The 105,000-nt window shown below is 49.1% G+C and overlaps 1 protein-coding gene across 2 annotated transcripts; it reads left to right on the top strand.

The window, feature by feature from the left end:
* The first annotated feature begins 22,182 nt into the window (after positions 1-22,182).
* LOC132836696 (TNF receptor-associated factor 3-like) lies at positions 22,183-83,270 on the top strand. Of its 2 annotated transcripts, none has more exons than XM_060856098.1 (11): positions 22,183-22,446; positions 36,171-36,442; positions 40,046-40,097; positions 44,611-44,715; positions 53,661-53,819; positions 55,418-55,495; positions 64,176-64,250; positions 65,937-66,029; positions 73,320-73,460; positions 77,404-77,596; positions 82,571-83,270. In XM_060856098.1, the coding sequence occupies exons 2-11, from the start codon at positions 36,189-36,191 to the stop codon at positions 83,146-83,148; spliced, it is 1,728 nt and encodes a 575-aa protein (XP_060712081.1). In that variant the 5' UTR covers positions 22,183-22,446; positions 36,171-36,188; the 3' UTR covers positions 83,149-83,270. The 2 variants fall into 2 exon arrangements, with proteins under 2 accessions (XP_060712081.1, XP_060712082.1); XM_060856099.1 differs by lacking the exon at positions 22,183-22,446 and adding an exon at positions 33,127-33,206.
* The last annotated feature ends 21,730 nt before the right edge of the window (positions 83,271-105,000 follow it).

Below are 105,000 nucleotides of genomic sequence, written 5' to 3'. Positions count from 1 at the left end.
CCTACACTTGCAAAAAGTTGCTTCTTAAATCCGAGTTCTGCCTTTTAATGGACCCCTACCCCAGTGATCTCCAGCTCGCCCTCTTTGAGTCCGTTCCCCTGACATCACTGAGCGAACCGCACTCAAATCTCACACGGCATTTCATCTGAACAGGACCTGAATTGAGGGAGATTTTAACCCACATCCACAAAGTGCAGATTGAAAACCAGGCCCAGGCAGTCAGTTCCTGTTAGTTCTTGGAGAGAGAGAGAGAGAGAGAGAAACTGCTCCCAGAACCTGAAGCAGTCTCCTTTCTCTGAGATTTCCAGAGAAGTCCAGTCACTTCCAGGCAGTCCTGAAATTTTGGTATTGGCACAGTGTTGCCCAGTGTCAGTGAGGGGTCCTCCAGAGCAGGATGGGGGGAGTGGGGTGGGTTCCATAAAAGCACTGCCCAGGAACCAATTCGCAGCCCCCTGTATGGAGACTGGTTGGTTTTGTTAAGAGCAAGCAGATTATTACAACACGTTCTGGGTGAAGGAACTCAGCTGTGATGCGTACTGCAGAGGGAATGAGCCAGAGGTTCGAATCCCATCCCAGAACTCTGGGCAGGTAATCGAGCCTGGCACTCACAGAATAGAATAGAATCCCTACAGTGTGGGGGCAGGCCGTTCAGCCCATCAAGTCCGTACCAACCCTCTGAAAAGCAACCCATCCAGATCCAACCCACTCCCATATCCCTGCTTTCCCCATCGCTATCCACTCTAACCTGTACATCCCTGGGCACTGTGGGACAATTTAGCATGGCCATTCCACCCTAACCTGCCCATCCCTGGGCACTATGGGACAATTTAGCATGGCCAATCCACCCTAACCTGCACATCCCTGGGCACTGTGGGACAATTTAGCACGGCCAATCCACCCTAACCTGCACATCCCTGGGCACTGTGGGACAATTTAGCACGGCCAATCCACCCTAACCTGCACATCCCTGGGCACTATGGGACAATTTAGCACGGCCAATCCACCCTAACCTGCACATCCCTGGGCATGTTGGGACAATTTAGCACGGCCAATCCACCCTAACCCGCACATCCCTGGGCATTATGGGACAATTTAGCACGGCCAATCCACCCTAACCTGCACATCCCTGGGCACTATGGGACAATTTAGCACGGCCAATCCACCCTAACCTGCGCACAGAGTCATAGAGATGTCCAGCACAGAAACAGACCCATTCGTCCAACTTGTCCATGCTGACGAGACATCCTAAACTAATCTAGTCCCATTTTCCAGCCTTTGGCACATATCCCTCCAAACTCTTACCATTCATATACCTGTCCAGGTAAATTAAACATTGTAATTGTACCAGCCTCCACCACTTCCTCTGGCAGCTCATTCCATACACGTACCACCCTCTGTGTGAATAGGTTGCCCCTCAGGTCTCTTTTATATCTTTCCCCTCTCACCCTAAACCTATGCCCTCTAGTTCTGGACTCCCCCACCCCAGGGAAAAGACCTTGCTATTTACCCTATCCATGCCCCTCATGATTTTATAAACCTCTATAAGGTCGCCCCTCAGCCTCCAGAGGAAATAGCCCAGTCTATTCGGCCTCTCCCTACAGCTCAAACCCTTGCAAATCTTTTCTGAACCCTTTCACATCTTTCTATCCCTGTAACCCTGCATTTCCCACCTAACCTCCACATCCCTGAACACTACAGGCAGTTTAGCAGGGCCAATCAACCCTAACCTGCACATCTTTGGATTGTGGGAGGAAACTGGAGCACCCGGAGGAAACCCACGCAGACACAGGGAGAATGTGCAAACTCCACACAGACAGTCACCCAGAGGCTAGAATCAAACCTGGGTCCCTGGCGCTGTGAGGCAGCGGTGCTAACCACTGAGCCACCGTGTAGTACTAATGGCAGACACCATAGGATTCTTTACTGAATGTGGCTGAATCTGCCAGGACCAGCTTTGGATCCCCAGCACCAATTGCCCTTTGTCTCGCTTGCTCAGCCTTTTTCTGAGGGCAAAAAGAGTCAACTCAGTTGCTGTGGGTCTGGAGTCACATGAAGGCCCGACGGCAGCTTCCTTCCCTCAAGGACCAGGAGGGTCTTTATAACAATTGGTGCCAGTTTCGTGGCACCTTTCTGGAGACTGGCTTTATTAACGGGACGTGGGGTCCAGGAGCAAGCAGGTGCTCATTGTGAAAAAGCACTTGTTTGAATTCAGACTGGATTATGGTGGATAGTTCTGGCACTCCATTACTGGATGGAGGTGAGGACATTGGAGAGGGGAATGACTGAGAAAGGTTCCAGGGATGAGCAACTCCAACCTGGAGGAAAGATCGAAGAATTTGGACTTCGGTGAGATTTAATAGAACTGTTTAAAGTCACGAGGGGCCTCCACAGAATGGAACAGGATAAAGTTTTCCTACTTGTAGAAGAATCATCAACCGGGGGGATACAGTGATTTGCAAAAGAAGCAAATGCCAGGTGTTATGGACTAGGCCAGACACTCAAACTATTCTTAAGCAGACAGCCCAGACTGTAACTTTGCAATTGGTTTCAGTCATTGTACAGTGAAAGTTACCCAGAGTAAGTTAGCAAGGTTGACTACCAGGTTTTAAGACAGACAAAGAAAATATTCACAAAGGAAACACAGAACAGAATAAGGAACCCCTACAGAACTCAGTCTATCCAAACTAGACTTAATTATGCTGTTTCAAATATGGACAACAGTCCCAATAAGCAAACCCCCTTTAACACAGTGAAAATGAAACAAATGCTTACAGGTCGAAGTTAGAAGGGCAGAGGGAGAGAGAGTCCCGCAGCTTGTTTCCACGCAGCTCCATGGCTGAACTGACTCAAACAAAACTCCGGTTTCTAGGACTGACCACTCCCCTTTCATTATACAGGTCACTTCTAAGCTTTGGCCTCAAGTCTCACCTGTTAACATATCAATAAAGAGGCCTCTGTACCAAACCCAGCCGTTTCGGAGCCTGACCGGCTTATGACCCATCTGAGAAAAAACATGGACACAGTACCCTTGAGAAAAGGAACAGCTTTCAGAAGAAAGGATTAGCTTTGTGAAACAGGTCGGAAAACACCTTTCCAGCGAGTGAGTGGTTTGGAATGCACTGCCTGGAATTGTGGGGGAGGCAGGTTCAAGTGAAGCACTCAAGAGGGGCACAGACTGGTTACTTGAAAAGGAGTCACATGCAAGGGTTGTGCGGCGAGGCTGAGTGACCAGCACAAAGTGATCTGCTCCCTCAGAGAGCCAGTACTGACACGTCGGCCTTCATAGCGAGAGGGTTTGAGCAGGGAAGCCTTGCTGCGATGATACAGGGCCTCAGTGAGACCACAGCCTGGAGTATCGTGTGCAGTTGTGGTCTCGTTATCCGAGGAATGACGTTTTGGAGATGGAGGGAGGTTCACTAGACTGATTCCTGGGATGGCGGGACTGATATTTGAGGAGAGATTGAGTCAGTCGGGATTGTGGTCACTGGAGTTTAGAAGGATGAGGTAGGCCCTCATAGAAACCAATGAAATTCTAACGGAGGTTGATGCAGGAGGGAAGTTCCGGTTGGAGGGAGAGTCCGGAACCAAGTTTAGGGATAAGAGATAAACCTTTTAGGACTGTGATGAGGAGAAATCTCTTCACCCAGAGAGTGGTGAGCCCGTGGAATTCTCTGCCACAGAAAGCGGATGAAGTCAAAATGTTTTCTTGTTGCTGATGGAGGGCAAGATGAAGATGTAGGGTTGGATGATTACCCTCAGTTGAGGATAAGATGAAGATGTAGGGTTGGATGATTAGCCATGATCATATTGAACAGCTTGAAGGGTGAACTCCTGCTCCTACCCTCTATGTTCCAAAGTTAATGGAATCCTTTTGCGCAATTTTAATTAGTTGAATTTCAATTTAACAGTTACTATGGAGGGGTCTGAACCCATGCCCTCCACCCTGGCCCTATTGAACGTCTCGATTGCCTTTATCTCTCACGGTAACTCCTCAGTGTCCGGGCAGTGATCAGCTGCCTGTTCTAGTTGAGAGTTTTGGGAATTCCTGATTCTGATTTTCAGGGGAGTACATTCCCTGCTGATTGGAAACGGTTCCCTGAAACATTGGTGTCATTGTGACAGGGCTAGGAGGTGGAGGGAAATTGTCAGAGGCTGAGAATGAAGGGGGCGGGTTCAAGTTAGAAAAAAACTGCTGCACTGTTGAGTTTCTGGAACTGTTTGGTGAGAGAGTTATGAACGTGGGTAACTATGAGAACTGCAGTGGGTGTTTCACATGCACGGGTTTGTGTATGAATTAAGTGCCTGGTTTGGCCATTTCAGAGGCCAGTGAAGAGTCAGCCTCATTTCGCCATCTTTACCTGGAGTCACGTGTAGGCCAGGCCAGGTAAGGACAGCAGATTTCCTTCCCTGAGGGACATTCGTGAACCCGATTGGATTTTGCAATAATTGATGATAATTGTTAAGGCCACCATCGCTGAGACTAACTTCCAATTTGTTTCAACCTCTGGAACAGGTGGGACTTGAATTCAGGTCCCCTGACTCAGAGGCAGGGTCACTACCAGTACACTATAAGAACCATGAGGTGAGCAAGTCAATTCCAGATTTACTCATTATATTCAGATGCCACCAAATTCTGCTTCCAAGTAAACCCATCTTCCCACAGCATCTGGGACTGTGGACTGTGAATTGAGTGACTGTTCCAGTATCTCACTGCCTCACTCATACAGACACACTCAGACACACACAGACACACACACACACACACAGACATACATACAGATACAGAGAGACACACATACACAGCGAGAGAGAGAGAGAGACACACACACAACTACAGAGTCATAAGCACACACACGTGCGCGCACATACAGACGCAGACACACACACACGCAAATACATAGACACAGTTACAGAAATACACACACACCGGTACAAAGAGAGAGAGAGAGAACACACACAAATACAGAGACAGAGAAACACACAAAATACAGAGACAAATAGACACACAGCTACAGAAATGCACACACACATACACACAGTTACAGAGAGAGAGATATACACACAGACACACACATTTACAGAAAGAGGCACACACACAGATACATGCATGTACAGACATACATGCACAGATATAGAGAGAGATACATACACACACACACGCACATCTACAGAGTCACAAACATACACACGTGTGCGCACATATACATACAGACGCAGACACACACACACAAATACATAGACACAGTCACAGGTACAAAGAGAGAGAGATACACACAGGCACACACATATACAGAAAAAGACACACACACATACACACAGATACACACACAGACACGGGAGTGGGGGGATGGGGACAGTATTTAATGTGAGGTCTGATGGGGGTCTCACCCACCAACAGAAGCCCCATGTAGGTGCCTCTATTCAGGGTCACCTTCCCAAATGGGCAGGGGCAAACTTGCCCCGGATTGAGATTAGCCCTTACCCCTCCCCTGGGATCTGTCCACCAATCAGAGGCTGCTCAATAGTGCCACCAAGAGGCAATGGTAGGGTCACCTGCAAAGATGGAGGCAGTGAGTGAGTGAGTGATCGATGGTGCTAGTTGTGTGTGTGGGGTGGGTGGGGAACACAGGTACAAAACATACATGTACAGACACACGTACCTGCACATACAAACACAGAACGTAGAAACCCATCAGATACATATGTGGACCACTCGGTAATGTGGGCCTTCTTCCTTAGAGATGCTGACGTGTCAAAGATAGATTGGTGAAGAGGAGAGATTGAGTTGGTTGGGACCACATTCACTGGAGTTTAGAACAATGAGGACGAATCTCATAGCAATCAATTAAATTCTAACTTAAAAATCACATGACAACAGGTCATAGTCCAACAGGTTTAATTGGAAGCACTAGCTTTCGGACAACCACCTGATGATGAAGGAGCATCGCTCCAAAAACTAGTGTTTCCAAATAAACCTGTTGGACTATAACCTGGTGTTGTGTGATTTTTAACTTTGTCCACCCCAGTCCAACACTGGCATCTCCAAATCATGAATAAAATTCTAACAAGACTAGATATGCTAAAGGCAGGAAGGTTATTCCTGATGACCAAGGAGTCCAGAACCAGGGGGGGTCAAATCTAGGGATAACAGGGTAGGACTGGGATGGGGAGAAATCTCTTCACCCAGGGAGTGGGGGAATCTGGGGAATTCTCTGTCACAAAAAGCAGTTGAGGCCAAAACACTGAATGTTTTCAAGAAGGAGTTAAATGCAGTTCTCAGGGCTGAAGAGAACACAGGGGAAAAACAGAAAGAGACTACTGAGTTGGTGGATCTGCCATGATTGGTGGGGCAGTCTCGAAAGGCCGAATGGCCTCCTCCTGCTCCTAGTTTCTATGTTTCTAAGTTGACACTGTCTAAATCAATCACGTCTTTACTCAATGGTGTGAAACAGGCTGCTATTATTAACAACCTCTCCTAAACATAGGAACATTCTTCCTGTGTTTACCCCGTCTGGGTGTGTGTGTGTGTGTGTGTGTGTGTGTGTGTGTGTGTGTGTGTGTGTGTGTGTGTGTCTGTGTGTGTGTATGTGCCTGTGTGGGTGTGTGTGTTTGTATTCAGCGTGTCTTTGTCTCTGTGTGTGTATCTGTCTGCATGTGTGTGTGTGCGTGCGTGTCTATGTGTGTGTGCGTGTGTCTGTCTATTCGTGTCAATGTGCATGTATCTGTCTGTACGTGTGTGTCTGTGCACGTGTGTGTGTCTGTGTGTATATGTGTGCTTGTGCGTGTGTATCTGTCTGTATGTGTGTGTCTATGCATGTGTGTGTGTATGTGTTTATGTGTGTCTGTGTGTGTGTGTGTGTCTGTGTGGATGTGTGTGTCTAGGTTTGTGTGTGTGTCTGTGTGGATGTGTGTGTGTGTTTCTGTCTGTCTGTGCATATATCTGGATATGAACAGCTTCCCCTCTGGAGTTCAGAAGAGAGACATATTTCTCTCTCTCTCTCTTTCTTCTCCTGTGTAGTTTTTGGAAAGTTGATTTAGTTTTATCCTCAATCACTTGTACCTATTCCCTCACCCATCATCACCCCCAGTCCTTCCCGCCCATCAACGCCCCCTCCCTGAGCCCAGATTCTCTCCACTCTCTAATTAAAGCGCTCAGTAACTCATACCAGGAAGATACAGCTCACTCAGCACCGGAGGCATTCAATGAGTCACCGAAAAGGCTAACCCCTTTCTCTCCTGGAGGCGATTTACATACATGTAAATGAGATTTGTCAGAATGTACTTTGAGAGACAAGAAAAGCATGAGGAGGGAAGAGAGAAAAAAAATTCATTTCTCGTGTCGCCGGGCAGAAGGGGAGGCTGGTTGTATTCGGAGAGCTGGGTTGAACCATGCCGGACTGGCCAAGGGTTCACAACTGACTGGGAACCAGGACTGGCTACAACTGAGGCCCTGGCCTGGAGTCACACACATCTCCTGAAGAGAAGCAGGCAAGTCCGTCTTTCCAAATCACCCTTCATCGGCCGTGCTTTCAGATACTCGGTGAAGCGGGGGTAGGTTGTATTGCGTGCGTGTGTGTGTGTCCACGTGTGTGTGATTGTGTATATGTGAGTGTGAGAGTGATTGTGTGTGTATGTGTGTGTCCACGTGTGTGTGTGTGTGTGTGTGTGAGAGTGAGTGTGTGTGTGTGTGAGAGAGAGAATGTGTGTATGTGAGTGTGTGTGTGTGTATGTGTGTGTGTGTGAGAGTGTGCGCGAAAGGGAGTGTGTGTATGTGTATGTGTGTGTATGAGTGTGAGAGTGTGTGTGTATGTGAGTATGAGAGTGTGTGAGTGTATGTGGGTGTGTGAGGATGTGTATGTGTGTGTATGTGAGTGTCAGAGTGTGTGAGTGTGTGTGAGTGTATGTGTGTGTATGAGGATGTGTATATGTGTGTATGTGAGTGTGAGTGTGTGTGTATGTGAGTATGAGAGTGTGTAAGTGTATGCGTGTGTGTGAGGATATGTATGTGTGTGTGTATGTGAGTGTGAGAGTGTGTGTGTGTGAGTGTAAGTGTGTGTGTGAGGATGTGTATGTGAGTGTGAGAGTGTGTGAGTGTATGTGTGTATGTGAGTGTGTGAGTGTATGTGTGTGTGTGAGGATGTGTATGTGAGTGTGAGAGTGTGTGTGTGTGAGGATGTGTATCTGTGTGTGTGTACGTGAGTGTGTGTGTGTATGTGAGTGTGTGAGGGTATCTGTGTGTGTGAGGATGTGTATGTGTGTGTATGTGTGTGTGTGAGGATGTGTATGTGAGTGTGTGAGTGTATGTGTGTGTGTGTGAGGATGTGTATGTGTGTGTGTACGTGAGTATGAGAGTGTGTGAGTGTATGTGTGTGTGTATGTGAGTGTGAGTATGTGTGTGTGTTTGTGTGTTAGTCATGTGCCATTTCAGACCTGGAGGGTGGCTGCCTTAGAATCATATCATCCTGAGTAGGCCTTTCGGCTTAGCCAGGCTGCACTGGCAAGAATGACTCTAAATCTACACAGGCCTTGTTTTCCCTCACTAGGCCCTTCAAGCACTAACCATTGTTTTAAAGGTTGTGAGATTTTCTACCTCATCTCCCTTCCTCTACCCCTCAGGTAGTGGATTGCAAACGCTCTTCTGCCCTTTGGTGGAAAAATGTCTTTGCTCAAGTCCTTTGTAAAGTTTTCACTTTAAAGTTACACCGTTTTGTAATTGGCCCTTCAGATAGGAAGATCCGTTGTTTTCTATCCCACCCTGTCCTTGAGCGTTTCAGCCTCAATGGGATCCCCACCTTGTTCCTCAGAAAAGCTTATCCAGCATCTCTCTGTAACCAGTCCCAGGCCTGTTCCAGCTTTGTGGTGTTTTTAAACATCAGTAGGTCAGAGATGATTTCTCATGCCCCCTTCCCCAGTGATTCCTTCGCTTGACCCGAAGGAACCAGATGCACTGAGAGTCCCAGGAAGCAGATAGGCCGTTCAGCTCCTTGTCCATGCTACCCACAATCTCGGTCCTTCTCCTCTTCATCTCCCCGTGTCTCCACTTCCTGCCTCATGGCTCTGTGTAGCTCTCGCCTTTCTGCTGACACGGTTCACTGTGGCTGCTCCCTGTGAATTCAGACAGTGACTACACTCTGAGTGAAGATCCTTCCCTTTCCTCTCCCCTACGGTGGCTCGGTGGTTAGCGCTGGGGCCTCCTAGCACCAGGGACCTGGGTTCAATTCCACCCTCGGGTCTGTGTGGGTGTGCTCCGGTTTCCTCCCACAGTCCAAAGATGTACAGGTGAGGGTGGATTGGCCAGGCTAAATTGCTCAAGGTGTTCAGGGATGTGTGGGTTAGGGTGGATTGGCCATGCTAAATTGCTCAAGGTGTTCAGGGATGTGTGGGTTAGGGTGGATTGGCCATGCTAAATTGCTCAAGGTGTTCAGGGATGTGTGGGTTAGGGTGGATTGGCCTTGCTAAATTGCTCAAGGTGTTCAGGGATGTGTGGGTTAGGGTGGATTGGCCATGCTAAATTGCTCAAGGTGTTCAGGGATGTGTGGGTTAGGGTGGATTGGCCATGCTAAATTGCTCAAGGTGTTCAGGGATGTGTGGGTTAGGGTGGATTGGCCATGCTAAATTGCCCCGTTCTGTCCAGGGATGGGCAGGCTAGATGGGTTAGACATTGGGGGAATGCAAAGTTACGGGGATAGTGTAGGGGAGTGGGTCTGAGTCGGACGCTGTCCAGAGTGTTGGTGTGGTACTTGATGGGCCTGCTTCCACATTGTTGGGATTCTGTGATGCTCATGATCCCTGTTATTGAGACATTTATTATCCTGAGGGCAGTTAAGAGCCAACCCCATCGCTGTGGGTCTGGAGTCACGTGTAGACCCAGACCAGGTAAGGATGGCAGTTTCCTTCTCTGATGGACATTGAAGAACCAGGTGGGGGTTTTTGACAATGACTGATGATGGTTGCCATGACCACCATCGTTGATAGTAGCCTTCAATTCCGGATTTATTGATCGGGTTTAAATTCCATCGGGGCCTTGGCGACATTTCAAGCCCTCTTCTGTAAAGGATTCTCTGGGGTCCCCTGGCTTACCAAGTCCAGTGGCTGCACCAGTCCCTTTCCCCTGTACAGAGAGACCTGGAAGGCAATCACAGCAACCCAGAAACAGAATTTGCTGGAAAAGCTCAGCAGGTCTGGCAGCATCTATGGAGAGAAATCACAGTTAACGTTTCAGGTCTGGCCATCCTTCCTCAGGGTACAGTTACACCTCAAGAGAAGAAGAAACAGGAAATATTTGAATTGACGCACTCCTTGTTGAGAGGAGCTGTTATATCATACAATCCCTAGAGTGCAGGAGTAGGGCCATTCAGCCCATCAAGTCTGCAGCAACCCTCCAAAGAGCATCCCATCCACACCCTCCCTATCCCTGCAATCCCCATGACTAACCCACCCAGCCTACACACTGCGGAGCAATTTAGCACGGCCAATCCACCCTAACCTGCACATCCCTGAGCACTATGGGACAATTTAGCACGGTCAATCCACCCTAACCTGCACATCCCTGCGCACTATGGGACAATTTAGCACGGTCAATCCACCCTAACCTGCACATCCCTGGGCACAATGGGGCAATTTAGCATGGCCAATCCACCCTAACCAGCACATCCCTGGACACTATGGGACAATTCAGCATGGCCAATCCACCCTAACCTGCACATCCCTGGGGGCTAGGGGACAATTTAGCACAGCCAATCCACCCTAACCTGCACATCTTTGGATTGTGGGAGGAAACTAGAGCACCCGGAGGAAACCCACGCAGACACGGGGAGAATGTACATTCTCAAGGTCATGTAGACTGTGCTGAGATTGTGTTTTTCACAACCAGCAGGCTATTGTGGAATTAAGAGTCTAACGAAGACTGTGAATCCATTGTTGGAAATACTCCATCTGGGTCACTAATGTCCTTTAGGGAAGGAATCTGCCATCCTTACCTGGTCGGGTCTACACGTGACTCCAGACCCACAGCGATGTGGTTGACTCTTAACTGCCCTCTGGGGCAATTAGGGATGGGTAATAAATGCTGGCTTAACCAACAATGCCCTCATCCTGTGAATGAACAAAAGAAATTTCGCAAGGATCCCCAGCCTGCTCTGGGACTGGTTGGTCCTTCTATCTCAACACCAGCTTCTCTCTCAATCCTAAAATTCTTCAGTTCTTTCAGTCCCCCAAATCTAGAGTTTTAAATGTACTCAAACACCGAGCCCCTGTGCTCCGGACCAGAGAACCCCAGAGTTTCCCAATCCCTCAGTGAAAAGATTTCTCCTCCCTGTGATTCAAAATGGCCGACCTCTTGCTTGCGACTTCTTGACCGAGACTCATTGGACAAGTGGAAAGCAAATCTATCCTGTCTTGAAGGAGTCATCGTGGATTAGACACAAAGGCACATTCAGAGCAGAATTTAAAGAATTGTTATAGTGCAGAAATAGGCCATTTGGCCCATCATGTCTGTCCTGACCCACTGTGTGCACATCCTGTGTTAAGAATTTTTGACCCTGCCCATTGTTCCTAGCACCCACTTGATTAATCCTTCGTTTCCAGGCCCTGACAATGAATGTTATTTGTAAAATAGTCTTCCTCTCACATCACATTTCTTTCTTTTTCAAATCACTATAAATGAAATAACTGCACAGAGGCAGGAGCCCCATCACCAAGTCGCCTTTTATTTACCTGTCGCCTGAATTGAGGAGATGCTGAATCCCCTGTTTCTATCTGTCAGCCAGGGCTCCCTGATTCGACCAGGTTAGCAGCCCCAATCAGGGACCTCACAGTCATGAAGTCTACCTGGTTCTGATCAGAACATTAAACCCGCACCCTGTGTTTCTTTCTCTGTTTCCCAGGGGGCAACAATTTCTCCCTGTCTCCCTAACCTGCCCAATACTCCGACAATGCACAGCAAGGTGTAGTTCAGCTCAATATTTCAATAGATCAGGAAAATAACAGCAGAATCTGACCTGAGAACTGAGAAGTGGGTGCTAGGAACAATGGGCAGGGTCAAAGATTCCTAACTCAGGATCTGCACACAGAGGGCCAGGACAGACATGATGGGCCAAATGGCCTATTTCTGCACTATAACAATTCTTTAAATTCTGCTCTGAGCGTGCCTATGTGTCTAAGCCACGATGACTCCTTCAAGACAGGATAGATTTGCTTTCCACTTGTCCAATGAGTCTCGGTCAAAGAGTTGCAAGTAAGGGGTCGGCCATTTTGAATCACAGGGAGGAGAAATCTTTTCACTGAGGGATTGGGAATCAGCACTGGTCTTCTTGTCCTTTGTTATATTGCTGCTATGTTATATATGAAGAGGTAAGGAAACTGTAGCTGAGCCCAATCCAACATAAATAGGACCAAGCTACAGTGCAGGCTTTAGGCTCTTTGAGAATGTCCCGGTGGCTAATTCTCCTGCTCCGTTTCACTGTCCCGCCCAATCCCCAGGAACAATTTTCAATGCCCCGCACTGGAGAATTGAGGAAATTCCTTCCCGCCCCGGTTGTGAATATCCCGCCTTCTCATTAGTATCTTAATCAGCTTGATGTTACCACACACATTCCGGAGCAGGTGGGATTTGAACCGCACCTCCTGCCTCAAAGGTAGGGACGCTACCACTGAGCCACCTTCTGTTGCGGCGAGTCTGGATTGCGACTGGGGGAGGTAGGGATGGGCAGGCTGTGGAGGAGGGAGCATTTTGCAATCTCTACCCTGCTGAGTCTCTCAAAGGCTTCAACGAGGTCACCTCTCCTTTTTCTGTACTCCAAAATGACGATCGGTCCATGCGCCTTCTGGAATTATCCTCTTACTCCATGAGTCAGTCTGACAAGACTCCGTTGCGATGTTATAAAAGAAAACCCCGCAAATGCTGGAAATCTGAACCGAGAAATGGCTGGAGTTAACAGAGTTAACATTTCGAGGGAGACCTCACTGTAAGATATGCATATCCCTCCTTGGCAGCTTGTGGTGTAATGGTAGTGTCCTTACCTCTGGACTAAGATGCCCTGGTTCAAACCCCACCCCCTTGCTCCATCTCAGAGCAGGTTGACTGGAAAGATTATTATTCAGATTCTGATGGTGGCATCCCTACCTCGGAGCTGTCAGCCAGGTTCAAGTCCCACTGGTCCTGGAAGTATGTAATGACATCCTGTAGCGGTGAGTTGGTAGTGTGTCTCCTTCCTTGGGTAGGGAGGCCAACAGAGCAGGAGTTATGTGCAAAGGGAATCATAACCATTGGCAAACTGAATTCACGGAGTGTGCAGCTTATGGTATCCTGTAAGATATTAGTGAACGAGTCGGGTATTTTTTGTTACTAATGGAACACGTGGTTGAGGTGCGGGTTATAGGCCCACACATTGCCAGATTTGTTGAGTTCACTTTCACAGTGTGTCATAACAGGGGTTCTGTGATAGACCACAGCCTTTCAAATCCGCTGATGTAACCATGATATTTACATAGCCATTTCTAGTTCATTGCACCAGGCAATAACCATGCCGTGCTATCGACAAATATTTGGCATGTTCTGCTGTACCATCGAATCCCTACAGCGTGGAAATAGGCCCTTCGGCCCAACAAGTCCACACCGACCCTCCGAAGAGTACCCAACCCAGACCCATTTCCCTACCCTATGACTCTGTATTTACCCCTGAATAATACATCTAACCTGCACATCCCTGGGCACTGTGGGGCAATTTAGCATGACCAATCCACCCTAACCTGCACATCCCTGGGCACTATGGGACAATTTAGCATGGCCAATCCACCCTAACCTGCACATCCCTGGGCACCATGGGACAATTTAGCATGGCCAATCCACCCTAACCTGCACATCCCTGGGCACCATGGGACAATTTAGCACGACCAATCCACCCTAACCTGCACATCCCTGGGCACTATGGGACAATTTAGCACAGCCAATCCACCCTAACCTGCACATCCCTGGGCACTATGGGACAATTTAGCATGGCCAATCCACCCTAACCTGCACATCCCTGGGCACCATGGGACAATTTAGCATGGCCAATCCACCCTAACCTGCACATCCCTGGGCACCATGGGACAATTTAGCACGACCAATCCACCCTAACCTGCACATCCCTGGGCACTATGGGACAATTTAGCATGGCCAATCCACCCTAACCTGCACATCCCTGGGCACTATGGGACAATTTAGCACGGCCAATCCACCCTAACCTGCACAGCCCTGGACACTATGGGACAATTTAGCACGGCCAATCCACCCTAACCTGCACATCCCTGGGCACTATGGGACAATTTAGCATGGCCAATCCACCCTAACCTGCACATCCCTGGGCACCATGGGACAATTTAGCACGGCCAATCCACCCTAACCTGCACATCCCTGGACACCATGGGACAATTTAACACGGCCAATCCCACCCTAACCTGCACATCCCTGGGCACTATGGGACAATTTAGCACGGCCAATCCACCCTAACCTGCACATCCCTGGGCACTATGGGACAATTTAGCACGGCCAATCCACCCTAACCTGCACATCCCTTGGCACTATGGGACAATTTAGCACGGCCAATCCACCCTAACCTGCACATCCCTGGGCACTATGGGACAATTTAGCACGGCCAATCCACCCTAACCTGCACATCCCTGGGCACTATGGGACAATTTAGCACGGCCAATCCACCCTAACCTGCACATCCCTGGGCACTATGGGGCAATTTAGCACGGCCAATCCACCCTAACCTGCACAGCCCTGGACACTATGGGACAATTTAGCACGGCCAATCCACCCTAACCTGCACATCCCTGGGCACTATGGGACAATTTAGCACGGCCAATCCACCCTAACCTGCACATCCCTGGGCACTATGGGACAATTTAGCACGGCCAATCCACCCTAACCTGCACATCCCTGGACACTATGGGACAATTTAGCACGGCCAATCCACCCTAACCTGCACATCCCTGGGCACTATGGGACAATTTAGCATGGCCAATCCACCCTAACCTGCACATCCCTGGGCACTATGGGACAATTTAGCATGGCCAATCCACCCTAACCTGCATACCTTTGGTCTGTGGGAGGGACCTGGAACATCCGAAGCAAACCCCCACAGACACGGGGGGAGAATGTGCAAACCCCATACGGACAGTGACCCGAGGCTGGAGTCGAACCCGGGTGAGCAGTGTTAACCACTGAGCCACCGTGCCTTCTCCATCTGAAACTGGAATCTGTGGCAGGCTCTTGGACATGATGGTGAAATATATGAATGATCCACAGTTTTGAGGAAGGGCCAGACGTGCTGAGGCTTTCCAGCGATTTCTGTCTTTGTTAAAGATTGACGTCATGTTTGGTGCTTCTTGTGCTCGGTTTTGAGGTTCCAACTATTGCCCAACTGGATGCCATTAGTCATGACTTTAAACATAGGCCCCACTCCCAGCCCAAGCACCATAGCCATGGTCTAGTGGTATTATCATTGGACTAGCAATCCTGAGACCCCAAGTCATGTCCTGGGGACCCAGGTACGAATCCTGCCATGGCAGAGGTTGGGATTTGAATTCATTCCAAAAACAAATCTGGGGTTAAGAGTCTAATGATGGCCCATGAATCCGTTATCGATTGATTTGGGGAGGGGGTTGGAACCCCATCTGGGTCACTAATGTCCTTGAGGGAAGGAAGCTGCCATCCTTACCTGGTCTGGTCTACATGTGACTCCAGACCCACAGCAATGGAGTTGACTCTCAACTGCCCTCTCGGGCAGTTAGGGATGAGCAATAAATGCTGGGCCTAGTCAGTGACAACCACATCCCATAGAACATCAGAACTAGGAGTAGGCCATTTGGCATCTCAAGCCTGCTTCCCCATTCAGTAAGATAATGGTCGATCTTTATCCTGGACTCAGCTCCACTTACCCACCCGCTCATCATCACCCTTAATCCCTTTACTGTTCAAAAACACACCTTAGCTTTAAAAGCGTTTACTGAGGAAGCCTCAACTGCTTCCCTGGGCAGGGAATTCCACAGATTCCCAACCCCCTGGGTGAGGAAGTTCCTTCTTAATTAAGTCCTAAATCTGCTTCCCCCTAATTTTGAGGCTATGCCCTTTTGTCCCAGTTTCACCCTCCAGTGGAAACATCCGTCCTGCTTCCATCTAATCTATTCCCTTCATCATTTTATAAAGTTAAAAATCACACAACACCAGGTTATAGTCCAACAGGTTTAATTGGAAGTGCACTAGCTTTCGGAGTGACAATCACCTGATGAAGGAGCGTCGCTCCGAAAGCTAGTGTGCTTCCAGTTAAACCTGTTGGACTATAACCTGGTGTTGTGTGATTTTTAACTTTGTCCACCCCAGTCCAACACCGGCATCTCCAAATCATCATTTTATATATTTCTACAAGATCCGTCCTCCCATTCTTCTGAATTCCAATGAATATAATCCCAGTCTACACAGTCTCTCCTCATAAGCCAACCCCCTCAACTCCAGAACCAACCCAATGAACCCCCTCTGCACCCTCTCCAGGGCCAGTACATCCTTTCTCAAGTAAGGAGACCAAATCTGCACACAGTACTCCAGGTGTGGCCTCACCAACACCAGCACCCTATACAGCTGCAACATAACCTCCCTGCCTATAAACTCAATCCCTCTAACAATGAAGGACAAAATTCCATTTGCCTTCTTAATTACCCATTGTACCCACAGATTACCCTTCTGTGATTCTTGTACAAGGACACCCAGCTCCCTCTGCACAGCAGGGAGCTGCAATTTCTTACCATTCAAGTAATAATCCTTTTTACTATTAGTCCTCCCAAAATGGAGCACTTCACATTTATCAACATAGTATTCCATCTGCCAGACCTTTGCCCACTCAGTCAAAGTATCTACGTTCCTCTGCAGAGTGTCACAGTCCTCTGTACATTTATCTTAGTGTCAACGGCATGAATCAATACACGCAAAGGAAATGTACCGCCCTTGCTTCTGTGTTCAGATCCCATTCCAGAGAAACTAGCTCGGCTGACAGGGGACATTAATGACAGAAGGATGTCGATTTAAGGGAAAGGGCAAAAGATTTCGAGGGAGGATGTGAGGATACGTTTCTCACCAAGAGGGTGGTGGAGAATCTAATCCTACCATCTCTCCTGAACTGTCTGGCCCTAATTTTCCAACCATTTCCCTAGTTCTCGAATCCCCAATCCGTGGAAACGCTTCACAACCAAAATGGAAGTTGCTGGGAAAGCTGAGCGTGTGCAGAGAGTTAACGTTTCGGGTTGAATGACCCTTCCTCACGACAGAAGAAACTGTTTACCTTTATCCCAGACTATCTTTCCCTGGGATTGGGCCAAGTGCTGGAGAATGGGATCCCCAGGGTGTTTGGCGAGTTGTTTTTGACTGGGGCAGGCTTGATGGGCAGAAGGGTCTTTCACAGGGCTGCCAATCGCCGTGACTATGCGGGACTGAGGGAGTGCTACACTGCCCGAGGTGACATTGTTCAGAGGATAGCTAGACTCAGCCCTTGACGGTCTTTCAGATGGATGTTCATTGAATCATAGATCATAGAACCCTGCAGTCTGGAAGCAGGCCATTCGCTCCATCGAGTCCACACCAACCCACCCAATGCCTGTAGCTCTACATTCCTCATGATTAGCCCACACATCCCTGAACACTATGGGGCACAAACAGAGCAAGACACATAAATAGAAAACAGAACAGAACATCAGAGGCTCACTGATGATGTTACCTCGCATGTTGACAGAACATCTGAGAGCAAACCTACCAGTGCAGCCAGCAAACATACAGCCTGAACACTCTGGGCAATCTCCCATGACCAATCCACCCTAACCTGCACATGTTTGGACTGTGGGAGGAAACTGGAGAGCCCGGAGGAAACCCACGCAGACGCAGGGGAGAATGTGCAAACCCCTTAGTAGAATAATCCTTAGAGACTGTGTCGGCGCTATTTCAAGGCAAAGCCTGGGAGTTCCTCCTGCTCTCCTGGTAATAATTACCCTTCAAACAATAGCACAGAGAAGAGATTACCGGGTCAATAGTATATGGGTGTCAGTGGTTGTTTCTGAGAGGAGAGCTGGTTCCTGTGTGTTCCCCACTGGAACAGTGGTTCAAATTTAAAAGCACTCTCACTGGCAGGAAAACACTTCAGGCCATCTGAATGTTGTGAGAGGTGCTATATAAATGCAGGTTCTTACTTTCAACTTGCATCCTAATTGAGAAGATACGAAAGCTTAAACACATGCACTAACAGATTCAAGAACAGCTTCTTCCCCGCCGTCGTCAGATTCCTGAATGAACCCCTCAGATTTTAAATCTAATGTTGATCTCGCTCTCTGCGCACCTTCCTCACTCTGTGTTATTGCCCTAAACCACTCTGTGTGGTCTGACCTGCCTGTACTGCATGTAAAACAAAACTTTTCATTGTACCTAGGTACATGCGGCAATAATAAATCAAAATTTGTAAGAAACCTCCATATTACGACTCTGACTGCAAGGGATGTTCCCTGTACTTATAACTAGTGATAGATGGAGTGAAAAGGCTGAAATTACTGTATGTAGAATCCCTACAGTGTGGTAACAGGCTATTCAGCCCATACTGACCCATCAAAGGACATCTCATCCAGACCCAACCAATCCCTGTAACTCTGCATTCCCCACGGCCAATCCACCCTAACCTGTACATCCCTGGGCACTATGGGACAATTTAGCATGGCCAATCCACCCTAACCTACACATCCCTGGGCACTATGGGACAATTTAGCATGGCCAATCCACCCTAACCTGCACATCCCTGGGCACTATGGGACAATTTAGCACGGCCAATCCACCCTAACCTACACATCCCTGGGCATTATGGGACAATTTAGCACAGCCAATCCACATTAATCTGGGAGGAAACTGGGGCATCTGGAGGAAACCCACACAGATACTGGGAGAATGTGCAAACTCCACACAGTCACCTGAGGGTGGAATCGAACCCAGGTCCCTGAAGGTGTGAGACAGCAGGGCTAACCACTGAGCCACCGTGCTATGGGGAACCTGAGGTGGGTACACTGTAGTATAATTGTAACTCCGGTGATTATGTACTGGGAGGTCAGCAGGGTCTGAGCCTTACAAATAAAAACCATTGTCTAAAAGTATCCCGGGTTTCTGGTCTGAGCGTGAATTAAGATTCAACGAGCCAATGTTGGGGCAGTGTGGTAGCATAGTGGTTATGTCACTGGGCTTGTTATCAAACATCTGGCATTGTGACGTGGGTTCAAATCTCAGTGGGGTAACTCGAGAGTTTAACATCCAGCCAAACACTGGCAACCTGTAATCGCAGCAGCAGTTCAGCTGTGTCTGTGGAGACAGTGAAGCAGAGTTAATGTTCTGGGTCAGGAAGGTCACCGGGCTCTGTTTCGGTAGACGCTACCTGACCCACTAGGTCACTCCAGCACTTTGGCGTGTTGCTTATGGAAACTGAGTTCAATGAACAGAATCGATCAGGAAGGTCATCTCAGTAATGGGGACCTTGTTCAAACCCATCTGCTTCCTCCAGGAAAGATAATCTGCCAATCTTTTCTCTTTTAATAACTATTTTTAGTGAAAAAAATGTTTTTTTCTTTACAAAATTATAAAATTACAAAATATAGAGCAACCTGAGAGTATAGCAACAGCTACAATAAACTAACTAGTCTACAAAACAAATCAAAACTAAAGTTGCTACAATTCAATAACTTACACCAGCAATGAATTAAAATTAGAATCCCTACAGTGTGGAAACAGGCCCTTCGGCCCAACAAGTCCACACCAGCCCTCTGAAGAGTAACCCACCCAGCCCATTCCCCTACCCTATTACTCTACATTTACCCCGACTAATGCATGAAACCTACAATTTCCTGAACACTATGGGGCAATTTAGCAAGGCCAATCCACCCTAACCTGCACACCCTTGGACAAAACTAGGGGGCATACGAGCAGGGAAGGGATAAATAGACAGGGTCTCTTCCCTGGGGTGGGGGAGTCCAGAACTAGAGGGCATAGGTTTAGAGTGAGAGGGGAAAGATGTAAGAGACGAAAGGGGCAACTTTTTCACACAGAGGGTGGTACGTGTATGGAATGAGCTGCCAGAGGAAGTGGTGGAGGCTGGTACAATTGCAAAATTTAAAAGGCATATGAATAGGAAGGGTTTGGAGGGATGTGGGCCGGGTGTCGGGACTAGATTGGGTTGGGATATCTGGTCGGAATAGATGGGTTGGACCGAAGGGTTATTTTCTGTGCTGTACATCTCTATGACTCTATGACAGGTGGGAGGTAGAGCAGGAGAGAACATTGCAATCTTCGCCAGCGTTATCCACAGCTCCAGGCTACAAACACCTATAGAAAGATGCATGTCATCACAACAACACTGTGTGAGCTATAACACAGTGAACAGGTTACCCGGCTGTCTGATCCAACAGTGGAAGCCTGGCTTCATCTGAGCTACTGGCATGTTAGGCCTTGTTGAAGGGTCGTTACCAAATTCAGGAGGTGGAGGTGAACATTGTGGAATGATGACAGAAAGCTATCGTTCTGCAGGTCCTTGCTCCCCTGTTTGACAGCACCCATGTCAGAATGTTAGTGAGTTTGCCTTCAGTGTGAAGTGACAGACACACCAGTACTCAGCATTCAAACAGCGTGGTGACCACAGATCACAACAGCTGCCTGCACTCATCCGAAATAATGTCTGCGAGAACCAGAAAGGAGCAAAATACGGCACAAGACTTCAAACATAGCTCTGTGCTGAGTCAATGCCAAATCGACCAAACACTGACTGCACACTGACACCTACTGGGCTCTCAGCTCAGGGCAAGAGCAGCACACCACACTCATCCAACCCACTCACAAACACAACCCAAACCTCTCCGATTTTCAACACCGGCTTGATTAATTGAATTTAAATCCCCTCAGGTGCCAGGTGGGATTCAAACCCGCAGCCCTGAAGAATTAATCCTAAGGATTAGCTAATCCTGGAGTCATAGAGATGTACGGCACGGAAACAGACCCTTCGGTCCAACTCGCCCAGGCCGACCAGATATCCTAAATTAATCCTGTCCCATTTGCCAGCACTCAGCCCATATCCCTCCAAACCCTTCCTATTCATATACCCATCCTGATGCCTTTTAAATGCTGTCATTGTACCAGCCTCCACCACTTCCTCTGGCAGTTCATTCCACACACGTACCACCCTCTGAGTGAAAAAGTTGCCCCTTTGGTCTCTTACATCTTTCCCCTCTCACCCTAAACCTATGCCCTCTTGTTCTGGACTCCCCCACCCCAGGGAAAAGACCCTGTCTGTTTATCCTATCCATGCCCCTCATGATTTTATAAACCTCTATAAGGTCACCCCTCAGCCTCCGATGACAGTACCTACCACTACGCCCCCAACCTCCTGTCACGGCACACCGCCTGAAGATATCACTTTTCAATTTCCTTTAACCTTGCGTGGCACAGACTTGCAGCCCGTCCCCAATTGCCCCTTGAGCTGTGGCATTTCCGAGAGCAGTTAGGAGTCGGCTCCCCGCCCCTCCCCAGTTGCTGCGAGTCTGGAGTCATGTGTAGACCCAGACTGGGCAAGGATGGCCGATCTCCCCTCCCCTAACCCGAGCCTGGACGGATTTGACAATATTTTACAGCAACAATTGCAGAGGTGAGTGAAATCAAATCCCTCCCTGCGGGCCCTCCCCCATCCTAGCTGCCGGGATGGGGTTTGAACCCATGAACTTGGAGTGAAAACTGTGAGGCCTTGAATTGGTGGACTATGATTGAGGTGCAAGACATTTGCAGAACAAACAGCAACAGAGATAAGCACTTGTAAAAAGGAAATGTATGGTACATTTTCACATCACTAAAACCTTCATAATTAATCCTCCCTTAAGGAACCTGTGTTACATTGAGAAAGCTCAGGGTTGGGGTTAGGGAGAGTGCTGATGTGTGAGAGGTGGCACACTGACTGGGAAGATTTCTCTTTCCTTGCTTTTGACACTAGAATTGAACTGGTGGAGGTCTGTACTGAAGGGGTTACACAGAAGTGGAATGACGATAGGTCAGAACTGAACAGGGGATTTCCAAAAGGAAACCGATTTTTTTTTTCTCTTCTGTGTGTTTTCTGTCAACTTGTGGGAGAAGGACCGACTCAAAAGAAGGACGAGATTAAGCACAGGGTGCTTTCCACTGTTAGTAAATCAGTAAACTCTGAAAGGCTTGACTGAGCCCCGAGGTAGAGCAGCCTTCTTCTGAACTGCACCGTTCACTCTGCCGTCCCTGGCAGGGAGTACCAGCCCCCCTTGCTAGGGGTTAGTACAGACTTGGCGATGGCCGTGGATGAAGCTGGGACCGAAGCAAGTGTCTCGATTTGATTTTCAGCCCACCCCTGTTATGCCACGAAGATTTTCTACAAGGTAATTGAATTCCTGCCTTCATTTAAGGTCGAGGTTAATCCGAAGCAAATGGTGAGGAATTCCCCCTCTGTGCACAGGTGGAGAATGTGGGAGCCAACTCAGGGAAAGCACGAGTGAGCGCGGTGATGGGTGTTTTCTCAGGTTTGGCAAATCCAATTATCCGAATGGCATGGGCGGGGAGTATGTCATTCGGAAAATCGAATGTTTACCCAAGCATTGAGATCTTGTTCAGATAATCTGAAATTCGGATAATTGCTGTTGGGATAATTGAGTTTGTACTGTATTTGATTAGATTCCCTACAGCCCAACAAGTCCACACCGACCCTCCGAAGAGTAACCCACCCAGACCCACTTCCCCCTGACTATGGGCCATTTAGCCTGGCCATTTCAGCTGACCTGCACATCTTGGGAGGCTTGGACTTGTGGGAGGAAACCAGAGCAAACCCACACAGACAGTCATCCAAGGCTGGAATCAAACCTGGGAACGGAGGGGAATTGTGGAATTATTGAGACCGATGGAAAATGGGAAGGTGGCCTTTAATTGCTGCAGTGGCTCTCAAAAGCTCAGGGTGCCCCAAGATAGAGCGTGGCCTCCGAATTCATTTTCGTTTGTGACATCACCGTCGCAGTGTGTGGACAGGGTGGCAGCCATCTGGTACACAGCAAGATCCCATAGTCAGCACTGTGAGAATGGCTGGGTGATCAACTTGTTGTAGTGGGGCTGGTTCAGGGGTAAACGTTTACCCAGGATACTGGGGGAGGGCTGGACCTCTGACAGCAGTGCGGCACTCCCTCAGCGCTGACCCTCTGACAGTGCGGCACTCCCTCAGCACTGACCCTCTGACAGTGCGGTACTCCCTCAGCACTGACTCTCTGACAGTGTGGCACTCCTTCAGCACTGGCCCTCCGACGGTGCGGCTCTCCCTCAGCACTGACACTCTGACAGTGCAGCACTCCCTCAGCACTGACCCTCTGACAGTGCGGCACTCCCTCAGCACTGACCCTCCGACAGTGCGGCACTCCCTCTGCACTGACCCTCAGACAGTGCTATACTCCCTCAGCACTGACCCTCTGACAGTGTGGCACTCCCTCAGCACTGCCCCTCCGACCATGCTGCACTCCCTCAGCCCTGACCCTCTGACAGTGTTGCACTCCCTCAGCCCTGACCCTCCGACAGTGCAGCACTCCCTCAGCCCTGACCCTCTGACAGTGCAGCACTCCCTCAGCACTAACCCTCTGACAGTGCAGCACTCCCTCAGCACTGCCCCTCCGACTGTGCGGCACTCCCTCAGCACTGACCCTCCGACAGTGCTGCACTCCCTCAGCCCTGACCCTCTGACAATGCAGCACTCCCTCAGCCCTGACCCTCTGACAGTGCGGCACTCCCTCAGCATTGACCCTCTGACAGTGCAGCACTCCCTCAGCACTGACCCTCTGACAGTGTTGCACTCCCTCAGCCCTGACCCTCTGACAGTGCGGCGCCCCCTCAGCCCTGACCCTCAGACAGTGCGGCGCCCCCTCAGCCCTGACCCTCCGACAGTGCGGCGCCCCCTCAGCCCTGACCCTCTGACAGTGCGGCGCCCCCTCAGTAATGACCTTGCGAGCACAAGTTGCTGACGGTCCTGGATTGTGAGAAGAGGTTGCTGCATTCTGTCTCTGAGTCGGTTGTGTTTGCGACTGTGCAGATGATACCTTTGAAATGTTCCTAGTTTGAATGCAACCGTTAAACAGCGATAGGCCACTCGTCCCTTCAAATCTGCTCCCCGATTCTGTAGAATCATGGCTGTTCATCCAACTCCATCCGCTGTTCCCAGCTTCTCTCCCATTCCCTTTGATCCATTTAGCCTTGAGAACACTATCCAAATCCTTCTTGAAAACGTTCAATGTTTTGCCCTCAATTGCTTCCTGTGGTAGAGAATTCCATAGGCTCCCCCTCTCTCTGGCTGGAGACATTTCTCCCTGTCTCAGTCCTACCCCATCTCCTTAAACTGTGACCCCCTCGTTCTTGACCCCTGGGTCATTAGGAATATCTGCCCTGTGTTTACCCTGTCCAGTCCAGTTCGATCTTTACAGATATCTACAAGGTCCACCCTCATTCTTCGGAACCCGAGAGGTTTAAATATTAAGTTAAAATGGAAATGCATTGAGTCCTAAATGTGTTCAGTGCCATGGTCTTTGTGTGGCATTTCTGTTCCCTGCCCTGGCTCGGCAAGTTGCACTCTCGCAATAAAGTTCCCTTCTTCATTACTTGTTGGGCGATAGCATAGTACAGCACAGGAACAGGCCCTTCGGCCCACTGTGTTGTCCCGAACATGACGTCAAGTTAAAATAGTCTCCGTTTAGAGGTGCCGGTGTTGGACTGGGGTGGACAAAGTTAAAAATCACAACACCAGGTTATAGTCCAAGGTTTACTTGGAAGCACTAGCTTTCGGAGCACCTTACTACTCTCTCTGGGTAAAAAATTTGCCCCTCAGACCTCCTTTGAATTTGCCCCCTCTCACCTTAAATGCACGTTACCCCCCTAGTATTAGATATTTCAACATGGAAGAAGGATTCTGACTTTCTGCCCTATCCACATCTCTCATAATTTTATAGATTTCGATCCATTCAGCCTTTGGCGCTCCCCAAAAATAATGGCCTAAGTTAGTCCAAGCTCTCCTTATTCTACTTGGTACAGACAGGGTGGGTGGAGACAAGGGTGAAGGAATCAATAACGAGAGGTCACGGGTTCAAGGTGAGAGGTGGAAAGTTTAAGGGGGATACACACGGTAAGGACTTCACACAGAGGGTGGGGGATATCTGAAACGCAGAGGCAGGCACAGTAGATTCATTTAAGATGCGTCTGGACAGATGCATGAGTAGGTGGGGAGCAGGGGGATACAGATGCTTAGGAATTGGGCGATAGGTTTAGACAGTGGATAGGCTCAGGCTTGGAAGGCCGAAGGGCAAGTTCCTGGGCTGTACATGTTCTTTTGTACTGCAGGCAGCACCCTGGCAACTCCACAGCCATGTTTTTGTGACTTTTACTCGTGGAATGTTAGCTCGGGTGGCTGGGTTAGCATTGTTCCCTCTCAGGGTGGAGCGAGCGGAGGAGAACGGGGTCCAGGGTCGAGCGATGTCAGTGATGAAGAGAGGCTGGCGAAGTGGGACTGCTGGAAGAGAAGAGATTTTCTTTTTGCGAAGGGGCTAGATCAAACCGACTGGGAGGAGCCGTGTGAACGCTCCGTGAGGAAACGAGAATCAGAGACGGGGGTCAGACAGAAATTGGCTGCAAAGAAAGAGCAAACTGTGATGTGCGAAAAGAGGTTTCCTTCTCTGAGTGAGGGGTTGGGGTGCGGAATGTAGCAGGTTGTGTTGGGGTGTTCAGGAGGACATGAGGTGGTTGTGCAAGGGTGAAAGGTGAAGAGACTGGCACAGGGTAACGGTGCTCATTTACTGCAGCAGAGATGATGGGCTGAAAGGCCTCCTTCTGTACCGTGACACTTGTGCTATTCCGAGAAGGTGGGGGTGAGCTGCCATCTCAATCCCACTGCAGTCCACATGCTGTAGGTTGACCCACAATGCCCTTAGGGAGCTTGGACCCAGTGGCTCAGAGGTTAGCACTGCTACCTCACAGCGTCAGGGACCCGGGTTCGAACCCACCCTCGGGCAACTGCCTGTGTAGAGTATACACATTCTCTCCGCGTCTGCGTGGGTTTCCTCCGGGTGCTCCAGTTTCCTCCAAACAGTCCAAAGATGTGCAGGTTAGGGTGGATTGGCCGTGCTAAATTGTCCCATAGTGTCGAGGGATGTGCAGGTTAGGGTGGATTGGCCGTGCTAAATTGTCCCATAGTGTTCCGGGATGTGCAGGTTAGGGTGGATTGGCCATGCTAAATTGTCCCATAGTGCCCAGGGATGTGCAGGTTAGGGTGGATTGGCCGTACTAAATTGTCCCATAGTGCCCACGGATGTGCAGGTTAGGGTGGATTGGCCATGCTAAATTATCCCATAGTGCCCAGGGATGTGTGGGTTAGGGTGGATTGGCCATGCTAAATTATCCCATAGTGCCCAGGGATGTGTGGGTTAGGGTGGATTGGCCATGCTAAATTGTCCCACAGTGTCCAGGGATGTGCAGGTTAGGGTGAATTGGCCATGCTAAATTGTCCCATAGTGCCCAGGGATGTGCAGGTTAGGGTGGATTGGCCGTACTAAATTGTCCCATAGTGCCCAGGGATGTGCAGGTTAGGGTGGATTGGCCATGCTAAATTGTCCCATAGTGCCCAGGGATGTGCAGGTTAGGGTGGATTGGCCATGCTAAATTGTCCCATAGTGCCCAGGGATGTGTGGGTTAGGGTGGATTGGCCATGCTAAATTGTCCCACAGTGTCCAGGGATGTGCAGGTTAGGGTGGATTGGCCATGCTAAATTGTCCCATAGTGTCCAGGGATGTGCAGGTTAGGGTGGATTGGCCATGCTAAATTGTCCCATAGTGTCCAGGGATGTGTGGGTTAGCCATAGGAAATGCAGGGATTGGGATGTGTGGGTCTGAGTGTGATGCTCCTTGGAGGGTCGGTATGGACTCGATGGGCCGAAGTGAACAATTGCACGTGTCCCATATTGTACTCAACCTGCCCCATGTTTGCCCCCTCGCTCGGCCGTTTCTGCCGATCACTGAGTTCGGTTCAGCAATCGCGAGTTTTGTTGCTGTCCAAAATAACCGAGGAAGGTCCTGTTTTTTTTGCCAGTTTAAGCTCACTCTTTCCAGGCGGCCGGGAGATGTGAATTTGGGATGGGGTATTCCGGGGCCTAGAGGGGAAATGTCAGAGCTCAGCATCACTGGGTCTTTTGGACAGCCAGTGTATCATGTGGAAACAGGCCCTTTGGCCCAACAAGTGACCCTTTGAAGAGTATCCCACCCAAACCCATTCCTCTGCATTTACTCCTGACTAATGCACCTAACCTGCACATCCCTGAACACTATGGGACAATTTAGCATGGCCAATCCACCCTAACCTGCACATCCCTGAACACTACGGGACAATTTAGCATGGCCAATCCACCCTAACCTGCACATCCCTGAACACTACGGGACAATTTAGCATGGCCAATCCACCCTAACCTGCACATCCCTGGACACTATGGGACAATTTAGCATGGCCAATCCACCCTAACCTACTCATCCCTGGACACTATGGGACAATTTAGCATGGCCAATCCACCCTAACCTGCACATCTTTGGGATTGCGGGAGGAAACTGGAGCACCCGGAGGAAACCCACGCACATACGGGGAGAACGTACAAACTCCACACACAGACAGTTGCCTGAGGGAGGAATCGAACCTGGCGCTGTGAGGCAGCGGTGCTAACCACTGAGCCACTGCCATATGGAGTTGTTTCTTGTGCATTTACAAATGTCATTTGGAGCCTCTCCCCTGATCATCGTGACAATAAGCTCTCAGATTTAATCCATTGTGCACTGGGAAATGTTTAGTGAGGTGGAACCCGCCAGCACCATGCTACCTGCTATGGACGGTGTATTTAGGGGCAGGGTTAAGCCTGACGGATAGCACACAGCCTCCAGCAGTGGAATAGCCTCCGTGGTTGCACAGAAGAAATGGTAGATTGGGCGAGAGTCAGCGCTTTGGGGAAAAAAAACAATGCAGCAACCCTCCCACCAAGATAAGACTTTTTGAACTGATGCATCGTTTGGTACATTCGCCACCCTTTGCCAGGGGATTGTCCAAACCCCTCCAGGAGCCATCAATCAAACTCCAGGAAAGTGCAGTGGGTAAGAAGCAGGAGGAGCAACTAGGCGCCGTGAAGATGTAATCCTCTTTTAATTCCATTTTCTTTCAAGGTTTCTGTTTAATTAATTTAACTAAGACGAAAGTTGGATGGAAGGAAGTGTGTGGATCCCGAAATGGCATTGTTCCTGGGTGCCGTGCTCAGAGTAGTTATGGTGTTGTGTTACCTGTAGGCATTTGGCTCATTGGTTAGCGCTGCTGCCTCATAGCGCCACGGTCCCAGGTTCGATTCCAGCCTCGGGCGACTGTCTGTGTGGTGTTTGCACATTCTTCCCGTGTCTGTGTGGGATTCCTCCCACAGGCCAAAGGCGTAGGGTGGATTGGCCATGCTAAATCACCCCGTATTGTCTGGGGATGTGTGGGTTAGCCGCAGGAATAGGGTGATGGGTCTGGGTGGGATGCTCTTTGGTGTGGATTGGATGGGCTGAGTGGCCTGCTTCTACAATGTAGGGATTCTATGACCTGAAGTGCCAGCAGAGGAACTATCAGTAGTTGTGATGGTTTTTTGAGAGTAGGTCATGTGTCGAGTTGAGGTTCTTTCAGATGCTCTGTGATAGGTGGTATTAAGGCATGACAGAAACCAATAAAAAGCTGGAGAAACTCTGTAGGTTGGCCAGCACCAGTACAAAGCGAGAAAACAAATCAGAGTTGATATTTGGAGTCCAGAACTGAAGAAAGGTCAGTGGACTTGAAACGTGACCTCTGATTCTCTCTCCACAGATTCTGCCGGACCTGCTGAGTTTCTCCAGCATTTCCCTTGCTTGATTCAGGTCTGCAGTGTATGGTCTAGATTAAGGCGGTACTTGTGGTGATGAGTTTGGGAAGAAATCGATGATTCCAGCCTTGGGGGGGGTCCCTTGAAAACTCTGCAGCATCATCTCACCTTTTGCCGGTGAGTTAATGGCTTGTGGGTGAGTGATCACAGGATTCGACCCAGGACGACTGGGGACTAATAAGGAAGATCTTCACCTTGTTAATGAACCTTTTACCCAGTGTACTTGTGTGACAGACTAAAGACGGGGAGTTGATGCAAGCGTTCTTTAGTTAACTCTTTAGGTACCATGACTCAGTACAAAACATGCATTCTTTGCAACATTTACATTTCACTTCCTCTAACTTCTACTTTAACTATCTTCATTTAAATTCACTTTAGAACATCGAGCCCTGGAACAGGCCCTTCGGCCCACAATGTTATGTTGAACGTGACGCCAAATTAAACTAATCCCTTCTGCCTGCCCTTGGTCCATACCCCTCCTTTCCCTGCATATCCATCTGCTTATCTAAAAAAACACCCCTATTGTATCTGCCCCCACCACCATCACCCCTGGCATTCCAGACTCCTATCACTCTAGATCATAGAATCCCTACAGTGTGAAACAGGCCCTTCAGCCCAACTGGTCCACACTGACCCTCTAAAGAGTATCCACCCAAACCCCTTTCCCATTACTATACCTTTATCCCTGACTAATGCACCTAACCTACACATCCCTGGTAATTTAGCATGGTCAATCCACCCTAACCTGCACATCACTGGGCACTATGGGACAATTTAGCATGGCCAATCCACCCTAACCTGCACATCCCTGGGCACTATGGGACAATTTAGCACGGCCAATCCATCCTAACCTGCACATCCCTGGGCACTATGGGGTCTTTCGGAATTCTTTCGGTTGTCAATGAATCAGCCAAGGCCTGGTCACACATTCAGTCCCAGTCAATGGCGTTTATGAGTGAACAATTCCGGAAAATCGTGGATGGAGTGGATGTGGCGCCAATCGAGCTGGGGTTGTTTTGCCCTGGATAGTGTCAAGCGCCTTGTGTGTTGTTGGGGCTGCTCCTATCCAGGACAAGTGGGGAGTATTCCAGGTTTGTGCGAAGATTTGTAGCTCGGGTGCTCGTTGTTGTGGTTCTGTTCGCTGAGCTGGAAGTTTTTGTTGCAAACGTTTCATCCCCTGGCTAGGAGACATCATCAGTGCTCTGGAGCCTCCTGCGAAGCACTTCTTTGATGTTTCTTCCGGTATTTATAGTGGTCTGTCCTTGCCGCTTCCGGGTGTCAGTTTCAGCTGTCCGCTGTAGTGGTTGGTATATTGGGTCCAGGTCAATGTGTTTGTTGATGGAGTTTGTGGATGAATGCCATGCCTCTAGGAATTCCCTGGCTGTTCTCTGTCTGGCTTGCTCTATGATAGTAGTGTTGTCCCAGTCGAATTCATGTTGCTTATTGTCTGCGTGTGTGGCTACTAGGGATAGCTGGTTGGGTCGTTTCGTGGCTAGTTGATGTTCATGTATGCGGATTGTTAGCTGTCTTCCTGTTTGTCCTATATAGTGTTTTCTGCAGAAAACACTCATGTCTTTTAGATTACTTACAGCGTGGAAACAGGCCCTTCGGCCCAACAAGTCCACACTGACCCGCCGAAGCGCAACCCACTGGGGTGGACCAAGTTAAAAATCACTCCACACCAGGTTATAGTCCAACAGGTTTATTTGGAAGCACTAGCTTTCGGAGCACCGCCCCTTCATCAGGTGGTTGTTTTGCAACTCTCTGTCTAATGAAGACCAGGACCACAGTGACATTGATACCTTGGAGAGACTTAGTTGTCTGATTTTCTTCAGATGACCTACTGGCATGTAATAATTTTTAATAGTTCCAGTACTATTATGTGCAGTTCTGGCCTCCTTATCTGAGGAAAGATGTTCTGGCTACAGAGGGAGTATAGCTCAGGTTTAGCAAATTGATTCTTAGCATGGCAGTATTGATAAGTGGAGAGAGACTGGGCTGAAGTTGAGCAGAATTAGGGTGAAATCTCATTGAAACCTATAAGATGCGAACAGGACTAGACAGGATAGGCACAGGAAGGATGTTCCTGATGACAAGGGAGTCCAGAACCAGGGGGTCCCAGTTTAAGGATGCGGGGTAGGACTAAGATGGGGAGAAATGTCTTCACCCAGAGAGTGGGGAGAGAGTAGGACAGAAATTGGGAACCGCAGACTGAGTTGAACTTTTGCTCAACACGAGTGGATGGAATGGCCCTTTGTAGTGGTTTTTGAAAACCCCATGAGGCTTTTTTATCCAGGCTGAAGTGCTTCCCTGTGTTGTTTGAACAGGATAGATTCCTGCAGCGAGCTGATCGTGTCAGGCAATGTACCTCAGACCAATGTGGAAAACCCCTTCACTCTGACGCAGTGAGAGACACGCACAGAGCTCACAGGCCCAGGCATCAGCTCCCCGACCCCATTCTGCACATTCCACACAGAGACAGACACGCACTCCCACACACACATACACACACACACACACACACACACATAAAGACAGACAAACAAACACACAGACACACACACAGACACATGCTCACACACATATACAAACAGACAAACACATACGCTCGTTCACACATACATACAGACACACGCTCTCACACACATACAGACAGACACACATAAAGACACACGTAAAGACACACCCACACATACAGACACACACACACATAAAAACACTCACTCACACACACATGCAGACAGACAGACAGACAGACACACACACGCTCACACACATACAGACAGACACACATACAGACACACCCACACATACAGACACACACACACACATTCACATAAAGACAGACAAACAAACACGGACACACAAACAGACACATGCTCACACAAATATACAAACAAACAAACGCATACTCGCTCACACACACATACAGACAGACCCACATACAGACACACCCACACATACAGACACACCCACACATACAGACAGACCCACATACAGACACACCCACACATACAGACACACCCACACATACAGACAGACCCACATACAGACACACCCACACATACAGACACACACACATACAGACAAACACACACATACAAACAAATACACACAGACACACACATGCAGACAGACAGACAAACATACACGCTCACAAACACACATTCAGACAGGCACACACACACACATATAGACACACCCACACATACTGACACACATGCACACACAGACACATAGACACACATACAGACATACCCACACAGACAGACATACACACACACATACAGACAGACAAACAAACACACACGCTCACAAACACACATACAGACAGGCACACACACACACATATAGACACACCCACACATACTGACACACATGCACACACAGACACATAGACACACACACACACACACGCACAGACACACACACAGTCACATACACACACACAGACACACACACATGCATGGACACACACACAGACATACACATGTACTGACACACACGCTCACACACCTACAGACACATGCTCACACACATACACACACACAGACACGCATGCACACATTCACACACACTCACAAAGATACACACACAGATACAGAGCAGAGAGGGACACAGACACATAGAAACACACGCATTGACAGGCACACTCATAGAATCACACACATAGACAGGCACACACATAGACAGGCAAATACATAGAATCACACACATAGACAGGCACACACATAGACACACACATAGACAGGCACACATAGAAACACTCACATAGACAGGCACACACATAGAAACACACACAACAGACATACAGACGACATAGTGTGGCATTTCCTGGATGTTACAGAGAGGTTTTGCCCTGAGTGGTCTGCTCCCCCTGGATCTGTTGGTTGCAAAGGCCTTCACTCCAGGTCACCTCCCGGGATGAGGTTCTTGGTGCGGAATTCTGACATCCCCGCCCCATTGTCCAGGAGCAGCCAATCAGAGGCCCGCAGCTGCTCAGCACTGCCTCCAGGGAAGTGGGGCAGCTGCCGGTACTGCAACCGTCAAGGCCCCGAATGGCTGAGGGAGTGGGGGACCATGGGAGTGAGAGCAGGGATGGAATGGTCGCTGATGGGGGAATGGGAAGCTTGGCCCAACCAAACCTCACCAGGATCATCAGAACCGGTGTGAAACACAAATGGGCAGCTTTGTACGTTGCAAGTAAGTTTGTATGTTTTTACCCTTATTCTGGGCAAGGAGGGCAGTTGCTCTGCATCCCTAATTGCCCCTTGAATCGAGTGTCTCGCTTGGCCGTTTCAAAGGGCAGTTAAGAGTCAGCCACATTGCTGTGGGTCTGGAGTCACACATAGTCAGATTTCCCTCTGCAAAGGACTTCACTGAACCAGCCGCATTCTTGTAACCAACAGCGCTTACCATTTTTATAGAAATTCCAGATGATATTTTCATTGAATTTGAATTTCATCATCTCTCAGTGGGGAGGCTGAAATGTTGCTCCTGGAAATGTGAACCTGAGGATTCGGGCTGCGTCACTGACCAGTCTCCCCTCCCCTCCTGGGTGGGATGAAACATGTTCAAAACACGACGGCTCCTCTCCAGTACGTGTGGGAGATGAGTTCGCTCAGCAGGTCTGAGACTACACACTGTGTGGAAACAGGCCCTTCGGCCCAATAAGTCCACACCGACCCTCCGAAGAGTAACCTACCCTGATCCATTCCCCTACCCTATATTTCCCCATGACTAATGCTCCTAACCTGCACATCCCTGAACACTATGGGACAATTTAGCATGGCCAATCCACCCTAACCTGCACATCCCTGGGCACTATGGGACAATTTAGCATGGCCAATCCATCCTAACCTGCACATCCCTGGGCACTATGGGACAATTTAGCACGGCCAATCCATCCTAACCTGCACATCCCTGGTCACTATGGGACAATTTAGCATGGCCAATCCACCCTAACCTGCACATCCCTGGTCACTATGGGACAATTTAGCATGGCCAATCCACCCTAACCTGCACATCCCTGGACACTATGGGACAATTTAGCACGGCCAATCCACCCTAACCTGCACATCCCTGGACATTATGGGACAATTTAGCATGGCCAATCCACCCTAACCTGCACATCCCTGGGCACTATGGGACAATTTAGCACGGCCAATCCACCCTAACCTGCACATTTTTGGGGGTCACCTCCCTCCTGCCATATTTGGCTGTTGGTCAAGCATCTGCTGGCATGGTGGCTCAGTGGTTAGCGCTGCTGCCTCACGGGGCCAGGGAGCCAGGTTCGATTCCACCCTCAGATGGCTGGCTGTGATGAGTTTGCACGTTCTCCCAGTGGGTTTCCTCCAGGTACTCCAGCTTCCTCCCACAGTCCAAAGCTCTGCAGGTTAGGGTGGATCAGCCTTGCCCCGTAGTGTCCAGGTTAGATGGGTGAGCCCTGGGAAATTCAGGGTGACAGGGATAGACTGGAATGCTCTTTCGAGGGTCAGTGCAGACTTGACGGGCTGATTGGCCACATTGTAGAGTTCATAGAATCCCAACAGTGTGGAAACAGGCCATTCAGCCCATCGAATCCACACCAACCCTCTGGGGAGCTTCTTATCCTATATCTGTAAACCTAATTTCTCATGACCAATCCACCCTAATTTGCACATTTTTGGACTGTGGGAGGAAACCGGAGCACCCGGAGGAAACCCACGCAGACACGGGGAGAATGTGCAAACTCCACACAGACAGTCGCCCGAGGGTGGAATCAATCTGGTGTCCATGGTGCTGTGAGGCAGCAGTGCTAACCATGGAGCCACTGTACCATCTGTGAGGATTATATGACTCTCATCTTGTTTTCACCTCCCTGTCCAGCCCCTTCCATCTCCAGCCCTCCAATACCTCTTCATCCCCCTCATTGAGGTTTCCTGGCAACCACAGAGTCTATTACTCCACCGCCAGTGTCCCTGGCTCCAACCACACACTTTCCCTACTCCCAACACCTCTCTGTCTCGCGCTCTCTCTCTCTCTCTCTCTCGCTCTGTCTCTCGCTCTCTCTCTCTCTCATTCTCTCTCTTGCTCTCTTCCTCTCTCTCTCGCTCTCTCTCCCTCTCTGTCGCTCTCTCTCTCTTTCTCTCTCTCTCTTTCTCGCTCTCCCTCTCGCGCTCTCTCACTCTCTCACTCTCTCGCTCTCTCTCGCGCTCTCTTTCTCTCTCTCTTTCTCTCTCTCGCTCTCTGTTGCTCTCTCTCTCTTTCTCTCTCTCTCTCGCTCTCCCTCTCGCACTCTCTCACTCTCTCGCTCTCTCTTGCTCTCTTGCTCTCTCGCTCTCTCTTTCTCTCTCTCTCTCGCTCTCTCTCTCTCTCTCGCTCTCCCTCTCGCTCTCTCTCTCTCGCGCGCTCTCTCTCTCTCTCGCTCTCTCTCTCTCTCTCTCTCTCTCGCTCTCCCTCTCGCTCTCTCTCTCTCGCTTGCTCTCTCGCTCTCTGTCGCTGTCTCTCTCTCTCTCGCTGTCCCTCTCTCTCGCTCTCTCTCTCTCTCTCTCTCTCTCTCTCTCTCGCTCTCCCTCTCGCTCTCTCTCTCTCGCGCGCTCTCTCTCTCTCTCGCTCTCTCTCTTTCTCTCTCTCTCTCGCTCTCCCTCTCGCTCTCTCTCTCTCGCTTGCTCTCTCGCTCTCTGTCGCTGTCTCTCTCTCTCTCGCTGTCCCTCTCTCTCGCTCTCTCTCTTTCTCTCTCTCTCTCGCTCTCTCTCTCGCTCTCTCTCGCTCTCTTGCTCTCTCATTCTCTTTCCTCTTTTGAGGTGCTCTTGAAAACCTAACTGTTTTAGTCACCTATCCGAACGACATCCTTATGCCAATAGCTCCACCTTCAAATTTAGATTGCAGAAATCCTAAAAGCACTTTGGGATGTTACATTGATGGTGTCAGACAAATAAAATCCACTGTTGTTCACAGTAAAGTACCTTTTGAGGCACAACAATTCTCTGGTACAATTGGAGCCTGACTAAGTAGGCCGTGGGCCTAGACATGGGATTCTTGGTACACTAACATCTGGTCAATAAAAGCCAATACATGTTAGAACAGGCTTGAGGGGCAGAATGGCCTGCTCCTGCACTGCCAGTGCTTTTTAGTATCGTGATGTTAATGTTTGTTTTACTCTCTCCCTCCCTCTGTGTTTCCCAGCGTGTCCAGAGAGCGTTAATGGCGGCCGGAAGTGGTTCAGACAGGTCAAAGCCGTGCTTGTACCGACCTGTGAAGGAGGCTCCCACCAGCGCCTCGTGTAGGCCTCACCAGATCCCGGGAGCCGAGCTCCCTGAAGGGGGCTACTCTGAAGAGTTTGTTCAGGCCGTCGACAGCAAGTACAGATGTGAGCATTGCCAGCGGGTGCTGCGCAATGCCAAGCAGACTGAGTGTGGGCACCGCTTCTGTGAAAGCTGCCTCAGCGCCCTTCTCAGGTAGGCCCAGGGTGTCCGTGGGAGATAAACAGGGGCGGGGGTGCAATAAAGCCTCTTTCAGACACGGGAGGCCACCCTTTGTGGGATCCTGCTGTGCACAAACAGGCTGCCACCTTTCCTTACACTCGCATGGAAACAGGAGTAGGCCATTCGGCCCCATTCCTCCATTCATTCGACTATCCTTCAATCCAACATTCTCAGTTTCTGCTTATCTCCGTTCGAAAAGCTTTACTCTAAGGCTGTGCCCTTGGGTCCTATCTCCCCGACCATAGAGATGGTCCCCTTCGGTCCAACTCGTCCGTGCTGACCAGATGTCCTAACATGCTGTAATGTTCTATATTTTATGTAGGTTAGATGGTCGTTCGATTGGTTGTACAAGTTGGCGCAACAGCTAAGGCCGAAGGGCCTGTACTGCACTGTAATCTTCAATGTTCTATGTTCTATTCCTGCTTCTTCTCCATGTCCCTCATAAAATCTAAAAGAAAGATCACCTCAGGGAATAGTTGACCCAAAGGGTCTGTTTCCGTGCTGTATGACTCCATGACTGTGACTCTGACTCTGCCTCCATGGGAGAGAACTCCAAATCTTTTGAGTCACCAAAGAGTTCCATCATTTCAGTCCCATATGGTCCAACCCATAATCCAAGACTGTGTCCGACAGAGGATCCCTGGTTCCTCTCTCTCTCTCCACGGATGCGGCCAGACCTGCTGAGTTTCTCCAGCGATTTCTCTTCTTGTTGTAAATATGTCACTCACTTTACGAAGTGGTCCAGCTGTGTGACAGTTTGGACACGGCGAAACGTTCCAATCCCTCTGGAATGCTTTGAGGATTTCTCACGCATTTTAGAATTTCCCTTCCTAATGGAAAGGCCGCGATCGTGTTGGGTTGTTGCGAAGGGAAAACTCGCTGAGTTCATTTGTGGCCTGGGGTGAAACATTCAGATGTAAGCTATTTACAGCCTGAGATCTCCTTACTCCCTGATGTTAGCTTTCCAACTGTGTCAAACTGCACTGACCAGGTTGGGAATCTATCCGGAACACTGTGGATAATGTTCACCAAACAGATGCCTGGGATTATCCCAGGAAAACTGGGAATTTATTCAATGAAATTCCAAAGAACGAGATGTGATCTCATTGATATACACAACTTTCCAAGTCAGGGAGCTGCATGGAGTCCTACAGTGTGGAAACCGACCCTTCGGTCCAACTCATCCATGCTGACCAGATATCCTAAACCGATCTACTCTCCTTTGCCAGCACTTGGGCCATATCCCTGTAAACCCTTCCTATTGGTGTACCCATCCCAGATGCCTTGCCCTGGGCTGGGTTAAAGTAGGGCACTCTCACAGAATCAGGGGGCGATTGTGTTGGACTGGAATGAGGAGGAACACTGGGTCCTTCAGAATTCTCTGTCTCACAGGACCGCGGAAGCTCAATCACCAAGTACATTTCTGACTAATAGAATCCCTACAGTGGAGAAGCAGGCCATTCGGCCCGTCAAGTCCACACCGATCCTCAGGGAGAGCAGCCCACCCAAACCCACGCCCCCTATCCTATAACCCTGCGTTTCCTACGTCCAATCCACCCAACCTACACATCCCTGGACAACGGCCAACTTCGATGGCCTAGCCGGCGCATCTTTGGACTGTGGGAGGAAACCGGAGCAAACCCACGCAGACACGGGGAGAACGTGCAAACTCCACACAGACAGTCGCCCGAGGCTGGAATCGAATCCAGGCACTGTGAGGCAGCAGTGCTAACCACTGAGCCACCGGACTGCTCTAGGAGACCAAGGCTGATAGATTTCTAGAGAAGGGGCCTAAGGGGCAACGTTTCCACACAGAGGGTGGGGTGTGTGTATGGAATGAGCTGCCAGAGGAAGTGATGGAGGCTGGTACAATGACAACATTTAAAAGGCATCTGGATGGATATATGAATAGGAGACATTTAGAGAGACATGAGCCAAAAGCAGACAATTGGGACTAGTTTAGATTAGGAGACCTGGTCAGCATGAATGAGGTGAGCCGAAGGGTCCATTCTCTCTGACTCTATATCAATAGATAAGAAGGTATTGCAGCAGATACTACAATCCTATTGAATGCTAGAGCGGACTTGAGGGGCCGAATGGCCTCCTCCTGTTCCTGTGGTCCTAAATTCCTTTGTTCACCTTCCAGACTGCAGCAATCCACGACGGTCCACAGTTATCAGCATTTCAGAGCAACAGCAGCTCCTTCGAAAGGATCTTTCCAAACCCCTAATAGTGCCTTCCCCCAGCCCCCTCAAGGGCTATTAGGAAGGGGCAATAAATGTTGGGCCTCATGCCAAGGAGTGACCACATCTCATGAATGAATATAAAGAGAAGTGTACTGCCTGGGCCGTGATAGGAGACTGGGATCAATTGTGCTGATGTTGTTAATGTGTGTCCATAGGGGGAGAAGGTAAAGGTGCAGAATTAGGCCATTTGGCCCATCCAGCCTGCTCCCCCATTCATAGAACATCGAACAGAGAACGAACAGCTCAGAACAGGCCCTTCGGCCCTCGATGTTGCTCCAACCTGTGAACTAATCTAAGCCCATCCCCCTACACTATCCCATCATCATCCATGTGCTTATCCAAGGATTGTGTAAATCTCCCTAATGTGGATAAGTTAACTACATTGCCAGGCAGGGCATTCCACGCCCTGACCACTCGCTGAGTAAAGAACCTGCCTCTGACATCGTCTTCAATCTATCACCCCTCAATTTGCAACGATGCCTCCATGTAGAAGCTGACGTCATCACCCTAAGAAAAAGACTCTCTCTGTCTACCCTATCCAATCCTCTGATCATCTTTTATGTCTCCATTAAATCCCCTCTTAGTCTTCTTCTCTCCAATAAGAACAGACCCAAGTCTCTCAGCCTTTCCTCGTAAGACCTTCCCTCCAGACCAGGCAACATCCTGGTAAATCTCCTCTGCACCTTTTCCAATGCTCCCACATCCTTCCTGTAATGGGGCGACCAGCCATTCAATCATGGCTGGTATGTTTCTCAACCCCATTCTCCCCTTTAAGCCTTAATTCCCTTAACAATCAAGAAACTATCTATCTCTGTCTAAATGACGCGGCCTCCACAGCCCTGCGTGGCAATGAGTTCTACACATCGCCCATCCTCTGACTCCTCTTCATCTTGGGTCCAAAGGGTCATCCCTTCCCTCTAAGGCTGGGCGGGTCAGGATGGCGCGAGTGCTTTGAGGGGATTTGCCTGTTGAGTTGGGAGTCAGTCTCTTTGGTTGGGAGAGAGGGAGGGAGGGAAATTCCTCACCCTCTCCGCCACCGATGCTCGGTCGCAGCATTGGGTGCCATCTACAAGATGCACTCACCAAAGACTGCACCTTCCAAACTCATGACCACTTCCGTCCAGGAGGACACACATTTGGCATCGTCCCCTTGACAACAGAAAGCAATGTTGGTAATGAAGGGCCCCTGCATACTGGTGGGTAACCATCAGATACTGGCGGTCACACACCCATCTTGGGGAAATGGATAAAATCATGATTCCAACGGGGTTTAACAATGATTTAGGTGTCCTGTTACTCAGTTGTAACACGCTGCGATCTTTATTTCTAGGATTCCCGGTCAGGTTTGCCCAGCTGATCAACAGCTTCTGGACAACACGGAGGTAAATACAAGCAAACAAGTCCTTTCTCCCCCTCTGTCCTGTGCTGTCCATCCTGTATTAGCTTGTGGAAGGGGGAGGGGTTGGGGGAAGGTTGGTAAAGTTTTAACATCACTCCAAGGGGCAGGGCTCTGGGGATGTGAGTTCAAACCCCACCCTGGGTAACTCAGAATCCCTACACAGCGTGGAAGCAGGCCATTTGGCCCATCGAGTGCCACACCGACCCTCCAAAGAGCATCCCACCCAGGATCATTCCCCCCCTCCACCTTCATCCCTGTAGCCCTACATTTCCAGTGGCCAATCCACCCTAACCTGCACATCTAACAGGCGGGTTTGGTGGCTCAGTGGTTAGCACTGCTGCCTCACAGCACTAGGGTCCCATGTTCAATTCCACACTCTGGTGATTGCCTGTGTGGAGTTTGCACATTTGAGGGCTCCTGTTTCCTCCCACAGTCCAACGATGTGCGGGTCAGGTGAATTGGTCATGCTAAATTGCCCCATAGTGTTATGGCGCATTAGTCAGAGGGGGTTGGGTTGCTCTTTGGAGGGTCGGTGTGGACTTGTTGGGCCGAAGGGCCTGTTTCCAGGCTGTATGGAATCTAATCTAATCTAATCCATATCCACTATGGGACAATTTAACAAGGCCAATCCTCCCTGGACTGTGGGAGGAATCTGGAGAACCCCCACACAGACACGGGGAGAATGTGCAGACTCCACACAGGCAGTTGCCTGAGGGTGGAATCGAACCCAGGTCCCTGGCGCTGTGAGGCAGCAGTGCTAACCACTGAGCCACCGTGCTGGCAGGAATTTGAATTTAATTAAGACAACTGAAAGCTCGCGTCAACAATGGCGTCTGCAAAGCTATCACTGATTGACGAAGGAAATCTTACCCAGTCTGGCCTCCATGTGACTCCAGACCGACAGCGATGAGTTTGACTCTTTAACTGCTCTTTGAAGTGGCCCGAGCAAGTCACTCAATTCAAGGGACCATTAGGGACAGGTAACTAAATGCCAAGTGTTGCCTGCAATTGCTGCAAAAGAGTTTTAAAAGGTTCCTCATTCAACAATGTCTCTGATTCGGGCCTCTGAACCTTGCTTTGGAGCACTGTGCTGCTTTTTCAGTCCCTCACTGTCTAACAAGCTCCAACATGACAACTCTCTGAGATCCTCGTCATTTGCCAGCGTTTTGGCTCCTTACACATTGTAGTCGCTCCTCCTTGTGCCTTCAGTTGTCCTGCCCTCTGGAATTCCCCTGCACTCAACCTTTCCCTGAAGACACTCCTAAAGCCATAGAGTCACACGGAATGGAAACGGACCCTTCGGCCCACCCAGTCCATGCCGACCAAACTAAACTAGTCCCACCTGCCTGCTCCTGGCCCATATCCCTCCAAACCCTTCCCTATTCATGTAATTACCTAAACGCCTTTTAATTGTAACTACACCCACATCCACCATTTCCTCTCGACCACACACAGACCACTCTCTGTGTAAAAAAAGTTGCCCCTTGTGTCTTTTTTAAACCTTTCTCTGCTCACCTTTATAATACTCTCCATGGTCTAGAAGTCCCCCACCCTGGGGAAAAGACACCTGCCCTTCATGGTTTTATAAGATCAGAGGAACTGGGAGCTGGAGGAGGCCATCCTGCCCCTCAGCCCAATCCCCCATTCAGTAAGATCACGGCTGATCTTTTCACTGACTCAGTTCCACTTACCCGCCCTCACATTATAACCCTGAATTCCTTTACTATTCAAAACATTATCTACCATAGATTAGATTCCCTATAGTGTGGAAACAGGCCCTTTGGCCCAACCAGTCCATACCGACCCTCCAAACAGTAACCCACCCACACCCATTTCCTTCTGACTAACACTATGGACAATTTAGCATGGCCAATCCACCCTGACCTGCACATCTTTAGACTGTGGGAGGAAACCGGAGCACCCAGACACTGGGAGAATGCATAAACTCCACAAACAGTCACCCAAGGGTGGAATCGAACCTGGGACCCTGGTGCTGTGAGGCAGCAGTACTAACCACTGTGCTGTCCTAAAGCATTTAAAATGCTTTAAAAGCCTTTACTGAGGAACTCTCAACAACTTCACTGTGCTGGGAATTCCACAGATTCACAACCCTCTCGGTAAATAAGTTCCTTCTCAATTCTGTCCTAAATCTGCTTCCCCTGATTCTGAGGCTATGCTCTATTGTCCTCGTTTCACTCTTCAGTGGAAACGTCCTCTCTACTTCTACCTGATCTATTCCCTTCATCATTTTATGTTTCTATAAGATCCCCCCTCATTCTTTTAAATTCCAATGAATATAATCCCAGTCTACTCAGTCTCTCCTCATAAGCCAACCCCCTCAACTCCAGAACCAGCCTAGTGACCCTCCTCTGCACACCCTCCAGGGCCAGTACATCCTTTCTCAAGTAAGGAGACCAAAACTGTACACAGTACTCCAGGTGTGGCCTCACCAACACCCTGTACAGCTGCAGCATAACCTCCTTGCTTTTAAACTCCATCCCCTTTAGCAATAAAGGACAAAATTCCATTTTATAAACCTTTACAAGATTAGATTAGAATCCCTACAGTGTGGAAACAGGCCCTTCACCCAACAGGTCCACACTGACCCTCCAAAGGGTATCCCACCCAAGCCCATTCCCCTACCCCATTAATCTACATTTGCTCCTCACTAACTAACGCATCCTTGAACACTCTGGGCAATTTAGCATGGACAATTCACCCTAACCTACACATCTTTGGACTGTGGGAGGAAACCCATGCAGATATGGGGAGAGTGTGCAAACTCCACACAATCAGTTGCCCGAGGCTGGAATTGAACCTGGGACCCTGGTGCTATGAGGCAGCAATGCTAACCACTGAGCCACCGTGCCACACCTGTTGATGAGCCTGGACGCCTAAACTCTGACACAGTTGTAACATGTCTCACAAAGCAGTAACCCTCCCTCCTTTAAATAGCTCGATACATTCCATTGTTCCACATCACAAGAGGGATGTGGCACACAAAGGACACCATTCGTGCCATCAGGACTGTGATATCTCTTTGAAGAAAAACTTTTCAATTAGTCACGCTTGCCTTCCCTTTCCCCACAGGCCTGCAGTGTTCTTGTTTTCAGCCACACACCCACTCCACTGTCAAAACATAAACTGTAGGACACTGGGTGGCACGGTGGCTCAGTGGTTAGCACTGCCACCTTGTTGCACTAGGGACCCGGGTTCAATCCCACCCTTGGGTGACTGCCTATGTGGAATTTGTATGTTCTCCCTGAGTCTGCATGAGTTTCCAATGGGTTCGCTGGTTTCCTCCCACAATCCAAAGATGTGCAGTTAGTGTGGATTGGCCATGGGAAATTGTCTGCAGTGTCCTGGGATATATCATGGGAAGTATGGGTGGAATGCTCTTTGGAGGGTTAGTGTGGACTTGATGGGCTGAATGGCCTGACCCCATGCTGTAGGAAGTCTCTGACAAATGCAGAAGGAGACCATTTGGTGTGCCTTTTCTCCACAGACTCCTCTGATTGGTTCTATTTAAATGCGTGAATGTCTGAAATGTGTTCCAAACTACGTTTAATAAATAAAAAGAGCTTTGCCCCACTCTCCTTGTGGTTCAAGTCTCTTGCCTTTGAGTTCCGAGGGCACAGGCTTCGATTTCCTCTGTAGGCCGCAAGTGCCAAACTCTTACCATGCAGCGCTGAGGGAGTGCTGCCCGGTCAGAGGTGGGTGGGCCGTTACATGACATCCGTGTCCCCTCAGGTCAATGTAAAAGATCCACCTGGGGCTATTTTGAAGGTAATCCAACATTCCTCCCAGCCAACATTCATCCTTAAATCGACACCAGAAGAGAAAGCAGATTGTTGTCATAAAATAGAATCTCTACAGTGTAGATAGAGGTCAGGACATTCATAACCCTGCATTTCCCATGCCTAACCCACCTATCCCTGGACAATTTCCCATGGCCAATCCACCCTAACCTGCACATCATTGGACTCTGGGAGGAAACTAGAGCACCCACAGGAAACCCACGCAGACACAGGGGGACCATGTAAACTCCACACAGACAGTTGCCTGAGGCTGGGATCGAACCCAGGCCCCTAGCACTGTGAGGCAGCAGTGTTAACCACTGAGCCATCGTTACCACAGTGACTACAAGAGGTATTTTTTAAAATTAAATGGGACGTAGGTGTCACTGGGCAAGGCCAGCATTAGTTGCCTGACCCCAAATGCCCCGTAAACGTTAACCCCATTGAACTGGTTCGCTTTCAGAGGGCAGTTACACTCCGGAGAGGTGCTACAGGAATGCAGAATCCGCTGAGAGAAAGCAGCTGGTTCGAGAGCAGACTGTCATTGTCCCGAGATCTGCCACCATTGAGCTCAACCAAGGAGGGAGTGGGGGTGAGGTGTTGTACCACCTTGTTAATTGCCCCTGGACGGGGCTGGGTGGAGGGAGATCATCATCAAATGCGGAGCCTTTTACAAACTCCCGCGCTGTCCCTCCCCAGGTGTTCAACGATAATTGCTGCCGGAAGGAGATCTTGAAGTTGCTGATTCACTGCAGGAACAGGAAGGCAGGTTGTCAACAGCAAATGGCCCTGGGATCTTTGGAGGTAAGGCTCAACAATTGGCTAATTGTGTGTTCAAAGGGTTAAAGCAATCCAAAGAGCTTCAAACACCCACGTTGCTGTGGTCACTTGGGAAGGGGAGGTGGAGTTGCAGGGAGACAGGATCGTGAAGAAGGTGTTTGGTACGCCTGTCTTTATTGGTCAGTGTGTTGAGTATAGGAGTTGGGAGCTCCTGTCACATCTTGTCATGACGTTGGTGAGACCTCTTCTTCTTGAATACTGTGCCCAGGTCTTGTTTGGTTAGGCCACTTTTGGAACCCAGCCGTTCAATTCTGGTCTCCTTGCTATAGGAAGGGATGCTGAAAGGGTGCAGAAAAGAATATATCAGTACGTTGCCAGGGCTGGAGGGTTTGAGCTATAGCGAGAGGTTGAATAAGCTGGGAGTAGTTTTCCTGGAGCGTTGGTAACTGAAGGGTGACCTTGTAGAGGTCTATAAAATCATGAGGGGCATGGATAGTCAAGGTCTTTCTTCCAGGGTAAGGAAGTCTAGAATTAGAGGACATTGGTTTAGGGTGAGAGGTGAAAGATGTTAAAGGGACTTAAGGGGCAACTTTTTCACACAGAGGATGGTGTGTGTATGGAATGAGCTGCCAGAGGAAGTGGTGGAGGCTGGTACAATGACAACATTTAAAAGGTATCTGGATGGGTACTTGGATAAGGGTTTAGAGGGATATGGGCCAATTGCTGGTAAATGTGACTAGGTTAATTTAGGATATCTGGTCGGCATTGGATTGAATGGTCTGTGCTGTATGACTCTATAACCAGCTCTTATCATGTTACCTGCCTGGTGTGGAGCAGGTAGTGGTTGAACTTAGCCCCACCACATCTCTCTGCTCTGCGTTCTAACCCCTGACCACTGCAATGCTCATCTCACATTTGCTTCTTTTGCAAAATCCGTGACCACACCCCCCCACCCCTTCCCCGACCCCAGCTCAGTCCCTGTTCCTATTCCCGTCAGCGACCACTCCTCCCCGAGCCACACTGTCTGATAGTAATAATAATAGTAGTGTTATAAATGCCGGAGGAAACATCACAGAAGCACTTCACAGGAGGCTCCCAAGCACTGAGGGTGTCACCTAGACAGGGGACGAAACGTCTGCAACACAAATTCCCAGCTCGGCGAACAGAACCACAACAACGAGCACCCGAGCTACAAATCTTCTCACAAACCTTGAACTGTCTGATTACCCCATGATTTTGAAAATGTCTGTGGACCCTTCCTCTCAGCGCGAGCCTATCCCCATGACTGACTGACGTGTCGCATTCCTGTTAACCTCAGCTCCCTCTACAATACGCTGCATCCTTCCTGAAGTCCAATGCATCAAACTGTACACAACGCTCAGCTCACACCTCACAATTGTCTTACACAACCTCAGTATGGCCTCCTATTAAAGAAACTTAGAGTAGTTTGTTCCTAAATAGCAGTGCTCTCTACAGATCCCCTTCATCTCACCTCATCAGCATAGTCTTCTCTGCCTTTGTGTGTTCTGTTTTTAAATTCATTGGATGGTTCGGCCGGCATTTATTTATTTTTTCTTTTCTTTTTTTCTTTTTTTCTTTTTCTTTTTTCTTTACCCCCGCACACTCCCGCCTAACTGCGGTAGTGCTTATTTTTTTCCCTAGCCCCCATGGTGTGTGTGCAAGTGCGAGATGCAGTGAGAGACACAAAGTGCACAAATCTTTATTTAATTTCCACCACCAGGAAGATGGGAAATACCCGAGTGGCCTGTGACAAGCAGTGCAAGGCCGGCATTTATAGCCCAGAGGGCAGTTTAAGAGTCAACTGCACTGCTGTGGGTCTGGAGTCACGTGTAGACCAGGTAAAGATGGCAGGCTCTTTGTTTAAGACGACATGGGTGAACTCGTGGGGTTTGTACAGCAATTAGCAACAGCTCATCATTAGCCTCTTAATTCCAAATTTCCATGCAAGTTAAATGGCACCATTTGCCCTGGGAGATATCAACCCTGGGTCCCCAGGATATTACCCGGGATCTCTGCGTTAACAGCTCAGTGATAAGACCTGGAGGCCAGCACACCCTAAACCCCACCCTCCCCCTTGGGTTTTCCGTTTCCCTTAATTGTGTGGATAATATGTCAGTATTTACAGGGGGGGGGGGGGGAGAGGGAGGGGAGAGTGTGTCAGTATTTACAGGGGGGGTCCCCGGGGGGAGGGGGAAGTGTGTCAGTATTTACAGGGGGGTCCGCGGGGAGAGGGGGGTGTGTGTCAGTATTTACAGGGGTGTCCCGGGGGGGGGGGGAGGGGGGAGTGTGTCAGTATTTACAGGGGTGTCCCCAGGGGAAGGGGAGGGGGGAGTGTGTCAGTATTTACAGGGGTGTCTCCGGGGGAAGGGGGCAGTGTGTCAGTATTTACAGGGGGGTCCCCAGGGAGAGGGGAGAGTGTGTCAGTATTTACAGGGGTGTCCCGGGGGGGGGGGGGGGGGGGGGAGGGGGAGTGTGTCAGTATTTACAGGGGTGTCCCCGGGGAAAGGGGGAGTGTGTCAGTATTTACAGGGGGGCCCCCGTGGGAGGGGGGAGTGTGTCAGTATTTACAGGGGGGCCCCCGAGGGAGGGGGTTGTGTGTCAGTATTTACAGGGGTGTCCCGGGGGGGGGAGGGGGAGTGTGTCAGTATTTACAGGTGGGTCCCCGGGGAAAGGGGGAGTGTGTCAGTATTTACAGGGGGGCCCCCGAGGGAGGGGGGAGTGTGTCAGTATTTACAGGTGGGTCCCCAGGAGGAGGGGGGAGTGTGTCAGTATTTACAGGGTGATCCCCAGGGGGAGGGGGGAGTGTGTCAGTATTTACAGGGGGGTCGCTATGGGGGAGTTGTGGGGGGTGGGGAGTGTGTCAGTATTTACTGGAGATGCGCAGGGGAGTGTGTCAGTATCCTCTGGGGTCCCGGGTAGAGGGATCGTGAGGAGCACATCAGCTTTATTTAGCAACATCTAACACCTCTCTCTGAATCTCTCTCACCTTTCTGACCCAATGTAATTATTTTGACCACTTCCTCTCACAGATTTTCTCTCAAAGCCCCTTCAATTTCAAACAAACCCATGCTGTCCCTATCTCTGTCTTGTCTCTCTCTCTCTCTCAAACACACACAAATACTCTTTACTCACTGTCATTTCCGCCACCTCCAAACGGACCCCACCACCAGGGATATATTTCCCTCCCCTCCCCTATCAGCGTTCCGCAAAGACCACTCCCTCCGTGACTCCCTCGTCAGGTCCACACCCCCCACCAACCCAACCTCCACCCCCGGCACCTTCCCCTGCAACTGCAGGAAATGTAAAACTTGCGCCCACACCTCCTCCCTCACTTCTCTCCAAGGCCCCAAGGGATCCTTCCATATCCGCCACAAATTCACCTGCACCTCCACACACATCATCTATTGCATCCGCTGCACCCGATGTGGCCTCCTCTACACTGGGGAGATGGGCCGCCTACTTGCGGAACGCTTCAGGGAACACCTCTGGGACGCCTGGACCAACCAACCCAACCACCCCGTGGCTCAACACTTTAACTCTCCCTCCCACTCCACCGAAGACATGCAGGTCCTTGGACTCCTCCATCGCCAGAACATAACAACATGACGGTTGGAGGAGGAGCGCCTCATCTTCCGCCTGGGAACCCTCCAACCACAAGGAATGAACTCAGATTTCTCCAGTTTCCTCATTTCCCCTCCCCCCACCTTGTCTCAGTCGGTTCCCTCAACTCAGCACCGCCCTCCTAACCTGCAATCCTCTTCCTGACCTCTCCGCCCCCACCCCACTCCGGCCTATCACCCTCACCTTGACCTCCTTCCACCTATCACATCTCCATCGCCCCTCCCCCAAGTCCCTCCTCCCTACCTTTTATCTTAGCCTGCTGGACACACTCTCCTCATTCCTGATGAAGGGCTCTGGCCCGAAACGTCAAATTTCCTGTTCCTTGGATGCTGCCTGACCTGCTGTGCTTTAACCAACAACACATTTTCAGCTCTGATCTCCAGCATCTGCAGACCTCACTTTTTACTCCTTACTCACCAATACAACCACCTGATGAAGGAGCGTCGCTCCGAAAGCTAGTGCTTCCAATTAAACCTGTTGGACTATAACCTGGTGTTGTGTGATTTTTAACTTTGTACACCCCAGTCCAACACTAGCACCTCCATATCATGAGTACAATTCATATTATTGTTAAGTGTCTTACAAACCCTCACTGACACACTCCCATGTCTTGGGCTTTTCTGATACAGACTCTCTGCAGAGTGGGCTGGGCTCTGTATTTCACACCCACCCTTAGCTGCTATAGCTTTGCTAAGAAATCAGTTTTTGGAAAGGTGTGTCAGCAGATTTTACTGCATTATGTCGGACTCACTCAAGGTTAAGTTAACAATAGGTCGCGTCAAATCATAACTGGATTTCTGTGAGCTATAATCAAACCAGAAATACTCTGATCTGGTGGTCGAGAACAGAGTCAACGTTTCAGTGCGGTATGACGCTTCTTTGGAACCGAAAGGGGCCTGAAAGTGATGGTTTTTATGCTGTCAATGGAAAGGGAGAGGGGAACCAGTTGTGAAGGTGGCCAGGATTAATGATCAAGGCGGATGTAACAACAGTAAGGGTGTGATAGAATTGTAAGCAAGGTGTAAATGTTATTAGAGAAAGGAAGAGATTGGGTCCGCCCAACACAACACAAACAAGGCACAGCCAGAGCATGGGGGTCGTTGGGGGCAAGGGGGGGGTGGGGGGAGTGGTGAGAAGTGGCATGGGCGAAGAAGGGAGGTCAAAGGTCATACTCTGACGTTGTGGAACTCAATGCAGAACAACCTCAGTTATCTGAATGTCAATTGCCTGAGTTTCAGATTATCTGAACAGGATCTCAAGGTCCTGTAAAAACATCATCCATTATCCAAACAATCGGTTATCTGAACAATCAGTTATCCGAACAATCAATTATCCGAACAAAATACTCCCCACTGGTCTCGCTCAGATAATCGAGGTTCTTCTGTACTGAGTCCTAGAGGCTTTCTTCTCTCTCCACAGATGCTGCCAGACCTGCTGAGTTTTTCCAGTACTTCTTGTTTTTATTTCAGATTTCTCTCAATATTTTGCTTTTATCCTCATGAGTTGATATCGTCCTGAAAGTTTACAAATGAAGTCATGCTGACAGAGTGGTTATATGATTACTGTTTAGTTTCTAATGAGATTACCTTGAGTTTGGGTGAGTTTTTTGTGTTGTGTTTGACTCAATTGAGAGTGGGTTGGGTTTGAGAGAATGTCTTGTGTTGAGTTTGGTTTAATTGAGATTAGGTTGGGTTTAAGTGAGTTTCTTGGGTTGGGTTTGGTTTAATTGAGATTGGGTTGGGTTTGAGTCAGATTCTTGAATTCTGTTTTGTGTGGAAGTGTGATCTTATTGAAACTTATTCTGACTCAGGATAGAGACTGGACGTTACCCCTTGTGGGGTTATTGAGGGAGTACATTTACCAATTAAGTCAATGAGGAGAGGTTTTAATCTCTGGATGGGTCTCTCATTAGTGGTTGACAGGGCCTTCTTTGTCCAGTGAATAGTTTAAGTGACATTAATGGATCACAGGGTCAGACAGCCCAGAAGAGGCCCTTCAGCCCACTGAGTCTGCACTGACCTATCTGCATTAGTCCCACTCTCCCTCACTAGGCCCAAAGCCTAGAATGATAAGACATTTCAGGTGCTCATTCAAGTGTGTTTGTAAAGGTTGTGAGATTTCCTACTTCAATCCATCTCTCAGGAAGTACATTCCCTCTCCCACCCTCCAAGTGAAAACAATTTTCCTCAAATCCTCTCTAAACCTCCTGGTTTTCACTCTAAAATGATGCCCCCCCCACCCCTTGTTATTGACCCTTCCACTGAGGGGATTAGCTGCTTCCTATCCACCCAGTCCATGTCCCTCATAATCTTACGCACTCCTATCACGTCCCCTCTTTACTCTGTAGGAAACATCCCAGGTTCATCCCACCTCTCTTCATCGCTCCATCCCAGGCGACATCCTGGTGAATAAAACAAAGAGCAGGAGAATTGCTGGAGAAACTCAGGCAGCATCTGTGTGGAGAGAAAGAGAGTTAACGTTTGAAGTCCAGAACTCTTCTGAAGAAGGGTCACTGGACTCGAAACATTAACTTTTTGTTTTAATTCTTTCATGGACGAGAGTGTGGCTTGACCATCCCTCGTTACCCAGAGGGCTGGTAAGAGTCAACCATAACACTGTGGGCCTGGAGTCACATGTAGGCCAGACCAGGAAAGGATGGCTGTTTCCTTTCCCTACTGAACCAGATAAGTTTTCTCAACAATCATTAGACCCTTGATTCCAGAATTTTTAAAAAAAATTTAACTTAAATTCCACCGTCTGCTGTGGAACTTGAGCCCAAGTCCCCAGGATGGTATGTGGGTCTCTGGATTAATAGTCTCTGGATTAAAAGTACCACTAGGCCGTCAACTCAACACCGTACTCTGCACCCTCTCTAGTCCAATCTCACCTTTCACATTGTGTGGTAACCAGAACTGCATACAGTACTGTAGATATGGCCTCACCATAGTTCTATACAGCTGAAAATGTGTTGCTGGAAAAGCGCAGCAGCTCAGGCAGCAACCAAGGAACAGGAAATTCGACGTTTTGGGCATAAGCCCTTCATCAGGAAGGGCTCATGTGAGTTTCTTGGGTTGAGTTTCTTGGGTTTTGGGCATAAGCCCTTCATTCCTGATGAAGGGCTTATGCCCGAAACGTTGAATTTCCTGCTCCTTGGATGCTGCCTGACCTACTGCGCTTTTCCAGCAACACATTTTCAGCTCTGATCTCCAGCATCTGCAGACCTCACTTTCTCCTTGATAGTTCTATACAGCACCAAGTTAACCTCCCTGCTCTTATAATGTATGTCACAACCGATGGGGTTTGTGTAAGATTTGTGTGGATTTGAGTCAGGGGTGAGTTTGACTGGGTTTGAGTTTGGTTGAGACAGCCAAGATACACATTAACTGGACAAGACCCTGGTTAGACCCCATGTGGAGTAACGTGAGCAAATCTGGGCACTGCCCTCTACAAAAGAGGGAGGGAGGCCACCCTCCCTGGGCTTCCTGGGCTTCAGGGTTATGAGTTGAGAGAGTGTTGCTGGAAAAGCACAGCAGGTTGGGCAGCATCCGAGGAGCAGGAGAATCAACGTTCCGGGCATGAGATTCCTGACGAAGTGTTTATGCCCGATACGATCCTTCGACTCTCCTGCTCCTCGGATGCTGCCTGACCTGCTGCGCTTTTCCAGCACCACACGTTCGACTCTGACCTCCAGCATCTGCAATCCTCACTTTCTCCTTCAGGGCTGTGAGGAGAGATTATGCAAATGAGGTCTGTTTTCTCTTGAGTTGAGCAGGTTAAGAGGCGATTTGCTTGAGGTCTTCAAGATTATCAACAGGAAAAGATGGGAAAGATAAAGATAAACTATTTCCACTGGCTGGGGATTCTAGAACTTGGGACAGAGTCTGAGAATTAGGGCCAGACTGTTCAGGAGAAATGTTCGGAACCTTTTCTACACACAAAAGATGGGAGAGGTTTGGAACTCTCTTCCACAAGGGCTGTTTTCCCTGGAGCGTCGGAGGCTGAGGGGTGACCTTATAGAGGCTTATAAAATCATGAGGGGCATGGATAGGGTAAATAGACAAGGTCTTTTCCCTGGGGTGGGGAGTCCAGAACTAGAGGGGCATAGGTTTAGGGTGAGAGGGGAAAGATATAAAAGAGACCTAAAGGGCAACTTTTTCACACAGAGGGTGGTGCGTGTATGGAATGAGCTGCCAGAGGATGTGGTGGAGGCTGGTACAATTGCAACATTTAAAAGGCATTTGGATGGGTATATGAACAGGAAGGGTTTGGGGGGACATGGGCCGGGTGCTGGGCAGGTGGGACTAGATTGGGTTGGGATATCTGGTCGGCATGGACGGGTTGGGCCGAAGGGTCTGTTTCCGTGCTGTACATCTCTATGACTCTATGGTCAGCATGGACGGGTTGGGCCGAAGGATCTGTTTCCCTGCTGTACATCTCTATGACTCTATGGTCAGCATGGACGGGTTGGGCCGAAGGGTCTGTTTCCGTGCTGTACATCTCTATGACTCTATGGTCAGTATGGACGGGTTGGGCCGAAGGGTCTGTTTCCGTGCTGTACATCTCTATGACTCTATGGTCAGCATGGATGGGTTGGGCCGAAGGGTCTGTTTCCGTGCTGTACATCTCTATGACTCTATGGTCAGTATGGACGGGTTGGGCCGAAGGGTCTGTTTCCGTGCTGTACATCTCTATGACTCTATGGTCAGTATGGACGGATTGGGCCGAAGGGTCTGTTTCCGTGCTGTACATCTCTATGACTCTATGGTCAGTATGGACGGGATGGGCCGAAGGGTCTGTTTCCGTGCTGTACATCTCTATGACTCTATGGTCAGTATGGACGGGTTGGGCCGAAGGGTCTGTTTCCGTGCTGTACATCTCTATGACTCTATGGTCAGCATGGACGGGTTGGGCCAAAGGGTCTGTTTCCGTGCTGTACATCTCTATGACTCTATGGTCAGCATGGACGGGTTGGGCCGAAGGGTCTGTTTCCGTGCTGTACATCTCTATGACTCTATGGTCAGTATGGACGGGTTGGGCCGAAGGGTCTGTTTCCGTGCTGTACATCTCTATGACTCTATGGTCAGCATGGACGGGTTGGGCCGAAGGGTCTGTTTCCGTGCTGTACATCTCTATGACTCTGTGACCAAACATGCTGGATCAGTTGTTAATTTTAAATGTGAGATAATTTTATTTTTGCTAAGCGAAGGGCAGCCTGTTGGAGTTAGGCCGCAGCTGTCATTGAATGGCGATAACAGTCTCGAGGGACCGAAAAGCCTACCCCAGTCAGTTAACACGTGCTTTTTCTCTTTGGCTCTCTTCCCTCCCAGGCTCATTTGAACAGCTGTCCCTTTCAGACAATCCAATGCTCACGTTGTCCTGAGATGGTGCAACGGCAAGAGCTGAGTGACCACCTAATGTTCAAGTGCAAACACCAAGCAGTGCAGTGTAGACACTGTCAGGAGGAGATGACAGTCGCTGAACTAAAGGTAAAGGGCTTTGCCAGTTCAGTACAACTGAGGCGCTTCCTTGGGCCATTTGAGACGGCACGTCAGAGTCATTAGATTACTTACAATGTGGAAACAGGCCCTTCGGCCCAACAAGTCCACACCGACCCACCCATTCCCCTACAGTTACTCCTTACCTAACACTTTAGCATGGCCAATTCACCTAACCTGCACATCTTTGGACTGTGGGAGGAAACCGGAGCACCCGGAGGAAACCCACGCAGACACGGGGAGAACATGCAAATTCCACACAGTCAGTCGCCCGAGGCGGGAATTGAACCCGGGTCCCTGGCGCTGTGAGGCAGCAGTGCTAACCACCGAGCCGCCGTGCCGCCCATGGAAACATAAACATAGAGGATAGAAGCAGGAGTCGGCAATTCAGCCCCTCCAGCCATGCTCCGCCACTCAATGGCCAATCATAGAGCTCAATATTCTCATCCCACTGCTCTACCAACCCCTTACCTCCATATCCAGAACAAAGCAACCCGTTTGATTGGCATCACCTTCACAATTCCCTCTCCCCCACCACGGGCCTTCTACTAAAGGGATCAAGAGATAAGGCAGGGCTGAGGGGGTGGATTCTGCTGAATGATGGAGCAGGCTTCAAGAAGCTGGGCGGCACAGTGGTTAGCACCGCTGCCTCACAGCGCCAGAGACCCGGGTTCAATTCCCGCCTCAAGCGACTGACTGTGTGGAGTTTGCACGTTCTCCCCTGTGTCCACAATCCAAAAATGTGCAGGTTAGGTGAATTGGCCATGCTAAATTGCCCGTAGTGTTAGGTGATAGGGTAAGTGTAGAGGACTGGGTCTGGGTGGGTTGTGCTTCGGTGGGTCAGTGTGGACTTGTTGGGCCGAAGGGCCTGTTTCCGCACTGTAAATAATCTAAAAAAAATCTGAATGGCCTATCTTTTATCATAGGATCCCTACAGTGTGGAAACAGGCCCTTTGGCCCAACAAGTCCACACCGACCCTCCGAAGAGTATTCCCCTCCCCCAGATCCATTCCCTTACCTTATTACTCTACATTTACCCCTGATTAATGCACCCAATCTACATGTCCCTGGGCACTATAGCATGGCCGATGCACCTTTGGATTGTGGGAGGAAACTGGAGCACCCGCAAGAAACCCACGCAGACACGGGGAGAACGTGCAAACTCCCCACAGACAGTCACCCGAGGCTGGAATCGAACCCGGGTCCCTGGCGCTGGGAGCCAGCAGTGCTAACCACAGTGCTGCCCATGTTTCCATTGGTGGGCCATTTCATCACCATGACTCCACAATGGGAGGAGTGGGACAGGACAAGATATATTATGGATGGGTCTCCCTGTACATTCAAGATTAGTGTGGTGCTGGAAAAGCACAGCAGGTCAGGCAGCATCCGAGGAGCAGGAGAATCGACGTTTCGGGCAGGAAGCCTTCATGCTGCGCTTTTCCAGCACCACCCTCTTGACTCTAATCTCCAGCATCTGCAGGCCTCACTTTTGCCTCGTCTCTCTGTAGATTGTCAACCTAACTGGAGTTTTGTTTAGCAAAGCGTTGAACCTCTTTATGAGCTGATGGCATTCAATTTTACCCCTCTAGGCACATGAAGAGAGTGAGTGCCTCTCTTCTCTGGCCGCTTCTTCAAAACCCTGTGGGGCGCGTGGTCACAGGACTGAGGTAAGAGAGCCCTCTCAGTTTACAGAGCTACCTCGGTGGGTTTTTAGACAGAAATGCAAAGCTACAGAAAGCAATAGGTAAGAATTCACTCACGAAATGAGGGTGTCCCTGGCTAGGCCACCATTTATTGCCCATCCCTAATTGCCCCAGAGGGCAGTTAAGAGTCAACCCCATCGCTGTGGGTCTGGAGTCACATGTAGGCCTGACCAGGTAAGGATGGCAGATTCCTTCCCTAAAGGACCTTACCATCCTTGCCTGGTCTGGGCCTACACATGACTCCAGACCTACAGCGATGAGGTTGACTCTTAACTGCCCTCTGGGGCAATTAGGGATGGGGCAATAAATCCTGGGCCTAGCCAGGGCCGCCCTCGTTCAGTGAATGAATTTGAAAAGCTGGGGTAGTTTGGCTTGTGAGTGACCCAAACCGGGGGTTAATTCGGGATCCTGTGCTTCAAGAGTCAGTGGCAGGAAGATGCCGAGGCGAGGGTGAGTTATCTGACACATCAACCTCCGAAACAACCCCATCCATTCGCGCCCCCTCACCCCAGGTGACGGAGGTTGGAAATTGAGTCTTGAGGATTGATCGCCACCTCAAACTCCATCAGAGAAAGTCACCCTCTCCCCCCTGAGGAACAGCCTTAGATGAGGATGGAGGATCAAGTCTTCCTTTGATAGGTCTCTGGCACAGCCTCCCTAAACCCATCCACCTCACTATCTCTGTCCATGTATTGCTGAGGCCTAGCTATTCAAACAGACCAGTTACTGCTAACCCCCTGTGATGTTTGAAAGCACTGTGCTATGTTCCACTGCACGGAGGGCTCTGCGCGATGAAATGTTGAACTTGGGTGGGACCACATGGTTGTCCATTCAGCGGGGTGTTCACTGCTGAAGATACGCCCATAGGTGGGCAACTCCTTCTAAATACTCACCCACCCCCTCAGCACCACCTCTCCCCCCCCCCGAGAATTCTGAGTAAATGACAGATTTATACCATTTTGGACCAGGCTAAACCCAGTCAAAATATATTCGGAATGTAGTCTCGACCCTACTCTTTTCTTACCTTAAAGGTAAATGTTGCATTCCAGATGCAATTCGATTGGTCGATTGTGGGGAGAATGCGGGTAAGTGGAGTTGAAATGCCCATCAGCCATGATTGAATGGCGGAGTGGACTCGATGGGCCGAATGGCCTTGCTTCCACTCCTATGTCTTATGGTCTTATGGTCTTATCCACTATAATTAACATACAACCAAGAAAGAAGGAATTGGAATGACCTAATTCTATTGGAAAACTTAACAGAATGATGGGCTAGCACAGTGGTTCAGTGGTCAGCACTGCTGCCTCCCAGCACCAGGGGCCTGGGTTCGATTCCAGCGTCGGGTAACTGTCTGTGTGGAGTTTGTATGTTTTTCCCTATGTCTGTGTGGGTTTCCTCCCACAGTCCAAAGATGTGCAGGTTAGGGTGGATTGCCCTATAGTGTTCAGGGACGTGTAGATTAGGTGCATTATTCAGAGTAATGGGGAACGGGTTTGGGCGGGTTACTCTTCAGAGGGTGGGTGTGGACGTGTTAGGCCAAAGGGCCTGTTTCCACACTGTAGGGATTCTATACGATAGATATGGTAGCTTATACTAACTAACTGTTCCAATACTGTAACATCCCTTGGCATGGTGGCTCAGTGGTTAGCACTGCAACCTCACAGCATCAGGGTCCCAGGTTCAATTCCAGCCTCGGGTGACTGTCTGTGTGGAGTTTGCACATTCTTCTGTGTTTGTGTGGGTTTCACTCTGGTTTCCTCCCACAGTCACAAAGATGTGCAGGTCAGGGTGACTTGGCCTTGCTAAATTGTCCATAGTGTTAGGTGTATTAGTCAGAGGGAAATGGGTCTAGGTGGGTTACTCTTCAGAGCGAATCTAAAAAAAAGGCAACTTCAGACACAGATTGTCTCACATGCGACTCCAGCAGCCTCCAAGCCAGGGGAATGCCCTGCTTTTAGCTGTAACCAGGGGAGGGACAAAAATAGTTTCAACCTCTTGAAGATCCCTTGGTGAAAGCTAAAACTAATGGTCCTGTTTCTGTGGGAGCTTGACCACACCCAGCCAGCCTGCTTCTATTGTTTCAACTTTAAAACAAACCTCAAGGCTTCACCTGCTGACTTTCTAAGTAGACAGCTGTCTTAAAGTCTCTGTTCAAAAAAACTGGATCAAAATAACCTCTTCAAACCATGGCTTTGTCGCAGTAAATGGCTCTTGCTATGTTGGTGAGACATAGATGTTTGTCTCTGAGAAGGTTAAGGGGAGAGGAGTAAATCACTGAAATGCTTAAATTCCACAACAGCAGGGCAGGTAGATCAAATGGTTAAGTAGGCAGATGTGATACTTGTCTTCATTAGCAGAGGTGCAGAGGAGGGAGAAGATGCTAGAACTGTATAAAACATTGAGTCAAGATTAGAGTAGTGCTGGAAAAGCACAGCAGGTCAGGCAGCATCTGAGGAGCAGGAAAATCAACATTTCAGGCAGGAGCCCTTCATCAGGAATTCCTGATGAAGGGCTTTTGCCCGAAACATCGATTTTCCTGCTCTTCAGATGCTGCCTGACCTGCTGTGCTTTTCCAGCACCACTCTAATCTCCAGTCCACACTTTGCCCTGTATTAAACATTGGTTCTCCCACAGCGAGAGTATTGTGTGCAGTTATAGGAGGGATGCGACAGCACTGGCGAGGAGTGCAGAGGGAGATTTAGCAGGGGGTTATCTAGGCTGGAGAGTTTTAATCATGACAAGAGTTTGGGGTTATTTTCCTTGGAAGGGAGTGGGGGACATAACTGCAACCCTCTGAAGAGCATCCCAGCTCCCTACCCTATATTTCCCATGGCTAACACACCTAATCCTGCTCACTACGGGCAATTTACCATGGCCAATCCACGCCAACTAGTACCCCTTTGGACGGTGAGAGGAAACTGGAGCAACCCCACGCAGACACAGAGAGAATGTGCAAACTCCACACAGACAGTCGCCCGAGGGTGGGATTGAACCTGGGTCCCTGGTGCTGTGAGGCAGCAGTGCTACCAGGCCACCACAGGCGGTGGTCGCTTTTCACCGGCACAGACTGAATGGGCCGAATGGCCTTTTTCTGTGCTGTTCCTCTACGAACCAGATGGATTGCTAGAGTTAACATCCTCCCCCTCCCCATTGGTGTTCTGTCCGTTCTTTGTGACTGTGAGCCCTGTACCAGGTATCGGAGCACCCGGGCAAGTCGTCAGTTGCCATGTAACTGGCATCACTTCCACCTCCCCCCCCCCACCAGCATTATACAACCCTACCCCCACCATCATACACCCCCACCCCCCCTGGGGTGGGCTGGAGTTCCATGCTTGCAGGTTGAGCACAGGATACAGAGCCGGAGACTCCCGGCCTAGTCCTGGGGGTGTGTGACACTGTCCCAGCAATGTTCTATGTTCTACGTTCAAGATCACTAGCGAAAGCTAAAACTAATGGCCCCGTTTCTGTGGGCGCTCGACCACGCCCAGCCAGTCTGCTTCTATTACTCCAACTTTAAAACAAACCCCAAGGCTTCACCTTCTGACTTTCCAAGTAGACAGCCGTCTTAAAGCCTCTCTTCAATAAAAAACTGGGACAAAATAACACCTTCTCTGCCATACCTCCCCTCCCCCCCCCCCCCCCCCCACCCCCACCCCAACACCCCGGGAGGGAGGCATGTGGGAAAAGAAGCACTTATATAGGAGAGGCAAAATACAAGGGAGTGCAATCTTACAGAAAAAGCAACATTTGAAATGTCATAACTTTCAAGGTGCGGGCCTAGTGGGATTCCTGAGGACGGGCTGGCACAGACTTGATGGGTAGAAGGCTCTGTTTTGTGCTGAGTGACTCTGTGAGCTCCCCATTTACACACAACACCAGCCAATTTGATATCCTGTCTATGATTCACCCTTTCTGTCAAAATCCTGGAATTCCCTCCCTCAGGGCATTGTGGGTCAACCCACAGCACACGGACTGCAGCGGTTCAAGATGGTGGGTCGCCCCCACCTTCTCAAGGGGGCAATTAGGGACGGGGTGATATTTCCTGGGCCAGACAGCGACAGCCACTTCCGATGAGTGACTTTTAAAAAAGGTACACTTGACAAGGTGGCCAGAGTGGCAGATGGAGTTTAATTTCGATAACTGTGAGGTGTTGCACTTTTGGAAAGGCAAATTTTAGCAGGACTTATACACTTAATGGTAAGGTCTAGGGAGTGTGGCTGAACAAAGAGACCTTGGAGTGCAGGCTCATAGCTCCTTGAAAGTAGAGTCACAGGTGGATAGGATAGTGAAGAAGGTGTTTGGTATGCTTTATTAGTCAGAGTATTGAGTACAGGAGTTGGGAGGTCATGTTGCAGCTGTACAGGACATTGGTTAGGCCACTGTTGGAATATTGTGGACAGTTCTAGTCTCCCTGCAAAGGAAGGATGTTGTGAAACGTGAAAGAGGTCAGGTAAGATTTACAAGGATGTTGTCAAGGTTGGAGGGTTTGAGCTATAGGAAGAGGCTGAACAGGCTGGGGCTGTTTTCCCTGGAGTGTCGGAGGCTGAAGGGTGACCTTATAGAGGTTTATAAAATCATGAGGGACATGGATAGGGTAAATAGACAAGGTCTTTTCCCTGGGGTGGGGGAGTCCAGAGCTAGAGGGAATAGGTTCAGGGTGAGAGGGGAAAGGTTTAAAAGGGACCCAAGGTGCAACTTTTTCACTCAGAGGGTGGTACGTGTATGGAATGAGCTGCCAGAGGATGTGGTGGAGGCTGGTACAATGACAGTGTTTAAAAGGTATCTGGATGGATATATGAATAGGAAGGGTTTAGAGGGATATGGGCCAAATGGAACTAGATTAGTTTTGGATATCTGGTTGGCATGGATGAGTTGTTTCTGTGACGTATATCACTATGACGCTATGACTAGATTACTGTGATAAGGTGCAGTTTTAATTCCGCTCAGTTTTTGGCTTTGAATCAGAACCTGTGCTGAAAGAAAATATTGACCCTGCTACCAGAGACCAGAAAGAGGCCGAAGTTTGTGTCTCCAAATGTGCAAGTTGGCTGTTTTTCTTTCTCTGTCTCTTTACATTAAACCGTGACAGCAGTTCACAATTATTTCTTGCTTGTCAGGCGCTGTGGTGTCAGGCAGAATTTCCTCCGGGTGCTCCGGTTTCCTCCCACAGTCCAAAGATGTGCAGGTCAGGTGAATTGGCCACGCTAAATTGCCTGTAGTGTTAGGTAAGGGGTAATGTAGGGGTATGGGTGGGTTTCGCTTCGGCAGGTCGGTGTGGACTTGTTGGGCCGAAGGGCCTGTTTCCACACTGTAAGTCTAATCTAATCTAAAGACATTTGGAGACACAAACTTCGGCCTCTTTGTGGGCCCAGGTAGCAGGGCCATTAATGGAAGCCATTTTCTTTCAGCACCGGTTTTTGATTCAAAGCTGAAGGCCCAGCAGAATTTAAAACTGCACATCTGTGGAAACTCTTACAGCTCTTTTCTCATTTCTCAGTTTCAATTTCAACCTCCTGTGTAATAGACGTTACAGTGTTGACATTCTGCCGGGAATTCCCCTTCGAGTTGAATGAAAGAACATCCTTCAGAATCCTCTGAGACTAGGCCGCTCTCTTCTTCTGTGCTTCTGTCTTTCACCTTGCCGTGAGGAACAGGAGCCCTGAAAGTGGGAACAGGAGGAGGCTGTTCAGCCCCTCTGTTCCCTGTTCTGCCCTTTGGCTAAAATCTTGCCTGGTTTTTGCCCCGATAGCGTTAGCTTCTTTGAATGACCTCACCCTGAATGACCCACCAGGACATTGCGTTGAAATTTCCCGTCAACCTCACATTTATTTTTCTGGAAGGTTTTCCACATTGTCAATGACCCCCCTTTTTCTGTGAGTCCTAACATCAGGCCTGTGTCCTGAGGTTTAGTTCCAGTCAGATAGACAGCTGAGGCCCAAGGTTTACAGCTGGATCTCGTTCTGGGTCTGAGTGTCACTCCCAGTCTTGAGTACAACTAAAGCTGCCATTTCAGTGCAGTGCTTATGGGGAGCACTCGGATGCATCATTAAACTGTCTGTCCTTCTCTAAGGTGAAACGTAAGAGATACGAGAATCCATGGCAAGGTGGCTCAGTGGTTAGCACTGCTGCTTCACGGTGCTAGGGACCTGGGTTCGATTCTACCCTCAGGCCACTGTTTTCTGTGTGAGTTCCCTCCGGGTGCTCCAGTTCCCTCCCACAGTCCAAAGAGGTGCAGGTTAGGTGGATTAGACATGGGGAATTGCCCGTAGTGTCAGGGGATGCACAGGTTAGGGTGAATTGGCCATGCTACATTTCCCACAGTGCTCAGGGATGTGTCCGTTTGGGTGGAATGGCCATGGGGAATGCAAGGTGACAGAGATGGGGGGAGAGGGTCTTCACAGGGTCAGGGTAAACCCGTTGTGGGCCGAATGGCCTGCTTCCACACTGCAGGGATAACACGAGGAACAGAAGAATCGGGTCCTGATACATGTCACTCAATCGACTTTGCAAAAACAGATGAGCTGAGTCATTCTCATGTTGCGGTTTGTGTGGGAGCTGGCCGTGTGCAGATTGACTGCTGTGTTTCCCACCATGCGTCTCCAAACGTCTTTCTGTCTGACAGACCTAAGAATGGCTTTGAAATGCTGTCACAGTTGTAACGTAAAGGGCAAAAAAAGCAACCAATTTACTCTCAGCAAACTCTTCCAAGTGTGAGATAATCTATGGGCTTCACAAGCTGTGAAATACGTTGGGATGCCACCTGGTTGTGAAAATAAATCCAAACCAGTCTTTTGTATGTTTAGTCTTGCCTTGGTCTGGACGCCCCATTTTGTCTGCAAAGATATCTGCAAAGAGGGACAAATTGCCAAGGCTTCTGACCTTGGACACTATCAGGACACACACACAAGAATGCCAAATTTCCAGTGATTCCAACAACTTACAAGACAGGGAAAAAAGATGCTGATTGAGAAAAACATTGCCATTGGGAAAACAATGGGGATCTATAGAATCCCTACAGTCTGGGAGCAGGCCATTCGGCCCATCAAGTCCATACCGATCCTCCAAAGAGCATCCCACCCTATCCCCATAGTCTTGCATTTCCCATGACTAACCCGCCTAGTCTAATCCACGGCAACTCCCACACAAACCGCAACGTGAGAATGACTCAGCTCATCTGTTTTTGCAAAGTCGATTGAGTGACAAGTATCAGGACCCGATTCTTCTGTTCCTCGTGTTATCCCTGCAGTGTGGAAGTAGGCCATTCGGCCCACAACGGGTTTACACTGACCCTGTGAAGACCCTCTTCCCCATATCTCTGTCACCCTGCATTCCCCATGGCCAATCCACCCGAACGTACACATTCCTGGGCACTGTGGGAAATGTAGCATGGCCAATTCACCCTAACCTGCATATCCTTGGACTGTGGGAGGAAACCAGAGCACCCAGAGGAAACCCACGCAGACACGGGGAGAAGGTGCAAACTCCATACAGACGGACGCCCCAGGATGGAATCGAACCCGGGTTACTAGTGCAGTGAGGCAGCAATGCTAGCCACTGAGCCACCGTGCCATCCTATAGACTCCCCAAGCTCCAGGGAACAAGATCAAAAGTCACACAACACCAGGTTATAGAGCAATAGGTTTATTTGAAATCACAATGACTTCACCTGATGAAAGAGCGGAGCTCAGAAAGCTTGTGATTTCAAATAAATCTGTTGGATTATAACCTGGTGTCATGTGACCTCTGACTTTGTCCACCCCAGTCCAACACCGGCACCTCCACATCATGGGAACGTGATACAAGACCGGAACCTCTTCCTTTTGTTTGAGAGCAATGGGTCTCAATTCTAGCAAGCACCTCCCCAACCAATCAGCACCCTTCCTTTCCTGCAGAATAATCTGTTGCATCTGCTCAAAGTTTGGCATTCTTGTATTGGTCCTGATGAGTGTGACGTGAGAAACATCGATAACATGCCTCTCTCTTCAGCAGTGATGCCAAGACTGGTGTCTCTCCAAGTCTGTACAGGACATTGGTTAGGCCCCTGTTGGAATATTGCGTGCAATTCTGGTCTCCTTCCTATCGGAAAGATGTTGTGAAACTTGAAAGGGTTCAGAAAAGATTTACAAGGATGTTGCCAGGGTTGGAGGATCTGAGCTACAGGGAGAGGCTGAACAGGCTGGGGCTGTTTCCCTGGAGCATCGGAGGCTGAGGGGTGACCTTATAGAGGTTTATAAAATCATGAGTGGTATGGATCGGGTAAATAGACAAAGTCTTTTCCCTGGAGTGGAGGAGTCCAGAACTAGAGGGCATAGGTTTAGGGTGAGAGGGGAAAGATATAAAAGAGACCTACGGGGCAACGTTTTCACTCAGAGGATGGCGTGTGTATGGAATGAGCTGCCAGAGGAAGTGGTGGAGGCTGGTACAATTGCAACATTTAAGAGGCATCTGGATGGGCTATCAATAGAAGGGTTTGGAGGGATATGGGCCAACTGTTAGCAAGTGGGACTAGATTGGGTTGGGATATCTGGTTGGCATGGATGGGTTGGACCGAAGGGTCTGTTTCCGTGCTGTACATCTCTATGACTTTGTGACTTTAAGTCGGGTTAAGTTACAGAGAGCCAATTATTTCTTCTCTCATTTCCAGCTCAAAGGTGCCATGTCAGAGTATCTCAAGGCTGAGGGGGGTTGCAAGTTTAGCAGCTACGGGTGTACGTTTAAGGTGAGTGCCGTCTCCAAGAGACAACATGTCAAACCAGCGGAATTGCAGACTGAGGTGGTGGAAGTGCAGGTAGTGTAAAGGGTTAGTACTCAAGTATGTACATAACAAATCCCGTCAGCAGTGATGTAAACAATTGCATTATGGAGAGAAGAGAAATGAAACTGTGTGAACCTTGCTCTGCATCTAAAAGTGTACATCTTTCATAGAGCGTTGAATAGACAGTTGAAAAGACGTCCAAACTACCTAAGTAAATGTAGAATACCCAATCTCTTCCAAGTCTCAGCACCAACATTCCAGAATCCATAGGGCTCCCCCCCACTACCCCAATTTTGCGAATGGATTGAATAAGTCAACCTGGAGAGAATGCGTCCACTTGTGGAAGAGTCCAAATTTAGGGTTCACAAGCGCAAGAGAGTTAGTCTTAAATCCAGTCTGAAAATAAGATAAAATTGCTTCACGCAGTGGGTTTTCAGGATCATTAGCACAGATATGACCATGGGTTGATCATCCAACTCAAAAGCCCCTTCCCATTGCTCCCCCACATCGTTTGATTCCTTTTGCCCCAACTGCTACATCCAAATCCTTCTGGAAAACATCCAATATTTTGGCTTCAACCACTTTCTGTGGTAGAGAATTCCACAGGCTCTCTCCCTGACTCTCTGGGTGAAGGCCTCATCTCAGGCCTACTCTGTCTCCTTAGACTTTGAGGTTTAGGCCGATATCTGCAGAAAGGAAAGGAGGTGGGTACCGGAGAGAAAAGGGGACAGGCAGAGATGCTGAAACGATGTGGCTGGAATGGGAGGAGTCTCATGCCGGGTATAAGCCCCAGCGCTGACCCGTTGGGCCCAATGGCCTTGTCCATGGTGCCTAGCTCTCGATAACTCTCCAGAGGCTTCCTGGAAAGTGAAGAAACTGGGCTGGTTCTGTTTGCAAATGTAAAGGGGCCTGGCTGAAGATGTTGATGGCCTAGAATGCACTGAATGCTGATCAAGCCCAACTCCTCCCTCCCCGGCTCCTCGGTCATGATAGGACAGATAAATTCTCCCAAAGAGGAAAACTGGGAAGTTAGGAGTAAACGATCACCCAAAGAATAATAAATTTGATGAATGCGGTTCACTGAAGTTGTCATTGTTAATGGTTCATATTCAAGAGAGCAGTATATCACTCACGGAGAGTAAGGTTCAGGTGGGAGTCAACATTGAGTGAAACGACCATATTCCTCGGAGTTTAAACCGAATTGGGGCTGATCTTGAAATGTACAGAATTCCGTGAGGTCTCAACAGGGTAGATCCTCATTGGCTGTTACCCCTGGATAGAGGGTCTAGAATGAAGTGGGTGGGGAGGGGTGTCACAGTCTCAGGGTGACGGTCGGCCATTTTGGACCAAGATGAGGGGAAATGTCTTCACCTCAGAGGCCGGTGAATCTTTGGTCCTCTCTACCCCTGAAAACCCGACGTGTTCGACCCGTTGAATAATATTAAGTCAGAACTCGATGGAGGGGAGAGTGTGGGGAACTAGAGTGGAGTTATGTTGACGGCAGGAGCAGTCATGATGGGCTGAGTGGCCCGCAGCTGCTGCTGTGATGTTAGACCCAGGGCCCCGAATCCTGGGACAAACCGTAGACAGAGGAAGGCTTGCCCGTCCGTGATGACATTAAGATGCGTTCTTCTTTCATGAAACAAACAGGGACCAAGTCAAAAGGCCAAAGAACACGAAACACAGTCGGTGGAGCAGCACCTGCTGCTGGTGCTGCTAAGAAACAAGGCGCTGGAGGAGAAGGTAAAGGATAACAGGCCGGGCAACATCATTCCTGATTCACACGCACTCCGGATTGAAATGCAATCGTGTACCATTTTGTCCTTCTCAGCCTGCCGTTGTCATGTGACCTCAAGTGTAAGGCTTATACACACACAAGGTCATCCCCATCTCATAGGCCAGACAGCAAACTCCCTGGTTGCCCCTAGACGTGACAAACCCGACAGTACAGAAAGAGGCCAGTTGGCCCATCGAGTCCACACCAACCCTCCGAAGATCATCCCACCCAAAGCCTGTCGCTCCACTTTTCTCCCGGCTAACCTGCACATCCCTGGGCACTATGGGACAATTTAGCACGGCCAGTCCACCCTAACCTGCACATCCCTGGGCACTATGGGACAATTTAGCACGGCCAATCCACCCTTACCTGCACATTCCTGGGCACTATGGGACAATTTAGCACGGCCAATCCACCCTAACCTGCACATCCCTGGGCACTATGGGACAATTTAGTATGGTCAATCCACCCTTACCTGCACATCCCTGGGGACTATGGGGACAGTTTAGCATGGCCAATCCACCCTAACCTGCACATCCCTGGGCACTATGGGACAATTTAGCATGGCCAATCCACCCTTACCTGCACATCCCTGGGCACTATGGGGACAGTTTAGCACGGCCAATCCACCCTAACCTGCACATCCCTGGGCACTATGGGACAATTTAGCATGGCCAATCCACCCTAACCTGCACATCCCTGGGCACTATGGGGCAATTTAGCATGGCCAATCCACCCTAACCTGTACATCCCTGGGCACTATGGGACAACTTAGCACGGCCAATCCACCCTAACCTGCACATCCCTGGACACTATGGGACAATTTAGCATGGCCAATCCACCCTAACCTGCACATCCCTGGACACTATGGGACAATTTAGCACGGCCAATCCACCCTAACCTGCACGTCCCTGGACACTATGGGACAATTTAGCTCGGCCAATCCACCCTAACCTGCACGTCCCTGGACACTATGGGACAATTTAGCACGGCCAATCCACCCTAACCTGCACGTCCCTGGACACTATGGGACAATTTAGCACGGCCAATCCACCCTAACCTGCACGTCCCTGGACACTATGGGACAATTTAGCACGGCCAATCCACCCTAACCTGCACATCCCTGGACACTATGGGCAATTTAGTGAGGGAGGGTGTGGTGAGGGAGTGGGTAGTTGAGGGAGGGCGTAGTGAGGGCGGGGGTAATGAATGAAGAGGGAGCTGAGGGGTAAATGGGGTCAGGGATGTTTGGTTCTGCAATGTTCACATGCCGTGGCTGGGAACTGGGCCAGTGAGATGTGTATCTGAGAGACTCTCATTGGCTCATGACCTCTTTGCCCTCGCTGTTTCTTACCAAGAATTTGAGATATTTGCATATTGATAAATGCGGTGTGTTCTCTGTCTCCCGGTGCCGTCATTAGTTTCACTGATAACTTCCTCTGGCCCTCAACCCCTTTCAAAACTCCCTCCTTCCTACCCTCACCCCTGCCTGTTCCCGAATCCTCTTCTCTCCCAGACTCTGCCTTTCCCTAATGCCTGAATCCCGGAGCAATTTGAAAGCGACGTTAAGATGCAGGAAACAGGGATGCATTGACAAGCAGACAGAGGGGCTGCTAGGACAATGTATGATAGAGATAGAGGCCATTCGGCCCAAACCAGGCCGTGCTGATCTTCAAGCTTCACTCGCGCCTCCTCCTCACCTCAATGTCCATCGACACTCTCTGACCCCTTCTCCCTCATCTGATTATCCGGCCTCCAAAACACACCCACACCTTTCACCTCCCTGTGGAACTGACCTCCATATTCTCCCCACTCTCTGGGCAAAGACGTTCATGCTGAACTCCTGATGGGATTCTCTTGGGAATTAACCTATATTGACAGCTTCCAGTTACACACACCCCAGAAACAACTCAACTGGAGAATTTCACATCCGTAAAATCCTTGAAGGGATTTCACCCTGGTTTCAGCACGGGTGGCGCAGTGGTTAGCACTGCCGCATCCCAGCGACCAGGGACTCGGGTTCCATTCCACGCACTGTCTGTCTGTGTGGAGTTTGTACATTCTCTCTGCATCTGTGTGGCTTTTCTCCGGGTGCTCTGGTTTCCTCCCATAGTCCAAAGGCGTGCAGATTAGGACGGAATTCTTTTTTATTAGATTAGATTCCCTACAGTGTGGAAACAGGCCCTTCGGCCCAACAAGTCCACACCGACCCTCTGAAGAGCAACTCACCCAGACCCATTCCCCTACATTTACCCCTGACTAAAGCACTTAACACTACGAGGAACTTAGCATGGCCAATTCACCTGACTTGCACTAGTGTCAGGGATGTGTAGGTTAGGGTGGATTGGCCGTGCTAAATTACCCATAGTGCCCAGGGATGTGCAGGTTAGGGTGGATTGGCCGTGCTAAATTGTCCCATAGTGCCCAGGGATGTGCAGGTTAGGGTGGATTGGCCGTGCTAAATTGTCCCACAGTGCCCAGGGATGTGCAGGTTAGGGTGGATTGGCCGTGCTAAATTACCCATAGTGCCCAGGGATGTGCAGGTTAGGGTGGATTGGTCGTGCTAAATTGTCCCACAGTGCCCAGGGATGTGCAGGTTAGGGTGGATTGGCCGTGCTAAATTGTCCCACAGTGCCCAGGGATGTGCAGGTTAGGGTGGATTGGCCATGCTAAATTGTCCCATAGTGTTCAGAGATGTACAGGTTAGGGTGGATTGGCCGTGCTAATTTGTCCCACAGTGCCCAGGGATGTGCAGGTTAGGGTGGATTGGCCATTCTAAATTGTCCCATAGTGTTCAGAGATGTACAGGTTAGGGAGGATTGGCCGTGCTAAATTGTCCCATAGTGTTCAGGGATGTACAGGTTAGGGTGGATTGGCCGTGCTAAATTGTCCCATAGTGTTCAGGGATGTGCAGGTTAGAGTGAATTGGCCATGCTAAAATGTCCCATAGTGCCCAGGGATGCGCATGTTAGTGTGGATGGACCATGCTAAATTGTCCCATAGTGTTTAGGGACGTGCATGTTAGGGTGGATTGGCCATGCTAAATTGTCCCGTAGAGTCCAGGGATGTGCATGTTAGGGTGGATTGGCCATGCTAAATTGTCCCATAGCGTCCAGAGATGTGCATGTTAGGGTGGATTGGCCATGCTAAATTGTCCCGTAGAGTCCAGGGATGTGCAGGTTAGGGTGGATTGACCATGCTAACTTGTCCCATAGTGTTTAGGGATGTGCAGGTTATGGTGGATTGGCCATGCTAAATTGTCCCACAGTGTCCAGAGATGCGCATGTTAGTGTGGATTGACCATGCTAAATTGTCCCATAGTGTTTAGGGACGTGCAGGTTAGGGTGGATTGACCATGCTAAATTGTCCCATAGCGTCCAGAGATGTGCATGTTAGGGTGGATTGGCCATGCTAAATTGTCCCGTAGAGTCCAGGGATGTGCATGTTAGGGTGGATTAGCCATGCTAAATTGTCCCATAGCGTCCAGAGATGTGCATGTTAGGGTGGATTGGCCATGCTAAATTGTCCCGTAGAGTCCAGGGATGTGCAGGTTAGGGTGGATTGACCATGCTAACTTGTCCCATAGTGTTTAGGGATTTGCAGGTTAGGGTGGATTGACTATGCTAAATTGTCCCATAGTGTCCAGAGATGTGCAGGTTAGGGAAGATTGGCCGTGCTAAATTGTCCCATAGTGTCAAGGGATATGCAGGTTAGTTTGGATTGGCCGTGCTAAATTGTCCCGTAGTGTCCAGGGATGTGCAGGTTAGGGTGGATTGGCCATGCTAAATTGTCCCATAGTGTTCAGAGGTGTACAGGTTAGGGAGGATTGGCCGTGCTAAATTGTCCCATAGTGTTCAGGGATGTACAGGTTAGGGTGGATTGGCCGTGCTAAATTGTCCCATAGTGTTCAGGGATGTGCAGGTTAGAGTGAATTGGCCATGCTAAAATGTCCCATAGTGCCCAGGGATGCGCATGTTAGTGTGGATTGACCATGCTAAATTGTCCCATAGTGTTTAGGGACGTGCATGTTAGGGTGGATTGGCCATGCTAAATTGTCCCGTAGAGTCCAGGGATGTGCAGGTTAGGGTGGATTGACCATGCTAACTTGTCCCATAGTGTTTAGGGATGTGCATGTTATGGTGGATTGGCCATGCTAAATTGTCCCACAGTGTCCAGAGATGCGCATGTTAGTGTGGATTGACCATGCTAAATTGTCCCATAGTGTTTAGGGACGTGCAGGTTAGGGTGGATTGACCATGCTAAATTGTCCCATAGCGTCCAGAGATGTGCATGTTAGGGTGGATTGGCCATGCTAAATTGTCCCGTAGAGTCCAGGGATGTGCATGTTAGGGTGGATTAGCCATGCTAAATTGTCCCATAGCGTCCAGAGATGTGCATGTTAGGGTGGATTGGCCATGCTAAATTGTCCCGTAGAGTCCAGGGATGTGCAGGTTAGGGTGGATTGACCATGCTAACTTGTCCCATAGTGTTTAGGGATTTGCAGGTTAGGGTGGATTGACTATGCTAAATTGTCCCATAGTGTCCAGAGATGTGCAGGTTAGGGAAGATTGGCCGTGCTAAATTGTCCCATAGTGTCAAGGGATATGCAGGTTAGTTTGGATTGGCCGTGCTAAATTGTCCCGTAGTGTCCAGGGATGTGCAGGTTAGGGTGGATTGGCCATGCTAAATTGTCCCATAGTGTTCAGGGATGTACAGGTTAGGGTGGATTGGCCGTGCTAAATTGTCCCATAGTGTTCAGGGATGTGCAGGTTAGAGTGAATTGGCCATGCTAAAATGTCCCATAGTGCCCAGGGATGCGCATGTTAGTGTGGATGGACCATGCTAAATTGTCCCATAGTGTTTAGGGACGTGCATGTTAGGGTGGATTGGCCATGCTAAATTGTCCCGTAGAGTCCAGGGATGTGCATGTTAGGGTGGATTGGCCATGCTAAATTGTCCCATAGCGTCCAGAGATGTGCATGTTAGGGTGGATTGGCCATGCTAAATTGTCCCGTAGAGTCCAGGGATGTGCAGGTTAGGGTGGATTGACCATGCTAACTTGTCCCATAGTGTTTAGGGATGTGCAGGTTATGGTGGATTGGCCGTGCTAAATTGTCCCACAGTGTCCAGAGATGCGCATGTTTGTGTGGATTGACCATGCTAAATTGTCCCATAGTGTTTAGGGACGTGCAGGTTAGGGTGGATTGACCATGCTAAATTGTCCCATAGCGTCCAGAGATGTGCATGTTAGGGTGGATTGACCATGCTAAATTGTCCCGTAGAGTCCAGGAATGTGCAGGTTAGGGTGGATTGACCATGCTAACTTGTCCCATAGTGTTTAGGGATGTGCAGGTTAGGGTGGATTGACTATGCTAAATTGTCCCATAGTGTCCAGAGATGTGCAGGTTAGGGAAGATTGGCCGTGCTAAATTGTCCCATAGTGTCCAGAGATGTGCAGGTTAGTTTGGATTGGCCGTGCTAAATTGTCCCATAGTGCCCAGGGATGTGCTGATTTGGGTGGGTTGGCCATGCTAAATTGTCCCATAGTGTCCAAGGATGTGCTGGTTAGGGTGGATTGGCCTTGCTAAATTGTCCCATAGTGCACAGGGATGTGCAGGTTAGGGTGGATTGGCCTTGCTAAGTTGTCCCATAGTGTCCAGGGATGTACAGGTTAGGGTGGATTGGCCGTGCTAAGTTGTCCCATAGTGCCCAGGGATGTGCAGGTGAGGCCATGAGAAGTGTAGGGTGACAGGGATGGAGTGGGTTTGTGCGATACGCTCTTCAGAGGGTCAGTGTGGCCTCAATGGGCCGAATGGCCTGCTTCCACACTGTAGAGCTTCTGTGATCCGCAATACTTCTCTCCCGGAATTCATTTTCCAAGATAATGGGATCCGAGTCGGCGAGGAGCATCACGTTACTGGGATTTATTTTGTAAATGTTCTCAGCCCCCTCCCCAGTGTCTCTCGTTTAAAATGGTGACCCAAAGCTCAGACAGGGTTCTGAGGCTGGGGTAATGAAGGCTCAATATGGGGTATACAAAAGGAATCACCAGTTTGACACGCCCAATTCAAGTCTCCTATGGCTCAAGTTCTGAACTCGTTGGCCTTTCTTACTCTGAGCTGGAAAAGCTGAGCTCAATCTGGTGTTGTCACTGAATTCCCTTCCAATTCATCTAAGGGTCCCAGTCTGGATAAGTGGCGCAGTGAGTAGTGTCCCTGTCTCCTGGTTCGGGTTCCATGGAAGACATGAAGCTATGTATCAAGTTGTAAGTCCTATCAACAACCATCAATGGTGGGCTGTAAGATAGGGAGAGTTTCATGGTTAACCATGGGATGGGGAAGAAATTTGGAACCTGTACCATCTTTTCTTTATATTTCAAAAATATACTTTATTCATAAAATAATTTGATGGTCTGTATAGTTGGTCATGCCATACATATGTAAACATTTACATACAGAGATCAGAATTTATCATTTTTATATACAGGTCTGTACGTTTTTCAACCATATGCCCATATATTTAGCTGAGGCGTCAGCAGAGCCCAAATGACTGCGTGGGCCCCCTGTTCTTCTTTGGCAGGCAGATGTTACACGGTGGTCTTTCCCCACCACGCCTTGGCGGCAGCTGCCCCAAGCTTCAGCGCGTCCCTCAACACGTAGTCCTGGACCTTGGAATGTGCCAGTCTGCAACACTCAGTCGGGGTCAACTCCTTCAGCTGGAAGATCAACAGGTTTCGGATCACCCAGAGAGCGTCCTTCACCGAGTTGATGATCCTTCAGTTGATGTTCGTCTCGGTGTGCGTCCTGGGGAACAGGCCGTAGAGCACGCAGTCCCGCATCACGGCGCTGCTCGGGACGAACCTCGACAAACACCACTGCATTCCTCTCCAGACTTCCTCTGCATAGGCACATTCTAGAAGGAGGTGTGTGACAGTCTCTTCCCCCCGCAGCCGCTTCGAGGGCAGCGTGCGGTGCGGCTGAGAGTCCGGTCGTGCGTAAAGGATCTCACAGGCAGAGCCCTTCCCACCACCAGCCAAGCCATGTCTTGGTGCTTGTTGGAAAGTTCTGGCGATGACACCTGTACCATCACTGTCCATTGCTCTGGACTCACAATGAGCAGGTAAAACTGAACAGTGAGGCAGAGTAAGAGGCTATAGGTCAATGCAGCAATCAGGAGGCATGTCTTAACCTTGTAGAGAGGTCAAAGAATCCTTTGTGGATTGAAACTTCTGAAAGAGTGTTCTGTTTTATCCACAGGTCTCCGAACTCAAGAGTGAGATCAAAGAGAAACACAGTGTCTTACAAAAGCTGGCCGGTCAGATTCCGAAAATGGAGAAGGAAATGTCTTTGACGAACCAATCGGTGAACAGAAGTGAGATCAAATTGAACCAATCGCAGGTCAGTTCTATAACCAGGGAGAGAGAGAGAAAAAACACGCATTGGGATCGACGGCGCAGCACAAAGCCAACCAATGACAGGTCCCTTCAATGGCTGTTTATCAAGATTGACCAATCACAAGTTACTTCCACAGGACGCCTGAGCCAATTGTGAATCAGCCACATCAGGCTGACTCTACCAAGCCTTGTCTCCATATAACAGTGAGGGGGGCAGGCAATGGCTGAATCTAATTATTGCTGGACTGTTAAGCCATCGACCCAAGTAATGTTCTGGGGACCTGGGTTCAAATCCTGCCATGGCAGATGGTGGAATTTGAATCCAACATAAACCTAGAATTAAGAGTCGAAAGATCATGAAAGCCTTGTTGGAAAATCCCATCTGGTTCACTAATGTCCCTTTTAGGGAGGGAAATCTGCCATCCTTACCCGGTTTGGCCTACACGTGACTCCAGACCCACAGTTGACTTTTAACTGTCGGCTAAGAGAGACACAAAGTTGTAACAGTTCGTACAAAGTACTGTCAGCAGTTGGACAGCAGTGGTTTAAGAAGCTCACTCATCACCACCCTCTGAAGGGCAATGGGAACAGGTCATCAATACTGGAACCAGCCAACAATGTCTATGTTCCATGAGTGAATTTTAAAAACACACTATTAAAATTGGCTCGTTGAGAGTTAATGTTTCCAGTGCCCCGTACCCACCCTTGTTCAGTTTTACTTTCTCTCCTAGACCCTGCTGGGTTTCTCCAGCAGTTTCAGATTTCCAGCTCCCATGTTTGTTCACTTCTCGCAGTGAGTTGTTGTTTTCCAGACTGTAGGAAGGACGGCTGTGGTATTCCTCAGGGATTGTTATGATAGATTAATAGTCTAGAGTTTGAGGTGCAATTTCAAAACCTAAGCATGACTCAAAAGAGGCGATTAATCGAGCCTTTGTTTAATTCAGATGCAAGGGAGCAGATGTACCAACTTGTGTCTCGGTCATGGTCGACTGTGGTCTCTTTTTATCACTTTGTACCCTCAACAGATTAATTTCAACCCCCCGTTAAAGATAACATGAAAGGAAAGGATTTATGAGGATGTTGTTGGGGTGGTGGATTTGAGAAGCTGAACAGGCTGGGGCTGTTTTCCCTGGAGTGTCAGAGGCTGAGGGGTGACCTTATAGAGGTTTATAAAATCATGAGGGGCATGGATAGGGTAAATAGACATGGGGGTGGGGGAGTCCAGAACTAGAGGGCATAGGTTTAGGGTGAGAGGGGAACGATATAAAAGGGACCTAAGGGGCAACTATTTTCACACAGAGGGTGGTGCGTGTATGGAATGAGCTGCCAGAGGAAGTGGTGGAGGCTGGTACAATTACAACATTTAAAAGGCATCTGGATGGGTATATGAATAGGAAGGGTTTGGAGGGATATGGGCCAAGTGCTGGCAAATGGCACTAGATAAATTGAGGATATCTGGTCAGCATGGACGAGTTGGACTGAAGGATCTGTTTCCGTGCTGTACATCTCTATGACTCTATGACTATGATCAAAACTTGAGGAGCAGCGTTTTAAGGATGCAGATTGGTGGGAAGGCCCAGGTGAAATTTACTGTAGGTAAGTGTGGTTGAGGGAAAGGCATTTTAAAGGAAAGGGAGCTCTAATGGTACCGTGGTAGTGTCCTTACCTCTGGATATAGATGCCCACTTGCTCTAGAAGGGTGCCGTAATATTCTGAACAGGTCATTTGGGAAATTATCTAAAAACAGAGCGTTACAGTTCTGCAAAGGGGAGCAGAGGGGATCTGCAAAGTGGATTGAGAGCACAGTTTAAAAATTGAGCATCTCCACTCCTTGGGCTTTATTAACGGGGCACAGAGGGCAAGGTCTAAAAGGTTCTGGTGAATTTGTATAGAACATTAGTTCATCCTCAGCTGGAGAGAGGTGATCTGTCCTTCAGGAAGGTGTGAATTCATTGGAGGCAGCAGAGACGGGATTCGGAAGAATGATTCCAGGGATTAGTGAACAGGATAGATTGGAAAAACAGGGATTGATCGTGGAAGGAGAGAAGATTGAGAGCAGATTTGATCGAATCTTGAGGGAACTGATAGGGAGAAGCTGTTCCCATCAGTGAAAGGATCAACAACTGATTCTTGATTTGAGGTGAAAGAAACAAGGAAGGTACAAAGAAATGAATAGGCCCTTCGGCCCACCAAGCCTGTGCTGACACATGATGCCTTTCTAAACTAAAACCTTTTGCCTCGACGCGGTCTGTATCTCTCTGTTCCCTGCCTGTTCCTGTATCTGTCAAGGTGTCTCTTACGCGTTGGTATTGTACCTATCTCATCTGGCAGCGCATTCCAGGCACTTACCACCCTCTGTGTAAAAAAAAACCTGCCTCTCACATCTCCTTTAAACTTACTTCAATTTACCTTAATCCCATGTGCCCCAGTCATTGACGTTTCTACCCTGGGAAAAAGACTCAAAGTATCCATCCTATCTACGCCCCGTTCCACGCCCCAATCTATGACGCTATCCATGACCCTCAGAACTTTGTAAACTTCTATCAAGTTCCCCCTGAGCCTCCAAGTGAAAACAAATACCCTCCAAACAAGAAGCTAATACTCTCCAAACCAGGCAACGTCCTGGTAAATCTTTTCTGTTCCCTCTCTGAAGCCTCCACATCCCTGTACAGTGTAGGGACCAGAACTGTACACAAGGAGAAACGTTTTCATGTCGTGGGTGGTGCAGGTCAGGAATCCACTATCAGAGAAAGCTGTTCAGGCAGATATTGGATAATCATCAGAAAAGGCAACATTTGCAGGGGGTCCACATCATAGGGGTGGGCTGGCACTAGGGAACATTGTTCTTCTAGAGAACATGCACAGACACAATGGTCCAAATGGTCTTTCTCTGAGCTGTAGGTATTGTATTTTCACAATAAACACTCACAGGACAAGTACACCATAAACACACACACAGAGACGCGCACACACACACACACGCACAGACATGCGTACACATAGACACACACAGACATGCACACACACATAGATATGCGCACACACACACAGACATGCGCACACATAGACAAACACACACGTACATGTACACACACAAGAACACACACAGACACACACAGACATGCGCACACACACACAGACATGCGTGCACACACACAGACACACATGCACACACATAGACAAACACACGTACATGTACACACACATGAACACACACAGACATGCGCACACATAGACAAACACACACGTACATGTACACACACATGAACATACACAGACACACACAAAACACACACACAGACATGCGCACACACACACACACAGACATGCACACACACAGACATGCACACACACATGTGCACACACGCAGAGACATGCGCACACACACGCAGACATGCGCACACACACAGACATGCGTACACACACAGAGACATGCACACACACAGACATGCGTGCGCGCACACACCAGACATGCGCACACACACACAGAGACATGCGCGCACACACACACACACATAGACATACGCGCACACACACAGACATGCGCACACACACTCAGAGATGCTCACACACACACATGTGCACACACACACAGACATGCGCACACATAGACAAACACACACATACATGTACACGCACATGAACACATGCAGACACACACAAACATTACGCAGAGACCTCGTCCATGGAGTTAGCTAATGTCCTTTAGGGAAGGAAACTGCCATCCTTACCTGGTCTGGCCTACACGTGACTCCAAACCCATAGCAATGTCATTGACTTCTAACTGCCCTCTGGGTAATTAGGGATGGGTAATAAATGCTGCCTGGCTAGCAACACCCTCATCCCATTAATGAACCAATCACAATGACTGTTACTGTCCAGGTAGCATGGTTCAACCAATCCGTCATGTGACTGCTAAACCATGGTCAAATCTCTCATTTTTACAGAAAACATTGGCTGTGCACACTGACAGGCTGCATCAGGTTGAGCAGGAGCTACTGGAGAGGCGCAAATTACAGGAAAACTTAAAACAAGAACTCCTGTCAGTCCGTTATAACACGGGAAACCTGTCCAGTCGGCTATCATTCCTAGAGACTGGCCAAAGCTCCCCCTGCCTCTACAGAGGTGTCAGTAACTCAGGTGAGTGCAATGGGGCTTAGGAATTGACAGACAATTCATATTCTCAAGAAATGCTAACTGTTGCTGTCCCATCCCATTCTGAGTTTGGGAACCATTCTATGTTCGGGGTTAGATCCTGTTGCAAAGCAGAGGTTGACCCCCGTCCGAGAACTAAAACTGAAACACCCAAAGGGGAGCACTTCATTCTGTAATCTGTAAAGAGATGGTGAAAAGTGGTGTGACCTGCTTTTCAGCAACTTCTCGTGGTTAAATAAAATAAATCCCCTGACACTCACTTTAAAATCAACAAGTAACAATCTACTTATCTAACTCTAACAGTGAACAACGTAACTAAACGATTCACAAACTGAATAAATCCCACCTAACTAACTATTCCCAAATAAAACAAGATTCTAATAATATGCTGTTCCAATAAATACAAGTCCCACTCATTTAACAAAAATAGAATTTAATCTCTCATAATTACAGACAGGTTAAGTGTCTTCTGGAATATTCCGTCCCTTCTCCCATTGAGTCTTCCATCAGGAATGCCTTTTTTGTTGTTGGTACTGTTGTTATTTTGCTTTCTCTAAGACATAGAAGACACTGTGAGAGCCAGAAATTCGAGATAGAGAGAGAGAGAGCGAGCGAGAGAGAGAGAGAGAGAGAGAGAGAGCTGAGGGCCGTTAGTTCTGGCTTGCTTTGAGGTCTTTATCCAACTGCCCCCTTCTTTTATACCTGCGATGACATAATATTTCTTACAATAGGATCAGTCCCATGTTGTCAAAACCATCAGATTTCAATTTAATAGGTGTTCGGTATCTAAGTACCTGGTTCAAATTGATTGGCTAAATTCAAAAGCCGGTTGCTGAGCAACTCAGCCAGGCCAGCAGGGGCTGACCGGCCCTCCCAGTCACCGCCCATTTCAATTCCCCCACCCCTCCTTTTCCAACATGACCATCCTTGGCCTCCTCCATGCCTCAATGATCCACACTGCAAATTGGAGGAACAACATCTCATCCTCTGCCTGGGCAGCCTACCGCCTGGATGACTCAACACTGAGTTCTCCAATTTCAAATAACCTCCACTCCCATCCCCTGAATCCCCTCTCAGCCCCTCCACCCCCTTCCACTGGTCCCAACCCATTTATTCCTCCCATTGACCAAGCAAGTGGTACCCTCTGCCTATCTTCACCTATCCCCACTTCACCACCCTGCCCCCACAACTCCTTTTATCTGCAGCCTCCCCCACATCCACCCCCAGTCCTGAAGAAGGGTTACACCTGAAACATCGACTTCTCCCTCCTGACGCTGCCTGCCTTGCTGTGTTCCCCCAGCCTCCTGCCTGTCCCTCCTGACGCTGCCTGCCTTGCTGTGTTCCCCCAGCCTCCTGCCTGTCCCTCCTGACGCTGCCTCCTTGCTGTGTTCCCCCAGCCTCCTGCCTGTCCCTCCTGATGCTGCCTGCCTTGCTGTGTTCCCCCAGCCTCCTGCCTGTCCCTCCTGACGCTGCCTGCCTTGCTGTGTTCCCCCAGCCTCCTGCCTGTCCCTCCTGACGCTGCCTGCCTTGCTGTGTTCCCCCAGCCTCCTGCCTGTCCCTCCTGATGCTGCCTGCCTTGCCGTGTTCCCCCAGCCTCCTGCCTGTCCCTCCTGATGCTGCCTGCCTTGCTGTGTTCCCCCAGCCTCCTGCCTGTCCCTCCTGACGCTGCCTGCCTTGCTGTGTCCCCCAGCCTCCTGCCTGTCCCTCCTGATGCTGCCTGCCTTGCTGTGTTCCCCCAGCCTCCTGCCTGTCCCTCCTGATGCTGCCTGCCTTGCTGTGTTCCCCCAGCCTCCTGCCTGTCCCTCCTGACGCTGCCTGCCCCTCCTGACGCTGCCTGCCTTGCTGTGTTCCCCCAGCCTCCTGCCTGTCCACTGCTAACTGTATAGCCTTTCTATACAAATGTTTCAGTTCAGGCTTTCTGCAAACTTTCAACCGGCTGCTCACAGACATCCATTCTAAATCTCTAAGCACAGAAAAAGCACATGATCTTTTAAAGGGACCACGCAATGCTTTCCCCGTTTTACAAACCACCAAGTTCTAACTTCTTGCCTCCCCAGTCGCTAAGTACTGCACCCAACTTCGCAATGATATGTTCACCGTGGCTGCAGTGTGGGATAGTGGGTGGAGGCAGGAACATGGGGTCACGGAGTGAAGAGAAATTCACTCGGAGAGTGCTGAACCTGTGGAATTCTCGGCTGCAGGGGCCCAAGCCTGGGAATACATTCAAGGAAGAGATAGTTTTCCAGACATCAGTGGCAGCAAGGGGTGAAGAGAGAAAGCAACCTGGGTAATCATGAATGACAGAGCAGGCTGGGTTTGGGGCCGAATGTCCCCACTCTTGCCCTATTTTCTGTGTTTCTATTTTCCTGGAAACATCACAGTGCAGAAAGGAATTGCAGAACTGACATAACTCTCAGTGTCAGTTATCGAGTCATAGAGATGTACAGCATGGAAACAGACCCTTCGGTCCAACCCGTCCATGCCGACCAGATATCCCATCCCAATCTAGTCCCACCTGCCAGCACCCGGCCCATATCCCCCCAAACCCTTCCTATTCATATAACCCTCCAGATGCCTTTTAAATGTTGCAATTGTACCAGCCTCCAGCACTTCCTCTGGCAGCTCATTCCATACACGTACCACCCTCTGTGTGAAAAAGTTGCCCCTTAGGTCCCTTTTAAATCTTTTCCCTTCTCACCCTAAACCTATGCCCTCTAGTTCTGGATTCCCCCACCCCAGGGAAAAGACTTTGACTATTTACCCTATTCATGCCCCTCATGATTTTATAAACCTCTATAAGGTCACCCCTCAGCCTCCGATGTTTCAGGGAAAACAGCCCCAGCCTGTTCAGCCTCTCCCTATAGCTCAAATCCTCCAACCCTGGCAAGAACCCAGCACCGATCCTTGTGGCACTCCACTGGTCACAGGCCTCCAGTCTGAAAAACAACCCTCCACCACCACCCTCTGTCTTCTACCTTTGAGCCAGTTCTGTATCCAAATGGCTAGTTCTCCCTGTATTCCATGAGATCTAGCCTTGCTAATCAGTCTCCCATGGGGAACCTTGTCGAACGCCTTACTGAAGTCCATATAGATCACATCTACCACTCTGCCCTCATCAATCATCTTTGTTACTTCTTCAAAAAACACAGTCAAGTTTGTGAGACATGATTTCCCACGCACAAAGCCATGTTGACTATCACTAATCAGTCCTTGCCTTTCCAAACACATGTACATCCTGTCCCTCAGGATTCCCTCCAACAATTTGCCCACCACCGACATCAGGCTCACTGGTCTATAGTTCCCTGGCTTGTCCTTACCACCCTTCTTAAACAGTGGCACCACGTTAGCCAACCTCTAGTCTTCCAGCATCTCCCTGTGACTATCGATGATAGAGATATTTCAGTAAGAGGCCCAGCAATCACTTCTCTAGCTTCCCACAGCATTCTCGGGTACACCTGATCAGGTCCTGGGGATTTATCCACTTTTATGTGTTTCAAGACATCCTGTACTTCCTCCTCTGTAATATGGACATTTTTCAAGATGTCACCATCTATTTCCCCATATTCTATATCTTCCACGTCCTTTTCCACAGTAAATACTGATGCAAAATACTCGATTAATATCTCCCCATCTCCTGCGGCTCCACACAAAGGCCACCTTGCTGATCTTTGAGGGGCCCTATTCTCTCCCTAGTTACCCTTTTGCCCTTAATGTATTTGTAAAAACCCTTTGGATTCTCCTGAATTCTATTTGCCAAAGCTATCTCATGTTCCCTTTTTGCCCTCCTGATTTCCCTCTTAAGTATACTCCTACTGCCTTTATACTCTTCTAAGGATTCACTCGATCTATCCTGTCTGTACCTGACATATACTTCCTTCTTTTTCTTATCCAAACCCTCAATTTCTTTAGTCTTCCAGCATTCCCTACATCTACCGGACTGTCCTTTCACCCTGACAGGAATATACTGTCACTGGACTCTCGTTATCTCATTTCTGAAGGCTTCCAATTTTCTAGCCGTCCCTTTATGGGCAGGTGGTGTCTGACCAATCTCTTTTCTGAGGTTATGTTAGTGCTTGGGCATCCCGCAATCCAGCAGTGAGTTTGGGATCTACCACGGCTGGTGGACACCATGGGATCTGGTGGGTATTATCAGCTTCAGGGGCACATTCAATACATTTCCATTAATGTTTGTTTTTGTTACAGTTACCTTTCAGAGGTTAGTTAGTTAGTTAGTTCGTTAGTTAGTTAAATAGATAGTTAGTATGTTCATTCATTCATTTGTTGGTTAAATAATTAATTCCAAATTAATTAACTAGTCAGTTTGTTAGTTAGTTATACAGTTAACATAGTTATATAGTTACTTAGATAAATATTCAATCAGTGTATTAGTTCATTACTTAGTTAATTAATTGGTTGGTTAATCAATTAGTTAGTTGGCTAGTTAATTGTTAACTAGTTATATAGTGGTGTGTGTGTATGTATGTGTGTGTAAGAGTGTATGTGCGTATGTGTGTGTGTGTAACTAACTATCTAACTAACTAACTGCTGGTTATTTATACAGTTCATGAGCAGAGATGCTAATTCATGAGCTAGTTACCTGGTTAGTTAGTTAGATGGTTAATTAGCTAATTCATTCATTAATTTGTCAGTCAACTAGTTAGTGAATTAGATAATTATTCAGTTGGCTAGCTAGTGGTTAGTTAATTAGTTATTTAACTACTTAGTTGGTTAATAAATTACATGACTAATTAGGTCATTACTGAATTACTTGCCTAGCTAGTTATTTAGTTAATTAGTCAGTTAAGTAGTTAATTAGTTAATCAGATAGTTAATTTAATTAGCAAATTAGTTGGCCAGTTAGGTAATTAGTAAGCTAGTTAGTTTATTGTTTAGTTAGTTAGTTAGTTTCCTCGCTAGAATATTAGGATAACAATGAATATCCCTGGTTATTGATTTCAGAGTTGGTCGAACAGCAAGTTACCCAACACGATAACCTGTTGAGTGTCCACGAGGTGCGACTTGCTGAGATTGATCTCCGCTTTCAGCTGCTGGAGACGGCCAGTTATAACGGGCGCCTGATCTGGAAAATCCGGGACTATGCCCAGCGGAAGCAGGAGGCGGTATCTGGGAAGACCCTGTCCCTGTACAGCCAGCCGTTCTACAGCAGCTCCTTCGGCTACAAGATGTGTGCCAGGGTCTACCTGAACGGCGATGGCATGGGCAAGGGCACCCACCTGTCGCTGTTCTTCGTGGTGATGCGCGGTGAGTACGACCCCCTGCTGCCCTGGCCCTTCAAGCAGAAGGTGACCCTCACTCTCCTGGACCAGGGCCTGGCTAAGGCCCACGTGTCAGATACCTTCAAACCCGACCCCAACAGCTCCAGCTTCCGCAGGCCTCAGAGTGAGATGAACGTGGCGTCCGGCTGCCCGCTGTTTGTGACTCAGACCGTGCTCGAGAACGAGATGCACCACTACATCAAGGACGACACCATCTTCATCAAGGTGACCGTGGACGTGTCGGATTTCCTGGAGCTCTGAACCCCCTGGGTCTCTCTCGCTCGGCCTGCTCCCAATTGTGCAATAGCCCCAGGGTCAAGGGCAGTAGATCCCTTCAGGAACCTGCTGTTAACAGAGAAAGATCAGCCTGTGATCTGGGGCCAGGACAGTAACTTATGGAACTGTATTAATTTCCTTTGTAAATAACATTGAATCTACAAAAAAACTAGTTCATATCATAATATATAGACATATACATCAGCACACACACAGACACACACACATACAGATATACACACAACACAGATACACACAACACATACACACGCACAGATATACACAACACAGACACACACACACACAGATATACACACAACACAGATACACACAACACAGATACACAGACACACACACAGATACACATACACACAGATATACACACAACACCGATACACACAACACATACACACGCACAGATATACACAACACAGACACACACACACACAGATATACACACAACACAGATACACACAACACAGATACACAGACACACATACAGATACACATACACACAGATATACACACAACACCGATACACACAACAGATACACAGACACACACACATACACACGCGCGCACACACACACACATACACACACAGATATACACACAACACAAATACCCAGACACATACACACAGATATACACACAACACAGATACACATTTCACAGATACACAGGCACACACACACAGGCACACACACACATACACAGATATACACACAACACAGATACACACAACACAGATACACACACACAGATATACAGACACACAGACATACGCGCACACACACACAGATACACACACACATATACACAGACACGCACAGACACACACACAGAATCACACAGAGATACAGATATACACACATACATATACACACATATGCGCACATGCACACAGACACACACATACACACAAACTCACACAAGCACATTCACACAGAAGCACATACATACACACAGATCCACATACACATGCATACACCCACACATGCTCACACACTCTCACATATACGCACTCTCTCACTCACACACACACTCACACACACACTCACACACACACACACACACACACACACACAGATATATACACTGCAGTGTTATTAGCTATTGAAATATATATTCAATGTAAAACCTTTTATTAACCGGCACTTTCAGGATCAGGAGTGTGCTGGTTAATCAAATATTCTGGATAATCGAGAGATCGGCCTAACCGCAGCAAACCCAGACCAAGTCAAGCTTAAAAATCACACCACACCAGGTTACCGTCCGACAGGTTACCGTCCGACAGGTTACAGTCTGACAGGTTACAGTCTGACAGGTTACCGTCTGACAGGTTACTGTCCGACAGGTTACAGTCTGACAGGTTACAGTTTGACAGGTTACAGTTTGACAGGTTACCATCCGACAGGTTACAGTCTGACAGGTTACTGTCCGACAGGTTACAGTCTGACAGGTTACAATCTGACAGGTTACAGTCTGACAGGTTACCATCTGACAGGTTACCATCTGACAGGTTTATTTGGAAGCCCTAGATTTCAGATGAAGTGGCAGCACCTCGAAAGCTAGCGCTCCCAAATAAACCTGTCAGACTATAATCTGGTGCTGCGTGATTTTTAACTTTATACACCCCAGTCCAACACCAGTTCCTCCATATTGACGCCTTATCTTCACGATGGACATCCAGTCCCTGTATACGTCCATCCCCCATCACAAAGGCCTCAAGCCCTCCGCTTCTTCCTTTCCTGCCGCACCAACCAGTACCCTTCCACTGACACCCTCCTTCGACTGACTGAACTGGTCCTCACTCTGAACAACTTCTCTTTCCAATCCTCCCACTTCCTCCAAACTAAAGGAGTTGCCATGGGCACCCGCATGGGCCCCAGCTATGCCTGTCTCTTCGTAGGATATGTGGAACAGTCCATCTTCCGCAGCTACACTGGCACCACCCCCCACCTTTTCCTCCGCTACATCGATGACTGTATCGGTGCTGCCTCGTGCTCCCACGAGGAGATTGAACAGTTCACCCACTTTACGAACACCTTCCACCCCGACCTCAAATTTACCTGGGCCATCTCAGGCTCCTCCCTCCCCTTCCTAGACCTCTCCATTTCTATCTCGGGCAACCGAATCAACATGGACATTTACTATAAACCGACCGAACCCCACAGCTACCTGGACTACACCTCCTCCCACCCTGTCCCATTGTAAAAACACCATCCTATATTCCCAATTCCTTCGTCTCCGCCGCATCTGCTCCCAGGAGGACCAGTTCCAACACCGCACAGCCCAGATGGCCTCCTTCTTCAAAGACCGCAGATTCCCCCCAGACGTGATCGACGATGCCCTCCACCGCATCTCCTCCACTTCTCGCTCCTCCGCCCTTGAGCCCCGCTCCTCCAACCGCCACCAGGACAGAACCCCACTGGTTCTCACCTACCACCCCACCAACCTCCATATACAGCGTATCATCCGCCGTCATTTCCGCCACCTCCGAACAGACCCCACCACCAGGGATATATTTCCCTCCCCTCCCCTATCAGCGTTCCGGAAAGACCACTTCCTCCGTGACTCCCTCGTCAGGTCCACACTCCCCACCAACCCAACCTCCACCCCCGGCACCTTCCCCTGCAACCGCAAGAAATGCAAAACTTGCGCCCACACCTCCCCCCTCACTTCCCTCCAAGGCCCCAAGGGATCCTTCCATATCCGCTTCAAATTCACCTGCACCTCCACACATATTATTTACTGTATCCGCTGATGTGGCCTCCTCTACATTGGGGAGACAGGCCGCCTACTTGCGGAACGTTTCAGGGAACACCTCTGGGACACCCGGACCAACCAACCCAACCATCCCGTGGTTCAACACTTCAACTCCCCCTCCCATTCCACCAAGGACATGCAGGTCCTTGGACTCCTCCATCGCCAGACCATAGCAACACGACGGTTGGAGGAAGAGCGCCTCATCTTCCGCCAAGGAACAAGGGATGAACTCAGATTTCTCCAGTTTCCTCATTTCCCCTCCCCCCACCTTGTCTCAGTCCCAACCCTCAAACTCAGCACCACCCTCCTAACCTGCAATCTTCTTCCTGACCTCTCCGCCCCCCACCCCACTCCGGCCTATCACCATCACCTTAACCTCCCTCCACCTATCGCATTTCCAACGCCCCTCTCCCAAGTCCCTCCTCCCTACCTTTTTTCTTAGCCTGCTTGGTGCATTCTCCTCATTCCTGAAGAAGGGCTCATGCCCGAAACATCGATTCTCCTGCTCCTTGGACGCTGCCTGACCTGCTGCGCGTTTCCAGCAACACATTTTCAGCTCTGATCTCCAGCATCTGCAGTCCTCACTTTCTCCTCCATATTAAGCCAAGCTTGAGCAGGTCAATATCCTTCCAAGAATTCTCTGTTAATGAGATCAACACACCTCCTTAAAGCAATGTTAAAACACTCAGTATGTAATAGGAATGTAATTCTGGGATTATGCACATCTCTGTCATTCTTTATTTACGGCTTACCTATTCAGATATTGCGGTTTTCCAGCTATGTCATATTTGCCAGGTCAGCAAGGTGCCGGTTAAAATAAAACTTGCCGTGATTAGTTTTCACGAACACTTTCCCAATGCATGGAGCCCAAGAAAGTTTCTCTTTCGTTTTTATTCTTTCATGAGATGTGAGTCTCGCTGGTAACCTCCAGCATTTATTCAATAGAATAGGAAGAGGCCCTTTGGCCCATCTTGTCTATAACGGCCATTCCAACCCAATCCCACATGATCTGTATCCCTCTATTTAGGGTAGAATGTAATCTAGACTCTACCTGTTTCTTACTTTAGAAGTAAATGTTGCGTTCCAGAGCAATTTGATTGGTCGAACTTTAAAGCAAAACGTACTTTATTCATCCACCATAATTAACATAAAATCGAGAAAGATTGGCATAATTTAATTCTGTTGGGAAACTTGACAGAATGATATGGGTGGCATGGCGGCTCAGTGGTTAGCACTGCTGCCTCACAGCGCCAGGGTCCCAGGTTCAATTCCAGCCTCGATTCCTGTCTGTGTGGTGTTTGCACATTCTCCCCGTGTCTGCGTGGGTTTGCTCCGGTTTCCACCTACAGTCCAAAGATGTGCAAGTCAGGTGAATTGGTCGTGCTAAGTTGCCCGTAGTGTTCGGTGCATTGGCCAGGGGTAAATATAGGGTAGGGGTAATGGGTCTGGGTGGGTTACTCTTCAGAGGGTCAGCGTGGACTTGTCAGGCTGAAGGGCCTGTTTCTATACTGAAGGGAATCTAATCTACTCGCTGCCTGTTTATCTCTGTCCATATTTCCCCTTAAAGGTTGGTACGGTACTTGTGTCTACCGCCTCTTGAACTGCCAATGTTGGGAATCTGAAACAAGATCAGAAATTTCTGGAGAAACTCAGCAGGTCTGGCAGTATCTGTGTGGAGAGAAGCTGTGCTAGCATTTTGTAAGCTAACTCTCAGTCAGAACTGACAGCAATTAGCAAAAAGTGGAATTTACGTCGAAGCCAATGTTGAGCGGGGGGGGCGGGGAGGAGCGAAGGAGAGAGAGTCCACTTTCTCAAGGGGGGGCAATTCAGGACTGAAAATGTGTTGCTGGAAAAGCGCAGCAGGTCAGGCAGCATCCAAGGAGCAGGAGAGTCGACGTTTCGGGCATGAGCCCTTCATCAGGAATGAGGAGAGTGTGCCCAGCAGGCTAAGATAAAAGGTAGGGAGGAGGGACTTGGGGGAGGGGCGATGGAGATGTGATAGGTGGAAGAAGGTCAAGGTGAGGGTGATAGGCCGGAGTGGGGTGGGGGGGCGGAGAGGTCAGGAAGAAAATTGCAGGTTAGGAGGGCGGTGCTGAGTTCGAGGGATTTGACTGAGACAAGGTGGGGGGAGGGGAAATGAGGAAACTGGAGAAATCTGAGTTCATCCCTTGTGGTTGGAGGGTTCCTAGGCGGAAGATGAGGCGCTCTTCCTCCAACCGTCATGTTGCTATGGTCTGGCGATGGAGGAGTCCAAGGACCTGCATGTCCTTGGTGGAGTGGGAGGGGGAGTTGAAGTGTTGAGCCACGGGGTGGTTGGGTCGGTTGGTCCGGGTGTCCCAGAGGTGTCCCTGAAATGTTCCGCAAGTAGGCGGCCTGTCTCCCCAACATAAAGGAAGCCACATCGGGTGCAGCGGATGCAGTAAATGATGTGTGTGAAGGTGCAGGGGAATTTGTGGCGGATATGGAAGGATCCCTTGGGGCCTTGGAGAGAAGTGAGGGGTGAGGTGTGGGTGCAAGTTTTGCATTTCTTGCAATTCAGGCCAGGCATTAACTGGTGCCCCAGCCAGCAATGCTCCACCCCCCTGAGTGAATTTTAAACCTGGGGAGGTTAGTTGTGTTGCAGTTATAGTACTGGACTAGGAAACAAGAGGGCTAGTTGAAAGTGAGGACTGCAGATGCTGGAGATCAGAGTCCAGATTAGTGTGGTGCTGGAAAAGCACAGCAGGTCAGGCAGCATCCGAGGAGCAGGAAAATCAATATTTCGCGCATTCCTGAGCCTGATGAAGGGCTTCTCCCCGAAGCGTCGATTCTCCTGCTCCTCGGATGCTGCCTGACCCGCTGTGCTTTTCCAGCACCACACTGATCTAGGAAACAAGAGACCTCAACCCATGCAATGAAGAGGTGGGTTCAAGTCCCACCGCAGCAGCTGCAGAGATTAAAGTCCAATTTTTAATCTGAAATTTGCAAAGCCATTGCCAGGAGTGGCGACCGCGTATCCACCAGACTGTCAGATAGAGAAAAGAAAATTGCGTTAAATCTAAAATGGAAACTGTCAAGAACTGACCAGGCCGAGGCAAGTTGGAGCAGGATCGATGTTTCAGGTGCATGACCTCTCATATCATTAAAAGCCCCCTTGCGGTCCACTCCTGCCCCTTTAAGGAGGGAAATCTTACCCGGTCTGGCCTACACGTGACTCCAGACCCACAGTGATAGGGCTGATTGGGAGTTGGTACAGCAAGCATGTTCGCAATTAAGTTTTTTCTTTCAGAATCCCTCTCAATCAGAAGTGGATTTTGACTCAATCAGTTGGCAAGATGTTCTGATGAAGGTTAACAGCAAAGATTCGTTTCTCGACCTGAAGCCTGGTAAAGCCCACTCAGGCTCCATTCTTAGGCCCTATTTCACTGGAAATTAGCCTTCATTTATATCTGAGGCATAGCTTTAGTGACAGATTGTTAGAGACTTTATACGGGTTCGTACAATCATGAGGGGCATGGATAGGGTGAATAACCAAGGTTTTTTCCCCAGGGTTGGGGTGCCCAAAACTAGGGGAGCATACAAGAGGGGAAAGATATAAAAGAGACCTGAGGGGCAACCTTTTCACTCAGAGGGTGGTACGTGTATGGAATGAGCTGCCAGAGGAAGTGGTGGAGGCTGGTACAATGACAGCATTTAAAAGGCATCTGGATGGGTATATGAATAGGAAGGGTTTGGAGGGATATGGGCCAAGTGCTGGCAAATGGGACTAGATTAATTTAGAAACAAAAGCAGAAATTGCTGGAAAAGCTCAGCAGGTCTGGCAACATTTTTTTTTAGATTAGATTCCATACAGTGTGGAAACAGGTCCTTCGGCCCAACAAGTCCACACCGACCCTCCAAACAGCAACCCACCCAGACCCATTAACCTACCCTATATTTACCCCAGACTAAATTTACCTCTAGGCGGCACGGTGGCACAGTGGTTAGCACTGCTGCCTCACAGCGCCAGAGACCCGGGTTCAATTCCCACCTCGGGCAACTGTCTGTGTGGGTTTCCTCTGGGTGCTCCAGTTTCCTCCCACAGTCCAAAGATTTGCAGGTCAGGTGAATTGGCCATGCTAAATTGCCCGTAGTGTTAGGTGCATTGGTCAGGGGTGGATGTAGGGGAATGGGTCTGGGTGGGTTGCTCTTCGGAGGGTCAGTGTGGACCTGTTGGCCAAAGGGCCTGTTTCTACACTATAGGGAATCTAATAATGTGCCTATCACGATGGGCAATTTGATTAGATTACTTACAGTGTGGAAACAGGCCCTTCGGCCCAACAAGTCCACACCGACCCACCGAAGCGAAACCCACCCATACCCCTACATTTACCCCTTACCTAACACTACGGGCAATTTAGCATGGCCAATTCACCTGACCTGCAAATCTTTGGACTATCTGGGGAGAGAAATCAGAGTTAACGTTTCCGATCAACTGACCCTGCCTCAGAACTAGATGAATTTGGGATATCTGGTCAGAATTAGTGAGTTGGGCTGAAGGGCCTGTTTGCATGCTGTACGTCTATATGACACTTCTATTTTGGTCAGCATGGCCTGGTTTGGACAAAGGGCCTGGCTCCATGCTGGAGGACACTATGACTCTAACCAGGGACGAGGCAATAAATACTAGGCCCAGCCAGGACCACCGACGTTTCACAAATGAACAGGAGATTGGCAGCCTGAGCTGACGAGTTGAAAGGTCTATGACACTGTGGGTACAGAAAGCTACCCCAAGTTGGAGAAACCAAAAGGGATGCGGTGATTGTAGGGGGACAGCATAGTCAGGGCGCTGGAGGGTGAGGGGGGAGGGGGATGAATGATACGCGTGGTTGATACTGTTCTCTACAACAAAGAGTGAGAATCCAGACTCCGTGCCAGGGTCCAGGGTACCTGCCACAGAGCTGATAGCGGAGAGGTCAAAAGATCGGAGTAGTGGTGTGTGTGGGGTTTCGACAGGCTGAACAATATGTCTCTGCAGGTGATCAAAAGTGTCAGACTGTGTGAGCTGAAAATGTGTTGCTGGAAAAGTGCAGCAGGTCAGGCAGCATCCAAGGAGCAGGAGAGTCGACGTTTCGGGCATGAGCCCTTCTTCAGGAAATCCTGTCAGACTGTGTGATTAAACTGTCAGCAAGCGAAGGGATGATCTGTAATCCAACTTAGTGAGGTGGAGAGTCAATCCACTCCCATCATCTGTATGATCGTTTGATCGCTCTGCTATAAATTCTGTGTCTGTGTGCCTCTCTCCATTCCACCTGATGAAGGGGCAGCGCTCCGAAAGCTTGTGATTTCAAATAAACCTGTCGGACTATAACCTGGCGTTGTGTGACCCCTGACCGTTGCTAAATATAAGTGTCAGAATTCTCCACTGCAGTTATTTGGAGAATGATGGGGAGAGGCTGAACAGGCTGGGGCTGTTTTCCCTGGAGCGTCAGAGGCTGAGGGGTGACCTTATAGAGGTTTACAAAATCATGAGGGGCATGGATAGGATAAATAGACAAGGTCTTTCTCCCCAGTGTGGGGGAGTCCAGAACTAGAAGGAATAGGTGTAGGGTGACCTAAAGAGACCTAAGGGGTAACTTTTTCACACAGAGGGTGGTACGTGTATGGAATGAGCTGCCAGAGGAAGTGGTGGAGGCTGGTACAATTGCAACACTTAAGAGGCATTTGGATGGGTATAGGAATAGGAAGGGTTTGGGGGGATATGGGCCAAGTGCTGGCAAATGGGACTAGATTAGTTTGGGATATCTGGTCAGCATGGACGGGTTGGACTGAAGGGTCTGTTTCCGTGCTGTACATCTCTATGATTCTATGACAGGATCTGGAATTTAGCATACAGTATCACTTTCACTGCTAAAGAAAGAACATCATTGTGTGAGAAACAGTTCTGAGAAGATTCACTCGGTTGATTCCAGGAATGAAAGAATTATCTTCTGAGGGAAGGTTGGACCTGTATCCATTTGGAGTTTTGCATGAGACCTTCTTGAAACATGTAAAATCCTGAGGAGGTTGACAGGGTGGGGACTCAAAACGTGCTTCCTTTTGTGGGGCAGACCGATTACTGGGTTCCTCTCTGTGTCGGGATGTTTAATGGAGGCCCCATTGCATTCTCAGAAGCATCGCCAAGCTGAGCAGGAGGGAAAGACCAGTTTTGCCGCTGACTCATTAAAGGCAAGTCTCCCGCTGTCTCACCAAGCCTCTCAGTTCCTCCTTGATCCAGGAACCTTCTAGAGTTGCCGGCATCGCCAACAAGACCATGTGTTGTCCCGTCCCTAAATGCCCCTTGGGAAGGTCGACGATGAGCTGCCTTATTGAGCTGCTACAGTCCATAGCAATTGTTAGAAATGGGGGCCATTTCATGGAGTGGTTAAGCACAGTGCTGTGGGTCTGGAGTCACGTATAGGCCAGACTGGGTAAGGATGACTTTTCTTGAAGGACACGAGTGAATCAGATGGGCTTTGATGATAATTGTTGGTCACTGTCATCGCTGAGACTAGTTTCTGATTTAATAACCTTCTAAATTCTAGAGAAAACAGGCCTAATTTGTATAACTGCTCCTTATAAACTTAACCCCCAAAGTCCAACTGCCATTGTTATAGGAGACAGCAATGACCAAGTGGCAGAGCCCCAGGACATGTTCAAATCCTGTCAGGGCAGATGGTGGAATTTGAATTCAATAAAAAAAAATCTGGAATTAAGAGTTTAATGGTGACCATGAACCCATAATTAATTGTTGGAAAAACCCATCTGAGTCACTAATGCCCTTTAGGGAACGAAATTGCCATCCTTACCTGGTCTGGTCTACATGTGACTCCAGACCCACAGCAATGGGGTTGACTCTTAACTGCCCCCTGGGGCAATTAGGAACGGGCAATAAATGAGTGATTCCCTCATCCCTTGAATGAACAAAACGGAAAAAAACTGCAGATGCTGGAAATCAGAAATTGCTGGAGAAACTCAGCAGGTCTGACAGCATCCGTGGAGAGAAATCAGAGTTAAAGTTGAGGGTCCAGCGACCCTGCCTCAGAGTTTTTTTTCCCTGTAATCTAATGTCGTACTCCCTCCGAGAACAAAATACCCTTCCTAAGGTGTGGTGCCTAGATCACAGAACTCCAAATGGGGTCTGACCAAGGGTCCTGTAGAACTGCAGAATAATCTGAACTCCATGTAAAGGCTAACGTTCCATTGAGCTCCGGCAGCTGTTCCCGGTATTATAAAGGTCTGTGCGCCTGAACTACCAAGTGTTTTTGGACACCCGCTGCGTTTAACTTTGCACCGTCCAGAATTCAGTCTGACTCTTCCTCTCAATATGCGGGCAGACTGAACAGAGATCTTGACAATAATTGAAAGGGTTTTATAGGACCATGCAGAATGAATGTTTCCACTTGCGAGCGAGACCAGAGCGTGGGAACTCCACCACCAGAATAGTCAATAATGAGTAGTTTCAGAACCAGGAGTCAAGAGTTTCAAAATAATGGGCCACCCATTTAAGACAGAGATAAGGCAGGAAGTATTTCTCAAGGAAGGTCACGGGCTCTCTTCCTCAAATGGTGTTGGAAGCAAAGTCTTTGAATATCTTTAAGGATAGTTTCTTGTTAAACGAGGGGCTCAAACGTTGCAGAGGTCAGTGGGCACTGTGTATTGGCCATGCTAAATTGTCCCACAGTGTTCAAGGATGTGCAGGTTAGGGTGGATTGACCATGCTAAATTGTCCCATAGTGTCCAGGGATGTGCAGGTTAGGGTGGATTGGCCGTGCTAAATTGTCCCATAGTGTCCAGGGATGTGCAGGTTAGGGTGAATTGGCCATGCTAAATTGTCCCACAGTGTCCAGGGATGTGCAGGTTAGGGTGGATTGGCCGTGCTAAATTGTCCCATAGTGTCCAGGGATGTGCAGGTTAGGGTGAATTGGCCATGCTAAATTGTCCCACAGTGTTCAAGGATGTGCAGGTTAGGGTGGATTGGCCATGCTAAATTGCCCCATAGTGTCCAGGGATGTGTAGGTTAGGGTGAATTGGCCATGCTAAATTGCCCCATAGTGTCCAGGGATGTGTAGGTTAGGGTGGATTGGCCATGCTAAAATATTGCCCCATAGTGTTCAAGGATGTGTAGGTTAGGGTGGATTGGCCATTCTAAATTGTCCCATAATGCCCAGGGATGTGCAGGTTAGGGTGAATTGGCCATGCGAAATTGCTCATAGTGTCCAGGGATGTGCAGGTTAGGGTGGATTGGCCATGCTAAATTGTCCCATAGTGTCCAGGGATGTGTAGGTTAGGGTGAATTGGCCATGCTAAATTGCCCCATAGTGTCCAGGGATGTGCAGGTTAGGGTGGATTGGCCGTGCTAAATTGTCCCATAGTGTCCAGGGATGTGTAGGTTAGGGTGGATTGGCCATGCTAAAATATTGCCCCATAGTGTTCAAGGATGTGTAGGTTAGGGTGGATTGGCCATTCTAAATTGTCCCATAATGCCCAGGGATGTGCAGGTTAGGGTGAATTGGCCATGCGAAATTGCTCATAGTGTCCAGGGATGTGCAGGTTAGGGTGGATTGGCCATGCTAAATTGTCCCATAGTGTCCAGGGATGTGTAGGTTAGGGTGAATTGGCCATGCTAAATTGCCCCATAGTGTCCAGGGATGTGCAGGTTAGGGTGGATTGGCCGTGCTAAATTGTCCCATAGTGTCCAGGGATGTGTAGGTTAGGGTGAATTGGCCATGCTAAATTGCCCCATTGTGTTCAAGGATGTGTAGGTTAGGGTGAATTGGCCATGCTAAATTGCCCCATTGTGTTCAAGGATGTGTAGGTTAGGGTGAATTGGCCGTGCTAAATTGCCCCACAGTGTCCAGGGATGTGCAGGTTAGGGTGGATTAGCCGTGCTAAATTGTCCCATAGTGTCCAGGGATGTGCAGGTTAGGGTGGATTGGCCGTGCTAAATTGTCCCATAGTGTCCAGGGATGTGCAGGTTAGGATGGATTGGCCGTGCTAAACTGTCCCGTAGTGTCCAGGGATGTTCAGGTTAGGGTGGATTGGCCATGCTAAATTGTCCCATAGTGCCCAGGGATGTGCAGGTTAGGGTGGATTGGCCGTGCTAAATTGTCCCATAGTGTCCAGGGATGTGTAGGTTAGGGTGGATTGGCCGTGCTAAATTGTCCCATAGTGTCCAGGGATGTGCAGGTTAGGGTGGATTGGCCGTGCTAAACTGTCCCGTAGTGTCCAGGGATGTGCAGGTTAGGGTGGATTGGCCGTGCTAAATTGTCCCATAGTGTCCAGGGATGTGTAGGTTAGGGTGAATTGGCCATGCTAAATTGCCCCATTGTGTTCAAGGATGTGTAGGTTAGGGTGAATTGGCCATGCTAAATTGCCCCATTGTGTTCAAGGATGTGTAGGTTAGGGTGAATTGGCCGTGCTAAATTGCCCCACAGTGTCCAGGGATGTGCAGGTTAGGGTGGATTGGCCGTGCTAAATTGTCCCATAGTGTCCAGGGATGTGCAGGTTAGGGTGGATTGGCCGTGCTAAATTGTCCCATAGTGTCCAGGGATGTGCAGGTTAGGATGGATTGGCCGTGCTAAACTGTCCCGTAGTGTCCAGGGATGTTCAGGTTAGGGTGGATTGGCCATGCTAAATTGTCCCATAGTGCCCAGGGATGTGCAGGTTAGGGTGGATTGGCCGTGCTAAATTGTCCCATAGTGTCCAGGGATGTGTAGGTTAGGGTGGATTGGCCGTGCTAAATTGTCCCATAGTGTCCAGGGATGTGCAGGTTAGGGTGGATTGGCCGTGCTAAACTGTCCCGTAGTGTCCAGGGATGTGCAGGTTAGGGTGGATTGGCCGTGCTAAATTGTCCCATAGTGTCCAGGGATGTGTAGGTTAGGGTGGATTGGCCGTGCTAAATTGTCCCATAGTGTCCAGTGATGTGTAGGTTAGGGTGGATTGGCCGTGCTAAATTGTCCCAGTGTCCAGGGATGTGTAGGTTAGGGTGGATTGGCCATGCTAAATTGTCCCATAGTGTTCAAGGATGTATAGGTTCGAGTGAATTGGCCGTGCTAAATTGCCCCATAGTGTCCAGGGATGTGTAGGTTAGAGTGGATTGGCCGTGCTAAATTGTCCCATAGTGTCCAGGGATGTGCAGGTTAGGGTGGATTGGCCGTGCTAAACTGTCCCGTAGTGTCCAGGGATGTGCAGGTTAGGGTGGATTGGCCATGCTAAATTGTCCCATAGTGTCCAGGGATGTGCAGGTTAGGGTGGATTGGCCGTGCTAAATTGTCCCATAGTGTCCAGGGATGTGCAGGTTAGGGTGGATTGGCCGTGCTAAATTGTCCCGTAGTGTCCAGGGATGTGCAGGTTAGGGTGGATTGACCATGCTAAATTGTCCCATAGTGTTCAGAGATGTGCAGGTTAGTCGCATTAGTCAGGGGCAAATATAGGGTAGGGGAATGGGTCACGGTTGGTTACTCTTCAGAGTGTCGGTGTGGACTTGTTGGGCCGAAGGGCCTGTTTCCACACTGTCCGGATTCTATGTTTCCGGAGGAATTTAGGACAAATGATGTCTCCCTGCAGAGTGGTCCCTGCTGCTATTGAGCAGTTGAGGCAAACTATGGAGATACATTGAAGGGAAAGCAGGTTAATAGGACAGCACAGGAACAGGCCCTTCGGCCCACCATGTCTGTGCTGAACACGGAGCCATTCTAAATAATCCCAGCTGCCTGCACGTGCTCCATACCTCTTTACCCCCTGCTCTGAGGAAGGGTCCCGAAACATTAACTCTGATTTCTCTCCACAAATACTGCCAGACCTGCTGAGCTTCTCCAGCAATTCCTGGTTTTGTTTCTGATGTACAGCATCCTCAGTTCTTTCTATTTTCCCTATATGCCCTGCCTGTTCATGCATCTGTCTAAATAACTCTTAAACCCTGCTCTTGTATCTGCTACCATCACCTCCCGCAACTGCACCTCTATGATGTGCGTTACCTGCGTGAGATGAAATTGGATGGGTGTAGCAGAAAGACTAGCAGAGGAAGAGGGGCCAAATGGCCTCTTTGTGTGTCACACTGCACAAAGGAATTGAGATACAAGGTGTATTGTTGGTAATAAGTTTGTAAATTTGCCATGATTGGATTGCCAGGGGAAGCTTAATAGACCCTCATCATGGTCTCACCCTTTGATTGACTCTTTCTAACTTGATAAATTCTACCAAGTGCCCTCCAGAACCCAAGTCCCTTTGCAGATTGAGCTCTCTCTCTCACACACACACACTCTCTCAGTTTCAGTTCAAGCAAGTCAACACCACTGAAAGGAAATGGTGTGATATCGATCTCACCCATTCTGACAAAAAAGTTATCTCCAATCTGATCGTGAAACAGTTTTACACCGTAGGAAAATATCGAACCTGAAACTCCGGGTGACTGCTCACGTCAGGTCTTTGAGAGAGCGCTTTCCCGGGAGCCTGACAGACCGGAAAAATCCCGGCTTGGAATTCAGGAGGAACCTCTCCAGCCCGAGAGGAGGGAGAATGTGGAACTTGTCACCAGGACAGTGAAGGGGACACTGGGTAAACATGAGAAACAAATAGAAGGATATGGTAATAGGGTGTGATGAAGGCAGAGGGGTGGGTAAAGCTAGTGTTGACCACAATTAGAGTATTGTGCGCAGTTTGGGCCCCATATCTCAGGGAGGAGGTACTGGTCCTGGAGTGTGTTCAGCGGAGGTTCACGAGAATGGTCCCAGGAATGACATCTGAGGAACGTTTGACGACCCTGGGTCTATACTTGATGGAGTTTAGAAGGATGAGGGGGAATCTAATTGAAACCTACAGAATATTGAATGGGGGTCGAGAGTGTGGTGCTGGAAAAGCACAGCAGGTCAGGCAGCATCCGGGGAGCAGGAGACTTGAAGTTTCCTTCATTGGGAATGAAACTTCAATTCTCTTGCTCCTCGGATGCTACCTGAATGGCTGTTATTTTCCAGCAACACACTCTCAACTCTGACCTCCAGTATCTGTGGTCCCCACTCTCCCCTACAATACGGAACAGCCTGGACAGAGGGGATGTTTCTGTTGGTAGGAGAGACTAGGGCCCAAGGGCACAGCCTTAGAGTAAAGGGAAGACCTTTTCGAACAGAGTTAAGGAGAAACTTCTTCAGCCAGAGAGTGGGGGATCTATGGAACTCACTGTCACGGAAGGCTGTGGAGGCCAAGTCATTGAGTATATTTAAGACGGAGATAGATAGGTTTTTGGGGATCAAGGGTTACGGGGAGGAAGCAGGAGAATGGGGTTGAGAAACATATCAGCCATGACTGAAATGGCGAAGCAGACTCGATGGGCTGAATGGCCTAATTTCTGCTCCTGTGTCTTATGGCTAGCACTGGGTCATTTGGTCTGTTTCTATGCTGTGAATTCTTAGCATTTAAAGTGTTGTCAATTCTTTCAGATTTGACATCTATATTTGCTAAATAATCCTGATTTTGCTAAGGTTTGTACTGGCAAGTAATTTGATACTAACAGCTGATGCACTTGTCCACTCTGGGCCTCCATTTAATTGTTCACGGGGCCCTGTTCTCTATTTACACACACTGAACTAGGTTCAACTCAACAACATCGGTGACAGCCATTCACTGGCTCATTCCTCAGGGCAATGTAGGAGTTGGGATGTCATGTTGGGGTTGTACAGGACATTGGTGAGACCTCTTCCTGGAGTACAGTGTCCAGTTTTGGCCTCTGTTATAGGAAGGATATTACTAAACTGGAGAGGGTTTGTCAGAGATTTACCAGGATGTTGCTGGGTATGTAAGGTTTGAGTTATAAAGATAGGCTGGGACTTTCTTCACTGGAGTGCAGGTTGAGAGATGACCTGACAGAAGTTATGAGGGGACGGTTAATGGCAGTTGTCTTTTCCCCAGGGTGGGGGATTTCAAGACTTGGGGGCACATTTTTAAGGTGAGAGGAGAGAGATTTAAAAAAGACGCGAGGGACAATTTTTTTTTTGCACAGAGTTGAGGAACGTGTGGAATGAACTCCATTCTGAGGAAGGGTCACTTGACCTGAAAAGTTAACACTTGTTTCTGTCCACAGATGCTGCCAGATCACCTGAGCTTTTCCAGCAATTTCTGTCTATGTTTCTGATTGACAGCATCCGCAGCTCATTTGTTTTCCCAGAGGAAGTGGTGGATGGGGGTGCAGATACAACATTTAAAAGACATTTGGATAAGTCCATGAATAGGAAAGTTTTGGAGGGATACGGGTCAGGAGCAGGCAGGTGGGACTAGCTTAGTTTGAGATTATGGTCAGCATGGACTGGTTGGACCGAAGGGTCTGTTTCTGTGCTGTATGACTCTGCGACAATTACTTGCCAAGTACAGTGAACTTGACTGGTGCAAATTGAAGCAAATTTTGGCAGTTAGCTGTCAATCATCATCCAACTAGTGCATTTTCCATGCCTCTAACCAATCAGAGACCACACAGAGATGAGGAGAAACTTCTTCACCCAGAGAGTGGTGGCTGTGTGGAATGCTCTGCCCCAGAGGGCAGTGGAGGCCCAGTCTCTGGATTCATTTAAGAAAGAGTTGGATAGAGCTCTCAAAGATAGTGGAATCAAGGGTTATGGAGATAAGGCAGGAAGAGGATACTAATTAAGGATGATCAGCCATGATCATATTGAATGGCGGTGCAGGCTCGAAGGGCTGAATGGCCTACTCCTGCACCTATTGTCTATTGTCTATTGTCAACCAATCAGCACACCCTTCTCATTCAATATAAAATACTGTTTTCCATTTACACTGGTATTCTTGCAAATTGTCCTGGTGAGAGTGAATTTGATAAAAATGTGTGTCTTGGTCAGCAATACTTAAATCTAGATTTGTTGAGGTACATCACAGGCCTATCCAGTTCCTCCCTGAGGACGCAACATCTCTCAGTTATGCAGGTACAACCTGCACTGGAATTCATTGGAGACTACGTGGATAAGGGAACTTGCTATGTCAACATGTCACACTGCAGTTACTGCTTCTCACCGGTGGTGGCAGTAGAGTTCTCACATGATAAGTCAAGTGTAACTACAATGTAGACATTCGAGTTTATCTTGGAAAGGTCAAAGTTACCGCAGGGTGTACCGATAATTATTTCACTCATCTCAGCCCCAGCTACTGATCCCTTCCCATGATGCAACAGAGCAATTGACTTTATATAGCACCGTATTGTAAGAGGTTGCAAAACGTTTCACAGAAGCACTGTGGCATGCCACATGAGGTAACATATTGAAAAGCTTGGTCAAGAATGTACATTTTAAGGGGTATTGGAAAGGAAATTGAGAGATGCAGCGGTAGGGAGGGAGCTGTTGAGGCCTAGTGGTACGATCACTGGACTGCTAATCCAGAGACCCAGATAATGTTCTGGGGACCTGGGTTCAAATTCTGCCAGGGCAGATGGTGGAATTTGAATTCAGTAAAGAAGTTGGAATTAAGGATCTAATGATGACCATAAATGCACAGTGGTCAGTGGTTAGCACTGCTACCTCAGCGCTAGGGACCTGGATTCAATTCCAGCCCACGATGACTGTCTGTGTGGAGTTTGCACATTCTCCCTGTATCTGTGTATGTTTCCTCCGGGTGCTCTGGTTCCCTCCGACAGTCCAAAGATGTGCCAGTCAGGTGAATTGGCCATGGGAAATTATCCTATAGTGTTCAGGGATGTGCAGGTTAGGGTGGATTGGCCATGCTAAATTGTCCCATAGCGCCCAGGGATGTGCAGGTTAGGGTGGATTGGCCATGCTAAATTGTCCCATAGTGTTCAGGGATGTGCAGGTTAGGGTAGATTGGCCATGCTAAATTGTCCCATAGTGTTCAGGGATGTGCAGGTTAGGGTGGATTGGCCGTGCTAAATTGTCCCATAGTGTCCAGGAATGTGCAGGTCAGGGTGGATTGGCCATGCTAAATTGCCCCATAGCGCCCAGGGATGTGCAGGTTAGGGTGGACTGGCCGTGCTAAATTGCCCCATAGTGCCCAGGGATGTGCAGGTTAGGGTGGATTGGCCGTGCTAAATTGTCCCAAAGTGTCCAGGAATGTGCAGGTTAGGGTGGATTGGCCGTGCTAAATTGTCCAATAGTGTCCAGGGATGTGCAGGTTAGGGTGGATTGACCGTGCTAAATTGCCCCATAGTGCCCAGGGATGTGTAGGTTAGGGTGGATTGGCCGTGCTAAATTGTCCCATAGTGTCCAGGGATGTGCAGGTTAGGGTGGATTGGCCATGGGAAATTACCCATAGTGCCCAGGGATGAACAGCCTGCATAGGTTAGCCATGGGAAATGTGGGGTTACAGGAATAAGTGGGATGGGGTGGGCCTAGTGTGGATTCGATGGGTTGAGTGGTCTGTTCCCACACTGTAGGGATTCTATTCTAATTCCCCTGGCTCTGAAATCCAAGCAGATAGTTCACAGGTGCCTGAGAAATATACCCCTCAGCTTGAGAGAGCAACACAACTCGTGAGACAACCAGAAAGAACATCCTAGATTCTGCCCTGAGATTCTTTGTGCTGGGGGCAACGGACCATGGTAAATTTTTCTACTTTGCTGAAAAATAGGTGGAGGCCATTCAGCCCATCCCAGCTGTCCTGCTGTTCAATATGCTCAGAGCTAATCATGACTGTAAACTCCACTTTCCCACCCACCCTTCCTTGAGAAACCAAAACCATTGATCCTCAGCCTCAAATATACTCAAATATGATTATCTGGGGCAGGGAGTTCCAAAGATTTGTAACCCTTTGTGTGAAGAAATGCTTTAGTCCTTGATGATCAACCCCATATCTTGAGACTGAGTTTCAAATTCCCCAAATTGGTGGGAGTGACCTCTTAATCTCTACCCTGGCAAGTCTCTTCAGAGTCTTCTAAACGCCTATCCTTCACAACGTCAAAGAATTAACATACAGCAACCTCCTCAACCCAGTGAGCAACTCCCTTGCATCACCTCTAGGGGGCATACGTCATAGAGTGTGGGTGTTGATGATGCCTCATCCCTAAATGCCCCTTGGAGATGGTGGCTCTCAAGACCACCTCAGGGGGCAGTTGAGAGTCGGTCACTGGCTGAGCCTGCATTTATTGACCCTCCGGAGGGTGGTTAAGAGTCAACCATATTGCTGTGGGACTGGAGTCACGTGTAGGGACGGACGGCAGATTTCTTTCTCTGAAAGGGCATGAGTGAAGCTCAAGGTCTTTGAACGACATGATCACCATGAGACTGGTTTTGTTTTTGAAACACCAAGTCACAACTTACAGTAGTTTCCTTTACCATAAGTTTTGGTTCTTTAGCTTTTTAATACATCAACACGTTAAATACAAGTTCTCAATGGTTAGCCTCAATGACTCACACTATCTGTTGCTAAGGGCAAAGGTTAGAAAATGTCAGCGCTTAAAATAGTGCAAGGCCTACAGTTCCTGGAGAGGGAGGATGAACCTTGACTCAATTTGACCCACTGTTACTCAGAGTCATCAAACTTGGCCTTCCCTCAGTTAATACATGGCTTGGAAGATACAAGATAATACATGGCTTGGAAAGGGTGGACGCTAGGAAATTGTTTCCGTTCGGCGAGGAGACTAGGAACCGTGGACACAGCCTTAGAATTAGAGGGGGTCAATTCAGAACAGAAATGTGGAGACATTTCTTCAGCCAGAGAGTGGTGGGCCTGTGGAATTCATTGCCGTAGAGTGCAGTGGAGGCCGGGACGCTAAATGTCTTCAAAGCAGAGAATGATAGATTCTTGATGTCACGAGGAATTAAGGGCTACGGGGAGAATGCGGGTAAGTAGAGTTGAAATGCCCATCAGCCATGATTGAATGGCGGAGTGGACTCGATGGGCTGAATGGCCTACTTCCACTCCTATGTCTTATGGTCTTATAGTCTTAAAGAGACTCAACACCTTTGACCAACTGGTTTAGACGTTGATATAGATCTCCTCATAGACTCTGACTCTGCATTTGAAGTTCGTGGCCTACCTGGTTAGTCGATCCTCCTCACCCTGATGACGCTCCACCCTCCCCAAACGTTTGCGATCACCTAACCTCATTCCTCCCTTCCCAGCCAACCACCTCCCCCTCCCCCCTCACACGGGTCACTTCCCAATCCGATCTCATTCCCTGACCAGACTGAGCCCCCCCCTCACCTTCTCCACCACATCCCTCGCCTTCCTCACTCCACTGCTTAACACTCCACCTCCTCCCTAAGCTTTGGAGTACCCCTCCCAACACTTTCCGTCTCTTGGTCCTGTTCTGAGACCCTCCCCGAAGTCCAAATCCTCGTCAGAAAGCCGTCACAATTTCCCCCCGCCCCCCCACCCTACACAGCTTCAGACTGCGACTGAATAACCAGGGCGGGGGGGGGGTGAGGCTGTGTGCCTGGGGGTAAGGCGCTCTGAAGATGCAGGTTGTTGTTGCTATTGTTGTGCATGGATTGACACTCTATGTCACTTGTCATGCTCCCTGGACTTTCTGTTAGCTACCAATGAGTCACCTATTGAGCATTTCCCTCTACAGGGGGCTGAATAGTTAGCAAAAGCACTGATTTTTCTCTTCAGGGGTCGGGGTAAATCAGCGAAACCACGCTGGCCTGACAAACACCCGAGACCAGGCCGTTCCCAGACTGCACTTTCCTGATGCAGCTAGACCACGCTCCACCTCGTTTCTCACTGTAACAGAACCTAGATGGTGTCTGGAAACACTGCAACGTGTCACACCCCACTGTTGGCATTTCCTCTTTACTGCCGTCCAAGCTCGGATCAATCCTGATGAAGGGCTCTTGCCCAAAATGTTGATTCTCCTGCCCCTCGGATGCTGCCTGACCTGCTGTGCTTTTCCAGCACCACTCTCTCAACTCTGATCTGCAGAGCTCAAGTGTCTCCCATCCAGCTCTGGTTGCCAAGGGTAGCACTCTCACGGCTTGGTTCAGCAACTGCTGTGTCCGGGACCATGAGAAACTGCAGGGAGATGTGAACGCAGCCCAGTCCATCACCAGCCTCCCATCCACTGGCTCCGTCTACACTTCCCACTGCCTCGGGAAGGTAGCCACCCACCATCAGAGAGCCCTCCCACCCCGGTTAGACCCTCTTCCATTGGGCAGAAGAAATAAAGCCTCAAACACATGTACCAACAGATTCAGGAACTGCTTCTTCCCCGCTGTTATTAGACCTTTGAATGGATCTCTCATATATTAGAGTTGATCTTTCTCTCTACCTTCTCTGTAGCACTAGCACTATGGTCTGCATTCTGTTCTATTACTGATGGATCTCATAGAATCCCAATGGTGAGGAAGCAGTCTGTTCAGCCCATTGAGTCCACACTGTCCCTCCAAAGCGCATCCTACCCAGACACACTCCCCCTACCCCCCAGCCATGCATTTCCCATGGCTAACCCACCCTAGCCTGCCCATCCCTGGGCACTATGGGACAATTTAGCATGGCCAATCCACCCTAACCTGCACATCCCTGGGCACTATGGGGCAATTTAGCACGGCCAATCCACCCTAACCTGCACATCTTTGGACTGTGGGCGGAAACCGGAGCACCCGGAGGAAACCCACGCAGACACGGGGAGAATGTGCAAACTCCACACAGACAGTCACCCGAGGCTGGAATCGAACCCGGGTCCCTAGCGCTGGGAGGCAGCAGTGCTAACCACTGACCCACCACACCAACCCATTTGCCTGGAAAGCAAGCAATCATTTCACTGCATCAATGTACATGTGACAATATATACCATGGGTATGGGCTTCGATGACATGCTCCATCTTGCTCCCCTTGGTGCCTTTGACATTAAAACATGTACCAATCTCTTCAACAAACTCTCTTGAGAATTCTCAAGTGAGGGTAACAACCCTTGACATCAAGGCTGCATTCGACCGAGGGTGGCATCAAGGAGCCCTGATGAAACTGGAATCAATGGGCATCAGGGGGCAAACTCTCCACTGGTTGCAGTCATACCTGGCACACAGGAAGATGGTCGTGGTTGTTGGAGGTCAGTCCTCTCAGCTCCAGGACATCTCTGCAGGAGGTCCTCAGGGTAGTGTCCTAGACCCAACCATCTTC

The sequence above is a fragment of the Hemiscyllium ocellatum genome, chromosome 47, assembly GCF_020745735.1.
Source record: "Hemiscyllium ocellatum isolate sHemOce1 chromosome 47, sHemOce1.pat.X.cur, whole genome shotgun sequence".
In the NCBI taxonomy this organism is placed as follows: domain Eukaryota; kingdom Metazoa; phylum Chordata; class Chondrichthyes; order Orectolobiformes; family Hemiscylliidae; genus Hemiscyllium; species Hemiscyllium ocellatum.
The sequence above is the reverse complement of the archived record's forward strand: the minus strand, read 5'-3'. Positions and strand labels throughout refer to the sequence as shown.

Bases quoted from the DNA above. Each gene is read 5' to 3' on its own strand.
- LOC132836696 (XM_060856098.1), top strand. From the start codon at position 36,189: ATGGCGGCCGGAAGTGGTTCAGACAGGTCAAAGCCGTGCTTGTACCGA. The intron at 66,030-73,319 runs GTAAAGGATAAC...TTTTATCCACAG, and splicing joins ACAAGGCGCTGGAGGAGAAG to GTCTCCGAACTCAAGAGTGA. The intron at 77,597-82,570 runs GTGAGTGCAATG...TATTGATTTCAG, and splicing joins CAGAGGTGTCAGTAACTCAG to AGTTGGTCGAACAGCAAGTT.